Genomic DNA, 109,612 nt, shown 5'->3' with positions numbered 1-109,612 from the left:
GATGCAGGTGACAAGCATTTTGGCCAATTCTTAACGTTTTCTTGACAGAAACTTTACTATCTTGTGAGGATTTGATTTGGAGGCTGATGTAATCTCTCTTTAATCACTGTGTATCGATCCCCATGACCCTATGTCAATTATCTAAAAGAGTTTTCTGATTTTATTTCTGACTTACCAGTTAAAACTGATAAAATACTAACTGTAGGAGATTACAACATCCACATATATGACACTATTCACACATTAGGACTCGCTCTTACTGATTTATTACAATCACCACTTACACCACATTACAATGCACCATTGTATGCACCCAATCACTTAAAACATACATTAGATCTAATTTTATCCTATAGACATATATCTATATAGACATAACACAAGATGTAACAAATCACTCTCTAATTATATAAAAAAATAATTCAAAGATGATTCCTTGAATTTAACCCAACACTGGGAAACACCCATACACACTCTTTCACACACATACACTATGGCCAATTTAACTCATTCAAATCACCTGCACCACATGTCTTTGGACTGTGGGGAAAACCGGAGCACCCGAAGGGAAATTTATGCGAACACGGGGAGAACATGCAAACTCCACACAAAAATGCCAACTGACCCAGCCAGGGCTTGAACCAGCGACCTTCTTGCTGTGAGGCGATCATGCGCCACCATGACGTCCATTAGTAATGATTGATTAATCATTAATCAGTGATTGAATGAATTGATTTTTCAGTGATAAAATGGAAAACTTCCGACAGAATATAGAATTTGTTAAACATTCTGCACCGTCTAAAAGTTCAGATTGATTAAACATTCCACTAAATCAAAATAATCTACAATGCTTCAAAATCATAGGACAGAAAGAGCTACATAAACTTTTAAATATGTCTAAACTAGTGTCTAATGTCTAATCCAGCTACATGTATGCTAGACCCAATTGCAATAAAATTACTGAAAGAGTCGCTACATGTAGTAGGAGAACCTCTTCTTAACATTATCAACACTTCTTTATCATTAGGCCATGTTTCAAACCCCTTCATGCTGTTATTAAGCCTTTTATTAAGAAACCACAACTTGATTGCAGCAACCTAGCTAATTGTAGGATTATTTCAAATCTTCCATTTATGTCTAAAATAGTAGAAAAGGTTGTTTTTGCCTAATTATGCTACTTTCTACAGATAAACAATGTTTTTAAAGCATTTCTGTCAGGTTTCAGGCCTCATCACAGTATGGAAACCACTTTAGTGAAAAGATTGAACTATTTACTTTTAGCTGCTGACAGCGACTTATCACGTTACTAGTTTTATTTGACCTCAGTGCTACATTTGACACTACCGATAATGATATCCTCATAAATCGCTTAAATTTTACAGGTGTCCAGGTACAGGCTTTTTCATGGTTTGAGTCGTACTTAATTGACGGTTACCAATTTGTAAATATAAATGGACAGCTTTCACAAATCAGGCCTGTGAAGTATGGGGTGCCTCAAGCATCAGTTTTAGTCCTTTGCTGTTTACAATATACATGCTACCCCTGGGAGACATTATTAGAAGACATGGGATCAGCTTTCACTGCTATGCAGATGATACGCAATTATGTTTTTCATCAAAACCTGATAACACGTGTGAACTCTAAGCTAACTGAATGTATAAAAGATGTAAAAAACTGGATGACCAACTATTTCCTTTTTTTAAATGTAGACAAAGTTAACATTAGCTCTACTGTAAAAGAACTGGGTGTTATATTTGACAGCAACTTAAATTTGAAAAACCATATCTCCCATGTCACAAAAAATCACCTTCTTTAATCTAAGAAATATCAAAGCTAAAAAGCATGCTATCTATCTCAAATGCAGAAAAGCTAGTTCATGCTTTTATGACTTCTAAGCTTGATTACTGTAATGCTCTGTTCGCTGGGTGCCCAGCGTCCTCTATTAATAAATTTCAGTTAGTGCAAAATGCAGCTGCCAGAGTTCATACCAGGTCAAAAAAATATGACCATGTCAACCCTAAATTTATTCTTACACTGGCTGCCTGTTAATTTTCGTTTTCATTATAAAATATTGCTTCTCACCTATAAAGCTTTAAATAATATAGTTCCTGCTTATCTAACCAACCCTCTGTCTTGCTACAATCAAACCTGCTCTTTAAGATCTCAAACTCGGGGCTTCTGGTAGTACCCAGAATAGCAAAATCTACTAAAGGAGGTCGAGCATTCAGATTTTCTGGCTGCTGAACTATGGAATAGCCTTACTGAGAATATCAGAGGCTCAGACACACTTTCTCAGTTCAAAACATGATTAACAAGATCTCTTTAATAAAACATAGGTGCGATGCATCACATAATTGTATGAGACATGAACATACTCCATGCAGGTGAGTGGGCTTGACAAGCCACCTGTAGGACACACTCCTCCTGTCTTAATGCACCAGGTGTTTTGTTAGAAATACTTCTATGCTTTATATGTTTGTTTCTATGTTTGTTTATGTAACTCATATTTTTATTTATAGTACTTCATTTTTGCATTAACATTCAATATCTCTTGTTCAAATACATACATGTAATTCATTTCTGTAATTACATTTATAAATACACTATTGAACCAACTTTTGGACCCCAATCCATTCATAAATGTGTGCAACTATGCATTTTGAGTGAAATCTTCCTTCAATAAAGCACTAGTGTAAAATAAAGCAATGTTATTTTTTTTCTAACCCTAACCCTCTTCATTCGATCACTCTACCTTTGCTGGAGCTGTTGCTGTCATACATACATAATAATATACATTTTAGCGTGAAGTTATTTTAAAGATCACCCATAACAAATGTATTTTCCAGTAAGCACATATTTATTTAAAAATATATCTACAGAACAGTCATATTATATGACTTCAGTAGAGCCTTCCTTCAGGTTTAAGGGCTTTACTCTTCTTTGGCCTAGAAAAAAAGAAGCACATAAATATGGCATGTTAATAATCCCCATATATTCATAACATAAGCTAAATACTAATTTTAAAGTACAGTCTTGTAATATGCAACTGACCTTTCCAGCGTCACGGCTCTTGGCTCTGAGCTTGTTGACCTGGGACTCAGCAATATCAGCACGCTCCTCAGCCTCCTCCAGCTCATGCTGCACCTTCCTTAACTTGGACAGGTGAGAGTTGGCTTGTTCCTCCTGCAAAGTCACATACAACTGTATCAGTAAAAGAACATCTTGAAAGTACACAGGTGTTTAAGTTCTCAAAAGAGGAACTCACAGCTTCTTCAGACTGTCTCTTGTAAGCCTTGACCTTCAGCTGAAGCTTATCAACCAGATCCTGCAGTCTGTTGACATTCTTCTTGTCCTCCTCAGTCTGCATACAGGGAACATAGATTAATTTGATCTATTTTACCAACCTTCATTTTATATTTGATTAAAACTTTTACTCAGATGTCTTTACCTGGTAGGTGAGCTCCTTGACTCTTCTCTCATATTTGCGGACGCCTTTAACAGCATCAGCTCCACGCCTCTGCTCTGCTTCAACTTCACTCTCAAGCTCACGAACCTAAATAGATAATAAAATAATTGAATACATATATAATAAATATAATATATAAATAATAAATATAATAAAGACACATTATTGAACTTACTTTACTCAACATATGTTTTGATTTTTTATTTTTTTTTTTACTTTCCAGTGTGTTACGACTCACTATTTACATAATAATGATTAACATTAAAATATATGTAATATATGTATTACCATGAAAAAATATATGCTTACTCTAGACTCCAGTTTCTGGAGTTGTTTCTTTCCTCCCTTCATGGCCAGATTCTCAGCCTCATCCAGACGGTGCTGCAGGTCCTTGACTGTGACCTCCAGATTCTTCTTCATCCTCTCAAGGTGAGCACTGGTGTCCTGCTCCTTCTTCAGCTCCTCTGCCATCATTGCAGCCTTTTGTAAGCATATACAGAAACTTAATAGATTCATATTTTATAAGTGTACCATTCCTCGGTGGTATATTTGTCATCTTCTGTTGCTCACATCAGTGATGGCCTTCTTGGCCTTCTCCTCTGCATTTCTGGCTTCCTGTACAGTGTCTTCAACTTCACTCTGGATCTGAACAAGGTCAGTCTCAAGCTTCTTCTTGGTGTTCAGAAGACTTGTGTTCTACAACATGGAAGCAACAATATGAATGTTTATAAGGATGCTCTACTCAATTTCCATGCTTTCAATGTAGAAATTATATGCTTTTACTTGAGAGTGCAGCAGCCCAACACGCTCACTGGCATCCACCAGCTCTTGTTCAGCCACTTTGCGTCCTCTCTCTGTCTGCTCCAGAGCAGCTCTCAGCTCCTCAATCTCAGACTGCATCAGAGTGTTTCTGCGCTCCACCATGGCCACCTGCTCCTTCATGTCTTCCTGTCCTCTCACGGCATCATCAAGGTGCAGCTGGGCATCCTGAACATAACAACATCTTTACAAAAGGCTTTCTGTGTGCTTTGTGTAAGCACATAGCTTAAAATTGACAAACATATTAATACACCTAAAGCTAAGGAGAAGTCATACTTTGAGTTGTGCCTGAACATTTCTGAGCTGTTTCTGGGCCTCAGCTGCCTGGCGATTGGCATGGCTCAGCTGAATCTCCATCTCATTAAGGTCTCCCTCCATCTTCTTCTTGATTCTGAGAGCATCATTCCTGCTTCTGACTTCAGAGTCCAGAGTGCTCTGCATGGCTTCAGTAACTCTCTGACTGTTCCTCTTGATCTGCTCTATCTCCTCATCCTTCTCTGCCAGCTTCCTGTCAATCTCACCCTTGACCTGGTTTAGCTCAAGCTGGACACGAAGAATCTTGGACTCCTCATGCTCCAGGGTGCCCTATGATAAAAGTTTCATTTTCAGAAAGAAATCACAGATTAACAACATAGTATAAAACAAAGTATAAAATAAATAACCCCATGTAAATCTCCATATACTCACTTCAGCCTCTTCCAGGGCAGTCTGAATCTCTGCCTTCTCAGTCTCCACTGTCTTCTTGGCCTTTTCCAGCTCATGGATGCTCTTACCAGTCTCACCTAATTGCTCTGTCAGATCTGAAATCTCCTCTGTAGAAAGAAAAATCATCCTTTCATAAAGAACCTTCATTCATCACATATTTTTATTCTTAATGTTTGATTCTTACGCTGCAGATTCTTGTTCTCTCTCTTGAGGGTCTCCAGCTGATCCAGAGTCTCCTCATAGGAGTTCTTCATCTTGAACAGCTCAGTGCTGAGTGAACGAGCTTCTTTCTGGGCACCTTCCAGCTCTGCCTGACCTTCCTCATATTTCTGCTTCCATTCTGCCAGGACCTTTAGTGGGAAATATATTACGATCAGGTTTTTCAACTTGTAGTCTCTAGAAGAAAGCTCATACTACTTTCTTAAAGAGAAAAATCAAATCACAGTTTAATTCCATATTTTACCTTGTCAAAGTTCCTCTGCTTTTTGTCAAGGTTGGCAGCCAAAGCATTGGCTCTCTCCACATCAATCATGAGGTCCTCCACTTCACCCTGGAGTCTCTGTTTGGTCTTCTCCAGAGATGCACATTTGGAGTTCACTGCCTCAATTTGTTCCTCTGCCTCTTGCAGACGCTGAGCAAGCTTCTTCCTGTTAAATATTTCATAGTCATTAGTAAAAAAATGTATGCAATGACACAAAAAAACTCACAGTATGAGTTGCAATTGTAAAGTTCTTACTTAGACTCTTCAAGTTCTTCTGTGCGCTGGATGGCATCAGTTTCATATTTGGTTCTCCACTGAGCAACCTCACTGTTGGCCTTTGACATTCCCCGCTGCAGCTCAGCCTTTGCCTCCTGCTCTTCCTCAAACTGCTCACGGAGCAGGTCGCAGTCATGACGGGCTGATTGTACAGCGTGGGCCAGTGCGTTCTTAGCCTAGGAAACATGTCACATACTATTAAAGTGGCTGTATAGTAAATGTAAGATATACATAAATAACCTTTTATTTTGTATTACCTTAACCTCCTCTTCAATCTGCCTCTTAAGCTCCTCAATTTGCTGAGTGAAAGCCTGTTTTCCTCGTGTGAGCTGAGAAACCAGAGCTTCCTTCTCCTCAAGCTGACGGCCAAACTCACCTTTTAAGATTTATATTGTTGTGTCAGACTAGTACTATAACTAATATCAAAGTAACTAATCTCTTAGCTAATATCAAACGTATTTTTTGGATTTAATATTTAAACAGTTGACTTTTGAATAAGTTACCATTCTCAGTTTGAAGTCTTGCTCTTTGAGCACTGAGATCATTTATCTGGCGAAGGTTCTCATCATTCTTGGACTTAATTTCACTAAGTTGGTCCTCAACTGTGCGGCACATCTTCTCAAGATTGGCCTGTAAAAAAACAAAGTAATTTAATTGTTAGTACTCCTAACCAAATTAGATAAATTTACTTGAATTAAAAAAAAACTATCCTCGAACCTTTGCTTTGGCAACAGCCTCCATGTTGCTGGAGAGATCATCGATCTCCATTTTGTATTCACTCTTCTCTTTCTCAAGCTTCTGCTTGACACGCTGGAGGTTGTCGATTTGCTCTCCCAGCTCAGCCACACTGTCAGCCTGCTTCTTGCGCAGGGCAGCAGCAGTAGCTTCATGCTGAAGGGTGGACTCTTCAAGATCACGACGCAGCTTCTGGAATTCAGCTTCACGCTTCTTATTCATCTCGATCTGAGCAGCAGTGGCTCCTCCAGCCTCCTCAAGCCTCTCACTGATCTCCTCAAGTTCCCTGGAGAGATCGGCTCTCTGCTTCTCAACCTTGGCACGAGCAGCACGCTCAGCCTCAATCTCTTCCTCCAGTTCCTCAATGCGAGCCTATGGATTCAGATAATTAATTAAGCTATGTTAGTCTTTGTTACATCTCTGCCTTTAACATTGTTTAATAAGTTTAAATGAAAAACCTGCAGCTCTTTAATCTTCTTCTGGAGCTGAGCACCCAAAGATTGTTCATCTTCAATCTTGCTGAGCAGCTGAGCAGTTTCGAAGTCTTTCCTGTGGGTGATCAAGTATCAATGGTTTGTGCACAGCAAATCCATGAATTGTTTTGTTTAAATATTTCTTGTTTTATTTACTTTTTAATTTTCTCTTCAGACTGCTGCTTGTCATTCTCCAGGTCCATAATAGACTCTTGGGCCAATTTCAAATCTCCTTCAAGCTTTCTCTTGGCTCTCTCCAGGTCCATACGGAGCTTCTTTTCTTGTTCAAGGGAACCCTCAAGCTGTGGGACAATGATATTTAAAATATGTTCGAAGTAAAAAAGTTGAATAATTTACTGCCATGTTTAATGAAGAGCTCACATCATCAACTTGCTGCTCAAGCTTTGTCTTGGATTTGGTCAGGGTGTTGACTTTGTCCTCCTCAGCCTGAAGATCATCCAGAGTCTGCTGATGTGCCTCTTGGAGGGCTTTCTTCTCCTTTGTAAGCTTGGCAATGCTCTCATCTTGAGATGCCATTTCCTCTGTCAAGTTCTTGACCTGTGTGATTTGATTTCAAATACACTTAGTATTTTATATGGATATATATATATATATATATATATATATATATATATATATATATATATATATATATATATATATATATATATATATTCATTGTATTGAATACTTTTATCAACAGTTAAATAATAATTCTAAAAAGGAAGTAAAAAAGCCTTAGCTTCCAACCTTATTCTCAGTGGCATGTTTTTCCTTTTCCACTTTAGCCAAGGTGAGCTCCAGGTCATCAATGTCCTTTTTCAGCTCAGAGCACTCGTCCTCCAGTTTCCTCTTCTTGGCTGTCAGTTCAGCATTGATTTCTTCCTCATCCTCCAGTCTCTCAGTTGTCTCTTTGAGTTTAGCCTCAAGCTGGATTTTGCTCTTGATCAGACCCTCACACCTCTCTTCAGCATCTGAGAGATTCTCTGATTCCTGTTAGGAAAACACATCATTCAATAATAACAAACTAATTTTAATGGAGATGAGATTGAGTTTATTAAATTAAGAATACTCACAGAAGCCACTGCCAGCTGCAGATCATTTTTCTCTTGCAGCAGTGCCACCATCTTCTCTTCCAGCTCTTTCTTTTTGGCTTCAGCCTTGGCCAAAGCCTCTTTACATTTGACAAAGTCCTCTTTCATGGTTGCCAGCTCTTTCTCAGTCTCAGCACTCTTCAGCAGAGGCTTAATCTTGTAGTAAACCTTCATCCATGGCCAGTGTTTGACATTCATAAATGAGCGGATGTTGTACTGGATGGTGTAAATGGACTCCCTGTGAATAGTTCATCATTAAATGCCATAATCATTACTTTTTACCATTCACACAATTATAACTCATGCTTTTCCCTCACCTCCTCTCCATCATCTTCACAAACTCTCTCCTCATCAGATAAGCACGGCAGAGAGCCTGGGTCATTGTGACTAGAGTTGCCAGTTTCTCATCACGCATCTCCTCAAGGGTACCCAGAAGACCAGCTTTGAAGAACACCTGAATTCATGTAAATAGACAAAAGGAAAAGAAATTGATGTCTAATCTAAATTACACTGATCACTGAATCTCTTAAAACTGTGGATTAAAATATAAACCTTTGTGTGTCCAAATCTGTACTCATCATGATTAACGTCGATGGATCCCAAGAGTTTCTCACTGGCCTTCTTGTTGTCAATGAACTGTCCCTCTGGGATAACACTGGCATTCAACACCTTGTATCTGTGGAAAATGTATTAAATACTTTATAAATTTTAATTAAGTTACTCTTACAGTAAATAAATTACATGTTTATATGAAGTCCCATTTACCTCTGCTTGAAGTCACCATAGAGGATTCTGCTGGGGAAACCCTTTCTGCAGATTCTGATACCCTCCAGTACACCGTTACACCTCAGCTGGTGGATAACCAGGAAGTTCTCCATAAGACCTATAAGGAAAAGTATACATCATGAGCTTAGTAAATATTGATAGTATTGTAAACAAAAATATTTAACATTGTGTTTATGTCAGCACATATGTAAGTCATTTATTTCTTTACCTGGAGTCTTGGACTCGTTAGGAATCAGACAACGCACAAAGTGAGGGTGAGTGCTCCTCAAGTTGGTCATGAGCTTGCCCAAGTTTTCCTGTTTAATCATATAAAAAGTATTTTATTCATATTCATTCCATTTTTTATGTATTGTTTCTCTGACCTAGAGTCAACTAGGTAAACCCATGTAGCTGTTTTCAGTTTTAAAATGGTCTCAAACAAAAACATACCCTGAACTGGGAAGACACAGTCTGCATGGAACCACCCTTCTTTTTGCCTCCCTTCTTTCCGCCACCAGTCTCTATTTATATAACAATACAATGGTACACATAATGTAATAACTAGAAAGAAAAAAAATCCAAGTTTGGTTAATATGATTCAAATGAACATATTAACACTTATGTCTTTACCCTCAACAACAGGTGGGTAGAGAGTAGCCAGCAGTTTGACAGAAGACTTCTGGTAAAGCTGCACAACAGACTCGTTCAGTGGATCCTTGTTCTTGTCCAGCCAGCCAGAAATGTTGTAGTCCACAGTTCCAGCATAGTGGACCAGGGAGAAGTGAGCCTCAGCCTTGCCTTTGGCAGGCTTTGGTTTCTGGAAAGCATTGCACTTGCCAAGATGCTGATCATACAGCTTGTTCTTGAAGGAAGTGTCTGTAGCCTTGGGGAACATGCACTCCTCTTCAAGGATGGAGAAGATACCTAAGGGCTGTTTGTAAAAGAAGGTTAGTAAGTTTGTTAGTAAAAATTGTATGATTTTGAGAATAGACGATGGAAATGAATATATCCATAAACCAGTAAAAACCTTCTCAATGAGCTCAATGCAAGCGGCCAAGTCCATGCCGAAGTCAATGAACTCCCAAACAATGCCCTCCTTCTTGTACTCCTCTTGTTCCAGCACAAACATGTGGTGGTTGAAAAACTGTTGCAGTTTCTCATTAGTGAAGTTGATGCACAGCTGCTCCATGCTGTTGAACTAGAGAAGAAACAGGATTACTTACTGACTACTGAATATGTCTCAGTTTGAAGTATAAAGAAATGAAAGAATCCTTCTTACATCAAAGATCTCAAAGCCAGCAATATCCAGCACACCAATGAAGAAATTTCTTTGTTGTTTTGTGTCCAACATCTGGTTGATACGAATGACCATCCACAAGAACATCCTCTCATAGATAGATTTGGACAAGGCGCTAACAGAGTTGTACACCTGTAAGTAGAACACAGTTAATTTTTTTTTAAATATGCTATTTAATAAAAATTAAACAACTAGCAATAACTACTCTGATTCACTTATGAGTTTCTAATAAAACTGATGGACCAGCTAAAAATGTTACTACATACCTGTGGCACAGTCTGTCCTTTGGTCACAAACTCATTTCCGACCTTGACTCGGGGGTAGCACAAAGCCTTCAGCATATCAGCAGAGTTCAAACCCAGAAGGTATGCGATTTTGTCAGCCTCTGTGATTTTAAAATTGCCATACAATCATTTATTTTCCTGACTTTTAAATTCAACCATTGATTATTGTAAACAGAAACAATGATCGGTCAAAAGCATTATATGAGATGACACACATTAGTGCAACTGGGTCTCACCCTCTGTGCCATCAGGCTCTGCCTGCTCCTCACGCTGCTTCTGCTTGAACTTCATGTTACCATGATGAAGCACAGCTCCAGTGAACTTGTAGATGCCCATTTTCTCTTCACCAGTGAAGCCCAGAATGTCAATAGCAGTCTGGAGATTACAGAGAAGAATGAGACCTACGATTTGTCATATCTACATAGAATAGATCAATAATCAAACATTGACTCACATCAGTAGCAACCAGCTCCTCTTTATCATCAATGCTTGCCACTGTGATCTGACCCTGACTGCACATGGGGAAGTCATAGGGGTTGGTGGTGATGAGCGTCATTTCTGTAAAATAAGAGCAGAACATTTATTATGCAGTTTTACAATATTACATTTACAATAACATGCACTGAATAAAATATGTGCATCTACCAATCAGCTCAGGCTTGTGGTTGGTCATCATCTGGTAGAAGATGTGGTAGCCTCTCTCATCTGGAAGCTGGAATGTCACTCTAGATTTCTCCAGCAGATCTGTTGAGAGAATCAACTTGAGTCACAATCATCTGAAGAGTGACAGACAAAGACAGATTAAATCATGTCCACCTACATGTCTCAATGTCAGCACTGGCCAGTTTTCCAGATGTGCCGAAATGGATTCTGATGAATTTACCCTGTTTTAAACATCATAACAAATTAATAGTAACAACAATTAGAATCAAAATAAAACCAGTTTATAGAAAAACCAACTGACTAAGATTTGACTTACAAAACGAGAGGAGTTGTCATTTCTCACAGTCTTGGCATTACCATAAGCCTCAAGCAGAGGGTTGGCAGCAATGATCTGATCCTCAAGAGAGCCCTGTGTAGTTTAAAGTTTCATTAATTTTCCATTAAATTTCTAAACATTTTTTTAGCAATATTTTCTATAGTTTTAAACTCATACCTGCATTTTGCCAGCAGCTTGCTCTTTCTTCTTGTCACCGCCCTGAACTGCAACGGTGGCAAAGTACTGGATGACACGTTTGGTGTTCACAGTCTTTCCAGCACCAGATTCTCCACTGGTTTATGAGAGACAAGAAGACAGAAAATGATAAGACATGTAGAAGTTGCACAAGTTGAAACTAAACCTGTTCTCAGCATCTCAATTAGATTAGATACATACGTAATCAGGACAGACTGGTTCTCTCTGTCTGTAAATGCAAAGGTAATAATGTTTTAGCAATTGTTTTGTTGAAATGATGAATGTGAACTTGTGTGTAAGTCAGATCTTGTAAATGAGATCTCACCAGTCAACATGAACTGATAGGCATTGTCAGAGACAGAGAAGATGTGGGGTGGAGCCTCCATACGCTTCTTGCCTCTGTAGGCAGCAACCACTTCTGCGTCATACACTGGGAGCCACTTATAGGGGTTTACAGTGGCGCAGAACAGCCCAGAGTAGGTCTGAAATGAGGAGAGAAGTGGTCAGATGGCAAACACACAGACTAAATGTCTTGCAGTGCTGTTTTAGGTTGTTTCAGAACTTACGTAGATCATCCATGCTGCATAACGCTCTTTGAGGTTATACAGCACAGAGGGTTCATTGAGATGGGTCATCATGGCCATGTCCTCAATCTTGTCAAACTTGGGAGGATTCATTGGGTGGACATCATCCTCCTTAACAACTTTCTCCTATAAATTTAAATAAAAAGAAAGTGTTTACATGAATGCAAAATAAATAACTAAAACTAAATTTTAAAAAAGCATTCTAGCGTGTAAATAACAACGGCTTGAATTGCAAGAGTAAAATTACCGTCTGAGTGTCAAGTGTAACAACAGTGACTTTGCCACCATCTTTGCTCTTGATTGTTCCCTTGACGTACAGCTCTTTGTCATCAACCACATAACAAGCGGTTTTGGCATCAAATGGTTTGCTCTGAGCTTCAATTCTCTCCTTCTCAGGCTTACGGAGGAAAATGGCAGCCTTGCCATAAATGGCCATCTCCGCGTCAGTACTCATGGTGGCGGCTTACTAAAGAAAGTAGTATGAATATTTAATTTTAAAATTAATATTATTTTCATTTATAATGCAAAAAAATTTACATAAAATGTATAAAAACATAGAATATAGAATAAATATAAGTGAGGAGCATTTAAGCAGCCAAGCAACATTTATTAATCTTGCTTTCTCACAACTTTGTTTGCTCATCAATATTCACTGTCATTAGTAGAGTATTATTTTAAACAATGTTGTTTTATTTTTAAATCTTATTTTGTGTTTAAAAAATGAAGAATTATGCACAGAATGTTAGTTGTGATGTTTGATAATATTTTTTTTTTTTTTTTAATATATTTTTGACATGTTTTGTTGAAACTGGGCAGATGTCCTAAGGTGATGCATGCTATAACCATGGACAAAGTGTGATCGGAATATGCATAGATCCTGTTAAGATACAACCGTCTGTCTATTTTGGAGAGCTTGTGTATAATATTTGAGAAGAGTCTTATCATCTTCAATAAAATTGTGTAACTTTTTTGTTAGTATGATCTGACAATTATCTATTTTGATTTCTATTAAAACTGCCCATGGGGAGTTTAATAAGTAAGTTTTTGCTAAAAATGAAAAAGTTATTTGTGGAGTTTAGTTATTGGATTTTTATTAACACAAAACAGTTTGAGCTAAAGTCCTAAACTTTAGCTTATGTTGAGTTATGTTTATACTGTGCTCTGTTTGTTCCAGTTTTCATAATCAGTTGTATGGGCTGTCATCACCTTACAAGTGGAACAAAAACATGACTATAATATGAGACATTAAAAAGCTATTATGTTAAGTGCACCTTCAGTGCTTTGTACTAAACAACACAATGCACCTAATCCCTAGAATTATCCTACTACTACAATATTTTTAGGTGCATATACAGTATCTGTAAATAGATACAGATATAGATCCCAAAATAGATTATATTTTTGTAAATTGTTCTTAATTGTTGTAATGATTAGATCACTTCATTAACAATGTATTCATTGTTATTAAGGTTAGTTACACCTTAACTAATTTTGATTTTGATTGTGATGTAATAACATTCACCTTTTGTAAAGGTGATAGTTATTGTGAAAAGAGCTTTAAAAATCTAATTTAATTCAAATTGAATTCTCTTAATTAAAACATCTTTGTTTAAGTTATTTAAATGCAGCATGCTTTAGATATCTTCTCACAAATAAACAAGCTCTACCCAAAATCTTACCTTGCGTTCCTTGAGACCAGATGAATGATTCACTACCCTTCAATAAAAAAAACAGCATACAATGTATTAATCCTCAATCAAAGAATTTAAAACTCAATTAACTTTAGGTACAGTCACAGCCAGCATGAGCTCTTACCACTGGCAGGAACGTCTGAGGTCTCCTCTGCAGCCCTTCTGCTCTCTCCACTGGGCTTTTATTGAAGTTGACCATGCACAGTAAGCAAAATCTATACATGGGCAAGCCCAAACCTTCTGATTTATGATCGGCATTCTTGACCCATTTTATGAGCAAGTTGAGGACAGACTCACAGATAGCCTATATAACTGGTGGTATCTGTCATAAGTCAAACCTATACTTGTTAAAATATCCCCAATTATTAGGTTCACAGCCTCTATCTCGGGTGTTATTTTGATTGAGCATCACTGCAGCTAATTAACTTGTTCATTTACAAATATTTATTTTACTCTATTAATATATTGCCATTTGACGTGCACTTAAGCCATTAAATCCTTTTTAGGATGAGGTATTCCATAGAATATTTAATGGGCACATTCTGAACTCATGAGAGTTGCATAGCATATTCTTGGCTGTTATGTAGGCACGCCCTGTTTTTTTTTTAATCTTGCTGTTATGGTAAAGTGATTTGTTGATAGTTCCAGTATGATTTTCTTTCCTATTAAACAATAATTATAAAATTAACTCACATAGAAAAATACATACTTTTTTATCAATTAGAACACATTTCACATTTTTACTCCTAAACATTTCCATGTGACAGCATAAGTGCTTAATCAGCAAAATAAAGAACTAGTTTGACAAGATATAGTTAAAGCAATATATTGAAGAATAGAGAAATGTATTGCAAACAATGTCGGAACACTTTTTTGATACTAATAATCTATGACGTGTAATATAGATAGTAATATATGTGTATGCTTATATGCATTGAAAAAAATGATTCAAGGATGATTCCTTGGATTTACAAAACAAAATTAAGGTAAGTGTTTGTAAATTATTTATTTGGGCTGAATTTAAATGAAAAATTAAGTTGAATATTACTACATTTAATTTGTTTAAATTCAACCTATATATTTTGCAGACATTGTTGTCAGTGTACAGTAGTAAGCTTGATTCATAAAGATATTAATACACATATAAAAACAACAAAAAGCACGTTCTCATTCTGCAAAAATCCCTTTATTACTATTTGTGAAAATGTAGCAATCGTCTATAAGGGCAGCTAGACATTTCTTGGTCTTTAGGAGTCATAGCAGTCACACAGATTCTAAAATAGGCTTAAGATACAGTATAAAATCATACACAATATTCATCTTGGGTGGTCAAAGCTAGCAAACACTGCTAATTACTTAGTAAAATAGACCATGCTATATATATTATGCATCACCCTACACCATATAGCGATTCATGTGGTTCAAGTTTACCTTTATACTGTATGTACTGTATGATGGATATGTGGCTATAGTAAAAATTGCAAGGCTTGCCAACTGGCACATCTCATCCTGCATTTCTCTGTTTCATCACTATTCTTTGACTCAAAACAGAGTTTCAAAGAAAGCATGTATGTTCTCTTACATTTAAAAAGAACTCAAATAAAATGACCACAACAGATGATGATCACAACCCAAGAACTTGTCTTCTACAACTAGAATTGTTCTGGAAGATGATCTTCCAGTTATTTGAGCTTATATCAATAGTGTGCTCATTATATAGACTGGATGTTCCTTCTCATAAGTCTTCACACCATCTGTTACCTTCCCCTGATCTTGATGGCAAGCTTATCTCATTCAAATACTCAGAAACCTCCCTACGGCCTGACCTTTAAGTTAGCCAAGTTGTAATTTAAGCCTCCTCAGTGTGTTTTTTCCTTTCTTAATTCATGTCTGATGTTCTATTAGAGCTTTTTAAATTTCTGAACAAGTTATACTGGCCAGTGAAACACACACGACTGCGTTAAGCCCCGTTATGGCCTCTAACCTCTCACAAATTCAAGAGAGATTATGTCTGCTGTTAAATTTGTTATCAGCTGTTTGCCCTGTATGCATGCCATATATGCTCTAATTGAATCTAAATTTAAATGTGTTTAACAGTATATATATATATATATATATATATATGGAAAGTATTTATAAGGAAGGAAAGTTGTCAAGACATCTTATTAAAGCAGTCACCTAGCTACTGGGTAGAGGTTGTTGCTAGCGACGATGGAGTTTGTGTTGACATATTGTCTTTGATAGATCTCTTGTGAAAGGGATTTGCCGTTCTAGGGTTTCTATGCCATGTGCAATACACTTTCGTGGGGGAGCCAGTAAGGGTGTTTTTATTAATAAAATCTGGTCCAATTGATGGTACGGTGGCTTAGTGGTTAGCACTGACTCACAGTAAGAAGGTCACTTGTTTGAGTACCGGCTGGGAAAGGTGGCATTTCTGTGTGGGGTTAGGAAAATGAATAAATGAATGATCCATTTGAAATAAAAAAGAATATTGCTGAAGTAAAACACAAATAAAATAAAAATTCATTAGCATGTTTGTACATTGATAGTATGGATAAGTATGTTGCTAGCATTTTTACAACATGAGCATTCTATTCTGTCATTTTTATTATTTTAAATACATTGCTAGCATGAATTAGCATGCTACTACCATGTTTAGCCATAAAGAAAGAATAAGAAAATAGACAACAATCTCCATTTCCTTCCACTGCAGAAAAAAATGAAGGCAAAACGTCTTAGTGATGGCAGCTTATTTGTATTAGTCAGTAATGTAATTTTGGAGCCCAGGGTTTGTTCTTTCGTACCTCTCTTGAACAAAGATTATTTGGCATATCATGTATCTTTTTATATTGACAACAGATCTCTGGCTATTTTTATTGTTCAAATATCTGGATGAGTTGATCTGAGATTGATGCGTGTGCTCGTGCTTGTTGTGAAAGACAGATCTATCAATCCTTGAAATCCTGAATAACAATGCAACAATTGGCTGATGGAAAGACAGCAAAAAGTGTTGCATGCATAACTGTTCCAAACAATTTATTTGTGTTGAATTTAATGAAACAAATTAAGTTTAACAATGTTCAACTTAATTTGTTTTTTTTTTCAATTCAGCCCAAATAAATTGTTTATAACCACTTAACGTAAATTGAGTAAATCCAAGGAATCATCTTTGAATCATTTTTTGCAGCTTAATAATGTCATCTGGTCAATATTCAATTATCATCCATGTTAGCAAAATTATGTAAAAACTGGTAGTAAATGAAATGGTTTGTTAAATTTGGTCATTTAAATACATATTAATTTGTTTTGACTACAGGCTTCACACTTTCATGATTTAAGAGTATGGTATTACATTATTTACATTAATGTTGCTTTATTATTACTTAATTTAGCTTTGAGGTATTACTTTATTTTAACTTTAGAGTGGATTTGCTTCAGGATAGTTTATTCAGGTTTTTTAACCCCTGCAAGGCATAGCTGGCTACTTTAAAGAGTTTTGCCTTTAAAATGCACAATATATCTCTCAACAATGTGTGCTTGACTAGCGAACTATAGAATTATTTATTATCCTCCACAGTCCAAAGTCATGCAGTATAGGTGAACTGAAAAAACTAAATTGGCCATAGTTTATGAGTGTGATGTCAACATCTGCTGTGTAAAACATATGCTGGATAAGTTTTTGGTTCATTCCACTGTGGCGACCCCTGATTAAACAAGGGACTAAGTTGAAAAGAAAACGAATGTATGAATGAATGAATGAATGAATGAATGAATGAATGAATGAATGAATGAATGAATGAATGAACGAATGAATGAAATAGAATTGCAATAGAAATAGTACTAAAGGCGGTATCTTTTCAAAGTACTTGTTTGGATTAAGAATGTCCATATTTGTATCTTATTAGTATATATTAGTATGTAAAGTGCATTAGTATGTATCAGTCACTAAAAGTACAGAAAAACTTCTCTTTTAACTCCTTGGGGTACCACATATTGGTAATGTTCTTGTCCTTGACTAAAACAATGTACACGTCTGATGGCCTTATACCTATTTGTAAGTCTATAATGGTGAGTTTTATTATGTGTAGGTCTAGGGAATTCTGTTTGTTTGTTTACTATTCACATGACTAATTAAACAGCACACATGTGCATATACGTTTTCATTTAAACTTTATATTGTTTTTTTCTGTTGTCTTCTTGCTGCATTGTCAATAAATATTCATTTAATATTATTGTTATTAAGTCATATAATTTCCTGAACTGTTTGGATATCTAATTACATTATAAGACACTGAATGTTTAAATGAACTCCAGTCGCACATGTATGTTTTGACCCCGATGAAGGCAAAGCTTTATCAGTACCTGCATCACATCTGCCCCAAGGACCAAGACGATGTTCTGTTGATTTGTATTACAACTTATCAGATTGTCCTATCTCCCATTCAAAAAGTAGGTAGCACATTTTGATAATGCAATACGCTACCCATCAGATTTTGCTACCAGTGTAAATTTTAATGTGAACTCGTGTGACATGAAGCTGCAATATGACCCTAATTTACCCAAACCCTAACCACAACCTCAGAACAATTCAAATACAATGTTGATAGTATATCTGAGGGGTAGGAAAAAATGTCAGGACACCTGTTCTGACTGATAGTGTTTGTGTCTAGACTTGGGTGACATAAAACTATGTTATTTTAACAAGGAGTTGACCAGATTTGGAGTTCGTTCTTCATACCTTCCTTAAATGATCTAAGATGATTTGAAATCTTGATCAACATTACAATGATCGGCTGATGGCAGAACAGTGCAATGACCTCATCTGATTAATATTCAGTTATCCATGTCAGCAAAATGACATACAATTTGTATTAAATGGTTTGATAAATATGATACATAATAACTTTGCACATTTGTTGTGGGCTGCAGGTGTACACTTTCATGTGTCTAAAAAGTATTCAGCAATTTACTTTTTCAAAGTGTTTGCAACTTTGGTGAAGCATTAAATTACTAGCATGTCAGTCAAAATGTGTGTTTGACCCCTATAAATCATTTTAAAATGTATTTAAATCTGTGCAATTTTGTACAGTAGCATAATGGACATAGAAGTGTATGTTAACTTGTATCCTGTCACATTTGCCGCAAGTAAAAACAGTGCTCATAAACTGAATCTGTGTCTGTCTCTGACACTTGGTTTTCTGACGTAAGGCATGAGAAGCAGACACACACATGGGAACAATGGGCAGAACCAGCTTCCCACTTGTGTGTTTGTACCTGCAGGCCAGCTGGAGGTTGAGGAAGAAGTGAAAAGCGCTCATTTTCGGTTTATTTGGACCCAAGAAATGGAGGAAAAGCTAGTGGAGGTTTGACGGGAGCACCCATGTCTGTTTGATTTTTCATACAGAAAGCTAAAAAGGAAGTTGAGGAGAAATTGCTAATTCCCTTCAAACCCAGGTGAGCAAATATGTAAATTTTCTACCCCATTTAAAGCTTCTTTGTCGTTATGTAGTTATTACCAAAATAAATACTACTGTACGTGTTTTTGGCCGTGAGACAGTTTGGACAAAGTAAGCGATTCTTCCTATTGTAAAGTCATGCAATGTGAAAGCCGCTGTCGCTGATTCATCTTACAGTGTAAACAAAGCAGCGACAAAAACGCTTACACAGATTGTCATGCAATGTGAAAACATCTGTGACACGACTACTTACAAAATGATGCAGTCTGAACTCGGCATTAGAGCCCCCAGCAGGGTGCAAGGCCATTGAGATTTTGCTTATTGGCAAAAAGTTGACCCTGCATGAGCAGCCCTCAACCTAAGCTCTCACTAGGACCACATAGAGCCTGCAATATATCTACAACAATAAATATTATAAAGTATAAATACTTTCTGTTCAGTCATCAGGATATATTTATTTTCATATAGCATTCTAGCCTCTTTGGCTTTAATTATGGGGAGGACAAGTTCTCTGTTATCTGTTTATAACATTCAGCCTCAACAGCAAGTAAAAAAAAAAGTTCAAAATAGGTCAGATTTTAGTTGTGTGAGAGGTTTGTGAGTGTTAAAAGAATGACACAAAAATAACTGTGGTTATAAAATGTATATTCACAAACATTCATTAGGCTTTAAAACAACACAATTAGTTTAACATTTACTAGGCTTTAAATCAACACACTGGAACAAGAAACTCAGTCTGTTCGAAGCACACAGTTCAAAATCATCATGCCCTAAAAAATTGCGACAATCAAGGTGTGTTGTAAAACTCCCAAAGAATTAGTGCACCAGCGTATATATTGTACAAACCAAAACACTGATAATACATAAACTGACAAGAAAGGTTATACTGGAAAGGTTAGTCTAGGCTAGGTGAGGGCCGCCTATGCAGTGCCAGTGTGAAAGACAGAAAGGAAACAAAAACCCTACCCAAAGGGGAAAACATTTCTAAAACAAATATTGAATGCACTAGCAAGGTAAGGCAGAGCAGGAATCATCACAGGAAATGAAGATGATGTACAGGCACACAGGAAAGCACACAAGAGGAAGCTATAAGCAATCAAAATCAATAAACAAACAGGTGAAGAGACTTAACTAATAATGGGTGACAAGGTCGGTGGGATTAAAAAATAGACATGAGAGCACATGGCACAAAGACACCTTCCATGTGCTCACATATGGATGATTGATCCCAGCGCCAAACAAAAACCGAGATCGACTTGACCAAAGCATAGTGTTCAAACAGCATGCCGTGGACAAAAGACAATCTCCACGAGATCATGCACCCCCTACAAAGACAGGAGACAAGTCAACATGCAGACCTCACGTTCAGTACAAAGACAAGAGAACCTTTCATGACAAGACAAAAGCAGTGCCTGCCATCAAAACAAAAATAAACTTGTCATGACTGAAGTGGCAGAGTCCTGACTGTGCTTAATGTGCAGTAAACCATCACCATTAACCCTAATGCTAAACACAAGCATGTGTAGACATAAGCCTGTGTTTTTAAACAGTAACTAAATCCCATTTGATGCCAAACAACAAGATGTTAACATAAGACAGAGTAGACATTCGAAAAACTGTCAGCTGTTGAAAATTCCATTTAGGTTCAAAGAGCAACACAAAGGGTTGAGCACCACTGCTTTAGACTATCGAAATGAAATATAGCTTAAATATAAACATTTTGACCTTAAAATTTGTTAATTAATTAAAAACTGTTTTTATTCTAGCTGAAATAAAATAAATAAGATATAAATATAAGAAGAAAAAAATATTATAATTTGCCAAATTTTTATAAAAGAAAAAAAATTAAAAGGGGGGCTTATAATTCTGACTTCAACTGTATAGATAACAGATAAATTACTATTATGATTTTTATTTACTAACTCACTAAATGGACTTATATCCCTAAGCTTTAATCCAGGTCTGCAAAACCTTTTTTTTGCAAAAATCTAAAAAGTTCTCTATGTTACACTCAACATTTAAAAATGGCGTATGGTTTATTTAATTGATGTGCACTCTGTTACAACTAATCCGGCTATGTTGGATTTTTGCCCGGTTTTAGCCCTTAACTAACATACTTTCACTGGTTTTTGACATATTATATGCTGCTGAAATGGCTTCTTTTGTGGTTCTCATCCAAATTTTGTGTCATTTTCTCAAGGAAGTATAGGTTGGTATAGTTGATCCTTAGCTACTATCTTAACCCTTTTGCACTGTTCAAATTTACTTCTGTTTTGTTATGTTAGGAATGAAATCATCCACTGAATTAAACTGCTGTAAAAATGCATCAGATACATTTTTTTTTTTTTTTGCATAAAACTGTTAATCATCCTCTGTCCTGATCAAAACTACTAAATTGATTTAAAAATTGCAGAATTTTAAGTCTTTCATTGCCAAATTCACACAACACACAAAATGACGTATTTTCAATATAAAAGGTAATAGTGGACTGGATTTTTTAACCCTTTTTTCATAGACTTGAAAATGTGAACGATGATTTGTAACACCATTGCCTTTGATGCATAAAAAAACTCCCTAATTTACTGTTGGTGGCTGTTTTTGCCCCATCGACTTTTATTATAACCATATTTGATGATGCATAAATGCACAGTCTTTGTTTTGTTTACTTCAAAAGATGAGATGCATATTATGATTTTCTCAGACACATCAAGGTAAGTACACAAAGGTCACACTCACAGACACACACTTTATTTTCTTATATACTCCAATCCAAAAACTTCCAATCCAAAGATTTTTTATTTTTTACGCTGGTCTATCTAAAAGGTTATGGTAATGGTGCCAACTGATGATCAACAGTAAAAATTAAAAATTTTACCTCTTTCCAACAGGGAAAACCATCAAAAATCAAAAACGCATGATAGTATAGTGTCATTTTTATGGTGTTATGGTTTTGCAGTCAAAAACATGCGGTTATAATGGAAGTCAATGGGGCAAAAACAGCCACCAACTGAAAATTAGTGAGAAAACATTTTATTAATCAAAAACAAGTCATTAAAGGCAATGTTGTTTCACTTGTCCAAGACTTAGACTGACCAAGACTGATAAAAGGTCAAACAAAAACCAGATCAAAATTACCTTTTAGATTAAAAATACGTCATTTTTGTGGGTTTTTTTACACCAAGTTAGTGACATCATTTGTGAATTTGCCTATTAAAGACTTAAATATTGGAATTGTCTAATCAATTTAGTAGTTTTGATCTGAGGTTTATTAACAGATTTCTGCAAAAAATAAAAAATAAAAATTCATTTTTTTTATCTGATGCATTTTTACAGCAGTTTATTTAGTGGATGTCACCAAAAACTATTCTACTAGCTGAAACACAGAAAAGGTTATGGTCAAATTAAGATTCAAAATCACCCCACAGTGGATGAAAACATGCCCAAATGCACATAAGGGTTAAAACTCTCACGCAATGACTCTGGTTACAATATCAATCGTTGTGTTAATATTGATTAGGTTTTAATAATACAGCCCTTCTGGATGTGTGTGGATGTGGAACAAATAATCATAATAGCAGGGCTACTCAGGGGCTACTTGGTAGACTGACCTGTTGGTAAAAATGACCTGATGATACTTGAGGCAAGGCTACCTATAGACATTGCCTTTTAGAGTTTTAGCCATAAAAGAAGACATACAGATTTATGTAGTTCATTCCAATTTAACTTTCAGCTGTTGGTAACTGACACAGACAGTTTTATGATCCATATGGTACATGCTAGGAGGTAAAATGCCTTTCGCTTATGTCTTTCACTCTAGCAAAACCACGTGCTACACTCATGTTGGTCCCCCTGATATGATACCTTTGATACTTGACACATTAAAAGTATGTCTTGGTGTTACTGGTGTGTTGCTGGAAACTCTGATTGATCTGAAGGAAGAAAACAGGACCCTCTAGCAGATTATTTTCTTCTGATCTGGCTGTAAAAGAGTTTGATTCTTCAGCTGGACTCAGTTACCTTTCTTTCTATTTGATATGTAAATAGTGCTTACGTTTACTGTACTGTAACTACAGTAATTAACAATTCAATTATTCGTTCATTTTCCTCAGGCTTAGTCTCTATTTTAGAGGTTGCAAAGCAGTAAGAACCACCAACTATTCCAGGCTATTTTTTATGCAGTGGATACCCTTGCAGCTGCAACCCAGTACTAGGAAACACCCATACACTCTTACATTCACACACAGGCATACATTATGACCAATTTAGTTAATCCAATGGGTTCTATGCACAGCTAGAGTTTTAAAGTCAACGATACACTTTTAGTAAAAGCTTAATGTCAATATTTTCAATTTCACAAGGTTGTTTTTACAGCATCAACGTTGTAATGTGATTACAATACATTCAGTTAAGAATAGACTTAAGCTTTTATTTAGTTGTTCAAGTGTGAAATAAGATAAAAGACTGTTGTAAAAGCTAGCACCCTCAGTAGCAACAGGTTAGTGCAGAAATTCCATTAAAAAATACTGGGGTAAAATAAAGTCATATTTTAAAAACATGGTGGGGGGAAATGGAATTTAATGCAGTGCTTCTTGACCAATCTGAGACCCACTTTATATTGTAAATCTATCAGGCAGTGAAGATTGCTGATTTTTAAAGAAATGAGATCTTAAACGTGACAAACAATGGAAAGACAGTTTACCAGAAGCCCTTGGACTGCCTGTCTGAAAATTAAAAGTGTGTGTCCATACAGCCCATTTACCTAAAGTGTTCAATGAAAAACACAGACTGTGGAATGTATGTTTAACAGAAATATTCTGTGGATTGTATTTTTGAATGTAAAATGTTAAAAACAGTAGATTACTGGCAACCATAGCTGCCAATATTTTTACGTAAAATCAAGAAAGAAAGAAAGAAAACAGCAAAATGTTTTTTGTGTCACCATTGTGGAGGATAGTAGCGTCTGTGTTCAAGTCCAAGATGGACTGAACTTATCTGATGTTTGGCTGCATCTTCTTTTGTTTAAATGTAACTGTGTAGTCACTAATGCAGTGAAAATCTGTTTGCTCATTGCAAACACACTAGTGCACACATTAATACAAACACATTAGTGCATTGAAGGACTTTTTGTGCACTCAGCTACGATTTTGTGAACTGAACATTGTATCAGATCATGAAATATGGTTATTTTCCATAAATTTAAACAGTTCTATAAAACTTCTGTATTTTTTACGGAAACATTCTGGCAACCATAGCGGCTAGTATTTATTTATTGTAAATTTAACAGATATTTTACCTATATTTTTACATACATTTTTGTTAACCCTTTCAAAAATGTTATCTTTAACACTTTCATAGTGGTTGCCATATTAACTCTGAGGGAGTGTTCATTTTACTTCTAAGGTATTTAAATCTACTATCTAAAATTTGCAGTGTAGCGCATGTCTTTGGACTATGGGGGAAACTGGAGAACGTGGTGGAAACCCACGCAAACATAGTGAAAACATAAACTCCATAGAAACACCAACTTACCCATCCAGGACTCAAACCAGTGACCTTTTTGCTGTGAGGCGTCTGTGCTAACCACTGAGCCACCGTGCCGCTTCATGTATTCACTTGTTATTTCACTGTTTTTGGCTTTAAATGCTGTATCAGATGCCAAAATTAAGGGATAATTAATGACCTGCTTCGCTTTATGAGCACATCAAAGCTTCAAATGTGCATTTTATTCTAAAAATACAACAGATCAAAGATTATTATTCTGATTGTACTATGGTCACCACCACACCTAAAGACAGCTGTTGTATTTCAGCATTTGTCATGTTTTTGTCTTTACATGACTCCTGTGTATAGGACTAATTTCTCACCCAAAGGCTTTTTTTCATAAATTTTCCTTTTGGCTTAGTCCTTTTATTAATCTAGGGTCGCCACAGCAGAGTGCATTGTCAGCTTATCCAGAATATGTTTTACACAGCGGATGCCTCTCCAGCTGCAACCCATCACTGGGAAACACCCATACAATCTCATTTACACACATACACTGGACAATTTAGCTTACTCAATTCGCCTATAGCACATGTGTTTGTATTGTTGGGAAAACCGGAGCACCTGGAGGAAACCCACGACAACATGGGGAGAATATGCAAACTCCACATAGAAATGCATACTGACCTAGCCGAGGCTTGAACGTTCTTGCTGTGAGGTGACAGCGCAACCCACTGCGCCCCCACGCCGTCAGCTTTTTATCGTTAAATTATGTATTTTTTGTTGATATTGTAGGCTGTGCGATTTGGAATAACTAATTAGCTCAGCATAGTGATATAAGTTCTGTAGAACTGTGTGGTCAAGACCTGCCTGGAACTACTATAGCTGTGCATTTACCTGAAAATAACTGCACACCTTAGAATCAACACCCTTGGGGTGTTTATGTTGGATTCATGACAAGGCAATAGAGTCAGTTGCAGTAGATTAATTTTACAGCACTAGCCTAGGCACTCAAGTACAGTACATTAAAAATAAATGCAGGCCATGACTGAACATGCAGGGTGATCTCTGAGTGGCAGTCTCCAAAATTAAACCCAGAAAAGACTTGTGCCCACCAGTCTTATTAGGTGAGGTTAATATTAAATTAAAATAATGAATTAATGACTTTAAAAAATTGCAATGGTTGTTAGCAGTGTTGGGGTGCCGCATTACAAGTAGCGTGAATTACTTAATAATATAAATTGTCTAAGTAATGAGTAAAGTAATGCATTACTTTTCAAAAATAAGTCATAATATTTGAGTTGCTTTTTAGTTTAATTAATTACCTTTTAAAAATAAATTGCTGAATTAAAAAATAGTCACAATAAATCACACAGTCATGAAAGAAAATAATTTTTCTTAAGACAAATAGTGAATAGCAACATTCACTGCAGATTTTATTTGACTCCTTTATGGAAAAACAGTAGTTGTGATTTTTAAAGATAATACTCATCCCCTTCACTCAGCATTTGAATTGTTGCCATCAGGACACAGGTTTAGAATTCCTAAAGCACGAAGAAATGCTTATAATAAGTCATTTATCCCAATGGCAGTGGTTATTTTAAATCGGATCACTGTTTGAAGTGAATGTGGTGGTTGCCAAGAATGATCTGCAGTAGTTTGTAAGAGGCTAATTTGGATTTTAAACCTTTAACTTATGTTGTTGTCTTGATGAGTGTTGTTATTGTGTGGTTGTTGTATGTATGCAATTGTTGTCTGTAAATCCAGTGTTAAAGACAAATTTCCTTTCTGTGTCAAGCAGAACAGGCAATAAAATAAAGTTTAAACTAACTACTACAAAAGTAGGAAACATATTGCTTTAAACTTTCAATAACTTGTATATATGGCATGTGTATACAAATATGTCAGGAATCTGGGGTCAGGAAGTTCTCCAATAACATTATCCTAAAATATATATTTTTTTCTGTGTTTTTAAAGGTAAATGTTGGTGTAGGTTATACAGTGCATTCTTAATCGCAGAGCACAACTCAAGTTCTGAAAGAGATCAAGCCTCAGCCAAGCAATGCAAAAGTAACTCAAAAATAATGTAACATTACTTACCATAAAAAGTAACTAAGTAATGCAACTAGTTACTTTTTGGGGAGTATAATTCAATATTGTAATGCATTTATTTTCAAAAGCAGCTTTCCTCAACACTGGTTGTTAGACTGTAGCACTTTTTTGTGTTGTCAATATGTGCTTGTTTTGTTTACACCTGTTGGTGTGTGTGTGTGTGCTGTTGCGTGCAATGTTTGTATGTTTAAAACCCCCTCTGAAAAAAATTAAGGGTAACTGGCATCGTTATTTTGGGGGTCGTAGGCCTAAAAGTTTGGGAACCCCTACTGTAGTGCACATGTGAATATTTGCTTTAGTGTCTGAAATGACCAAACAGTTATCATAATGGGCTATTCAGACATTTTTGGACAGCTTGGACCTGAAAACAGTATTCCATACATCACAAATTAACAAGTGGATCAGATAAGCTTCATGCATGCTACAGTACCATGCTTGAAATTAAATGTTCAACACAGGTAATGCCCAGCACTGATGTTGGGTGAGGGGATTGAATGTTCAGGTCGTTTTGCAGGCCAGTCTATTTCATCAACACAAACAGAATTTGTTTGTGTCCTCTCTAAACAGTTATAATAAGTTAAACATGCACAATTCTCCAGAATTCTCAAGAATTGCTGAAACCATTCATTCAGAGGTGGCAGGTGCAAAAAGATGTCTCTTTAAAGGTGCTTCTCAGTTTTTAGATCTACATCATTCTGAACAACATTTGTATTCCGAAATGGCTCAACAGAAACTTGATATTTGTGTTAAATTGACAAATGTGCCAAAGATATTGCATATTTGCATTTCTTTTCATATTAAGCATGTCTTTAAAGCTATCCTATGACATTTTGTCTTATTTTTCTTTAAACAACTGTAGGTTTCACCCACAGTCCATGCACAGTTGGAACTTCTGGCCTTCACAACAGCTATTGCAAACACCCCATTTTAAAAATGAATATTTGTATCTATTTCTCAGTAAATATAGGCAATGCACTTTGGTGCATTTAAATAAAACAGATTTATTAAACAGATATGTTTATTAAAATAATATTTTAGTCACCAAACATATTTAGAAAATGAAAGTTGCAATTAAATTCAAGTAAATATTGCAAAAAAAATGACAACCAACAAAATTGCAACCAAATTTTATTTATTTATTTATTTTTGCTTTTCTTGATTTTTCCACTTTTTTAAATTTGTATTTAATATTTTTCTATATCATATAAATGTGGGTGTACTAGTTTATAGACTGTTATCGTAAGGTATTGTGTTAGATAAGCTTCAGATTTGGCAGTAGTACTGACTAATAATGTATATGCACAAATACAATATTGTAGAGCTTCCTATTAAAAATATGAATTTAAAAGAGAGATTTGTGAGGGATCTACTTATATATGCTGAGCACTGTATCTTAAAAAAAAAATTATATTTCAATCACAGATGCCGGTGTGCAGAAATGCATGTTGTCATGAATTAACTTAATTGCTCATGAATTAACTTAATTAACTTAAATCCTGTCAGGAAAGAAACAATATTGTATTAATAATATTAAATTTGTTTATAACATTATAACAGATATTAAATACATTTAAAGAAAGGTTCAATGATTATTAAACTTAAAAAGGCAGCGATTTTCTTACTAGTTGACTTTCTCATACCACAGACAATAGCTTTTGTTTCAGTTTTGTAGAAATTAATTATTGTAGTTTTTTTTTTTTTTTTTGGTTAAAAACTGATGAAAATGTTTGAATGTTTTTGAGTATATATTATGGCTGCAAAATACTGGGGAAATATGCGGTATGTGACATTTCTCCACAGAAATCCTATTCCACAGCTGTTTTTAATCATTTATTTATGGACTGTAACCATCAAAATAACCAACCAATATATATATATATATTTTTTTTTTTTTAAATCCAATTCAGATGTAAAGAATATATGTGAAGGTGCAAACATTTAGAATTCAAAACAATATGAATGAGTGAAAACCTCAACAGACATTCAGATTTTATTATTATTTTTATTTTTAATTTTTTGGCTGTTGTTATTCACCACTCTTGTCTCTGCTCCCCCCATTAGTATGTTTGTTTGACTCTAGGTTCACCTTTGGGCCGCTGTAGCCAATAGCACCTACTGCGGAGGTAGTATAACAATAGTAAGGCATCTGATTGGTCAAATCTTTATAAAAAAGCTACAATAAATGTAATTTATTGCACCTCTCTGTGATACAGACATTGCAATAACTATAATATTAGGATATATTATGCAGCCCTAATATACAAACACACACAACACACATAAGGTACATTTCTTAACAAGTTCAATATTTACTGCCAATTAGCCCATCAAAAATATTATTTTTTAATAATATTTTTCTGATGCATGCAATACTAATTGGCTTCAATCAATTCATTACATTTGTCATTCCATGCAAAAGTTGGAAGTCGTAGAAGAAATCAATGCTGCTATGCTTTAAGCTCTTTACCGCATTCAAAGCTATTTCCTTAATGATTCAAAACTTGCTTGGCATCCTATTTGCATGTTCCTGCAAATGTTGCCAAATGCCAACCCTGACGACTGCCCTGCTGCGCCTTACAGCCCAGTCTTGTCTGAGCCAAACAGTCAAGGAAAGCCAAAGATACATGTTCTATTTATATACTTGCTCTCATGTCCATATCTCTCACAGAGCGTTACGCATGTTTGTGGGTGGAGTAAATCCCTGGTGAATAATCCTATAGAATTAGAAAAACATGTGTTTAACATCAACTGCTATATCTTGAAAATTTTCTGATGGCTTATTTAATTTGAAAAGTCTCAAAATTCCCAAAGGCATTTTTGATAGTGGCAGTATTAATTTACATGTAAAGTACACTTACAGTTGAAGTCAGAATCAGCCCCCCTTTGAATTTTTTTTTCTTTTAAATATTTCCCAAATGATACGTAACAGAGCAAGGACATTTTCACAGTATTTCCGATAAGATTTTTTTCTTCCGGATAAAGCCTTATTTGCTTTATTTGGGCTACAATGAAAACTGTTTTTAATTTTTTAAAAACATTTTAAGGTCAAAATTATTAGCCCCTTTACGCTATATTTTTTTTCGACTGTCTACAGAACAAACCATCATTGTACAATAATTTGCCTTATTAGCTTAATCTGCCTAGTTAACCTAATTAAGCTAGTTTAGCCTTTAATTGTCACTTTAAGCTGTATAGAAGTGTCTTGAAAAATATCTTGTCAAATATTATTTACTGTGGTCATGGCAAAGATAAAATAAATCAGTCATTAGAAATGAGTTATTTAAACTATAATGTTTAGTAATGTGTAGAAAAAAAAGTTCTCTCCACTGAACAGAAATTTGCGAATAAGAATTAATGGGGTGGCTAATTATTCTGACTTTAACTGTAAATGTGAATTTTAGTGCCCGTAATGTGTGGATTTTACTATTAAGAATGCTGTACATGAAATCACAGCTAGAAGCATGTCAAGGTTTGATGCTGAAGTGTACGGGCAAGTCGTTTGGCTTAATATTAAAATGGAAAAAGCTTTAAGAACAAGTTGACAACTTCACACCTGCTGTGTTTTTACTGCTTTGGAGTACTGTGATTCTGTAAATACTCTGAGATCAGCAGCTCATCAAGGCTTCCCCACAGCAATAATTTATATCCACAAATACGAGCCAACAACTATCAAGCTTCTCATCACTCACGACTCTAAATGCCCCCATGGAGATCTACAATTTAACTCAGACATAAACAGCTAAATCAAAACATGACTGACATGCATGTATTGTACTTTGGAGAAGGAATCATGCTTAAGTTTTTACAAATATTTTCTAATATTTTAATATTCTTTTTTACTGCCCAATTTACCAATTGGTTGACCATATTTTGATTGTTTTAAATAATGACTGTTAAAGTAATTTAAAGAATGACTGTTTTAAATAATGGTTTACACACAGCATTGTTGGTTTACAAAAAAATCATACAAACATAATCCTGTTGCACTACTACACTTGATTTTGGTTTTATTGTAAAATATATATATATATATATATATATATATATATATATATATATATATATATATATATATATATATATATATATATATATATATATATATATATATATATATATATAAGAAAGCATGTTAAATGAGAATCTGAAATATTGTATGGCACACTTCAAAAAATAAAGATCATTTAGTGTTCAAAAATGTCTTATTTTGATTATTTTTTAAATAGATTGCCCTTCATATTTTCTGATTTTCATAGTATATTTATTAATTCTGCTACTTTTACTATAAAATGACATGTAAGTTGATATTTTATAAATTATGGGATGTGTTGGAAAAGCGGTAACACCAAAGCTCCAAAAATACAAATTTATTCAAGTAAAAAAGTTGACACAAAGCGAAAGAAATGAAATCCAAACATTTTTTTTCTTGGTGGAATATCATTGTACACAAAGCCAGATAAGACATCTCTACATGTTCTTTCGGTTTTAACGGGTTGCTTTTTACTGCATCTTTGCGTTGTTTAATATCTTGAATCATATCAAGGCATCTAGTTTGCTTTCATTGGTCATGTTCCATACAAGGTCCTGTATTATGATACTTGTGAGCAGTGCTCCTAATCAAATGCCTCCTGACACATGAAAAGTGTATCCCTTGATGTACTTTCCCTATCTGGTTTCCGCTGTCAAAGCAACATTTATTTCCAACCACACCAACTGCTTAAGTGTTGTAGCAAACAGCTGCAAGCTTAGTTCGGCACCAGCTGACAACCTTTCATGGTCAAGGCATAATTTAGTTAACTGCAGACCTGTGCTTATTTGTGTATTTTAAATGTGTTAAAAACATATATTAATAGCGCATATTACAAATTCAGTTTTCTGAATGCACTGAATAGATTAATAGCAGCTTGGTTGTAAGGTTTCAAAGACTAGTACTCCTTTAAAATATTCTAAAGGTCATAAAAGGACTGTTGCAGAAGCTGTGCATAAGTTATTTATAGGCAGTCTCATTTCTTTAACTGCCTTAATGTAACTTAAGGATAAAGTCATGTTTTATTTAACAGTGGCATATGAACCTAATACATGCCAGTGTATGTTTTATACTTAAACATTTTTTAATGTTTCAGAAAATTAAATGTAGATATGCAAGAAGAAAAAGTCCATTTAAGTCCAACAACTACAGTTCAGAATAGTAAAAACATTATGAAGATAATAAAAAGCTAATCGTAATGGTGATGTGCTTTTTAATTTTTAAATGAATTCTTTACGTATTTTATTATTGCATTTTAAGTACTGAGGAATCAGTTTAAATGGTCTAATCATTAGAATTATATTATTTTCTGAGCGTGTAATCTTTAGAGAGAATTGTATAAAGGGATCCAAAACAAATCATCTGCTTTTATTTAGAAATCTTAGCAAGCTCCCTCGTGTGGTCGTCTAGTGAATCTGTGAGGAAGGAAACATTACACTCCTTACCAGCACCTATTTCCAATGCAGACACAAAGTCCTCCGCTGGAGGGCGCAATAGAGTTAGAAAGCAACATTCTTGGTTAAATATCAGAATGTCGCCTGACTCTTTGGAGACGTTAACACTTTAATATATTGAATTTAAATCTTATATTAATTTGTGTATAATGTACAGAGTCAATTCTAAGCATTGACATGTGACACATTAATGGAAATTCCAAAAAAGGGAGCATTCAAAAAAATGTAGCAGCATGCTGTTTGTTTAGCTGAACCATAAAATCAGCTGGTATAATTCTTTTGATTAACTTATACTATAGAGTGAAGAAAACTCTTATTAACCCATCATACCTGATTAATGGTTAACAACATGTAAACTCCTGTGAATCAAATTAGCCAGATACAGCACATGTGCTCTGAATTCAAGAGATGGAAGCAGGTTGGCCTCTGTCTGCTGCTCCAACAGAGAGTCAAGATGGATTTAGATAAAGCAGAAGCAAATGTTTGACAGAATTGTTTTGTGTTTGTAACTGTAACACTTACTAAAAATCTTCCTCTAATTTTGCAGGATCCCACCGTTTGTTGGGACCACTTTGCTAGGACTCCTGTTAGGGAACATGCAGGATTCATGTAGAAACCTTGCAGGGAAAAACATAAGTAAAACATCTGAAAATGTTAATTATTAATTACGAACTTGTTTAAACAGCTTAAAGATAAAATGAGACAAGTGTGAAGAAAATGAACACTGAACAGATCGGCCCATCCTGCAGAAACAATTGGACTCTGAACAAAATATATTTTCACTTATCTTATGGCTAGGCCCACACAGAATATGTCAATGCTGAAATACGCAGATATTTAGCCCATCGTTGAGTCTATTTATTTACTTGTGTAAATGTGTGTAAGAAAGTGTTTGATGATTTATTTACAAATACAGTGTAAAGTGATATTTTCTGTCTTTTAGTTTATTTGTTTTATATGACAGACTTGCTTTGTTTACGTGGATCTAATTGGATTTAAATTGTATTTTATATAATTAAGTTTTATTTAAGGTTCTGATTACAGATTTTTTACAAAATTTTCCAAAAATGTTTGCAGATTCTGTCTGGCCCTACTTATGGCTAATACAAATATATAATCTTGTAGATTACTTAATATTAGAAACAAAATGTATAATGAAAACCCAATAGTATCTACAGCAGACTTGCATATGCAAGCTGAGTTTATTTTCTTAGCTTATCGGTTTTTTTATTTTTATTGTTTATTATTATTAAATCCATAAACAGTGTATACAATATAAGTATATATACCATGCAGTCTCAGTCACAATGCACTCAATGGAGCTAGTAACGTCACTGTGATGGGTAGGGTTAGGGGCGGGGTTATGTGTGCTCATTAAAAGCATTGCATGCAGTTCATATGTCTGAGATGTCTGCATCGTGTTTGCATCTCTGAATAACACAATGTGTTATAAAATTAAACTTAATTTATCAAAACGTGATTTATCATTCATTTTTAGCCCAAAGTAACCCAAGGAAACATTTTCTCAACACTTAAAATTTTTAAACTCTTGGATTACAAATGATTAAATAGTTTATTTTGATCAAATATTGTATTATCATTTTTACATGAGCACTGGTTCATTTTATACGTACATTGATAAATTGCTCTGACCTAAATATAAGTGCAATTATAGATATCTCTTTTTTATTACATGTGCTATTAAATTTAGCTATATACAGTGATAAATGTGATCATTATGGATTCCTTGCGTGTACAGAAAATTGCAGACTGAACCCAGCGAACACACTTTTTGTTTGTTGTATAGATTTTGGAATTTGGGGAAAAAAATTTGTGCTAGTTAAATTCATAAATATTTAACGTAATATTTTGTGTGTTACTTTATTAACATAATTTACACTGTAACACAAATGACAATCATTTGTAATGTAATGTTACTACATAGTGGAAAACAATGTTTAGTAGACTTTACTTACAATAAGTGAGTAAACCTGTTGCTTGTAAAACAATTAGTTGACTTTACCTAAAAAAGTCAGTAAAACTGTTGCCAATTTTTTAAATAAATGACTGTATGTGCAAAAGAATTAGGTTAAATCAACTTAAAGATTATAAAGGTTAACTAATCTTTTATAGTAAGGTCAACCTTTTGCTTAAAAATGTAACCAGCACAATTAAGTTGAGCTCTTGACGGTGTTTTAAATAAGAAATGTCGCCGTCTTGTGGTCAGTGAAATGACTGTATATTCTTCCGCAATGTACCGTGACGTCAGTCAAGCAAACAGTTATAAACAGACTATATAGCTGTACATGGTGATGGAAGTTCTGTCTTAAGTCAAAGACGCGTCTACGTCTTATCCTGGACTTTATGTTATGGCTGGACATAAGCATTTTAGTTTCATGAAACATTATGTATGGATTGTTTTTGGACTTCTTTCAATTATAGATGGTCTTACGTTTTATTAAGGTTTTTAAAGGCCTTTCAATAATGAATGTTATTATGTTATACCTGTGTAAGTGACATCTGAAGTGAAATACTTCAACAGTTTTTTCTTGTCTTTAAATAATCTCTTTTTTCACTGCCATCTTTAAATGTTCACTGTATTAGATGTAGTGTTAAACATAAGACACTTTTTCTTTTCTGCAATGAGCAAGTAAAAAGTCAATGTTTTTTTTTCTTTTCTTCAAGAGAGATGCGTTCAAGTACTTTAGATGTGTTTTTGGAAGTCACAATACGGTGAAGACACTTTATTTTCTTATGAAACATCCCAATTTGCATGAGTCGCTTTCTTGTTAACCAAAATGACTTTAAAATGATTGCAAGTTTAGAAGATATATAGAAAAGAAATAAAGCACATCATTTACATACATTTAAAGTGGGCAAAGTATGAATATGATAATATGAAGGCCATGGACGTTTAAAATCATGTCTTTGTACATTTAGAGTTTAATGGTTAAAATAGTGTTCAGCCAAGTTGTATTCAATATGGTAAATATCCGCATATATACAGTTGAAGTCAGAATTATTAGCCCCCTGAATTATAATTATTATTATTATTAGTTTACCCATAATAGTGTTATTATTGACAAATGAATACAAAAGAATCACAAATAAAGGTTAAAATAAGTTTGTGATGGTACTGCTTTGATTAGGTCAATTATAGGTATTTTTTTTATTCTTTTTTAATAGTTGCTGTAAGAAATCAGCTTCTTAAAAAATGCTAGTAAATGCAGCAACAAACCTATTTACAAAGAATTTAAATGCATTATAAAAGGTGATTATAAATATTATCACTTAGGAGATGTTGAACCCTTAGTAAAAGACAAAGCTTTTGCTTTTTATCTTAAATATCCTGTAGCACCTACAGTCAAAAAAAAACTCATTATAGAATTTTGTTTAGGACATATACCGTTACTGAGTTTATTGAGAAAAGACTGAACTTTGAGGTAGACTTGTGTAGCTTTTGTTCTTATCCTCCAGAAACACTTGATTGCTCATTCTTTTCTTGTGGATTTACTTCTAAATTTAATGTCATTAAAATGAATTCAATCCCCAATTCTTTATCGTATAAAACAAAGTATAAATATATATTTTTTTTTCAATTGTATTGAACTAACAGAAACTATTTCTTGTGTCTATTTTTAAAAGAAAGTTACTTTTTTTCTTGCAAATATAAGTCAGGTTACACCATTAGTAAAAATGAGTGACTAGAGACATTTGGTCAGCAGAGGGCGCAGCTCAAACAAACCTTTTAGCTTTGCTGCCTTTATAGATTGCATGAAGGACGCAGTAGAGAAAAGTTCAACACGTATGCCATAATAGTAATAATAAAGAAGAAAGAACACAAATATAATGTTTATCCTAAGTCTTTTTTATAGAACTTGATAATCGAAGGTCAGCAGTAAAGACAATGATTTTTAAATGCAAAAAAACGATTTGTTTTGTTTTTTTAACATTATTCCTGCTTTTATTTATTTATTTATTTATTTATTTTTTTATTTTAATGAATGCTCTACTAAATCAGGTTGTTTTTTATTTTTATTTTTTGCAAGTGAGATGAGTATGTGCATCTTCACATATGTCTACAGCACAGGTCAAACTGAGTTCCTGGAGGGCCAAAGCTCTGCACAGTTTGGTTCCAACTCTAATTAAACACACCTGATCAAACTAATTGAATCCTTCAGGCTTGTTTGAAACCTACAGGTAAGTGTGTTGATGCTGTGCAGAGTTTGACACTCTTGCTCTACAATAATCATCATTTCTTTTAACACAGGACCTGGAGGTTTGTCTGTCAGCAAAAGGAAAAACAAAATAACATGTGTTGCTTATTTAAAAAAAAAAAAAAAAACTTTATTACTTACCCCAAAAGTAATGTGATTAATTAACAGTAACTTGCATTAATTGTAAAGTGTGAAAAAACAATAGCTGAGATGTAAGGCGGTCTTGTGAACAAGAACTTTTTTCCATGATGTTTACATTTGCTGAAGGGCATATTGAGGTTAAATACCGCAAGCATTTAAAGAACAATGCCCATCTTCAAACGTTCAAAATAGATAAATGAACATATCATTCTATAATATATTAAAAAAAAACGATCAGTATTTCCCAGCATGCCATTAGCCAATCAAAACTTCATTAATGTTTATTTGTTAAAACAACACTTCATTTGTGCAATGGCAGTTTCAACAATGGCTTTGTCGGAGAAGAGGCCCTAAATGACAGGGGGGAAAAATCCCGATCAAACATTATGAGACACTCATATATGAGAATAATAGGGGTAAAGGTCAGAGTTTATAAAACATAGTAGTTGGTCAGGCCCAAAGAATCTTTTATTACACACCACAAATCTGCCTATAAAGTACATGTTGTTGTGAATCAAGAATCAACCGAACCTAGTGGCTGGACTGGCGTCTTTCGTTAATGACAGCAAGCCATGAACTCTGTTACACAGAAGTGTTCGCATTTTAGCTCCACCAGACATGTGTAGGCTGTCAGTCACATGATGCACGAGAATATAAGTTACTTTCTATTTGACTTACAAAAATAAGTTTGCATTCGTCTGCCTTCGCTGAACTCCATAGATCTTTGTTGGCAATGATTGATCGATACATACAGTATGTAAACCCTAGTTAGGTTATCATATACAAATATTGATATAAAATTTGTACAACACAAATTGCAACATTTTCCCTGTACAAGAGCAGTGGTAAGTCCACACTGAATGAATCACAATTCAACAGATTGTGCAAAAGAAGGAAAACGAAAACATTCATCAACAGAACTTAAAGGCATTTGGCAATTTGGCGGGTATTTATATCAAAGATAAAGCTTATGTTCAGTATCAATAGCCATGAAAACAAAACTGCTATGACCACTTTTATTTGTACACGGCTAAAATCTCGGACAGATTCATGCTCCACTTCACAACCTGAATTTGTCTTTTAAAGTGCATGCAATAATACCAGTAACTCTGACAGAACTGATTTAATGTCATAAATCCACATCCGGATATAGAACTAATGCCAATTCATTTAGGATACTGAACGATGAGTACACTTTTTTTGTGCCCCCTGCCCGCCCCCCCCTTTTTTTTACCCTCCTAAGTCAAAAGAAACAAAGCGTGGGTTCCACAATATGAAATCAATCGGATGCTCTTAATGTAGTCACCATATTTTCAAATGAGACACTGCTTCAAAATCGGCTTCTGCGCAAAGTTTTCATCAACAGTTGTCACATTCGCTGTGATACGTACAAAACAGCTAATAGCCACGGTGAAGACGCAGGACACATTCTACAGTCACAATGTCCTTTGATGACACCAAAGGCATTTCACACTTCATATCCACCTTACATGATGGGATCGTACTTAACATATCAAAGTGCTTACTTGTACTAAAATATCCTGAATTACTAATTGAATACCAAAAGTGGGACGATGGCATGGAGAAAAGGTCGGTTCGTCTAGATGGTTCGTCTCGGTTTATGATGCACCAGCAAACCACTTTTGTGTCTGTGGCTGTTAAGTTTCTCCGCTCGTTCAAGAATTTCAGCCGATAAAGAGTTATAAGACATTGATCCAGCATGGTCACTGTTTGGGTGATCTTGGTAAATCCAACAATCAGGGACAGTGCAGGCACAATGTGTCCAAAGACATCAGCGTTGAACAGTCCCCTCCGCTTCTGTTGGATCATCTGGCCTCGTCCTTGGGAAAGTCAAACGAGGCCAAGCTTCCGAATCCTAACCGTGCGCTTTCCAAATCAAACATCTCCAGTTCTCGCTCCTGGCGCTCAAATAAATGCTTGATTTTTTCTGTTCGTTCCTTATGAAGTGAGGCCAGCTCTTCTTCAATCTGTGAACAGAGATGTGGACAATTTCCTCAAACAAGATCCCATCCATTTTACTGCCACCAAATGTGCGGCTTGATTAAAGTGTTGTCACCATAGCAAAATGATGACTGCAACATCACAGTACTGAGAGTGAATCGTACAGTACCTCAACAAAAACCTAAACTGCAATCAAATAATAGATGATCCACCTCATTAATAAGAATTGTTTCAATAAAAAACCGAACTCTCCATATGGACCAGCATGCAACTGCACTGTTTTATTTTAAAAAATGATATGTTAATAAATCGCATACCTGTGCAACATAAATATTTGTCATTTGGTTAGCTGTGCAAAAGCATAATGCCAAATAATTGTCATGTTTTTATGCTCAAAAATATTCCACTACCCATTTTGTGAAGTGATATATACTTGGTCAGAATTATTTGTCCCCCTTTGAATTTTCTATTCTTTTTTAAATATTTCCCAAATGATGTTTAACAGAGCAAGGAAATTTTCACAGTATGTCTGATAATATTTTTTCTTCTAGAAAAAGTTTTATTTGTTTTATTTCGGCTAGAAAAAAAAGCAGTTTTTAATTTTTTTAAATCCATTTTAAGGTCAAAATTATTAGCTCCTTTAAGCTATATATTTTTTCAATATTCTACAGAACAAACCATCGTTATACAATAACTTTCCTCTTTATTATAACTTTATTACCCTAACCTGCCTAGTTAACCTAATTAACCTAGTTAAGCCTTTAAATGTCACTTTAAGCTGTATAGAAGTGTCTTAAAAAATATCTAGTCAAATATTAATTACTGTTATAATGGCAAAGATAAAAGAAATCTAAAATAAAAAGACAACAGTATCTCCAGCAGAAAATATATCCAAAAAATGGCGTTTTAAATTGTAAAGAGCCTTATACCGGCCCATGCCTACATAGGAGTGTGATTTTCCTTGTCCTTCAATAGATTGACAGGTGCCATGTTTCTATAATAACGTGTATACACATGTCCACAGAATTTTTTATTTGCAAATAAACTGGGATTAAAATATTTGTCATAACTCTCTGTGATTTTTTTATAAGTTTTAATACATTTTTAAAACAGTGCAGGTTTGTAGTAAAGACAGTAAAATATGTAACAGTGGTTGGGGAGAAGCAGCTTATTTTCATTTAAAGCCACAGGTTACAAAAACAGCTACAATGTATTCAGACACCAAAATGGGCAGATTCTGGAGATTACAATAAAATATCTGATGGCTATTTTGAGCAGAAACCTTAGAAACACATTCTGGAGACATTAAAGGCTTACATATTGTAAAAGGGGTAAAATAGGTGACATTTAAAGCTATTAAAGACAAAAAAGATAAATCAGACATAGGAAGGCTGCAGCTGACAGTCAGGGAATTGGGTTGCACATGCAAGTTGAGACTTCATGCAATGCTTTTAATGTGTACACCTAACCCTGCCCCTCACTGTGCACAGTGACTTCACTAGCTTTATTCAGTGCATGAGAATCTGAATGTCTGGGACTTGTGTCTCAGCTTGCATGTGTACCCTCTAAAAAATACTGGGTTCCACAAAGTAGATTTGGGTTAGGGCAACATAAAGGAATTAAGTTAGCTTATTGGTTTTTACAAATTTAAGCGGATTGAACATAAAACAATTAAGTTGTCCCCCCAAAAATCTCAAGTATTGTGTTGTTTCAGCTCATTTTAATTAGGTCGTTTGAACAAACAGCAAACATTTTTTTGTGAAATTTTGCAGCCAGATACTACCCAGCGAACAATTTTGTGTTTAATAGACTTCTTATAGACATCTAAACGTAGACATCTTGGCTAAAACAAGGCTAAACTAGGGCAGTCAGTAAAAATCTAATAGACATCTAGGAATAGCCCAAAACTAGTCATGATAGACATGTTTTAAAAACAAGAAAATGCTTGCAAGGTACAGCTGAGAGGATTATGGTGTGCACCTGCCCAAGCTCCAGGACTTGTACATCTCCAGAATGAGATAACAGGCAGGTAACATCATTTAAGACCCCTTTCACCCTGGCCAACAACTGTACACACTTCTCCCCTCAGGGACACTACAGATCTTTATGCACTAAACCATTTAGCCATAAAAACTTTTTTTTTTCCTCAGGCCATATTCAACTTAAATAGGTAGCACATCAGTTTCTACCTATTTCTTTTGCTCATGAATATATATAGAACCCTTACTGCTTATTGTTTCAAATATAGGCACTTAATTGTAAATGAATGCCAAAGCCTCTAAATGCCATCTGAAATTATCATCTAAAATGAGCATTTTCCTTTACCCCCTGTGTGTAGGTTTCACTTTTATGGAAAATAATACGTTATTCTCATTAACTTTAAATGAAAATACCTCAATATAAACAGGGTGAAAAAAACAAAACGACATTTAAATACTTACTGTATATATATATATATATATATATATATATATATATATATATATATATATATATATATATATATATATATACAGTAAGTATTTAAATGTCGTTTTGTCATTGTGTTGATGTATGTACAGTTAAAGTTAGAATTATTAGTTATTAGCCCCCTTTTAATTTATTTTTTATATCTTTATTTATTTATTTATTTTTTATTTATTTATTTATTTATTTTTTATTTCCCAATTGATGTTTAACATTAATTTTTCACAGTATGTCTGATAATATTTTTTTCTTGGAGAAAGTCTTCTTTGTTTTATTTCAGCTAGAATACAAGGAGTTTTTTTTTTTAAACCATTTTTAGGTCAAAATTATTAGCCCATTTAAGCAATTTTTTTTCGATAGTCTACAAACCATCGTTATACAATAACTTGTCTATTTAACCTAACCTGTCTAGTTAACCTAATTAACCTATTAGCCTTTAATTAGCCTTTAAATGTCCCTTTAAGCTGTATAGAAGTGTCTTGAAAAATATCCAGTCAAATATTATTTACTGTCATCATGGCAAAGATAAAACAAATCAGTTATTAGAAATGAGTTATTAAAACTATTATGTTTAGAAATGTGTTGAAAAAATCTCTCCTTTAAACAGAAATTGTGGGAAAAAATAAACAGGGGGCTAATAATTCTGACTTCAACTGCATGTATGTACAGTATGTATGTATGGTTGTTTGTATAAATCTATGTTTGTATGTACTGTATGTACGCACTGTATATATTTGTTCCCTGAGCTCCTGTAAACCACAAAAATACTAGTGTGTTTGCGCACACTTGACAAATAAAGCTCATTTTAATTCTGATTTTGAATGGAGGAAAAAGAGTTATTTAGTAGAGAAGAGTACTTATTTTGTTTGATTCTGTTTGATACTGCCATTTAAGTCTTTACCAACTGTGTTTGTAAATATTATTAGGCAAAACAGGTATTTCAATAATTTTCGTTGCATATGACCCATACCTGTTTTGAGGATTGCATAAGAGGGGCAGCGGTGCATGTAATGCAAAGGAAGGGAATCCCACTGTTTTTATATTTATTTCCAAGTGTTTTTTTGCCTAAATAAAATGAAAGCACAGAAGCGCCCAGAAAGCAAGGGGCGTCCCCTGGTGGTTGGGAAGTATTGGTTGCGTATACACAAAAAAAAATATTCAAAGACGATTCCTTGTATTTACTACGTTTTTAAAGTTAAGTGATCGAACATGTTAAGTTGAACATTACTAAATGTCATTTGTTTGTTTAAATCCAACACAAAAAAAATAGTTTGCAGCAATTTTGCAGACATTATTTTTTTAGTGTAGGGAGGATCGGCTCTTTAATGTTTATTGCCACTCTCCATAGAATGATTGAAAATATGGGAGAAATTTAGAAAAATACGTTTACGGGATGATAGTGGGTTAGAATTGTAAAATATGGGAGAATCCCGGGAAAAATGGGAGGGTTGGCAAGTAAGATAACATCAAATAATGGTGCTAAAAGAGCTGAAGAGCCAAACACACTGTCTTGAGTGCTTTCTGTTTACATGGTTTTAAATGGTTATTGTGCTTAATATGTCAATTATGCCCAACATTTTATTTTCTCATTTGGAACAAAGCAATAGTTTTCATCTTTAAAAGTCAGTATCATGCTTCTATAACATATGAGTATGCAGTCCTGCACTTTAGAGTTACGAGCACACATACAATGTACACACAATTCAGCAGATACTGCTCATTCTATAATCTGGTGATTTTTAAAGATTTGTAAAGCACCATTTTCAACAGCAGGATATCGTCACACTTTTACTACTGATGTATTGCGGAACCTGTGAATTACAGAGGTTACAAAAAAACAACTCACCTTCTGTTCCAAGTGAGCCCGGCGCAAAGACGCCTTCTGTTCCAACTTCTGCACCTCACGCTCATGTTGGGCCTCCATCTGCGCCTTCGTTTTGTTCTGGTAGGCATCGAGGAGCTCCATCTCCTGATGTAGCTGCTGCCGTAAAGCCTGACATTCGGCCTCCTGCTCTTCATCTAAACGTAACTGAAAGAGTAGCACACTGCAATTATTATCTAAAACATTTGATTATTTTAAGACGCAACAATTTTAACATTGTGCTAACATGCTAATATTGTACTTTTAGCAACACTCAAGGTGCTTTACTTATTTTTTGGAGTGAAAACCACCACCACTTAACCACCACCAATTTGCTGCATGGGTCCACCAGGATAAAGGGATAGCAGCCATGGTGCACCAAAACACCAGCTCATCGGTGAAGAGACCAAATGAGGCAGCCACTTCGTAGATATGAGGATGATTAGTAGGCTATGATAATGTTCAGAGGCAGCTGTACTCTTTTCAAAAACACTTTAGATTTTTTTTCTAACCACAGAGAGCTGAGTCTTCAGTACAATGATTTTTAACAATATTTTGTCCCCATCATCAGGATAGCACCTCTTTCAGCACATTTTTACCTATTTTAGTAACCATGCTTGGTTTATACTTTTAGAATAAGTACGTAACCAGCCAGTTATCTATATTTTTCAGGTATAGGTATACAGGTATATAACTTTTCTAGAAATAGGAAAAAACTAAAACCAAATAAATGAAAGTAATATAAACATTAAAACAACACCTAAATACAAAAACAATCAAATTAAGTTACAATTTCCAAAAAAAAATAATAATAAATATATATATATATATATATATATATATATATATATATATATATATATATATATATATATATATATATATATATATATAATTTTATACCATGTATATACTAAAACATTGTTCATTCGGAGGAGGATGTTTTAAGTACAATATTTGGTTTTGTTGAGAGAGTCTAGTTGCTCAAATTCTATTATAAGGAAGTTCCTAGCAGAGCCACTAGAGGGAAACCTCTTAAATGGTTTAAGCCAGTTGCTGCCTTATGGGGAAGGTAAGGGCTTTTGAACAATTAAACATGTTCTGTGCATTTCCAAAGAAAATACATGTTATTACATAAACCAATCCTGCTCCTGCAAGACCAATGTCATGCATATGCTACACCCAATACACATCTGTAAACATTTCTAGAAGCTGTCATTCGGAAGAAAGCATCCTCCACAGGTTGGATCTGTACTTTATCAAGTGTCTTATTCAAGAAAAGTAATTACAATAATTACAATATCATAATATTGTAACAACTATAAGATGTTTTTGTATTTAGTTCTTGTTGTTTTAATGTTTATATTACTTTCATTTATTTGGTTTTAGTTCTTTTCTTATTTCTAGAAAAGTTATATACCCGTATAGCTATACCTGAAAAATATATACACCTGTCTGGTTGCGTTCTGATTCAAAATGAATAAATACTATGAATGAATTGTTCTACTTATATTAGCTTTAATTGAATAAACAGATTGCTGATCAAATTTAAAAGAAACTTAAACTCGCATGATATTAGACTTTTGCTAGTGGACTAGTGGACTAGAAAACAAAAAGGATTCAGCTGTGGGCACTATCTTGGGCACCATACTCTAAAATTATTACCATTTTCTAGCCACTGGTTGTTCACTTGTTATTGTGGTAAATTATTGGAGATTGTTGAGGTGTATTTGATTAAAATCAGAGCTGAATTCTGCATGACATAAGATGTTTCTCAACACTAAGAATGCAGAGAACGAACTTAGGGTTACTGAGACCAATCCTGCCAAGTTAACTCGGAAGAACAAACTCGGAAGACCATGAGAACACAGAAAGCATCGTGTGGGAAATGAGATTCGATGATCTTCCTGTTGGTTACATGACCTTCATAAAGTTTCATGAGAAATAATTTAAACATTACTACATTAGTACACTGATTTATTGTTTGCTAGTTTTTTTTTTCTTTTTAATATATATAACATGTACAAACACCTTACAAAGATACTTATCACAACACAAATAAAATAGATTTTAATATGAGTTTCACCAAACACCATTCCATGTGTTTATGCCTATACTAAAATTCTGTAAAAAATTTTTTATAAAAAATAAAAAAAAGTATATATTTTTTACTATCGCTTTAATGAAAACTCTTGAGATAAACATGTTAGGCTATATCTCTGAACTGTAAATAATATTGAATATAAAATGCTGGGCATCCTCACTCTTTCATTTAGCCACAATGACTTGTGGGTTCTTTGGTGGTTGGTCATGATGATACACAAGGATAAAATATCACTTAAGAACGCATAGAACGCACAGTCAATGTCGGCAGACATACAGTGCATTCCAAACAAGAAGTATCGCTCTCCAAAGGGCACTTCGAAGTGAAAAAAATCATGGCTGCCATATTGAAGTGTCATTGCAAAACTGGCCACTTTGAAAGGCCCTTTGGAACGAAGGAGTTTGAAAAATACAACTGATGGACTCTTGGGAAAATTATCCTTTAAGCAAGGAAGCTGTTTGGTGTCACATACTGCAATCAACTCAGAAGGATTCATCCCTATGCTCTAATCCCTTCAGCGGGACCCTCCAAATGTATTAGTTCACAGGTACGAGGCCTTTAGATTGAAATCCACCCATAGTGTGCAAATGATGCGCAATTTGATGGAGCAGCCATTTGTAGTGGTGTTTAAAACTACACTGTAAAACCCAAAAAGTTAAAGTAACTCAAACCATTTGAGAAAACCGATTGCTACAAACCATTTAAGTTCAAAAACTAATCCTAATAAGTACTGTGCACTTAATCCATTTGAGTAAACAAAGCCATTTGAGCACAGTAAAACCGATAAATGAAGAGAACTCAAACCAACTGAGTACTGTAAAACCCAAGTTAAGGCAACTCAAACAGTGTGAGGAAACCAATTGCAAGAAGCCACTTGAATTTAAATTTAAAAAAACAAATCTGTATGAGTGCTGTAAACTTACTCCATTTAAGCTGAAGTAACAAGGTATTTTATTAGCTCATTACCTTGAACACTGAGTTCAAAACTCTTTTCAAATGAGTTCAATTCAAAATTCAGTCAATTTTGAGTTAACTACACTCATTTCATTTGATAAAGTAGACAGCCTGAAGTACACCTAATCAATCCCATAACGCATTGCCATAATGTGTACAACCAATGTACACTCTTTTGCTAGAGAATACTTTTAATTCACAGTTTGCATGTCAAAGTAATTTCCACATATAACCACAAGATGGCATCCACAGAACAATCCTATCAGTGTAAGTTTCTAAATAAATTATTGTTTGATTAAACATTTGTATGAATGACAGAAGGCATTCTGTTCAGTGCACTCGGTGCTCAAATTCACAAGTCATTTAACCCTGAAAGACTTAATTATACAAAAACACAGCAAAAAAATAATAATTTAAATCACCTATTAATGCCATTATTAGGCATTATTAGAGGCCTCTAATACAGAAATAAGTGTGTTTTTGCATTAAGTACATTTAAGGAATTTTTTGGGGAAATATAATGTTGGGCCTTTGGGTATCAGAACAAAAGTTATTTTACACACTGTCTGAACAATAGTAAACAACATTTAAAGTTGTTTTTAGAGGTGATACTGCTTGTGTAGGCCTTTAGGCAAATCATCACACAATAATGATAATCATACAAGGCATATTTTCATGAAATGTATAAATATAAGAAGAATTTCCATCTGAACTTTTCTTAATTTTTTTTATTTACTTTTTTTTTTTTTGGCAAATAGTAGTTTCCTTTATTGTTTTTAAAGTAGAGATATTAGACAACATTTCAGACAGCCCTGAGAGGGTTTTGAACTCTTCACATATAAATTCTTAATGCTGTATTTACAAAACGTGATGCAATAAATGTTTATCTCTGTAGCTATGTTCAGTTATAATAGTCTACATTGTGTATGTCTATATCTACACTCTGTGTGGCATCGCAATAGAGGGGCATTTCGGATTTTGCATTCTAAATCAGACAATCAATGAGTTTTCGATCCAAATAATCTTAAAGAAAAACAATCCTAATCAAACTGACCTGTTTGAAAGACTTCAAACATTCCACAATACACATTCTAGTGTCTGACTAGTTGATTGTGTCCTCTCCTTATAAGCTAATGATCCAACACTCCTGACTATTATCTTTAATGAAGCAGACAGATATTTGAACACACAAGCAAAGCCCAGAAACAGGACCAGTTCAGAATATTTTATGAATGAACACAAGCTTCAAATATGAATGGATGAAATAATTTGTTTCATAATTATACTTATTAATTCATAATTACTAAAGTTTGTTTAAAACTCGAAATTGTAACAAAAAACTGCTTCAAATCTTTGAATGGTTAAAACAGAATAACCAATATTTTTCCACATTGATGAGATGGGAAGTAAATGAGAAATTCCTGCATGTGATGTGCAAAGTCCAACCCCCTTGGCCAAGGTTTGTCAAAATACAAAACTGACGAGCTCAAAATCAAGACTTAAATAATACGTGACCTAGACCAGGGGTGCCCAAATTTGGTCCTGGAAGGCCAGTGTCTTTCATATTTTAGTTCGAACTCCAGTTAAACACACCTGAAGCAGCTAATCAAGCTCTTTCTATGTAAACTAGAAACTTCCAGGCAGGTGTGTTGAATGAAGTTGGAGCAGAACTATGCAGGAAACCGCAGGATCAATATATACTATAATCACAGAAAAAAATATTTTAGGCAATTTACTTAACTCTTATTTATTTTTTTAACTAAAACAAGATGCTGTGCTTTAAGGCAAGTTCTTAAATTTAACAAGTACATGCATAGGTACAAAATCTACCATCTAACAGCATTGCAAGATTGAACAATAGGATATGTTAGTTGTGAAAGCGTGGTCTAAGAGAATTATAAATAAATGTAGATTTAAGTACAGCTAAAACTGACGTTGTGGACTATATCAGTGGACTATTGTAGGGAATAGCGAATGAGGGTATAGGCAGACTGTTTCAGATACAGCCCTAGACTAACACATTCAGTGTTATACTGCATATTTGAAAACATTTATCAGCAAGTCCAAACCCACAAAGCAATTCTGTGTTTAAACGGCATCTAAACATCAGTTTTCCATCCCAGTTTGCACTATTAATGCATACAATTGCACTCAATCTGCCCCGGCCATTATCCTGTTGTTTGCACATAAGCCAACTGCACTAGGCACTTTTTTTTGCATAGTAAGCACAAATTTAAGAACTCTTATACATCGTTTACATTTGTTTACATTACTCCACATACAGTATTATATATTATTTACATTCATAGATATAAACATTTTATTATTATACTTCCGTCACTTCTTTGTATATATCTGTGTGTTGTGAATGATGTATATGTTATGTGTATGACACTGTGGACGGCAAAGTAAGAATTTCATTGTAAAAGGAAACGTATTTCCTTATTCTGCACATGAAAATAAATAAATTAAATTGAATTGAACATAGACGCCTTGGCTTAAATAATGCTAAACTTGGGCTGTCAGTGAAAATCTGACAGACGTCTAGCAATAGTCCAAAAATAGACTAGTCGTCAAATAGACATGAATAAATGACTATATGGGTGAAGTCGAAACTGTCTATTTAATGGCATGTCTATTTTTGGTTTTGCTAGATGTCTATTAGATTTTTACTGACAGTCCAAATTGAGCCTAGTTTTAGCCAAGATGTTGTCACAAAAAATGCTTGATGGGAGGTTTTTGTTTACAACCTAAGATGCCATTCGGCCCTAATTTGATTTGACTGCCACAACATCATTCTCTCATGGTGCTTGTGTACTTTACCGATTGTGAGGCCATCATCTCATTGATGCTTTGCTCGTATTGTTCTGCCAGCTGTGCAAGCTTGCGGGTCTGTTCCTCCTTTAGAGACTTCAGGATGGCTTTGTGGTCACCCTTCGGGGAGACTTCCAGCTGATGGTTCCTCAGAGCTTTGTACTGCTTGTTTTGCACCTTACAGGTATCTTGGAATTGCTTTTTGATCTGCATCTCCAGTGTCTAGAACACAATGGACAGTTTTGTAATGCATCTGTATTGTCTGTTCTTTCACTGTTATTTTACGTTTTTTTCCAATGAATATGTTTAAATAAATATACAGTTGAAGTCAGAATTATTCGCCCCCCTTTTTCCACAATTTCCCAAATTTTCCAAATTTTTTTGAACAATTTCTGTTTAATGGAGAGCAGAGTTTTTCAACACATATAATAGTTTTAATAACTCATTTCTAATATCTGATTTGTTTTATCTTTACCATGATGACAGTAAATAATATTTTACGAGATAATTATCAAGACACTTCTATACAGCTTAAAGTGACATTTAAAGGCATAACTAGGTTAATTAGGTTAACTAGGCAGGTTAAGGTAATTAGGCAAGTTATTGTATAATGATGGTTTGTTGAAAAAAAATGAAGCTTAAAGGGGCTAATAATTTTGACCTTAAAATCTCTTTTAAAAATTAAAAAAATGCTTTTATTCTAGCCAAAATAAAAAACAAATAAATCTTTCTCCAGAAGAAAAAATACTTTTCCTTGCTCTGTAAAACATAATTTGGGAAATATAAAAAATAATAAAATTGAAACGGGGGCTCAAAATTCTGACTTCAAAATTATATGTATTTACCTTCAGGTTCCGGGGCTGCTGTCGGCGTTCCAGTGCATGCTTCCTGTGTAGCTCCCTCTGCCGTCGACTGTTGTACTCCTCCTGGTTCTCCAGCTCAGTTTGATGCTGGTGCCGCATCAGCTCGAAGCGTAGCCTTTGTAAGGTTTGTAGTTGCCGCTGTTCCAGCTCTTGCGTGGACTCATCCTGTCTGATCATCAATGCATGCTCCATTTCTTTTTGCATCTTCTTCTTGTTAAGCTCCTTCAATACAAAAAACAAGTCACATGTGAATAATATTTTAATAGCTGTAAGACAAAATAGGATTCGTTTTCTAGAAAAGGATAAGTGTAAATGTTAAAATCTGTATTTTTGAGATTTTGGAAACTTGGCTTTCAAAATATTTCTTTAAAAATCAATTTCATATCAATACTGTTCTTATGAGCTTTCTATTTAACATGGAATGCTGAACAAAATGTGGTTTCCACAAAAAAAAAAAAAAGAACAATTGTTATTAACTTGATAATAAGAATTGTGGCTTAAGAACCAATCAGCAAATGATACTGAAAACTGAAGTAATGATGGTGGACATTCAGATTAGCTATCAAAGACATAAACTGCACTTTACATTCATCAGCGCTGTAGATATTTCCAATTTGTATTTTCATGAGGAATTTTTATTTTCATGAGGAAAATGTAACTTTAATGCATTGTAAGTAACGAAGCAAATCAACGAGCTACGGAGTGAATCACAACACTACAAATTTGATTCGAAGCAAATAAGTATATGAACATCAAACAAAAAAGTAAATACAGTAGCACTACAATAACAATAACAATACAATAACTCTGCAACTCTCACATGGTCGCTCACTAAAGCTAAGCAGGGCTGTGCCCGGTCAGTACCTGGAATGGAGACTATATGGGAAAGGTGGGTTTCTGCTGGAAGTGGTGTTAGTGAGACCAGCAGGTAGTGCTTAACCTGTTTGTGTGGGTCGTAACGCCCCAGTATAGTGAAGGGGACACTATACTGCTCAGTGGGCGCCATCTTTCGGATGAGATGTTAAATCCGACTCTCTGTGGTCGTTAAAAATCCCAGGATGTCCTTCGAAAAAGAGTAGGGGTTTTAAGCCAAATTTTCCCACTGTCCATCATGGCCTAAACATGCCAAGATCATAATTGGCTTCATCACTGTCTTCTCTCCACCAATCAGCTGGTGTGTGGTGTGCGGTCTGGCGCAATATGGCAGCCTTCGCGTAATCCAGGTGGATGCTGCACACTGGTGTTGATTGAGTAGACACCACATCCCACCCCCCCACCCTTAAAAAATGTGTAAAACGCAATGAGTGTTTAGAAAAGCACTATATAGATGCAAGGAATTAGTGGAAAGAGTATATTTTAAATGTATCACTAGATATGCATATAAACAAAGTATTTTTAAAAAATAATTGAGACAAGCTTGATTATCGCATTCACAGTACTTCATTAAAGTGGGCGGAGCTAAATGTCTCTCTTAGGATGTAGTCTGATGTTCTATATGGTTCCATAGGCCGTTTTTTTTTAGCACCGATTTAGCTGTTAAACACATTAAAAAGGTGTATTATAGAGAACAAATGAGTTTATTAAAAGCATATAAAATGTATTAAAACTTTCAAGCTCAATATTTGAAGGGTTTCCCTATAAAAATATATAAATCATGTTTTTGCATGTATAATCTGACTGTTGTGCTCTTATTAAAAACTGTTTTTTTTGTTTTGTTTTGTTTTTTTAAAACAGCCTTGGGGATCATTAATCTACTTTTAAAATCAAAACAAAAAAAATCTGGTTGACCCTTAAATTGAAAAGAACTATAATTTAATTACTAAATCAAAATAGTCAGGAGCAAAACAAGTGACTTAAGACGTTCTTTATGGTGACTAATATTATTGCTTGCCTCCCGTATTTGCTCTTGTTCAAACTCGTGCTTCTTGATAAGGCTTCTTCTTTTTAGAGCACGGCAGCTCCTTTCGTAAACCAGTCTTTGCTGGTTCAACAGCTGGGCCTCCTCCTCAGCCTGGGAGCGCTGCATTGTTTCCTTATGCCGTGACAAGCGCTCTTGTTTCTCCTCTTTTGGTGTATCGAAGTCTTCATTCATTTCCTATTACATACAGACAAAAAAAAAGCACTGCGCTTTACTGCAAAATATCTCTGCATAATATAGTAATATATCATTGCAACGGCCTTGTTCAACTGGATATAAAAGCCTGCAGAATTAGACTGTTCTGATCACACCTCTTTCATTCTTTCTCTGCATAGTCTGTACTGCTTTTTCTGGGTGTCCAAGAAGGTGGTCAGTTCCTTCTTCTGCTGGACCAAGATCTGTTGCTGGATTCTTTTCTCCTCAGCTGCTGTGGCCTTTATCTTTTGAGAGACAGGATCAAATAACTTTTGGGTTTGCAACATTAACCACATACAAATTAATCACAAAAGCTCAAGGGAGGATAAGCATCACGGAAAAAGTCCATTGTGGTTTAGATGTGCATCAGTAACCGCTTTGTCATCATTTATGGTTTGCTAAACTGAATAAACTTATTGAACTAATTGATTTCATATTAGGCATAGGCCGGGGTAAGATTCTGACGATATGATAACCTTGGATAAAAATAACACAGTATCACAGTATTGTAAACACTTTTCCCCCCTTGAACACAATATATTTTATTTTAGGAAACATTTAAAATATTTTGGAGCAGTAGCTTTTGATGTAGAGGTTCTTTTTCTGCTAAAGATACTGTTGCACTTAAAACTAAATTAAATAGTTGTGGTAAACATGGTTTAAAAAAAACTTATATATACTTTAGGAATGGTATAACAGTAAACTTTGGCGGTTTTAAAACCTTGAGTTTTGAAAATCTTGACCTTGTACCTTGAAACCGGTTATCATCCCATGCTGAATGTGTTAAAATGCTTCTAAAAATTTCTAAATTATAATTTAAATAGAATTTCTTTATACATATATTAACTTTGAATACTTATTTTAAAGAGTATTTACCATCTGCAAAAGAACTGATCGCTGTTGCAGATTTGATAATACTAAAAATACTTTTTAAAAAATTAAAAGTCTAAAACTTCTGGCTTAAGAGGTTCAAGTCAGATTTTGTAAACTCTGCTTAACTTAACACTTTGTCAAGTATGGTACAGAGGTGGAAACCTCCTCATGATCTTTCTTTTAAGCACTGGTTGCATTCACTATTGGAAATACTGTATGTGGAACTGTCATCAGCACAGACAATGCAAAACTGCACATTCTGTGTGGAGAATCTACATAGGCGATGTCAAAGAAATCTTGGACACTTAACCCTTATCTGATACTTTCATTCATTTTCTTGTCGGCTTGGTCCCTTTATTAATCCTGGTTCGCCACAGTGGAATGAACCGCCAACTTATCCAGCACATTTTTACGCAGCGGATGCCCTTCCAGCCGCAACCCATCTCTGGGAAACATTCACACACACATTCACACACTCATACACTATGTACAATTGAGCCTACCCAATTCACCTGTACCACATGTCTTTGGACTGTGGGGGAAACCGGAGCGAATGCAGGGAGAACATGCAAACTCCACACAGAAACGGCAACTGAGCCGAGGATCGAACCAGCAACCCAGCGACCTTCTTGCTGTGACATGACAGCACTACCTACTGCGCCACTGCATCGCCACATCTGATACTACAAATGTCAAATTCAATGTCATTTATCTAATTGCTTGGTCTAAACACAGTTATTCTGTGTTTCCTGATGTGCATAAAACAGGGTGGAGGGGTGGAAGTATATATTATGGATTAATAGCTGTTAAAAGTATTTTATTGTAAACATTGTACAGCTATACAGTTTTTAAAATATTTCCTAAATGATGTTTAACAGAGCAAGGAAATAAAAAAGAGAAAGTTTTATTTGTTTTATTAAGGCTAGAATAAAAGCAGTTTTTTAGAAACATTTAGGGTCAAATTTATTAGCCCCTTTAAGCTATTTTAGATAGTCGACAGAACAAACCATCGTTATACAATAACTTGCCTAATTATCATAACCTGCCTAGTTAACCAATTAACCTAGTTAAGCCTTTAAATGTCTCTTTAAGCTTTATAGAAGTGTCTTGAAATATATCTAGTCAAATATTATTTACTGTCATCATGGTAAAGATAAAATAAATTAGTTATTAGAAATGAATTATTAAAACTATTATATGTGTTGAAAAACTCTGCTCTCCATTAAACAGAAATTGTGGAAAAAAATAAAAAAAGGGGGGGGGGGGGGGGCGAATAATTCTGACTTCAACTGTATATTTTCATTTTTTTAAATAAAAATTGAATTACAACAAAACTGTGTGTGTCAGAAAGAGTTACAAACCTCCTTGTCCAGTTGTGTAGCTTGCTTTTTGGCTAGTCGTTCCAGTTCGATGTAGGTGTTATTGGCCTGGGTCTCAACTTCCTTCTGCAGCCGGAGCTTGTGCTCATCCATCTCGGCCTTTAGCCTGTTCTCCAGGGCGATCAGCTGCTTCTGGTGCTGCCGCCGCATGCGCTTATACCCTGACATCTGCTCGCGCCACACAGCTTCCTGCTCATGCTCCTGGATCTGCTCACAGACCTGCAGGCACACAATGCATTTGGGGTCAAAGGTCAGGGAAGCCAAGCAACATTATTTACTCTTCTGATAATTTAAACTACAAGATGATAGATATTATCTTAACCCTTTAAATGCCCCTCCAAGAAAAAAAAAATGTTTGGATTGCATTTCTTAACTCCTAATGTTACTAGTTAACACACTCAATAAGTTTTTTTTTTATAACACATCCCATAATTTCCATAATATCAGCCTCTACCAAATGGTTGATATATTGGTTTTTGGTCAAAGTACCAGAATTAATACATGTATACAGTACTGTGAAAACCAGAAAATGTGAAGTGTAAGAGCAATTAATTTAAAAACATAATCAAAAATAAAACATTTCTGAATACTAAATTATCTTCATGTTTTGAAGTATGCCATAAAATATTTCAGATTCTCATTTAACATGCTTTCTTGTTGTTTTGTTCATTAAAACCAACCAAAGTGTAGTAGTGCAACAGGATTATGTTTGTTTGATTTTTTTTGTAAACCAACAATGCGGTGTGTACACCATTATTTAAAACGGTCATTAATTAAAACAGTCGAAACATTGTCAACCATCTGGTAGAGCAGGCAATTAAAGGGTTAAGCGGGTAGTTCACCCAAACATAAAGGTTTCCTCAGTTTTTACTACAAACCTTCATGAGTTTCTTTCTTCTGTTGAACACTTCAGATGGTTTTAAAAGAAAATGCTTAGTAAAAATAACAAATAATAGAAGTCATTGGTTTTTGGTTTCCAGCTTACTTCAAAATATCCTCTTTAGTGTTCAAACGAATAAAGAAACATTTAAAGGTTTGAAACCATTAGAGGGAGAGTAAAAATGAGTAACAATCATTCATACATGTTCTTTTCAGCTTAGTCACTTTATTAATCGCCACAGCTGAATGAACCGCCAACTTATCCAGCATATATTTTACGCAGAAGATGCCTTTCTAGCTGCCACCTGTCACTGGGAAACATCCATACACACTAATTCACACACATACACTACGGACAATTTACCTTACCTAATTCACCCAGAGGAAACCCATGTGAACCTGCAAACTCCACACAGAAATGCCAACTGACCCAGCCGAGCCTCGAACCAGTGACCTTCTTGCTATGAGGCGGTTGTGCTACCCAGTGCACCACCGTGATGCCCAATGAGTAACTTTTGATGTTTAAATGAGTTATCTCTTTAAGGTATTTGTAAATGTGTATAATGTGCTATTTAAGTTAGCAGTCATTTTCAACATCATGATCAATTCAGTCAAGTGGTTTTCATGTCATTTCTGTAATAATGGTTAATTAATAGTTTTCAAAATTCAAAAAAAAAAATTAAATACTTATAAAACATAAAAATTCCAAATGTCTGCCACTCAGTGCACCGTTTTTAATCCATTCAAATCCATTTTACTTACTGTAAAGAATATTTTAACAATTCAAAGAACTTTTGTGCACTTTAAGCTTTTGTGAATGTCAAAGGGTTTTATTGATGGTACAATCAATGCCAGTAAATAATTATTATTTTAAATTAATAATTAATAATTATTTTTCTTTTTTAAAATATTTTCCAAATGATGTTTAACAGAGCAAGGAATTTTTCACAGTATGTCTGATAATATTTTTTTTATTCTGGAGAAAGTCTTACTTCAGCTTGAATAAAAGCATTTTTTATTTATTTATTTGTTTTTTTTACATTTTAAGTTAAATTATTAGACCCTTTAAGCTATATATTTTTTTAATAGTCTACAGAACAAACCATCGTTATACAACAACTTGCCTAATTACCCTAACCTGTTTAGTTAACCTAATTAACCTAGTTAAGCCTTTAAATGTCACTTTAAGCTGTATAGAAGTGTCTTGAAAAATATCTAGTCAAATATTATTTACTGTCATTATGGCAAAAATAAAATAAATCAGTTATTAGAAATGAGTTATTAAAACTATTATGTTTAGAAATGTGTTAAAATAAATCTGCTCTCCGTTAAACAGAAATTAGTATAAAAAAATAGGGAGCTAATAATTCTGACTTCAAATTTATATATATATATATATAAATATATATATATATGAGAACAGAAAAAAAGAGAGTGGATCACTAATACTTATAAAAAAAGAAAAGCCCACATGGGCAAAAGGGTTACTCAGTGGTTAGCATGGTTGCCTCACAGCAAGAAGGTTGCTGGTTTGAGTTCTGGCTGGAACTGTAGGGCTTTCTTTGAGTTTACATGTTCTCCCTGTATTTGAGTGTGCCCGTGTCCTCCGGGTGCTCCAGTTCCCCCACAGTCCTATAGGTGAATTCCATAAACTAAATTGGCCATAAGGTGTGAATAGGAGATTGTGAAAGTGTTTCCCAGCACTGAGGGTTGTATTATTAGTGTAGTTGTACTCTCAATGTTAGGTTGTGACAGGAAGGGTATCTGCAGTATAAAACATAGGCCAGAGTAATTGGTGGTTCATTCTGCTGTGGCAACCCCTTATAAAAAAGAGAATAAGCAGAAGACAGTAAGTAAAAAGTCCACGGGTATTTGGGACAAAAGGAGCTACTGTATACATGAACTGTCAATGTATAATGCATAGTTAAATGTGCAAATATATCAGATTTTAGTTTTAAAATTTTGTAGATGCACCAGAAGATTTAATCATATTGTCAATTTTAATCACATCGACTAGTTCATTTGATGTGGTTTTGAGTGCACAAGCACTGCATGCAACAAAAAACTAAATATTGTTATTAAAATAATTTTAAATGCATCTTACAGTACAGCACGTCAGATTTTATAATGTTACATGCCTTACATATATCACTGAGCAACACAGGTGCACAAATCAAAAAGACTGTCAGAGTATAACATCTGATAAAAAGAAAAGGCCATGTAATATTTGAAAACAGGCAATCTATTTCTGCTTTCATTATTCATATTTGGCTTCATTTAATTTTAGATTAAATATATATTTCAAAATCATCAGCTTCGTCTTGATGGGTTGAACACACTGCCTGAGTGAAATATGATGCCTATGATAATGTCAGTGACTGAATCAAAATGCAAATACTGCAAAAGCAAATATTTTTCCATTACGAATTTGAACCTGCAACTATTAAGAAACCGTCTCATTTTGCGTTCTGCAAATACGTGTGAGAGAGAAAAGACACTGTACAGTACATCATGTACAGCTTCATAAAAAAAAATCTAAATAAGAACAAAATAAATATCTTTACTACAACCAAAAAAAAAAAAAACGAAGCGTAAAATAAGCCTGCGCTCCGGAGACAGAAAGACATGGGGGGGATGAAAAAGCGCTTATTAACAGGATGTGGTTGCCATGGCTACTGATGTGGGGTTGAGTGGATGACCATGGCAGGCCTGCATTTCTTATGCAAAAACGGCGAGCGGAAGAGGAGAGACAGGCTGCCTACCAAAGATGCTGGTGTGATGATGGCAAAGCGTTGGCGGATGCTGCTGCTGCTGCTGCTGCGATGATGGCGAGCCCGGCTCTTGTGAAAAGAAGAAGGCCGCAGCTCTGGCCTGATGTCCCTGTCTCCAGCCTCATCCCTCACGCAAGCATGCTTCTGCAGGGGGGGAGGAAAAGACGAAGTGAGTGGGGGTGGGCGCTAACCGAGCGCCCTGCTGCTGATGCTGAGGATGAGGATGATGCCGCTGCGTCTCCCTGCTGCTTCCAGCGCATCCTCTTCACCCTTCATCGGTTACTGGCGTGCGTCGCTCACAGGTGCGCGCAGAAGCAGGCAGGGCATCGCGATGGATGACGCGCGATCGAGTCGCTGGAGAGCGGGAGTCCGGAGCCTCTCTTTAGACCAGCGGCTGCACTTCCTGAGAAGGAGGAGGACGACGAGGAGGAGGAGGAGGAGGAAGCGAACAGATCCGGTGGGATAGAGTGAGTTACGCAATGCCTACCACGGGCAATCGGCAGAAAGGAGTGTGTGCGCGTGCACGCGTCTTAAACTTTAAACGTTTCCAGCACTACACCCTTAAAGGTGCACTAGCGTGATTTTTCTTGCTGCGTAAAAAAATCTGTTAAGAAATCAGTTTGGCTGTGTGGAAATATGTGGGGCTACACTCATAACGACATGTCATCTCAGTCTATTATATTCAACATCGCTGCTGACAGGAAGTCTACTTGGCTGAGATTCAGGCGTTCTTCAAACAAACTTAGAATAAATAAAACATTAAAATGCAAGTTTATGATGAGCCATTCAAATATTAGAAGTCATGCAAAGCAAAGAATACGTTCAACCTGTGCAGTGTTTTCTGATAAATCAATGGCCTGGAGTTATTATTATTCCACTTATCACACCTAATGTTCGGATGTTGTATTTAAAGGTACTTGTCAAGTTTTTGTCCTCAAACCTTTGCTGAGCATAGGACTAGTTTCTTACAAATGTCATCCAAACCCTTTTGTTTAGTCTTGCTTAGCTTTTTTTTCTGTTGTTGGCTGACATCACTTGAAGCATCAGAAATCATTCAGCAAGATGATGGGGAAGTATGATGAAGTCTTAAACTACTGCACTTCAGCTGTGTGGTTATCTGAAAACAACTGAACGCTTTAGAATGTTCATCAGCCAGTCAGAGCATCGTAAAATTGACATAGTTGGCTTCAATTTTAAAGTCCAAGATTCAACTAACCTTATGAGTCACTTTTAATTAAATTACTATAACTGACTTTAAACAACTTATTCAAGTTAAAAATTAAGTTGAGCCATGATTTAGTTTGATGCATTACAAATAAGATAAAATGTTGTCATGACTTAAAAACCACTTACAGTGAGCTAATTATTCACTTGACAACTGATCCGCCATGTTGTATAAGAGAATTGATGAGGATCTGTTGAATTATTAGAAAATAATGCATAGCCATTTACTTAGCAACACTGAGGTGCATTATGCACTATTTCAACAGACTCCATTATTATGCTTACACCACAACTTTTAAACATCAATCAAGTTCTTGTCATCAAATCTTGTGTGTAGGACTAGATTCTTACATATCTTTTTGATGCCTTAGTTTCCAAAATGCCAGCCAGAGCAAGAAATGCACAGCAGATTAATAAAGCATTTCCATGAAAATAATTGAACAACAAAATACTCATCAACCAATCAAAATTAAGCATTCAACATATGGTAATGCAGATGGAATGACAACTGCATTCTACAGAAAGAATTAATAAAATAAAAAAGAAATTTGGTGCATGTGAGACTTTAACAAGACTGACTGTAGACAACAAAAAATACACATATAAAGCAGTGACTGCAAAATAGCACAGTAAAAGTACTTATACAGAACTAAAACATATTTAAGAAAATTGTAATTCCTATGAAAAGCTATACAATTACAGTAACTTGAGTATTTGTAGTATGCTGCTTTACACCACCCTGTATTTCAGTCAAATTAACGGTTTATTGTTTATTTAATGATGTACATTACCTGACAAAAGTCTTGTCATCAATGCCAGTTGTAAGAGCAATAAATAAAACTTGACTTAGTTGATCAATTGGAAAAGTGTCAGATGGTTGATTTTTCAGATGAATCATCTGTTGAACTGCATCCCAATCATCCCAAATACTGCAGAAGACCTATTAGAATCCACATGGACCCAAGATTCTCACAGGAATCAGTCAAATTTGGTGAGAGAAAACCCTGGTTTGGGGTAACCTTCAGTATGAGGTGTTCAAAAGATCTGCAGAATGGATAGCAACATCAACAGCCTGATTTTATTTTGGTAAAATAAGCATAATCTAGAAGCCTTTGCCTTTCATATAAGCTAAATGATCAACTAGAAGTAAAGTTTGTTGTTGCTAAAACATGGATAGGCGGCAAGACTTTTGTCAGGTAGTGTATAAGTAACCATGCCTCGTCATCCACCTACAGTATAATTGTTCATTTATGATCTTCCCCTATCAAAGAAAGAGTACTCATGTGGGAGAAATGTTGACATCTGAACATCCAGCAGTAGCATTTGTTTATAAAAACCTTCCATCCTTAAAATGCATTTTTGTTAGCTGGCATAGAGCAGATCCCTTAATGGTCACATGGTTGGCTGTTTTATGCAATTACCCGAGTGATATTGTGCTTTAGGTTATACTGTATAAGGAAATGAAACAGTGATGACTCCTCTCATACATTTGAAGGAAATATTGCAGCATTGCCTAGTGCAAATTGCAGCGTCTCAGCAAAAAAAAAATTCAACAACAGACAATACGAACTAAACATAATAAGAATGACTTTATAAGTGCACATTTAAACACTAATGTCAATATTGTGTCAACTGTCCGCACTTTGCGCTCTTTTTTTATACTCTTATTCTATTTATTTTCTATTCTTATTTCATTCTCTAGATTTTTTGTAGTGCACAGTCCTGTGTTATGTTTTCAATTTTATGTTGTTTGATGTAGCACCTTGGTCCAGGAGGAATATTGTTTTGTTTCACTGTGTACTGCACTGTATATTGTTAAAATGACAATAAAGCCAACTTGACTCGATTTCCAAGATTGACGTTATGAATTCACATTAATTCTCAAAAATTACGAGAGCTTTGTCTCTCTTTTGTTTGTTGCATGGCACACAAAAAAAAATTGAGGTGAGTTTAGACTAAGTTCTAAATAGGTAATTATGAGAAATACACGAAGGAGACCGGGGGATTTCCTCAAACTCTCAAGTAAAGCATTTCCTGTGGTTTAGAGGTTAAGAGAAATTATCTTTGATCTTCCTGACCCAAATATAAAACCCAGTCCTGTCTGCGTAAATGCTGCTGATTTAACGCAGACACACTTCCAAAGAGTTGGCTGAAGTCGATAAAGATCAGATAGAGGTGTCTTGGGTACCATTTTCAAGGCTTGGCTGTCACATCCACATCCTCAACCCTGGATGTTAAAACAGCAATAAATAAAATAAAATACAGGGAAATTGACCACACTCTGCATAAAAGAGCAAATGGTATACTACTAGTATATGCTCATTTTTTCTTCACTCTAATAGTGCACATTTTTGGTAAGGATCGTGGAAAGTACCAGGTACTGAGCTACTATTACCTGTGTTTTGCTGAGAAGACACCGATTTCCCCTGTGGCACAGCTTACCACATCAGTGTCACGCTTGTGCATGAAAAGACAAACGCCTTACCGAAGAAAGTACATTTATTTGTCTAAGCCTACGGATGTATTTTTACAAATGTGGCTGTGAGATCAGCCTTTCTTTGGTACACTATGGTAAATATGTGCTAAGCGCAAGCTTTCGGCTCTGGGGTTTCCCTCGCAGTCATAAAGGGTCAAAATAAAGCTTACCTCAGTTTTTGTCCACTTAAGTCATCCTGCATGCAACATGCAATGACATCACACAGAAGCTGGACAAGAGCACAGCAAGATCTGTCATTTTCCTTCCTCCTCTGATAGGTGACTGAAATTCCCAATGTTGTGTCTTTTTTTTGCGTCAAAAGATTAAAAAGTTACTGAAAATCTAGAATTGAGAAACTACCTTCCTTATGACGGTGCAAGACCACTTCCTGATGAACCAATGGGCATAAAGTTCAGAGTAAGGGTGGAAAGAGTGCTGTGGTGGATGATGGATCCTTTTTTATTTGAATGGCTTTAAGTGCGGCATTGTGAAATTCAGGGCAATGTTAAAGAATGATGATAAACAAAATGTATACTTGAACATCTTGCTAATGCTAATGGTGTTAAATAAAACACCAAAAAATCACCAAAATTCTTCATTTTAGATATTTAGATTTTAGAAATGATCAAATCAATTGTATTTTCTTTTTTTACTTCTAATCTAATATGATATCAGACGGCAATTAGCTACAAAGAGACACCATTGCTCAACCCACCCATAGTCAAGCATTCACACAAACCTGGGCGGCAACAAAAGGAGGAGGGAACATTACACATAGTACATGTGATAATGAAGACGCAAAAAGAAAAAAAAATATTCTGGGAACTCTTGTTGCCTCAGAAAGCCGGCCGCGTCATTTCCTTCCAATGACAAATGTGTGGTTTCAGTCTTTAAAAACTTTTTCAGAGTTGTGATCATGACCAGTTTGAAACGTTGTCTGTGAACGGAGAATGAACTGTCATGTCAGGAACATGCTCTGCCTGTCTCAGAGATTGCAAGTCAAATTCAGTAAGTATTACCGCCACACTGCACACTCAACAATATGCTCACAGTCATGCTCAACTATTGTCAAACATGGATAGACTGTTGATATTAATTCATTTGATCAATAACTCGATACACATATGCACATTGATTTACTTGTGTTGATTATATGTGCATTAAAGGATTTTAGTGAATTCGAAACTAAAGACATGAATGGCTGCGCTTTAAAATATGAATACTTTTTAACTTGAGCTTAGCTAATTTCTGAATGTTTTTTTTTATTACAGGAGCATACTTCGCTATCATAATCTTGATTGCCGTTCAGTTAGTGCAACCAACAATGTCATGCAAGAACGAAAACTGCAGCCAGCGTCTTCACCGAAGTCTGAAGCTCAACAAGTTTACAAACAAGATGACAGTGAAGCTCTTGGACACATATGTAAGTGCTTTTTCTATAGTTACTTTTTTTTTTAACTTTGCAAATGGGGTTCACATCAGTGGTCTTAAACCAGTCGTGATTGGTACATGAAAGGAGAAATGCTCTGACAATATAATCCTAATATGGTCAACAGATGCATGGGTGGTTTCCACGTCCAATAAGGCGACTCCTTCCATTGATAAAATTGGGTTGTTTTGAGAGTGGGTGGGAGTAGGTGGGAACTGTAAATTTAGCTCTTTGGCTGTATATGTACTGTCCTGACTAGACAAGGTTTTGAAATGAGTCGCACAAAGGCATAGCTCAATGTAAATATGGTTCATGTGTGGGTCATGCAGAAAATAGTCATGACGATGAATCAATGGAATCAATGACAAAGTGGTGTTTGTAATAAAACTGATTGATACAAAGCAATATAATAATATATTAAAAATATAATTCTTATAATTTTTTGTGAAGAATCAGAATTTCTTCATTATTATAGATGTTGTAACACTGTCTAAATAAAAAAAAAAGAGTGACATTTTTAAATGCATAAACAATTGTGTAGTTAGGTTAAGCTCTAAGCATGTTTTGATTTCGAGTTCTGAATACAAATTTATTTTAAAAGCCTTATGCCATGTCCTAACCACCTGCGATGGGACACTGTGATGCGATATAAGCTATCTTTTACACATTAATTGGAGTTTACATATTAATTGGAGTCCTAACTATCCATAGCAACGTCATGCAAAATTTGTATTATAGAAATGATTTGCATTTATGTGATATTGTGGCATAAACTACTATGACACTGATGGCCTCAGGTACTGATTATAGTGCTTTATTCAGCATTAAAAGTTACTACTATGACTTTAAGTGTCAATTTACATGAAATTTATTGCCATTGTGAAAGCGACAGCAGATAGTTTACCTTAGATCTAGAAAATAAAATTTAAACATGAATGTTGGAACTTTGACTGATATTTGCAAACAAATATCAGCCACTCAGCATGTACTGGAACATTAACACTACATTAACACTAACCGGAAATTCAAATAGTTTCCCATACGATGTTTGACGGTTACCAAATTAGTAAAATAAATTACCAAGCTACCAAATAGTGCCTTCCATGTGTATAACCGCATTTACCATCAGGAGGTGGCAAAATGACTAACGTAGGAGAATTTTGTTCGCAAAATCTAATATGAATACAGTAATCCAATATCAGTGCCTGATAGCGTCGCCTTTCTGCTACAGGAGCAAACCATTGATTGTGTGAGGTGTCCAACATGCCACATTTAATCTTAACAGTTGAGTAAGTGCACAGTCCTGGCATTTAAAGTGCAATTATTCTTTATAGAACAAAAATATTTTTTCAGTACACTATTTATACTACAAAATGGTGTAGAATAGAGGATAAGTATGCAATTTGGAACACATATTGTGTTCTCCTTAATACTTCTCTGTCAAAATATACTGTATATACACATAAGCTAATGGATGCCGATGCGATGCATTTCCGAAACTATAAATATTTAAAATAGGCACTGTCCTCATAAATAAACTTCATAGATGTAATCTAAACAACTACATTCTCGCCTAAAAAAAGTCAGTAATCCAGAAGGGTGAGGAGGCTGTACGAGTTCTGATACTGCAGAATATCACAAGGCTATCAGCCAATCAGATTCGAGAACCAGACAGAACTGTATATACTGTATATACTGTAAAACCCAACGGTCAACTTTATCTAATGAAATGAGTGTAGTTAAGTCAAAATTTAAAGTTAATTCTACTCATTTAAAAGGAGTTTTGAACTCAGCGTTGAAGGTAATGAGTTAATTAAATACCTCATTAATCAAATGGAGTTAACATAAATGGTTTATAGCTAAAACAATTTGCCTTAACTTTTTGGGTTTTACAGTGTGTAAATGTGCAAACTTCCAAAATCACAAACTATTGTATCATTTCTGGACTTTAGATCTTAGACTCTTTGTTTTCTCTCTTTCAGAAAGCCAGTCAAGGAGACTCTACAGACCTGATCTGTGAAATGCAAATGGACAATGTTCCAGTGTCTACAATCTCCGGTCAGACTGAATCGGAGCGCATCTTAAGTATATATTCCCACCTGAAGGCGTTTCTGCCACACCTGAAGACAGTGATGGAGCAGCAGCGGGACCTGGATCCTCCAACCAACCCCGTGACAGAGGGAATTAACAGCTTGATTACACACGTTCGCCACATGGCTGTAAGGGTGAACTGTCTCTTACAAATCCTGCAGCCAAATATACCCATTCCTGAGCCAGCTGAAAGGCCAACGGGAATTCCCCCAGCGCAGAATATTTTCCAGCAGAAGGTCTATGGATGCATCGTCCTAACTCGGCTTCAGCAGCTCCTTAGTCAAGCAGTTCAAGAACAGAAGTCTCTCAAGGGAAAAACCTGCAGGAGGACAAAAAAGAATTATTCTTGATCAACTCAAACTTGTTCTGTTATATAAGACCACGTAATTTATTATTAATATTTATTTTTGTACTGTTTATAAGAAATGTTTTCTGTACAAGTGTCCTCTTTTGCTGAGGATATATTTATTCATATAATTTATTTCTGTCCTAATTGTCACATTCATGTATGTGGACCAAACTGATTTTAGAAACAGGGCTCAGTGGCTCTGTCAACTCACAGCAAGAAGGTCGCTGGTTCGAGCCTCGGCTGGGTCAGTTGGAATTTCTGTGTGGAGTTTGCATGTTCTCCCCGTGTTCGCGTGGGACAAGCACTAGGTGAATTGAATAAACTAAATTGGCCGTAGTGTATGAGTATGTGTTTGTACTGGGTTACAGTACTAGGTTGAGGTTGGAAGGGCATCCGCTGTGTAAAAAAATGCTGGAATAGTTGGTAGTTCATGCTGCTGTGGCAGCCCCTGATAAATAAGGGACTGAGCTGAAGGAAAATGACTGAATAAACGTATTTATAAACTTCAACTTGGACTAGTTTGCAGAACATTTGGCCATCATATGACAGTAAAAATACTGTGATTTGATTTACTTATCTTACATTAGTTGTCATCAAAACTGAACACATGATGACTGGACGCAATGCCTTTTTTGTCCTTCAAGTACAAAAGCTCAAAATCACTCTAAGCTGTTTCTTAGGATCCTATGGGGTTTAGCATGTTGTCACAGACACAAAAAATCTTTAACGAGCAACTGTGATGTCACACGTTGGCTTTTGCGGTTTAACACAACCTAAAAAATTGTGTAAATGTATACCATCTCAGACGCAGACTTCATTTGAGACCATTTTAGAAGGCAGGAAGTATAAGAGACTGATATCAGCCCATAGTGACACATTCATTTCACCACATCAGAAAGTGGAAAAAAAAAAAAAAAACTGACTAGCCGTCTCCATTGTCACAAGGTATGAGTGTGCATTTGTGTCCATTTAAGTGAGTCTTCCTTTACAATGAACAGACTTGGATTTGCAGATTCGCTCAGCACAAATACTGTAATAATGCTGAATGAGAATGTTGTGATTATAAATTTAAGTGTATATTTTGATACTTATTTATGATGTATGTCATGATCTACAATACTGTGTATTCATTACTTCAAAATAAACAATGCAACAAAGAAACGTTTGCATTAATGGACACTTAAAACTACTTTTTGTCATTTAGTGCACTGCACACACTTTGCATGACATCAAAACAACACAAACATTGTTATGATGTTAATGAAAATATTATAATAGCAGCATCTTAGTGTTAAGTTATACCAAACAACATACAAAACAATTAAGATATGGTATAAATAATGGTACGTCTGATTTATTATATGCTGTTAGTTAGTTTTGGCGAAGGAAAAAAGAAATCGCCACCTCAGGCACTTTGCCCTAGTCACACGCTACTGTGGAAATAGAAGTAGGAAGATTCATTATAGGTCAAGTTCTGCATGGCAACGTTCTTCAGGAAAAACAGGGAATATAAAAAAGCTCTATCAGCATTTCCACCCATTTTGCTTAGCATGTTTGACTTTGTTGTCTATTACAATATTCAACTGTGTTTTGTTTTTGACTCTTCAAAATAAAGCATTAATCATGCTGATCTACTGGATATTCTTCGCAATACAGTTTTACATTCTCAGAAGTTTAACTGGGTCAAAAGTGTCAAAGAATGCTGCAACAATTTGATTACGTAATGCAAATGAAGAATGCGAATTAAGAAATGAAGAATTTTATTTCTTTTGAGTATGTTGTATATTAATTCCATAATGCTAAATTGTGGGTAATGTAAAGTTCTGAGAATTTGGTTGTCGGTCAGTCTTCTATTAAAAGGGACGGTTAAAAATGTTTTTCTCTAAAATCATTTACTCACCCTTACGCCATCCAAGATGTATATGACGTTATTCTTCAGTAGAACATTAGATGTTTAGCTGATAGGCTGAAACTGTCATCATCCTTGATGATTCATATAATGCATGTCAAGGCTAAACATCCCCTTGAGAGCAAAAAAAGAAAACATGTAACTGTGTAACAAAATTAATACTATAAAATGAGAAGTCTATGCAAAATACTGAACATTATTTACAACATCCTTACCTTTAATTCTCAGCTTTTGCAAACTGAGCACCTTCATAATTTGACTGCAGTCAACCTGACAAATGTCTTGATACAAGATCAGAACATTGTCTTCAGGTGTAGTCATCATAGTAGAAGCGGAATAATCGACTCTGAAATGGGGCTGCGTCACCACATCAGTTGTGCATTAACTTCTAGGAATTCAACAGCCTGTTGTCAATTATTCCCAATTCAATTCAGACCTATTTGTAAAGCGCTTTTACAATGTAGATTGTGTCAAAGCAGCTTCACATAAATGTTCATAGTTATTGGAACCGAATAGTTCAGTTTAGCTCAGGTCAGTGTGGTTTAAAATCATTACTGAGAGTCCAAACACTGAAGAGCAAATTCATCGATGGGTAGCTCTACTGATCCCAAACCATGCAAGCTAATGGCAACAGCGGAGAGGGAAAAAAAACTTCACCGAGGCGAGTGAAGAAAAAAAACCTTGAGAGAAACCAGACTCAGTCGGGCTCGACCATTTTAATTTCTCTGCTGGCCAAAAGTCCTGTGCAGAGCTGCAGTCTCAGCGGTGGAATTGATGTAAACCATTATATTTTTAAATAAAGTGTTCGTTAATGTTGTTGTATTGTGTTAGTTTAGCAAAATCGTGTTGCAGAGCATTCATACATGTGCAGACATGCATGTCTTGTAAGCATTATGTTGTATGCCAAGAGATGACCAAAACAGTTGTGTAGTATGTGTACATACAGCCAATTGGGTTAATAGTCCAGATAACTTATTTCAGCTTATAGCATTTACGTTCTTCAACTCCAAAATTTGCAATAAGTTTGGGATTTTGAACTCAAGTTTATACACTGTAGAAAAGTGATTAGTTACTTAAAGTGAGTAAACCAACTGCCTTAAAAGCAACAAGTTGACTTTACAAAAATAATGTAAGTAAACCCACTGTAACTTGGAACTGTCCAATTGACTGAATTTTTTAAATTATGCTTAATGTACTAACTTTTTAAAAAACTAAAAGTAAACTAATCACTTTTTTCCAATACACTTTTATTATATATATTTTTAGTTTTTCTGTATCTAGCAAAATGACAGAAACTAAATATTAATCTGCTCTTCCAGACTCCAGTGTGTCTTCTAATTTAATACTGAGTAGATTTTATAGGCTTAATGAGGCACCAAATATGCAATATTGTGATAGAAATAGTAATTATTTTAAAACAGACTGCTAATATAGTCTGACACTTTAAAAAGAGACTAGTTGACTTTAAGTATATTAGCAGACTTTAAGTCAACTAAGACAATTCACTTTAAGTAACTAATCACTTTTTACAGCGTACACTGTAAAAAGTGAAAACTTAACCAACCTAAACATGTTTCACCAAAAAAATGAAATTTTGTGAACTCAGTACAGTTTTGAGGAATGAATTAGAAAAGTTAGGGGAAAAGACTGATGCAATGATTTTTTTTAAAGTGTTTTAATTATGTGAGCAGAAACAAATGTTATCATCAATTTGAGATTACTTTTTTGTTTATTTTAGTTTATCCATGTAATTAAAGGATTAGATCTCCCAAAATTGAATCTTCAGTTTTTTAACCGTCAGTACTAATCACTTGCCTTCATGTCGTTCTAATCCCCTAAAATTTTCATTCATCTTCAGAGGTCAAATTGAGATCTTTTAGATTCAATTTGAGAGCTCCCCCTTCCTCTATAAATAGCAACAGTTCCAAGAAATGTTAAAGTCCAGAAAAGGAACAAAAACATCATCAAAACATGTGACTTCAGTAGACCAAATGTAATCACACAAAGCTCCAATAAAACTACAAAAAAAAAAACTGCAAATTTGTCTTTGTTTGCTAATGTCTTCTCTTCCTTGTCAGATCCCCAGAGTGCACATTAACTATGAGCAATATGACAACCCACTAGCATCTTATTGCATATGCATATGATCTGACACAGAACCCATTGCCAAACAAAACCATTTTTACTGCTTTTTGCTGCACACAAGTGTTCTTGGAGCTTCAAATGATTACAGTTGAACCACTGTAATCAGTCACGTGGAATGCTTTAACAAAGATTTTGTTCCTTTTCTGGTCTTTGAATGTTTCAGGAACTTTGCTGCCTATAGAGGGTCAGAGAGATCTTGGATTTCATCTAAAATATCTTCACCTTCAGCAGGTGAACTTTAATTTCGAAGTTTAACCAAATAAAATGTCTAAACGTCAGAACATAAACATAAAGCTTTCTGATGTCACATGAGGGCTACAGTAATAATGATAAGTGGTTGGAAAATATTGTGTCCCTGCTTTCATTCTCTTCATTTAGGTAAACTTCCCCTGGTCAGTTGGTAAAAGGGCTGAAAACTGCCGTTCATTCAATAGGCAAAATCGATGCATAAATAAGGTAAATTAGTCAATTTTAGTAATTGATATAATTAATGCTACTTTTACTGGACCTTTAAGAGGCGGTCCAGAGTGTATGTTAAAGGCTTGGTTGTGTTTATATGGTGCAAAGAAATGTGTGCTCATGCTTTGTTTGTTAAAAAAAAAAAAAAAAAAAAAAAAAAAAAAACACTATTTTTTTTTTATATATCTTACTTTGATTACAGCTAACATAAAAATGACATAACTAACAATCACATAAGTGACAAACAACAACGTCATATTTCCTAGTTCCTCAAAAAGCCCGCCCTCAAGAGGCTCTGCTTGGTCAGCTAACATGATGGGCTGTCATTTGCAGATCAGCTTACCAGGAAGCGCCACACCTGTTAGCCGTATCAGTTTGTGCCTGAATCCGACAGAAAAGGACACAGGTTAACCTCATGTCTGCCCTCTAAAATAAAATCTGACAAGTGCCTTTCACATATTTTGGGTTATAAGCAGTGGTGTAGTCCTTGCTATACGCACGTATACTCAGTATGCTTACTTTCTTCGACGAGCTGTTTGAGTATTACCAATTCTGAGGATCAATAATTGTGTATACCCTCGGTTTTCTGATTAAACATCCCTAATTAACGTGTATTCATGTCCCATTTAACTATAGGCCTATACTAAATTTAACTCGCATCTTAATTTGTTGCAATTGGTACATTTTGTTTAAATTGCGCTATTCTCCGCCCCCCCACATACTGTATACATGCAGCCAATCTCAGAGTCTGCTGGGGGGACACTATTAGCTAAACCTAAATCCTTAAATAGGATTAGACTATCAGCATCTCCCTTTAAAACCATCAAATTTGTTACATTTTTTTTCCTTTTAAATGGATATTTTCCCAAAAAATGAAAATTGTCATCATAAAAAAAAAAATATATATATATATATATATATATATATATATATATATATATATATATATATATATATATATATATATATATATATATATAGTTGTTTCTTTGCCTACTTTCATTTAAAATTTGGGTCGGGTGTAATAGTACACCACTTTTTTTTTTTTAGGTATACACCACTGGTTACAAGCATGTGTAATTGTTATGAAGCGTTCACACTTCTTAACTTTTTTGTGAGTTCATTATTTGAGATGTAGAACGCAGGGAAAGTGGCAGTGTACAGAGACAATGCGTGTGCTGGTGAAGATTGTGGGTGTTTACAGAGGTTTGACTGATAAATAAGAATTTGTAGCTAGATTGATAGCGTTGCCAAACAGCATTTGCCATTGTTTACATCCTTATTTAATTCCTCGCTACAACATACCATTAACTCTAGATACTGTGCATGTAATAGATCAATTTTAACAATTAAAAATACTTAAAAGTTGTGGATTACGTCCACAGCTTCATCTATTATGGTTGGAGCTGCTCCTCCTTTGAGGAGTTTTTAGCTGAATCCAGCACTGAACTGGGAGATATTCTGGAAGTTGTCCTTTGTCAAATGCTAGATCTATAAATTTTCATTATTCTCTGGAACATAATTAAAATGAAATTGTAAGCACTTCTATCTTTGTGTCGTGGCTTTTGGAAGCCCAAACACAGAAACAGAATGAGCTTTGTGGAAATAGCAGTGTTTGGACGGCATTGTAGCTTTCTCTGCTATAACATTACAGTGCCTCTGGCCACGCCCCTTCACAGTGTGGGGTGTATGCGCGTGGTGTATGCACGTAACCTAAAGGGTTTATGATCTCACTAACCCATATGTATTTTTTTTGTAATTCCTAAACTTAGTTCGCTGTAGGCTTTGCTAAGCTTACTCTGTAAAAGCCAATGTCTCCCTTTGTATTGAACGTTTAGTGTATTTCATTCAGAGATGTTGTTTATGTTCACACAACAACATTACACATCAACCAAAGTTTAAAATATGATATCATAGAGGACTACCACTTAAAATTGCAGTGGGATACATGTTCTTTGCATGTTTATTACATTATCTTGGGAACCACAAAACTATTAAATCATACTGCCAGATCACCTGAGAGCATTTCCAGCACCTTTAAAACTTGATAGCAGGAGATTTGAACAACACTTATATCCAATAAAGGCAGTTTTTTGTCACTATTGAAAAACCTATTGAAAACTTTTCTTTCTACAAAGGGTTTTTCAAAGTAGAAAATGGTTCTTACTTTTCATCACACTATGAGAAAAGAACTGAAAAAATGTTCTTCCTGTCACCTTTACTTTATTAGTAGCTTAGTAGTCCTGGAAACTTCTGTTGTGCAAAACAAAAGCATTTTGTTAAGCAAAACAGCTGAAGAAAACAGCTCTAGTAAATCCTGAAATCAGATACAGACATCAAACTTCCTGATGTCTGAAATTGTTGATTTCTGTAGAAACACACAAGGGGTTTTTGTAGCGGTGCCCTGCTTAGAAAACCAAGGGAGTGGCACAGAAAAAGAGGGTAGTGGATCGTAGATACGTTCAGAGGTAGCGTGTGGTGGGGAAGACCCCCAAATCAAATTACATACAATCAAAACAGGTGCTTGTGTGAGAACCTTTTTCCTGTCTAGCTTGGCAACCTCAGTTGACACTTTCACACGAAATATGAAAGCGATCATCATCTTTTTACCATCAAATACAGAAGAGATCTGAGAAATGCTGATTGTTTCATGGAAAAGAAAAACACCAGTGCATTACAAAAAGTTTTCAGTGTGGCAAAAATGCCGTTTTATTGTGGTAAATGCAAGTTGCGGATTCAATACACAGTGGGTGCATATACCCTCTTTTTTCCCCTTTTTTAGGTTAGGAGAAGAAACTATTGTTCACTTCTTCATTTTGAGACATTTTTACCCTTTCACAGAGTAAATGCTACAGTAGTTTCATTTTTGCAAGTAAAAATGCGTTATGGAAAGTATTTTCCCGACATCAAACCTACATGTGTACAATCCATGCTGACACTACATACTGTATTGAGCTCTTTGCATCAAAGTTTATACGTGGCTTCTAATGTTAATGATTAAAGGTCTTTGGTGTCTACTAGCAAGTGCAGATTATCATTGTAACGCTGTTAATAGGTATTTTATAATATTTTCTATTGTTTACAATATAACGCTAGTTAATACACTTATTGTTGCCCTTACACGAACATGCTGAAGCATGCTTATTGGTTGTACAGGTACCTGAGTAAATGTATGTCCACTGACACAAACAAAGCTGTGGCATTAGCAATATCTGCTGGCTGACAGGAGGAACTGCAGTTCTTCACTTAAGACTCTACATTCAACTACTTTTAATTTATAAGAATTGTATCATCAGCATATAAAATACTACTCATATATAGCTACTTCACAGTGTTAATAAGTTGATGCATTATTTAATATTCATATAGTAATGTGAAAATATACAGTAGATGATTTCATTTTGTTTTAATAGATTATATTAGCATAAAGAGGTATTTAGAAAAGATCATTTATTAAATAAATAAATATATGCCTGCATAGCTGTAATTGTATTGTATTAATAATAATTATTATATAATATGAACATGCAAAGCAAGAAATTTGAATATATCAAGATACTTTTTGTTATTGCTTTTTGTTGATTCCTGCAAATAGTACTACGCTTGGGTAAAAACAACCGCATCTGCTAAAGTGCTTTTTAACAAAAATAAATATTTAACTGGCAGTATTTAGACAGATTGTTACTTGCATAGAACAGTTGTGTCCATGTTTAAGAAGCGAATGTGCATCCTCGTCTCAATTTCAACTCCTTTAAGAATCTGTTGAGCAGGACACAGAAAAAAACAAAGTCAATGCAGACAGTGAGACAAACATATTGAGTTCATGTGAAGAAATATAACACTATGTGCTGGATTTGACTAATAGAAAATGGTAAATTTGACAATCTGGTTTCATTTAAAAGTTTACAAACCTTCAGGAACTGCTCAAATGTTATTCCTTCATAGAACTCATCAGGTGCCTTGAAAAAAACAAACAGATTAGCACGAGATTGTGAATTCTGTGTGTTTGTGTCTAATACTTTGGGCACAAATAGTAAAATACTACATGGGGAAATGCAAATATAAACAGTTGCAAAAGCATAGCTCATTAACACACGCACAGCTCATTAACACACGCACATTTTTTTTTTTTTTACTTATATGTGGGGTCCTAGTCACTATTGAGATATGCAGATATTTGTGCATTGTGAATTTGTGAATCATTTTGCAATCTCACATTTTATTCTTTATTAGGGCTGCAGGATATTGGAAAAAATCTGAAATTGTAATATTTTGTTTTCTGTGATATATATTGTGATACGAGTACAATTTCAACAAATTACCTAATATTTGGAAAAGATTTATGAAAGTAGGTTGATTGGTATGTGTAATAAACAAAACTGTATAGTCTTTGTTTTATAAATAATTCAATAAAATGAATAGTTAAAGTTGCAAATGTTACAACTTCTTAGGCTTGAATGCTTTTAAATCCTCATACACTCACAAGCCTCATGCAACACAGAACACAAGGAAATTACGAATTATAACCCTGACTCAACATTGCATATCTTGCGAGGTGACTATAGCATTTCAATGATCACATTGCGATATCGATGCTGAAACGATATATTGTGCAGCCCTATTGTATATGTTAATGAATAGTGATGGATCAAATTTTCAGATACTAAATTTTTTATTTATATTTGGCTAAAAGAGAAAAATGGCTGAAAATAAATGTCACTGCTGTTAACTAGCTTAATATTCAGCTCTGTGAATATTCTGCTCATGTTCTCGTATGCGTATCTATACATAAACTACACATATTCTCTGGAAAAGCAAAGCTCAGTCAAATAACAAAAGGACAATGTTATGTAGTATACTTGTTACTGCTGCTTGCACAATCTCTACAGTGCAGTCATGGAAAAACTGGTAAAATTCAAGCGGCAACCTCCCGCTCTCCCTTGGGAAGCTAATACGGAAGTAACTGAAACTGCAATTCATCGAAATTCCGCTAGTCCTGGCTCCATAATAGAGCAAATTTCCATTGAGCCCACTGTTAGAATGGCCAACATTATAGCAGGAAAAAAAGGTGTTTTACAGTCTGGTACAAAGAACGATTTTGGTTCATATAGCTAATATTAACCTTCATGACAACTGTGAGGGGGTGAATGTTTAATAACTCACCCGTTAACTTTATATTAGGTTTGCATAATTAAGGGCGGGGCCACTTAAGTGACAGCTAGGTCCCGCTGGTCGCCGTCACTTCACCTCAGCTGACTCCGGCAGATTAGCCGCTGAACTCTGTATGTACATCGTATTTTTGTGTTTTTTTTTTTTATGTGGCTTTACACAGTTAGTTGCCTATCGGTCTTATTTCTTACAACTATCAGATGATATGGGATGCTGTGTGCACTTAATTGTGCTCAAACCATTCATGTGGGCTCAATTTCCCATGTGAGTAAAGTTTTATACTTATATACCATCTCTATAATGGTATTTGTTTTATTTGAGATCATTTATCATTTATATTTTTCTTTAGACCTGTAAAGTATATTTTTCTTAAGACCACCAAATAACCAAGGTTATTTGTTAGCTTGTGTTTTTTAAATCAGTATAATTTAAGTTATTGGGTATTTTTAAAGCCTTACAAAATTAGTTTTAATCATTTAACAAACTAATAATTAATTATAACCAAATTTTATTTTGTTTCGGTTTTTGGCCAAATGACTTTAGAAATTTCATTTCAGGGCATCCCTTATTGTTTTGTTCAGAGGGCGCGTACACTAGTTGCAGTGCAAATGAACATTTAGGCACGGAGTAATTTAGCTAATTTTAATTATTTGTGAATGTACTTTTAGTACTGTTTCAAGTACATGCATCAAACACTGTAAAATATAAATTGTATAATATATTAAAAGTTTTACCAAAAGAATTTAATAGAATTAGTAAAACTGATTACCTGGGTTTACAAAATCAAAAAAGTCATTAAGTGCTAGTTCAGAGGGGAAAGAAAAATGTATCTGATTTAGTAATCCAATCTCTAGTTAACGTACCATGGGACCTACGGTGATACTAGCAACCTCCAGCATTGCAGCATCTGCAATGCCCTTTGCTGTCTCTCTGCCAAGAGCTCCACTCCGGGACAACAACTCCTCCACTACCTGAACAGCAGACAGCACAACACTGCTGATCATCTGAGGAGATAACAGTGAACTATCCAAAGGATGCAATCAAACAAAAACAACTCTCACATGTCTATATTCCTCCAGTGTTATGGTTCCATCATTGTCAGTGTCATGCATGTTGAACAGAACTGTTGAAGAAAAGATAGGATAGCACCAATGATATTTCAAATTCATAACTCACTTCCATGGCATTTTATCTTTATCATCCTTGTTTGCAGAGAATGTTTTGAATGTCAATTGTGTATTGTCCATACACTTACAGCGCAGTTTAGCTCTCCTGATCTCTTCCCTCTGCTCCTCTGTGATTTGATGGGCTGGTGCTCTGAAATACGACATGACTGTAAGGAATTCCTCAAAGCCGATTTCTTGCACAGATCCTGTTGCATCGTTCTGGAAGTTCCTGCGAAGAACATGTAGGTAAACAAGGTGTCGATGCCCCTTTGATAAGCCCAGAAAGTTAAACTTCCCTATTAATAGTTAGTTTTGTGGTTTTTAGATTAATTTTAATGATTTGACTTATAATAATAATAATAATTATTATTATTATTATTATTATTATTATTATATATAAACTTATTGTTATAATGATTAAAACTGTACAATTTTGGTCAAATATGAGACAGACTGTATCATTTATGTTTCAATCCTGATTTTTTACCTATTATTACAAAATTACTGTTTTTATTTTTGTTTTACATATTTTGTTGGGTAGATCTCGGGCTCTGTTCAAAATCAAAATGTTCAATAAAAAAGGAATTAAAAAAACAAAGGTTATTAAATTAGACACCTGTATAATACAATTACAATCTACATTAATTTACTATTAAAATCACTTTTTGTAAATGTAATATAAATAGACACTAAAAAAGGACATATATTGACCCATATACAGCATCTAAAAAATTACCTTTTATCAAAGAAAGCCTCTATAATCTGGGACCGAATTGGGTTGCTTTCAAGGTCTTGGATTGTTTTAAGATCATCTCTCCTTCAAATGAAAACAAAAAAGGGTTAACACACAAAGAACAGACACTGCATTTTTTACACACAAACACACACTCACATACAGTTAAAGTCAGAATTATTAGCCCCCTGTTTATATTTTCTGTTTAAAGGTGAGATGATTTTTTCAACACATTTCTAAACATAATAGTTTTAATAACACATCTCTAATAACTGATTTATTTTGTCGTTGCCATAAAGACAGTAAATAATATTTGACTAGATATTTTTCAAGACACTTCTATACAGCTTAAAGTGACATTTAAAGGCTTAACTAGGGTAATTAGGGTAACTGGGCAGGTTAGGATAATTAGGCAAATTATTGTATAACCCAGGTTTGTTCTGTAGACTGTTGAAAAAATATAAAGCTTAAAGGGTCCAATAATTTTAACCTTAAAATGTAAAAAAAAGAATTAAAACTGCTTTTATTCTAGTCGAAATAATACAAATAAGACTTTCTCCAGAAGAAAAAATATTATCAGACATACTGTAAAGATTTCCTTGCTCTGTTCAACAAAATTTAAGAAATATTTAAAAAAAGAAAAGAAAAAAAAACAAAAGGGGGCTAATAATGTAAATGACTTCATCTGTACATATGCAAATATAAATACACATTAGACTTTTATTTTTTCATATATTTATATAAAATGTTTAAGAGCTAAACAAACCACCCAAGCAGACCCATTAACCAAGCATAAGAAATATTTGTAGACTTCAGACGCCAGAATAACTTATTAGATCTGCTTCTTGAACAGTTGTGCAGAATCATCTCAAACAAACAAAAAACAACCTCTTGAATATTACCGTAGTGTATCCTCGTTTTGGCTGAGCTGCTTAAAGCGATTGTGGAGGATTCCGATCTGCTCCAGTGAAACTGAAAGAGAACAAGAAGAATGGAGGTGATATGACTCACCAGCTGGCACCATGCATGCACAATGTGTGAAGTGAAACAACAGCTGAAACTTCTCCAAGATTCTTCACACACACGCACACACACACACACACACACACACACACACACACACACACACAAATATTGTGTGACTGACTATTCTAACTAAATTATGAATGATTGCGAGGGATGCAGCAATCTTGAAGGCATCAGTCACCCAAAAATACAACATTCAGTCATCATTAACTCACCATCATGCTGCTCCAATCTAAAATGACATGCTTTCTTCTGTGGAACCCAGAAGGTGACATTAGAGACTGATAATACCTTCTGTCATATGGGTTTGGAACAACATGAGTGTGTGAAAGATGATGGGTGGAATCAATACCTTTTGCCTAACTAATTTAAATAAATAAAAATAATAATAATAATAATTTAAATATATGCGCTATCTTAAGATATATAAATAAGCTTTCCACTGATGTATCTGTTAAGATTAGATGTACGTTCAAGTTACAACTATTTAATAAAAACAAAGTGATTTAATGAAATTATAATACAAATAAAATCACCTTTAATGTCGTCTAAATTAAGTGCTTAGCAATGTACATTACAAACAAAATATCAAGTTCAGATATACTTAATGTGTGGCATTTACAATATATCTTCAAAGAGCTAGAACTTTAATCAATATTTTATTAATTTTGGCCAAAAATTAAAATCAATTATTTAGACCCATACAATGTATTTTGACTACAGTTATTGCTAAAAAATATATCTGTGCAACATGGTTTTGTGGTCCAGGGTCACAATTCTGGTCTGAACAGGTGAAAGAAGGTTGAGCACATTTTACAAACATACAGTTTCGTTATCATTTTTCCCAATTCTGAATAACGTTACAAATATTCAAAGAGAAACATTATGGACTTGCTGGCTTCCAATAATAGTCTAAACGCTCACACATACATTAGGCAGTAGCTATAACTCTACCACATAAATGCGCAAGTTCTGACAATATATGTACACTACATGTCACTAGACAGTGACACATGACGCTTCCTGATTATATGGTGTTGCGCTTGTCAAACGTTTCACATAATAAGTATAATTAGAGGGCACCTACAGTAACCAAGAGGTTTAAACTTACATCCTGTCTTCTGTGACAAGGTTCGATATTGATGGTCATCGGGCAAAGACTGAAAGCTTCCCATCACGATAACGATCCAACACCAAAAAGCGTGTGTGCGACTCTGTTCCTCGATCTTCCGGTGGTTTAGATTTCACTCATACACCAGTGTTTGCCTTGCAGAACAAACGCATGCAAATTGCTCTGTGGCTGTGATCGAGTCCCCAGGGTCCTAACGCCGCAAAAACAGCCTCTGTATGAACTGATGTTCTGCGAATTAACGCCTCGACTAATCCAGTTGCTGAACGTTTATCTCGCCAGAACAGATATGAAAATATAGGATTCAAATGTGGCGTCTACACATTACACAATGTTGCCTGAACTGAGCCTCGGCCACATTCATTTATAATACATGTCACCGTGACAACAGCAGCTCGTTCTGGAAAACAGAACTGAAACGACAAGTCCAAGGCCACAGAGAAGCTGCTGTAACAAACAGACGAGATATAATCAACGGAGAGAGATCTATTGTCGCGTTTAACATTGTATCATTGCCCCGAGCCGTTTATATTGCGTCGTCTACGGAACAAACAAAATACTCCAGCCTTCACTCAACAGGCCAGAATGATGTGTTATTGTGTTTTTCAGCATTTTAGCATTATTTCATAGGCGGTAATGGATGAGCACAAAGTCAACAAGCAACTACATTAACTTTACAAAATCTAAAAGGTCATTTAATATCTGACACCTAACGTGAATTGTCTGCTTTTATTTCTACTGAAATATAAATATATCGCAAAATGCTGTAACTTAAAGCATTTTTTTCTTAAAGGATATCTCATTAACTGTAGCATACAGTAGCTGAAAAGCTGTGCACAGGTGAGTTAAATCCATGTAGTTTGTAATATGTCAATCTACCACACGATGGCAGTAAAGATTACAATTTCAGCCTGTGAAGATTTAGCTTGGCAGCTGCACCATTTTCTTCACTTTGCTGTCTTAAGACTTATGTGTGTGTGTGTGTGCGCACTGTGGATGCCCTTCCAGCTGCAACCCATCACTGGGAAACACCTACACACTCTCATTCACACACATACACTATGGACAATTTGTCTTACGCAATTCACCTATAGCGCATGTCTTTGGACTGTGGGGGAAACCAAAGCATCTGGAGGAAACCCACGCCAACATAGGGACAATATGCAAACTCCACACAGAAATGCCAACTGACCCAGCTGAGGCTTGAACCAGCGACCCTTTTGCTGCGAGGCGCTACCCACTGCGCCACCTTTAGACCACAGTAAATTATTAGTATTGTGTAGGGCCTCCTTTTTCCCATTGGCGGCAAATACAGCATCATTTCGTCTTGAGAATGACAAACAGAAGTCCTGCACAGCTGCCAGAGGGATTTTGACCCTTTCTTCTTGCAGAATGGTGGTCACATTGGTCACTATGTGTTGCAGGTAAAGGAAAATATTCTCTGAACCCAAAGTGTCTCAATAATATTTATATCTGGTGACTGTGCAGACCATGAGAGATGTTCAACTTCACTTCCATGTTCATCAAACCATAAACATACATACATACAGTACCTAGTTATTACTGAGTACAGTACACACGAAACAGGACTGTAAAATAAAGCACTATACAATTTAAGATCTAACCATAATGGCTGATAGGTTCTCAAATAAATTGTCTGATAAATAGGTGTCCATCATTTCTCAGCAATGTTATTTAAATCCAAATTGTTCTTGAGCCTATACACTGAAGACATAGGAGACCTGACAGTCTGTCATGAACAGAGCTGACAGTTGTGACCCAGTTCAAATTTGAGGTGTGGAGAACAGCCGGTCAAAACAACAAACACTAAAGAAACTTCAGTTCAGCAGAGGACCACTGCCTTGACCTGGTCTAGCTCAGCTAAACATTTATGACCACCTGAGACAGAACACACAAACTGTCAAAATACTGTTTGTGTGAACTGAATTTCTCTATCATTTTTATGGTTTCAAAATGTAAAAGAATAAAAGGAAAACAAATTCAAAGAAAACTTGGAAAGATTATTATTAAACATATTATTATAATAAAAGTGTAATATAGGCTGTAAAATACACAATGCATGAGCTGCAATGAATGACCTTGCATATTGCTAGCTCTTTAAATCATTTACATAAAAAATTAATTATAGAACTTAAGCAGTTTTTTAAGTACATTTAGATGTTTTTAATCGTTTTGTTTAATTGTAAATTCTCTACAAAGTCTTTAAAAAGCATCAGCATAAATCTCTTGAACATTTTGAATGAAGCTGCCCTAAGACTAACACAAAATTCACACTGCCACTGATGTGCTGAATCATTTCTTTGAAGAAGAATATTTCTTTACATGACCTAGAAAATGTAGAATTTGTCATCTTCATTTGTTGGCTAGTGCTGGTGATACATTTCTTGAGTATTTTTCCCGTTGGGAAATAGTGAGGTGCTTCAGTTTATACTTCAGTGCTATTAAAAATGCAAAATGCAAGTTCATCTGGGCTTAAATCTCTAAAACCTCCATAAACAACCATAAAATTACACCCTGTAAATGTCATTTAGATAATGAAACAGCAGTACATCTAGTGTATATGAGCTGCATAAAAGTTCATGAATAAAATATAGGCTTAAATGCTGCAAAGAAACATAATTAATTCAATCAGTGCTAGGGGATTTATTTAACAGCTCATGCAAATGAATAAACACTTTATTTAAAATAAATAAATAAAAATAAAAACAAAATAAAAAAAATCGCTGAAATCTACAGTTTGAGGAAAAATGGCAACAAATGAACACTAAATTATTTTAAATATTGACATTATACATGTAGTAAAATAGCCAACAAAAACAAAACTAAAAATCTATTATTTAATATAATCTTAACCCTTTAACCACCCCACAATGAAAAAAAATGTTTGGATTGGATTTCTTAACTCCTAATGTTGCTAGTTAACACACTCAATGCATTTTTTCCAACACATCCCATAATTTCTAAGATATCACCTTTTTTTTTTTTTTTTTTTTTTACAATAAAACCAAATTCAAGTGTGGAACAGGATTATGTTTGTTTGATTTTTGTAAACCAACAATACTGCGTAAACCATTATTTAAAAGAGTCATTCATTTAATGACTTTAACAGTCATTTATATTTAAAACAGTAAAAACATGGTCAACCTTTTGGTAGAGCGGGCAGTCAAAGGGTTGATGTATAGTATTAAAACTGTCACACAAAATATTTATTTTTCTTCTGAAAAAAAAATTTATCAAGTATATTTAGCACAGTTTCCCACCAAATATGGTAAGGAAACAAATCATTTTTTAACAATTGACATGTTTTACCAAAACATTGTTTAAATATATTATAATAAGCTCATGAATACTTAATTTACTTTATCTAATTTGTTGCAATGCAGATTTCCATTCATTTATTTTTGTTTCTATCTTCTTTTTTGTGCAAGACTTTCACTTCTGCCATATGGGCAAAAAAAAAAATAGAGTAGCAAGTGCTGCTTATAACATAAGTCAGCACATAAACAGTTTTTGACAATGGAAGCTCTGCACAATCAAATTACACACAGCAGCACCTGCTCCTTTTGCTTTAATTAACACGAAGCAATGCTTGCATTAACAAGCATTATGTCCAGAAGATTAAAAAACAAACTGAACATCAAAATAGAATGGTTTAATGTCTACAGCAGCTTTCCTTTATTTACTTTAAGCTTAAAACTAAACCACAGCTGTTTGCGTGCGTAATATTTTCCCATTGGCATAAACCAGCAAATCCGCTACCAACACCAGATCCATTCAACACACCTTAAACAACAAACATCATTATTAGTTGAGCGAAAGCAAAAGAAAGAATTCCAGCGTAAATCCCATGCTCTGGCTGTCGTCCAGCTTCTGATGCTCCTCACGCCTCTCGCGCCCCCACCAGCAGAGAGAGTCACTGTCTGTGTCTCAGCAGCCCCAGGACGCCCTCTCATTCAGAGCAGCTGTTGTCTGAGAGCTGGAGGCACATCTCTGACACTCCGTCACACTCTCCTCTGCATGCCAAACAGGCCGCGCGTCCTCACGTTCTCATGCTTTCATTAAAAGCAAACATCTTCAATTAAGTCACCACACAAGCGCACTGAAGGCATGGGATTGCGCGATGACCCCCGCTGTTTGATCTGTCAGGCCGCATTAGGTTTGCGACGTCGAAAAATCCGAATTGTTTTTATTCGAAGCTCGGTTATTATTCGGGAGGCAGAGCGCGGCCTTCTTTCATTGTCAGTTATGTCAACTTCTGGAGGATAGGAGTGGACATCATGTCCTTGAGCTTTATAGCGAAGCCGCAGTCCAAAGAAAAAGAAATTCATTACACCTCCGAACAGACAGGCTACTTCTTTGGTAAACAGAGTGCTGCGTTTTAAAGCTCATGAGACGGGGGACAGATTCCATCAAACGATCACTAGAGTCTTGTTTTTTTACAAAGATAATGCATTTAATAATAATGATAAAGGTAACACATTAGGGAACAATTGACAATAATGTTTTATTACCTGCCTGTTATTAAGATCTGGGGAGCCTAAACCTTTTGGCATAAAGGCCAAAAACCAAATATTATTGAGAGCAGATAAATATATCAAACTATTTTACATTACAGTTGGCAATGGGTATACCTGCTGAAAATCCAGCTTTTTTGGCCATTTTCAGGCTGGTTTACAGCTATTTTTAGCCTGGTCTAGCTTGACCAGCCTAGCCAGGCTGGAAATGGCTGGAAACCATCTAAACCCCTCTAAAACCAGGTTTTAGAACAAAACAAGCCAACCATCCTAGGCTGGTTTAATCTGGATTTTTCAGCAGGGTAATTTGCTAATTCATTTCATAATATCCATAAAAAAAAGAAAACCTTACTTTGAATCGTATTAGCTATGCCATGTATGTCGTTTTTTAAGTATAACTCATTGCAATAAAAACATAAGCAATCACATTTATAACACAGTGGAGTTCAATGCTGAATACACTAGTCAAGCAGAATCTGCCTTTGCCTCGATCCGCTCACTGAAGTCTCTGCATTGTCCTCTAAGCATCAAGATACTGTATGTATTTTAAACTAAATCTGATTCACTCAAACCATTTAAATGGAAACATTTAATTTTAGTAGCTTAGCAATAAAACAAACCAATAAAAGGTGACGTAAAGTTTGAATCTCTAAACAATCCCCATAATTCTCTCTCTCCCTTAGATGGGATGGCGGGCCAAATCAAAGGTTACCATGGGCCAATTTTGACCCGCGAGCCCTAGTTTGGGCACCTCTGATTGAGATATTGGCTTTCTTTAAGTACTTGTTTATGCCTCATGATCTTAGTCTGCATACTTACACTGTAAAAAGTTCTTCAAGGGTGTTGTCCATAGGAATTAATTTTAAAAAGTATATATATATATATATATATATATATATATATATAGATAGATAGATAGATAGATAGATAGATAGATAGATAGATAGATAGATAGATAGATAGATAGATAGATAGATAGATAGATAGATAGATAGATAGAGTTGAACTCTGTTGAATAGGTTGTACAGAACCACACTGATAATGACATTTTACGTTTGTAGTTATATTGCCTGCAATATTCAGTTTTTTCATTATTCACTTACCAACTATAGGATTCAAGTACCTCTGTGGTGCGGAAGAGAGACGTGGCTCTGAGATGCCTCATTGAATACATGGGAGAGAGTGGGCAAAAGCTGATCTCTGACTACTATGCAAGTATTGTTTAAAAAGCATAGTTTGACTTTTTTGGGAAAGGCACACATTCCTCAGATATCAATCTTATGTCTGACTGAATTATAGTACTGAGATGGAGCTCTGTCAAACATTCGAAACACGCCTACAAACACCTAAATGAATATGCAGGAACCAGGGTCCCAAGTTAACCTTTTGGACTTTTAGTTGCTTGTAGACTTGATTTAAAAAATAATGTCATTTTTAACTGCAGTTTCACAAAAGTAAAATCCTTGTTTTACATTATGCAAAAATCATAATCATCTGACAATATAACTGTCAGAATGACTTTTTCAGTTTTGCCACTTATTGTTCTGTTTATTCTCATACAGGGAAAAACAGAGAGCAGTGTCTATGAAGACTTGAAAATGTGCAATATGCAGATATATGTCTGCCGTGTTCCAGATGTGGTGGGCATCATCATTGAGGGCATCCCTGTGCTTACTCGTCTTGGAAACCACGCCAGGGCTATGAACTTGCAGTATCCACCTCAACTCAGCAAAACATTTCAGGTGTTTCAAAGACATTTTGTGGGACTTGACACACTGCGTCCAAAGTCTTCCTTCTGATTCATGACACAAAAACTTCTGAGTTAGTTAATTAGTTGCCGCTCAGAGGTTCTGTTTCTTTGCTTCATCACTATTGTTCAATGGACAGTTTGACTTGGAACAATGTGGTAGCCACGCACCGATTTCTTCAGTTTCTGGATTGGTCTGCAGCAAATATGGGCATTTGATTTGCTTTTGTATATATGGGGCAAAGTTTGTTTTGTTATGTCAAATGCTGAGATCAGAGGCACTTTATTTTTTTTATTTCAATGTTGTAGTACATATGAAAATGTACTGTACTGTGTACACAACAGGCATCAGTTGGACACCTCAAACCCCCATGAGGATCCACACACACACACACACGCTCAGTTTTAATGGGTAAAGTTTAGAAGGGATACAGCTGCAGATACTCGCATCATTCATTCATTTTCCTTCAGCTTAGTCCTTCATTTATCAGGGGTTGCCACAGCGAAATGAGCCACCAACTACTCTGGCATATGTTTTACACAGTGGATGCCCTTTCATCTGCAACCCAGTACTGGGAGACACCCATACACACTTATATACTATGGCCAATTTATTTCATCAATTCCCCTATCGCACCTGGAGGAAACCCATGCCAACATGGGGAGAACATGCAAACTCCAAACAGAAACACTAACTGACCCAGCCGGGACTCAAACCAGCAACCTTCCAAGGCCACAATGCTAACCACTGAGCCTACTTGCATAAATATAGCATCATTTTTGTGACATTGTACAACAATTATATGTATATATTTACCGTACTGTGAGGGTTGGGCTTAAGTTTGGGGTAGACCTTAATAAAATACTGTTTACTGGGTAATTTAATAAATGATACGAGTATATTACTGCTTTTACACTGTGAAGGTTGGGGTAGATGTTAATAAAATGTATTTAATTCAAATTGTATGGGTATTGTAATACATAATCTAAACTATATGATAACAATAATATTAATTCCTCACATCTATATAGCGCTTTTCTGGGCACTCAAAGCGCTTTACACACATTGAGGGGAATCTCCTCATCCTCCACCAGTGTGCGGCATCCACTTGGATTAGGCGACGGCAGCCATACTGCACCAGACTGCACACCAGCTGATTGGTGGAGAGGAAACAGAGTGATGAAGACAGTGATGATATGGGGATGGTCAGGAGGCCATGATGGACAGAGGCTATTGGGCAGATTTGGCCAGGATGCCAGGGTTAAACCCCTACTCTTTTTCCAAGGATATCCTGGGATTTTTAACGAGCACAGAGAGTCGGGACCTCGGTTTAACGTCTCATCCGAAAGATAGAATGGTTCACTTGTATCGCTTGTTGCAAAAATGTTTTCATTTATTTTCCTAAATTCATGAATGAAAATATACAATTACAATCAGGAGATCAATATAAGAGAGATACAAGAGAGGGAAAATACAAGTGACATTAACAGCAGGTAATGTCACCTGTAAATAAACAGGGGAAAAATAAACAGGTGGGCTAATAATTCTGACTTCAACTGTAATAACAAAAATCGGACACATTTTTTGTTGTTGCACATACAGAAGGATTTAAGCAGTCCACTTCAATCAGAAAATGTGGAAAACAAAAATTCCTAACAAAATAAAAAAGATAAAGATAAAGTCTTCAGATTCATGTGCAAAATCTATGTAATAATAAATAATTTATTTTAAACTTAAAGATAGGAGGAGTGTTTAAATAATAATGCAAGTCAAACCAAAACTTCACACATTCACACATACAAAATAAAAGTTTTACAGTTTCATCATCCTTACCACAAACTGGAGAACGACTCGGAATATCAACATCTTTGTAAATAAATGAGATTTTTATTGTAGTATTTTAAAATGCCTTTATTTTTATTAGGAAGAAAGTATTTATAAGGCAACAACCAAGCTTTTCTCCAGTCTACATTATTAACTAATGCAACCCAACAGAATCTGCCTCACAGAACAATACGATGACTTTGCTGGGGAATTAAATGGATCTGTTCATTCATTCATTTCCTTTTCGATTTATTCCCTTTATTAATCAGGGGTCGCCACAGTGGAATGAACCGCCAACTTCTCCAGAATGTTTTACTCAGCGGATGCCCTTCCAGCTGCAACCCATTACTGGGAAACATGCATACATTCTCATTTACACACACACACTCGTACACAACGGCCAGTTTAGTTGATCAATTCCCCTAAAGCGCATGTGATTGGACTGTGACCCAGCCGGGACTTGAATCAGTGACCTTCTTGCTGTGAGGTGATTGTGCTACCCACTGTGCCACCGTGATGCATAAATGATTATGTTTATTATTTTAATGTATTGTATATGACTATTGCCCAGATGCATTACACCAGTGGGGATATCTCTACGAACAGTATTATAATCTCTGAAGTGAGTAGGAAAGTCACGAACAGTCATAAAGCGTTCATAACACAGTAAGTTCCCCAAATCATCAAGTACAGAAAATAATCACTTGTAACAACAACTGCTGGCTGCTGGGATTGACGTCATTTTTGGAAGGCGCGTGCTGCTGGCTCTGACGTCACTCTCAGAACACGCGCGGGTTCTTTTAAACCGTCATTTCTCTATCGGATTATCAAACTTACATTCCACTTTACTGCTGTTTACACTGTTTCCCAGCGCGCGATGGCGAAGACGATTGCGAGAACTGCGAGGTCCATCGCGGCCCAGATAAACGAGTGCTGCTCCTACATCCACAGCAAATACCAGCAGCTGCAGGCCTTCCGCCGACAAGTCAAACGGAGGACCAGACCCAAGCACTGGGACTGGATAGAAGACTTCGAGCTCGAGCACGAGCTGCGCTTCCCCACCCGCGGGCCCCGGAGCCTGCTGAAGCTGCGGAACCTGCAGCACTTCCTGCGGGAAACCGAGCAGAACTGGTGGGACTTTCGGCCTCCGCGGGTGCCTGGGAGACCGCACCGCGTGTTGCGGATAAACCTCCGGGACCGGCCGATCAAAGCCCTGCTGAGCACCGAGCTTTTCCCTCCGAAGCCCGTAGACCGCACCGAGAGACACTACTGCCGGAAACTGCTGCTGATGGAGCGGCCGCTGGAGATCAGCTTACCGGCAGACATACTGGAGGAGATCCGTGCGCTGGAGCATCTGGAGGAGGAGCAGGGGCTACCACCACACCTGCACTGTTCATCCGGTCAGGAGGACTATTATTCCGCGGATGAAGAGTGAACTTTAATAAAGCACACTGTAAAAAGTTCTTCAAGGGTGTTGTCCATAGGAATTAATTTTAAAAAGTATATTTCTTCCAATAAATTGATTACCTTTCCATTTTGAATTAAGTTAAGTTTTACATAAGTAAAATTTGCGATTGTTTTTGTAACTTATTATTACCCATCAAAAAATTGTGTTTTACTGACCTTCAAAATAAATTGCTTCTACAAAACTCTATTTAAGTGTTTATATCCAAAGTAAAACTTCACGACCCGCCCACATGACGCAGCACGCATGCAGAGCAACGACACGTTGCTCATACCTGTACCGGACCAGTTTCGACGTTCTGTTGAGTTTTTGAGGGCTTTATACAACGTGCAACACATGTAAGTAACTATTTACATTGCATAAAGTGAGGTTTTAGCCGACTGAGCACGCATTTATTGCACTGTAAAATGTAAACAAGTCGCCTTTCATGACAGTAACGGTTAAGTTTGTCAGTTTTGCAAGCGCCATACGGCCTTACCGAAAGTACGGAATTTAACATTAATCTTAAAACAACTATCGCAAACGTAGGATCGAAATATGTTAGATATATTGCCAGATTATGTTTCTACTTTGTTTTATGTACTTTTACAAAAAAACATTGTCATTTTGTTTGTCTAGTATAGCTTTGGTGAATGTAAATTATTCTGTCTCAAATCATTCGTCTTAAATGTTATGCCTCTTTCCGAATTAGCTAACAGAACACCACTAGCATGGGCTATCTTACTCGTACATGTGTCAGTTATAAGTTAACTGCTAAGTTTGTAGTCACAAATGTATTTCCTGCTTGATTGAAAAAGATGAGGACATTATATTTTTACCACCTATCTCTGCAATGTATCATAAAAATTGTTAAAGGTTTAACTTTATCTTTTGATAATTTGTTTGAAATATTTTAATTTGCCTTAAATCATTTGTTCAATTTAAAAGATTAAATGTTTATTTGCATTGCAATATTGTCAATGAATCTGATGTTTACCTAAACTCTTCTTTTAATTTGTGTTGCTTTTTTAGAGAGATGTCAGAAGCATAAATGACATGATGGCTAGGACATATAGCTGGGGGAGAATGGAAGTGGTTGTCCAGAGCCCAGATGTGCAAAAATTAAAGAAAGATGGCCTGCCCAGGTAAATGATTTATCAATGACATGCTGCTTGGCAAATAATGGTGAATGAAGATGTTTATGAGATGCTATGCTAGACACACTTTTTGCTGAACACATACTGAAAATTTTACCTCACATGTTTTATGGAGGATTTCATTACATAGGAATAAAAGGTTGCCAATTCTTTACACATTTGGTTCCAAATAACAGACAAACAATTGATGTATTACAGATAAATGAAGAATTCTAAAGGTGTACTGGTGTTCCACAAGAATTGGTTTTTATGTCCCAGCTGGACAAATAAACTCCAAAACTTCTTGACCTGTTTAGTGCGAAGGGTGCAGCGACTGGTGAAAACATCAATTGGAGTTATTGGAACTGATACAGGTAAGGCAAACATGGTAACAATGTGGCTGATGCATGTTTATGCAATAAGTACTTTATTTACTCATCTTGCCTAATAGGTAAATAGTGCAAAACAAAGTCATTAATTTTAAGGGTAAATATAAAAAAAGCGTGTGTGTGTCTCTGTGTCTGTGTATATGTATGTGCGTATGTGTATATATATTTATATATATATATATGTATATGTATATGTGTTATTTGTGTATATATGTATATGTGCGTGTCTGTGTGTGTGTGTGTATATATGTATGTATGTGTATGTGTGTATATATATATATAGATAGATATATAGATAGATAGATAGATAGATAGATAGATAGATAGATAGATAGATAGATAGAGTTGAACTCTGTTGAATAGGTTGTACAGAACCACACTGATAATGACATTTTACGTTTGTAGTTATATTGCCTGCAATATTCAGTTTTTTCATTATTCACTTACCAACTATAGGATTCAAGTACCTCTGTGGTGCGGAAGAGAGACGTGGCTCTGAGATGCCTCATTGAATACATGGGAGAGAGTGGGCAAAAGCTGATCTCTGACTACTATGTAAGTATTGTTTAAAAAGCATAGTTTGACTTTTTTGGGAAAGGCACACATTCCTCAGATATCAATCTTATGTCTGACTAGGGTTGTAACAATATACCGGTATGACGGTTTACCACGATTTGAACGTGCACGATTATCATACCATGAACAATTGCATATCAACGGTTTTAACCCTTAAAGACCGAGACAGCCGCCCGCGGCTAAAAATAAGTGTTGCTCTTAAATGTTTAATAACTTTTGATCCGCTGATCCGATTCATACAATTCAAAGATTGGCATAAAGAAGAGAATCTCAGCTTTCCAGTGCTGTATCACATAACATTCGCGGCTCCGGAGGCTCCGGAATCAGTGCGGTTACGTCATCAACATTTGACAACGCTGATTTGACAAAGAAACGCTCGTCACTTTGTCTCCGGACAAATCAGACATGATACATTGATGCACTGTCCCTCCTCCATGCCCAGATTGGTTCAAACTCGCTATATCACAACCAATAAGCATAGGTTTCGCTTTTGTTTGTGGACCAAGCTTTTTGAACAACACGGAATGAGAGATAGGCATACATTTATGCGCGGCTAAATAAAACGCAAAAAAAAAAAAAGTTTTGCATGAAATAATTCTCATACTAAGTACTTTTGCATGCACAGCAGCACAGAAACATGACAAAACAGTGACACAGCAAAGACGAACTGCTGCTCTTGCTGTTTTCAAAAGACACAAATGAAGGTGCAGCTGTTTGTCTGCATTGCAGACAACCATATCCAAATCCATATCGATAGACAACCATATCCATGCTGGCACATAAAACCTAAGTATGTTCCATATTGAATCTAGTTTCCTTATGTAACTATTTATAGTATAGTAAATATTTATATCTATTTTTTACTGAGGATTTGCACCATGTTTATTTGGACTTTATTTGGACTTTGACACATTATTTATTATTTTCTTATTTTTATTTGTTCATTGTAAGTGGTGTTGTTTATAGTAACTAAAAATATATTATTTGGAAAAAGTCAAATTTGCTTCACTGTTCTATTATTTTGTAACATTTGTAACATACCGTATACCGCGAAACCGTCAAACCGTGGTATTGTTTTAGACGATTATCATACCGTGAAAAATTCATACCGTTACAACCCTATGTCTGACTGAATTATAGTACTGAGATGGAGCTCTGTCAAACATTCGAAACACGCCTACAAACACCTAAATGAATATGCAGGAACCAGGGTCCCAAGTTAACCTTTTGGACTTTTAGTTGCTTGTAGACTTGATTTAAAAAATAATGTCATTTTTAACTGCAGTTTCACAAAAGTAAAATCCTTGTTTTACATTATGCAAAAATCATAATCATCTGACAATATAACTGTCAGAATGGCTTTTTCAATTTTGCCACTTATTGTTCTGTTTATTCTCATACAGGGAAAAACAGAGAGCAGTGTCTATGAAGACTTGAAAATGCGCAATATGCAGATATATGTCTGCCGTGTTCCAGATGTGGTGGGCATCATCATTGAGGGCATCCCTGTGCTTACTCGTCTTGGAAACCACGCCAGGGCTATGAACTTGCAGTATCCACCACAACTCAGCAAAACATTTCAGGTGTTTCAAAGACATTTTGTGGGACTTGACACACTGCGTCCAAAGTCTTCCTCCTGATTCATGACACAAAAACTTCTGAGTTAGTTAATTAGTTGCCGCTCAGAGTTTCTGTTTCTTTGCTTCATCACTATTGTTCAATGGACAGTTTGACTTGGAACAATGTGGTAGTCACGCACCGACTTCTTCAGTTTCTGGATAGGTCTGCAGCAAATATGGGCATTTGATTTGCTTTTGTATATATGGGGCAAAGTTTGTTTTGTTATGTCAAATGCTGAGATCAGAGGCACTTTATTTTTTTATTTCAATGTTGTAGTACATATGAAAATGTACTGTACTGTGCACTTAAGCTAGTCTGTTTATGTAAATTGCTCAGGTCAAGATTCACTGTATTTTATTGTTAGTGTACAGATTGCATTTAAAGGTCTTCTATGCTGCGCTTAAAGATGAGGTTAGAAGTTTCTGTAATTTTTAATGTTAATGTTTACAACATTAACAATAAAATTGATTATAGAAACTTTTGATTATAAATTGAAAATAAGTGCACCCAGTTGTTGTGTATGGCAAATGTTAGAGTAATAAACATTTGATAAATACCTCTCTTTCCTTATTAAAGTTGAATTAAAAAATTATTTGTATAAACTAAGAGTAATAGAGAAAATGATTTAATTAAAATCAAATAAATTAATTTTTTTATTTTAAATGTTACTTATTTTAATTAAGTATTATTTGATCAATATACTGATCTTTAACACTTTGGTTAAACTCAAAAATTTTGCTTTATATTGCAGACTCTACTTAATTTTTTTGCAAACGTTAAAATAATAATATTGATTTTTACCAAATCAAAATAAGAAGTTCAGTAAACTTACAAAAAGTAATTGGAAAATGTTGCCTTAATTTTTTTAAGTTTTATTTAAGTAACACTTTTTACAGTGTATTCATCCTCTTTCCGGCTTAGTCTCTTTATTAATTAGGGGTCACCACAGCGGAATGAACCACCAACTTATCCAGCATATGTTTTACGTAGCGGATGCCCTTCCAGCTGCAACTCCAACTGGGAAACACCCATATACTCTGACATGCGCACACATAAACTACTGCCAATTTAGCTTATTCAATTTATCTGTGTTTAGACTGTAGGGGAAACCAAAACACCCGGAGGAAACCCACACGAACATGGGGAGAACATTCAAACTTCACTCAGAAATGCCAAAAGACGCAGCTGGAGCTTTAACCAGCAACCTTCATGCTGTGAGGCGATTGTGCTACCCACTGCACCACCGTGTCGTCATCTGCATCCTTAATCAAACAAAAATTACTAAGCAATAAATAACTAGTTTGAGCTAAAAGTCATTGTTTGTTAATTGAGAATCGTACCTAAAATAAAGAGTGACCATAAAAATCTTTCATTTCATCTGAACATGTATTTTGATTGATTATTTGTTAACTGATTAATCCTAATATAACTTACATATTGGCCCTGTTCAAGTACTTAAGCAGTTGCATAATAAGAGCGAACACATACTGCAAAATAGCTTTGGTATGACACTAAGAAAAATTTCCACTTTTATTTAAATAATGTTGCAAAATGTTTTTGATATAATTTGTTGGAATAATACTGCTAATCATCTTATTAACCTAAGACAAAATTCATAATTGTTTCGATCCAAACTTGGGTTAAATATAGACAAACCCAATGGATGTCTTAAAAATTGAAACATAAAATGTTAGGTTTGTCAAAATCTGACCCAAATCTGGATTAAAACAACTCAACAAGTGTTCATTTTTATATATTCATTTATTTATTTATTTTTAAACATTATTAAATTATAATTCAATTATTTTTATGTACTATTAAACTATTAATTGTCTTGATTGTTTTGGAAATTTGGCGGTAGAACTGTACTGTAGCTCACAGAATATCCTGCAGCTGTTTTTGTAGTTGTGCTCAAAATACAGCATGAAGAAAACATAAAGCTTAACCATAAGTTTAATCTACAGTGTATTAAAAATGACTGTGCTTATGACAGATATAAGTAATTAAATAGTCTTATATGTTCATTAAATTTACATGCCAAGTAAGTTACATTCAGCATCTTATATGCGATAAAAAAGGCTACATTCTAACTCTCAGTGATTGTGCTTACGCAACAAATTATTCAATTATTTAATCATTTTACTAGAGGTCGCTCAAAAGTCAAAACCTTGCTTCAAACATGTATAAATAATTTACATAATTAAAATATTATGTCTTTGGAGTATGTCGCTTGTTTGACAGTACAACAGTAACTCCAGCAAGTTTAAACTGCAGAGCAATTTAATCCAAAATGATGCTTGGTTTCAATGTTAAAAATGTCTGCAACCTTTACTGCAGCATCTGCAACCCATCACATCAGTTTAATCTAAAATATGGGAACATTGTTTTGTTCTGAGCATGCCAAGTCGACCCTCCCCTGCCAGTCCAGTTTCCCTCCTGAAAACTTCCACTTAGAGAAATGAGAAAGTTTGACAAAAAATTTACATTCGTTTCCAAAACAGCGTTTAGAGAAGTTTAAGAAAAAGACTTACTAATGCATTTTTGTTCCCAAAGGAAGTCCACAGGATTTGTGAGAGCCATTATAGGTCGTATCTAAATGAGCAGTCTCTGAGGCTGCCTACGGTGACAGCTCACACCAGATAAATATTTAAACCACATCGGGTAGCAAGTGGAAAACTGAGAGCACTGCAGTTCAGAAAAGGATAATTGAGATTTACATAAACAAATTTACCATCAAGCAGCTCTACACATCTTACACAGGAGTTTTGCAGGAGTGAAAATGGTTTCTTTACGCTGCAGAAAACCATGATACCTTGAAACAATCTTGTGTATTAGAACATCTGCAAGAAGCGATGCAGTTTAAAGAGACATCAATCTGGAATGCGCTGAATTTTATTAATGCCAACTTGAATGCAGCGGGTCGCATCGTTTAAAATTTGACAATGGGGTAACACTTTATAATAACTACACACTATAAAATTTTTTAAAAGCATTTATTTCTTATATTTATTAAGCATTAGCAAATAGTGAATTCATTATCTGTTAAGCATTAACTCTACATTAATAAGTGTTAGTAAGCAGTTTATAACTGCAGCTACAAATGCTCTATTCTTGACTTATAAGCACCTATATAATGTGCTGAATAATTGTATTTTCATACTCTGTTAATGATTTATTTTTCATTACTAAATTAAGTATCGAATTATTTACAAACTGTTTGTATTTAAGAGTAGGATCATTCAGAATGAGTTAGTAAATGATTAATAAACTATTGAAATCAACATTTATATGTCTTATTATTCAGGCATATACTAATAGTTAACTAATATGTTAGTAAATGCTTTATTAACTCAACTTCATGCAGTTTTGTGACCTAATCTAAAGTGAGGACTATTCATGCTTTATAAATGCCTTATAAATGACTATTAAAGGCTCAGTATCAAATGAACGATAATCTGTGCAATCTTTCTAAAAAGTAAAATTACTGTAAAGTTTAAACATTGCAAAATAACAGGAGTGTCAAAATATGACATCCAACTGGATAAAACAACAACAATATAATAATTTAACAATATAATAAGATGTAATGTTTAAACTCTACAGTGATTCTATTTTAGATCAGGTTGCAAAGATTTATTTCTCATTTGAAGTACAGTTTCATTTGTGAATCTTTAAATGAAGAGAAATGAATAATGTCTTTTTTTTTCCTGTTTAGAATTTAACTGAGCCTTTATTTGTCATTTATAAGGGATCTATAAAGCATGAGTAGTCCTCACAATAGATTAGGTCACAAAACTGCATGTTGAGTTGAGTTAATAAAGCATTTATTTACATACATAGTAACCATTAATATATGCCTGAATAATAAGACATATAAATGTTGATTTCATTAGTTTATTAATCATTTACTAACTCATTCTGAATGATCCTAAAAACCCTCAACTACTCTTAAATACAAACAGTTGGTAAATAATTCGATACTTAATTAAGTAATGAAAAATAAATCATTAACTAAGTATGAAAATACAATCATTAACCACAATATATTGGTGCTTATAAGTCAAGAATAGAGCATTTGTAGCTGCAGTTATAAACTGCTTACTAACACTTATTAATGTAGAGTTAATGCTTAACAGATAATGAGTTTACTATTTGCTAATGCTTAATAAATGATTTATAGTGTGTAGTTACTATAAAGTGTTACCGACAATGGCAATCCATACTGTACTAGTAAGTATAGCAAAAGCATGATTGATGTATATTCTTGTAGTGTAAGCCTTTTTTCCTGTGACATTTTGATTTTTTTTTTAACGCGTGCGACACTAAAGGTCAAATGCAGGCTTTTAGATAAGGGCATGTCACACATTTTTTATATTTTTTATATTAAGTGTGGTTTCAGACAGGAGCTCCTCTATAAATCTCATTGGTTTGCCGCAGGGGACATGCATACTCCAAATTTCATACATTTTCAAGAGCAGATTGCATGTGTCATAAGAGAGGAAGCAAAATTATTAATCAGATCCATGTTGCAACTGCAGTTAAATGTACGGATGATTATTCATGACAGCTTTTAGTGACTCTAAACAGCTGACATGCCAGTGGAAAATAGGAATTTAAACATAAATTTCATGAATTCTAAACAATACATCTCTACTAGAGCTGTCAATCAATTTTAATTTTATTGAATTAGAAAAATGTGTTGATTACTTAACTAAACTATTTACATAAAACATAGCACATTTATCTGACAAATTATTCTCGTTGAAACTTAATCACTTAGTTATTTATTGAATTCATTCAAATGGCTGATTCATTTCAGAATGAAGTTAATAGGTACGTTTGACTTGAACCATGGCTGCAACTGGTGATCAACGAGATTAGCCAAGCGCAGGTGGGGGTGGAGAAGAAAACAGAACCGTCAAGCTGGAAAGCAGGAAACTTCGAGGCTCAAAGTTGCAGCAGTCATAATGACCGATCACATGCCGTCATCATTATTTTTTTAATATTTTTTTATTATTATAATGTCTCTACTAACTAGTCTATTTTTAAACAATAAGGCAATTATGAATTAAATGTATAACAAACGCATGAGAGAAATTAGGGGAAACGAGAGGGTAATATAAACCTAAAAATGAACAGGCCTCTTATATACAAAGCAATAAGCACAAATTCTTGGAGTTGAAACATCACTCTTTAGGCTAATACTTCTTGTTTGAATAAGCTAAAAAGGGTTTGCATTTATTTACATTTATAGATATAAAATTTTACAATATATATTAGTGTAAAACCCAAAACATGGGGTTTTGATTGAGTCTAAAACAATGATTAAGATTATTTTGGATAATGAAAGCATTTTCAAAAAAGCACTTTAATCAAAAAACAACAACAACTACATTTCCAAAACAAGTGAGCTACAGTTTAAGTAGAAGTTTCCCAGAAAGAACAAGGTACATCAATGTCACTTTTAAAACATACGGTAGACGGGAAAACAATATTATTTTATAATCATACAAATAATTGTATACTTAGTTATTAAACTTAATTTGTTAAGAAACCTTTAGACCGCATACTGCAGTAAAACATCTGTAGTCTTTTTATAAGCATGATGTTTACAAGATAGAAATGGTATTAAAACTTACTTGTTTGTTTTAAAATTTTTGAGACGGAAGTTGTCCAATAATAAACCCAAAACACACGTTGTTCATGTCATGCTGTCTTGATTTATTTAATATGCAGATTCATTCAGAAATGATTCACCAATGTTTTTTAACCGAATTGCAGTCGTAATGTTCCCTTTATAGTAGATTTTTTTTTGTTGAAAAACTGATGAAAATTATTATTTACTGAAGTGTTGAATTTGCACTTCTGCTATTCGAGACTAGCCATGTGCTGGTGTGAGATTTTAACGGTCAGATAAAAATATCACGGTTTTAATATTGTGATCACTGCTCTAAAATATATTCCTTTTAAATGTTTGGGTAAAAAACAAGAACTTTTGAACACAACAGCTGTGTCAGAAATCTTATACTTCCATACTATATAGAACGCTAAAAACAATATGTGAGCCAAGTATTATGTTTGAATTGAATTAAAAAAAACATCTTTCAAGTATCACCCAGATGACTTATTACATCCTGTAAGATACTGAAGTGCACATTCGATGGAACATACTTTTCTGTCGGTTGAGTAGTAAATTTAAATTCAGATGCAGTACATAATGAGTAGTAGGTGATATCAGACAGAGCCAATGTACATTTCATTTTGAGAAACATAAAATATTTTGGAGCAGTAAACAAGTCGGGCTAAATAACTCAAATGAATCATTGACTTCTGCTGTTTTCATTAGTTTCACAAACACAGACTTATTTACAATTTAAAACAGCATCTTTGGATATCTTTTCTGCGGGAGATACTGTTGTCCTAAAAAAATCGTAGTCATAAGCTGCACTCATGTGATATTGCGCAATAATATGAAATAATACAACTAAGAGCCTTAGTATTTTGAATTTGAATTTTAAAGAGGCAAATGTCACTATCCAGTGAGTAATTCTCCAGCATCATGTTCATCACCAATCATCTATATGAAGTGCAAGATGACTTAGACAGGTCTGGAGATGAGTGCATTAACTGCAATAAAATATTTAATGGATTCTTTTTGTATTTAAACATTCATGTGACATTCCATGTTTTCTGACATCTTGAAATCTACTTTACACAAAGATGAACAATAACTCATCATTTATTTATGTTGAACGCAAAATACGATATATTAAAGAATGCTGGTTGCTGGCACTGTTGTGAAAAAGGACTGAAACTTTATTTTATTTTTATTTTCATTAAACAATTGTATTTGTATTGCTTAAAGGTGATATATTAACTAAACTTCTCTTGAGTGTGATATGCCTTGCATACTAATGAAGCATTTTTACAGAAGTAGATGAAGCTGATAGAAATGCAAAGACCTGATTGTCTAAAATGAACTTGAACTCTGCAGCTAAACTTACTGTGAGCTGAGATGGGTTGAAACTGAACATAAAATATGTGCAGTTGAGAAGCCTTATGCTTTTAATGTTGTGCAGAGAATTCGTAGAAAAGGAGGACGTATGTATGGGTGCGGCCAATGGAGGACTGGAGAATGATTGACAGGTGACAAATCTCACTAAGCTCTACCTGTTAATATCAGCTGCCTAAAGAAAGTTGGAGTCAGGAAATGAAAATTGTTGATCACCTCCTAAATGTAACTCTTGCATTGCGTTGAGGATAACAGAGTTCTTGGAATCGAATTATTCATTTGTATCAAGTAAATTATTACTATTTTTGACATTGAAGAAAACCCTCTTCTGACCTTTTCTATTAAACATTCATGGAATTGATTAATTATTCCAACAGCACCTATCAACATTCATAATAGAAAAAAAATACTATGAAAGTCAATAGATGTAAGCCACCAGCATTTTTTCAGTAAATCATCAGAAAGAAAGAAATTTACATAGGTTTTAATCAAGTGAAGAAGGTTGAGGAAATGATGCAGAATTTTCTTTGGTGAACTAACCCTTTAAAGTAAAATGCTGCTCCACATAATTAAGAACATCACACTTGGAAAACGAATATTTTTCTCCATTTCTCATTGAATATAGTATGTATATCGTTGTATATTGTTGCATTTAAACAAAACATATTTATTAAACAGATAAATTAATTAACATATTATCTTACCCTACTGAAAAGAAACTGCTTAAACCAGCCTAAGCTTGTCAGACTGGTTTTAGCTGGTCTACCAAGCTGGTTTTAGCTGGTTTTTCAGTCTGGTCATAGCTGGTTTGTCAGGCTGGTTTTAGAGGGGGTTTGACCGCTTTTTAGACGGTCTTAGCTGGTCAGGTTGGTCTTAGCTGGTTTTAGCTGGTCAAGCTGGTCTTAGCTGGTTTTTAGCTGGTCAGGCTGGTTTTAGAGGGGTTTTGGCCAAGTTTTAGCTGGTCTTAGCTGGTCAGGTTGGTCTTAGCTGGTCAAGCTGGTTTTAGCTGTTTTTTTCAACAGGGTAGTCACCAAACAATTAGAAAACAAATGATAATTCAATTAAATTCAATATTGCAAAAATTGCAAAAAATAAAAATAAAAATTACAACCAAATTTCAACAAAATTTTGAACATTTTTTGTGTCTCTTGATTTCTCCTCTTTTCTAAATTTGTATTTAATAACGTAATTAGGGTGTGCTAGTTTTTGTATCCTTATCATAAATTATTTTGTTAGATAAGCTCCAGATTTGGCTTCAGTATTGACTAATCTAATGTATATGCACAAATATAATTTGGTATAGCTTCCTTTTAAAAATATGAATTAAAATATATATTTTTGAGGGGTGTACTTAAAGGTATATATGCTGAGCACTGTATTTTAAACTTAATAGAATGTTCTATTATTACGTCCTTTTTAAAAAATGTTTCGCTCCTCTCTTTCCCTCTAAGCAGGCATCAGACAGCAGTGTTAAACGCCACTTGCTTCTCTAAAGTGTTTTCAACCACCTCACATATTCATGAGTACAACACAAACACATTAAGTTACTTGCAGCGAGCAGAACATTTCCACCTTTCAACCTGAGTAAGTTCACATTCAGAGCTTGCCGCTCCCCCAATTAAAGTGTGACATTGTTCCGTGGCGACAACAAGATTAATCGTGCGACAGTAGCTTCTTGAATTAGATATATCAGGGCTCTTGAAACACCCCTTTCAAACTGGTCTTTCCTAGGGATTGCCATATTAATCTCCCCGCTCTTTTCATTCTTCAGCGGGGAGCTCATCTGCTCGGTCCCTGCGTGCCATGAATCAAGCATTTGTGACTCGCATACAGAGGAAGCTTCCTCCGGCTGTTCTCTCACGGTAATCCCTGACAAACGTCTGCTTCCCAAAGAAACTCACATTTAGCCTGATTTTTTCGGTGGGTTATGACGCACACGGCGGGAGACAAGAACCCTTGCCTGTGTTTGGAAGAAGTCAACTGGACATCAGGGATAACATTTGACCTTGGGGAATTTCATTAGTTCGTTTGCAGAGATAATAAAAGAATATTGTCCCGCTGTTGGTGATCTTTGAGGCAGCCGGGGGTTTCTTTTATGATGCCTTTGTGGCAATTGATCTGTCTTTCTGCTTTAATATTTCCCAAATGGCGTCTTCAGACAGAGACGATGGATGTAACAGGGAAGGCGGATGACAGAAAGTGTACAAACAAACAGTAGTAAGACAGGCTTTCATTAATATCATAAGATTGATTAATCAGTGCATGCAGTCATCTCCTTCACCTGCTTAATTCAAGGTCAAAGCCCATAAAATATCAATGAATCGCTTAATTAAATCCCCTGTGTTGTTCAGCACTATAATAAGAGCATTCATCTATAGCATAAGCAGGCAAAATTAAATAGGCAATTTAAGGTTGCTTTTTTTCCCCAAACTGCAATCGCTTCGACACTGTAGAACAACCCAAAGAGCTCCGTCCAGCAGCTCTCTGAATAAAGCATGAGGTTTGTCCCCAGGGTCACCTTGCAGGAAACAATAATGGTCAGGCTGCCTGCATAAACTCCAGGTTGAGAAGGATGGGCTGAATCTGCTCAGACAATGGCTAGCATAGTGGAATCTAGAAGACAATGAATTAGCAAAAGTTTCAAGCTCGGGTAATAGAATAGCGCAGTGCAATTTACCCCGTGACAGAAAGGAGTCTAAAAGGGCTTACTTTCTGTCCATTAGGTTAAGGTTTTATGTTGGCAGTGTCTGCGTATAAGAGCATCTAAAATGGAACCGAATTGCCTATACCGAAAGAAAGAGGAGCGTCTGAAAAACGTCTGGACAATTACACAAATAACCTTGCAATGGGAAAGAACAGAGCAACTGATTGCAAATTATAACTGTGCCAGTCTTGTGCTGCACATCATCTAGCATTGTTCACAGTGATGGAAAATACTGGGTTACTGAGAACTCTCATTAATATTTGCTTCTATATTCCATCATAAGTCTATGATATTGATTAGATTTCTTTTTTAATTATAGACTCTAAAATTGCCAGGTTGGTTTAATCAAATTTGGGTAAATCATGCAAGCTTAACCAATATTTAAAAGATTTTGTAAATGTAACTAAATGGTTAAGCTTGTTCATATTTGACACAAATTTGGTTGAAACACAGCCCAGCATTTTTAGAGTGCAATTATTTGACAAAAGTCTTTGAAATCTGCTATCGAAACACTTTCTGTAGACATTCTATTGACTGTAAGTAACTTTACAATGACATGTACTGTAAGTAACCTTTGTAAGTAACTTTACAATGACTGCTGGGAGAATTATTTCATAATTTACTCATCCTCCACTTGTATCAAAACTCCTTCAGATTTTATTTGTCTGTTGAACATAAACAAACATCTAAAGTATGTTGGAAACCAGCAGCCATTAGTACTTTATTTCATTTCAAAGGTCACTAACAGATATCATACTGACTTTAGGTATCTTTGCCAGAATGTTAACATATTATACCAACATTTAAATGCTACTACTAATACTGGAGAAATCTATAATATTAATACTACAGTATTCCACAACTCTGCTTTACAAATATGTTATTTATACTATTAATACCTTACAATACTCCCCAATGAAAGGTTACAATGTTATTTATTTAACAACGGCATGTCTAAAGTGCTCCTTACAATACATTTCTGATATTTAAGATATAGATAAGTCTTAAGACACTGTATTAATACGCTACAGTACCCTGCACTAGTTATGCTGTACAAATATTCCACAATATTGCTCCATAATTTTAATATTCCACAAAAACCCAATGAATGGTAGCAGATGTTGCTTTGCTATTTAACTTTTTAAAGTAGAATTGTACAAATAAAAGTGCACAATGCACTACTTTCGATTTGAATTAATTCATTTGATTGAGTTCATCGTTGAACTATGTGTATAAGAGAAAAATTTGTAATCCTCTCCCAACAATAGTTAAAACAAATATTTGTATACTTTAAACTCACTGCTTTTTTGAGAAGATGCATAGTCATGTAATAGTTATTAATCGTAGTAGTTAAATCTTCTGGTTATAATGTAAAGCTATTGGGATTTTCTAGGTTTCTTCTTCGTGAGTATTGGAGTTTCCATGTGAGAGTCCTATGGCATTCAGAGAAGAATTAATAATGATCACAAAACTATGCTTACCTGACAAGACATGCATGACAATCGCAGCTTTGCAATTTTAATTAGAATAAATCACCCAGCCCTAACTTCAGTATACAGTAGTCTACATTTGAAGAGTATCAAAACATTTTAAAGCTGTTCCAAAACAAACATAAAACAATACCCCATCTTGTTTAGGGTCAATTATGAAAAAATGGATCCACTTCAAATGTTGACTACTGTAATCCACCTTAAACTTAAACCTTAAACACCTGTAAACCACCAATACTGCATTAACATTTTAAAAGTATTTTTCAATACTAATACTCCAATGAATAGTACACAGATGATGTATTTGCTACAATGAGCTAAAGGATATTCAACACAACTCTACAATACCACCCCACCAATAGTAATAATCTGTAATAAATTACAATAAAACCACTCTATCAATCTAATGTCTATCAATTAAAGGTAATCAACAGAATCTCTAAAGAGCACGCAGAAAAGAAAATATTACCAACATTTCTAACATTTAGAAAAACTAAAGAATGTTCTAGAACAAAAATCGTCAAATTCAACATGAGCTCATTCATAAAAACACCTGAAGGATGAGTCACCTTCCATGGGGGTGACTTGTGGACACTGACATCAACAACCATTTCATAAAACCCATTTATCCATTTCGGTCGACCTAATCTGTCAACAAAGTCATCCAGAATCCTTTTAAAGGCAGATAATTGAGTCTGCTTAAAAGGTAAAGTGTATTGAGGCATGTGGAGGCAGTACATCCAAATACAGCCGTCAAGGTTTCAGGCATTCAGTTACCAAATGCAACAGTGTTTTGTTAATTGTGTTTTCAAAGCCCACAAGGCACCCTGATCAAACCCTAAACAACTTAATTACATGCATGCATTCAAACATAATTTGCTCAGTGCTGGATGTAAAGATAAAATTGTGAGAGGGTAAAATAGCTATGTCAAACTAAAGCAATTTCATATGTTAATTGTATGACATATGTTTTATATTGTATACGCGTATATATTTTGTATATTATATATAGTTGTAGTCAGAATTATTAGCCCCCTTTGATCTTTATATTTTACGGCATACATTTATTGTGTGACAAATTATTTAAGCTATTTATCAAAACATTATCTTGAATAGGCTTGAAAATTATGTTGCTATTAATAAGACATCATTAGCAGGGTTCGAATCATTCTGCTGTCAATTTGTAGTTAATTAAGAGGCATTATATTGATCGAAAAGTATACTATGGGATACCACAAGGTTCGGCTCTTGGACCCTTGATTTTCATACTTTATACTCCGTTATACTCAACCAATACTGGACAACTTTCCATTGATACTCTACAAAAAGACCACAATACTCAATAACAATACTCCATCAATAGGAAAAGGCAAACGCTTGTTGTTGCTGGACATATAAAAGTTAATTTAAGCATATTTGTGTATGTGTGTATCTATTTGGCAGAGAAAAAAAAAATCTGTTTGGCAGTGTGGGGTCAAGTGAACTTGAAAAGGACATAGAGTCAAGACAGTTCGGCAACATGATTCCTGTGGGTGTGCGAAGATATCACCTCTCTCACTACATGAGAGGCTTGGGAGAAACTCCCGTCAGGTTTTGGAAACCTCAGGCAGGAACGAGAGCAGAATCTAAAATGGCTTCTTTTCTCTGAGTGGTGAGAATATTCTATTATACTGGCGAGCCATAAATGGATTAGTGCCAAAGATGTCTGAAAGAACAAACAAAGTGAATTAGACAGATGCCGCTGAGCTCTTCCAAAAGACTGATGCTTAATAAATTGCTGAATCTCAATTGATTTTTTAAGTGAAACTTTTTTTTGCATATAGATACATACTGTCCTATCAAGTAGGTTGTACAATTTTACATATGAACTGCCTATATTTCTGCTAAACTGGACGCAAGTTTAGGGGTATATTCTTCAGTCAAGCACGGAGATCTGGAGGGAAAAAACATCTAAGTAATACAAAACATAGACCTGTCCATTTTCAGTTTCAGGCCACAAGTATTTAGATCAACTCTCAAAGAAAGCACAGCAAATAATTGTAGAAAAACAGCACATTTTGGTCACTTGCAATATAAAGCACCTGCGGCCGGATTTCAGTTATTGAAAAAGTGGATTATTGTGCAAATACAGTGCTATTAAAAGACCATATCAAATGTATTGAAAATGCACACAGCATACAGGCATAACGATAAGCCCACAATATAAACACACAGTTTTTAGCTGAATATTCACCCAAATATAACATGTTTATATGAAGCCAGTATAAATAATGCTTTATAAAGGTTTTCACAAAGCAATTATAATGCATGCATAATCTATTTTAAATAATATGGTGGTTTAACACAACAACTGTGTAACTTAAAACAAAGGTCTCTTTTAAATCCAATGTGTAACCATTTAGAATGGGGAGGTAGTATTTATGATTAACCTTCCAGTATACTGCTTATTAATAGTATATAATAATGATTTAGCTGTTACTTTGGAGTATAGGGTAGGATTAGGAATGTAAAATATGGTGGTCATGCAGTTCAAATCACTATGCAAGCTAATACACAATTAGTCCACATACTAAAGCGTTGACATATCATGAAAACAATAGAAAGCTTTTTTTCTATGTTTACCAGACAACTTTGTCACTTGAAGTAGTAAAAGACACAATGCTCAGATATTAAGACAACAATGGCAGTGTTGAAAATTAGAAAACCAGATTATGTGAAAATGAGAAATATAATTCATGATAAATTCAAAGTTAAAAATAGTTCAGAGCAATTCCATGCAAGTGTTAACCTTGCCATGAAAAAAATAATGTTTTCACCAAAATAGCGAAATCTTTTTTAAGCTATTTTGTGTAAGCAAGTATTTTACTTTTTCAAAAATACTCAAATGTACAGTGGCCGAGGAAGCTTAACGTGCTGCAATTTAAGTAAACCCTTTCAACTACTTAAAATGCCAGCACATTGAGAAAAGATCTTCATCCGTTTGACAGCACATGTGCTGCAAATCCTCACAATGCAAATACATTTTTTAATACACGCAGAATTTTCTCAAAACGCAAACAATTTACAAAAACACGCTGTATTTTCAAATAGCTCGGAACACAACGAAAATGTTTCAGGAGGACCCTAAAACGTGACGGACTCGACTGTTTAGGTTATGGTTATTTAGGCTAATAAAATAGAAAATACATTAGAATCAGGAGAAATTCTCTTGTATTCTCTTGAATCAGGACAAACTAAAACTCACCTTTCAAAGATTACCTATAACTTCACTGAGCAATAGTCACGGCACAGCGGCTTCCATCACGTTTTTGGGTCTGCTTGAAACATTTCAGTTGTGTTCTGTTCTTTTTGCAAGCGTTGAGAGAAAATGCAGCGCAATTTCATAATTTGTTTGTGTTGTAATGTAGAGCATTTCATTAATTTGTTTGTATTGTGGGAAAAAGCATTTTTTTTGTGTTTGCGTTGTGAGAATTTGCAGTATGTGTGCTGTCAAATGGAAGAAGATCTTTTCTTAATCTGCTGGTGTTTTTTGTAATTGCATGTGTTTTCTTAAATTGCAGCACTTTAAGCTTTCTCGGCCACCGGACAAATGTCTCTGTCAGTGTTTTTAAACAATTGCGTTTATCATATCAAAGTCACACAAGTGGCAATTTTACATCTGTCACATCCATAAATGTTTAACTCATAAATGCAAAAATGTTAAATAAACTAAAATCAATATTTTTTTGTTTTACAATAAGCTAACTCTTATCCTTTTGATTAGCATTATTTATTTGGAAATTGTGCAGTTTAATTGACAGAATTTCTACAAAATATGTTATATACTGTAAACTCGCACATTTTTTTTTGTCACATCCATAACACATGTTTTGTTTTTCTCATTCATTCATTCATTTTATTTCAGCTTAGTCCCTTTATTAATCAGGGATCACCACAGCGGAATGAACTGCCAACTTATCAAGCATATGTTTTACACAGCGGATACCCATCCATCTGCAACCCATTACTGGGAAACGTCCATACACACTCATTTACACTCATACACTACAGCCAATTTAGCCTAAGCAATTCACCTGTACCACATGTTCTTGGACTTGAGGGGAAATCAGAGCACCTGGAGGAAACCCACACTAACACGGGGAGAACATGCAAACTCTTCCCAGAAATGCCAACTGACTTAGCCATGACTCGAACTAGCAACCTTCTTGTTGTGAGGTGAACGTGCTACCCACAGTGCCCCCGTGCAGCCTTGTTTTCCTCATTTAAAGTATAAAAAATGTTTACAAATTGATATTTTTCTGATCTCATAACTCTCTGATCAGTTGTTTTGGAACGTATAAACAGATGCTTCAATATAAGATGTTAACATAAACTTTCTCTTTGAATTTATATTTTAAGTTTTCACAGCAAATGTCACATAAATAATGCTGGAATTGGTCTTCAGTATTATTAGTTACACTTTTTTTTTATTAGATGATGATGATACATTATAATATAACACATTAAAAATACCATTATAAATACAGGCTTCATAACTCAAAGTCGGTTATGGGGTATATGCACACAGACTTTATATTGCAACCAGCCAGCCCCAGGGCTTTCGGTTAATTTTCATTCCAAAATCGCCGCGTTTAGGATCTGATTTCTTTAAAAACTGTGATCTTCACTGCCTGGCTGAGATATGATATTAAGTGGGTATCAGACCTAAAAAGAAACACTGCATTAAATTATATTTTTTTCGCACCATGTCTTAAAAACATGCAAATTAATTTTACCCCAGTATTTTCAATGGAGTTTCTGCACTTGCCTGGTGCTAATGACGGCGTCTGCGTTTAAAAGATCTTTCGACTCGTTACATTTTAACAGCCAAATGAATGGTTAACTCTATTTAACTGATTATATTTTAATTACATCACAACATCGATGCTGTAAAAGGAACTTTATGAAATTGAAAATAGTCATATTAAGCTTTCACCGGAAGTTCATCATTAGCTGAAAAAAATAGCTGTGCATAAAGTCCATTTGATTTTTTTGTTTACTATGTAAGTCAGTGGATTCCAACCAGATTCCAACATTCTCAAAATATATTTTGTTTGTGTTTAACAGAATCATAAAACCCATAAAAGATTTTGAATAACTTGAAGGTGCAAACAGCAACCTAAATTTCATAAACTATATCTTACAGGAAAATGTGACCACCAGTACAGTATATAGGTTTCAGTATGATCTGTTGATTTTGTTTTTTACTTGACCCGTTATTTTCTAAATAACAAACTCCAGTTTTGATCACTAATGGCACAAGCTTGTGCAGCAGGTCTTCAGAGATATCCGTTATGAACTGGTATCTCTTATGACCTGTGAGCTTATAATGTCACCACAGAGAACACCACTGACCTTTTGAAGTAGATAGCAGTTATGAGAAAACTACTCTCGCTTTCATTCTTTGTTCCATTCAGCCCCTGCACACATTCACAACTGAATATGCATAAAACGCATTATGCAGTTTGACATTATGACTTCACAGTTTTTGAAAGCTTCTATGAATGATACTGACATCAGAAATTGAACATCAGTACATTGCTTTTGGGACACATCTAAATTCAGCAGATGAAGAACCTCGAAAAGGACGCTGTTTTTCATCTCGTCTTTGAAACGATCATTCGACACTTTAGAGGAATGTGAGTAATAGGGTCAAGCTGCAGTTGTCCTTTCCATGTGAGATCTCTCTATGAGAAGCAGATCAGCAGCTTTCAGACTCTTGGAAATGCAGCAATTCCCTTGAATGCCATTAGCCGACAGATACGGCAAAATGCAGAGACACTGATACGATTATTGTGCAATTCAGCCCATCCACAGTGTTTTGGCCTTGAATGTTTACAGGTCAAATTCTGCAGCACACACAAGTGCACAATAAATGGTTTGAGGCTATATGTTGCTGTTGTTTTGAAATTCCTTTCATATCACTTAAGCACACACAAACAAACACACACACACACACATATATATATAACAGTCAATATTTCCAGTCCTCTCCAGGGCGGCGCGTATTGTGTCCGTC

The 109,612-nt window shown here is 35.0% G+C and overlaps 4 protein-coding genes and 1 non-coding gene across 6 annotated transcripts; 2 read left to right on the top strand and 3 right to left on the bottom strand.

Annotated features, from left to right (window-relative positions):
- Nucleotides 1-2,838: 2,838 nt before the first annotated feature.
- On the bottom strand, nucleotides 2,839-13,999 carry myhz2 (myosin, heavy polypeptide 2, fast muscle specific). 2 transcript variants are annotated; one of them, XM_087251185.1, is made up of 41 exons: nucleotides 13,969-13,999; nucleotides 13,833-13,869; nucleotides 12,401-12,619; nucleotides 12,136-12,279; nucleotides 11,895-12,051; nucleotides 11,771-11,798; nucleotides 11,552-11,666; nucleotides 11,375-11,467; nucleotides 11,216-11,279; nucleotides 11,041-11,139; nucleotides 10,850-10,953; nucleotides 10,632-10,770; nucleotides 10,378-10,496; nucleotides 10,094-10,243; nucleotides 9,842-10,012; nucleotides 9,445-9,745; nucleotides 9,265-9,335; nucleotides 9,044-9,131; nucleotides 8,815-8,932; nucleotides 8,602-8,725; nucleotides 8,367-8,503; nucleotides 8,032-8,287; nucleotides 7,706-7,948; nucleotides 7,337-7,513; nucleotides 7,112-7,257; nucleotides 6,941-7,031; nucleotides 6,465-6,854; nucleotides 6,251-6,377; nucleotides 6,005-6,123; nucleotides 5,727-5,923; nucleotides 5,454-5,637; nucleotides 5,175-5,340; nucleotides 4,973-5,097; nucleotides 4,562-4,870; nucleotides 4,250-4,453; nucleotides 4,037-4,162; nucleotides 3,776-3,946; nucleotides 3,449-3,553; nucleotides 3,266-3,361; nucleotides 3,052-3,183; nucleotides 2,839-2,945 (listed from the first exon to the last, which is right to left on the bottom strand). In XM_087251185.1, the coding sequence occupies exons 3-41, from the start codon at nucleotides 12,605-12,607 to the stop codon at nucleotides 2,931-2,933; spliced, it is 5,808 nt and encodes a 1,935-aa protein (XP_087107311.1). In that variant the 5' UTR covers nucleotides 12,608-12,619; nucleotides 13,833-13,869; nucleotides 13,969-13,999; the 3' UTR covers nucleotides 2,839-2,930.
- Nucleotides 14,000-36,982: 22,983 nt separating this feature from the next.
- On the bottom strand, nucleotides 36,983-58,194 carry taok3b (TAO kinase 3b). Its single transcript, XM_087253632.1, has 8 exons — nucleotides 57,763-58,194; nucleotides 54,104-54,340; nucleotides 51,986-52,114; nucleotides 51,648-51,851; nucleotides 49,739-49,978; nucleotides 48,903-49,115; nucleotides 43,007-43,189; nucleotides 36,983-38,720 (listed from the first exon to the last, which is right to left on the bottom strand). Exons 2-8 carry the CDS (start codon nucleotides 54,287-54,289, stop codon nucleotides 38,559-38,561), a joined length of 1,317 nt encoding a protein of 438 aa, XP_087109758.1. The 5' UTR covers nucleotides 54,290-54,340; nucleotides 57,763-58,194; the 3' UTR covers nucleotides 36,983-38,558.
- A 4,244-nt stretch (nucleotides 58,195-62,438) lies between these two features.
- m17 (IL-6 subfamily cytokine M17) lies at nucleotides 62,439-65,425 on the top strand. The gene is given in 3 exon segments (NM_001079833.1): nucleotides 62,439-62,479; nucleotides 62,743-62,894; nucleotides 64,883-65,425. Coding segments are annotated over 3 exon segments (648 nt in total). The 5' UTR covers nucleotides 62,439-62,442; the 3' UTR covers nucleotides 65,342-65,425.
- A 7,112-nt stretch (nucleotides 65,426-72,537) lies between these two features.
- On the bottom strand, nucleotides 72,538-79,156 carry tescb (tescalcin b). The gene is given in 8 exon segments (NM_205693.1): nucleotides 72,538-73,612; nucleotides 73,765-73,812; nucleotides 75,886-75,993; nucleotides 76,084-76,145; nucleotides 76,278-76,417; nucleotides 76,925-77,005; nucleotides 77,824-77,893; nucleotides 79,059-79,156. Coding segments are annotated over 8 exon segments (651 nt in total). The 5' UTR covers nucleotides 79,123-79,156; the 3' UTR covers nucleotides 72,538-73,534.
- Nucleotides 79,157-90,000: 10,844 nt separating this feature from the next.
- LOC147844023 (uncharacterized) lies at nucleotides 90,001-90,711 on the top strand. Its single transcript, XR_015491334.1, has 2 exons — nucleotides 90,001-90,137; nucleotides 90,609-90,711. It is a non-coding gene; the product is annotated as an uncharacterized LOC147844023 (transcript).
- Nucleotides 90,712-109,612: the final 18,901 nt, after the last annotated feature.

Source organism: Danio rerio, chromosome 5 (genome assembly GCF_052040795.2).
Source record: "Danio rerio strain M-AB ecotype USA chromosome 5, GRCz13ab, whole genome shotgun sequence".
NCBI classification, from domain to species: domain Eukaryota; kingdom Metazoa; phylum Chordata; class Actinopteri; order Cypriniformes; family Danionidae; genus Danio; species Danio rerio.
Note: the sequence above shows the minus strand (reverse complement) of the source record. Positions and strands in the feature narration are given on the sequence as shown.

Coding starts and splice junctions, on each gene's coding strand:
- taok3b (XM_087253632.1), bottom strand. CDS start 54,289: ATGTCAGGGTATAAGCGCATGCGGCGGCAGCACCAGAAGCAGCTGATC. Junction 52,115..54,103: donor CTACACAACTGGACAAGGAG/GTTTGTAACTCT, acceptor GTCTCTCAAAAG/ATAAAGGCCACAGCAGCTGA. Junction 43,190..48,902: donor AGATGATGGCCTCACAATCG/GTAAAGTACACA, acceptor CTACTCTTTCAG/TTACGTTTAGATGAAGAGCA.
- myhz2 (XM_087251185.1), bottom strand. CDS start 12,607: ATGAGTACTGACGCGGAGATGGCCATTTATGGCAAGGCTGCCATTTTC. Junction 10,497..10,631: donor AGAGCCTGATGGCACAGAGG/GTGAGACCCAGT, acceptor TTAAAATCACAG/AGGCTGACAAAATCGCATAC. Junction 8,933..9,043: donor TAACGAGTCCAAGACTCCAG/GTAAAGAAATAA, acceptor TTTTCCTTATAG/GTCTTATGGAGAACTTCCTG.